Source organism: Rhineura floridana, chromosome 4 (assembly GCF_030035675.1).
Source record: "Rhineura floridana isolate rRhiFlo1 chromosome 4, rRhiFlo1.hap2, whole genome shotgun sequence".
Lineage (NCBI taxonomy): Eukaryota > Metazoa > Chordata > Lepidosauria > Squamata > Rhineuridae > Rhineura > Rhineura floridana.
This window is the reverse complement of record NC_084483.1, coordinates 3,484,148-3,625,635: the sequence shown is the minus strand read 5'-3', so window position 1 is coordinate 3,625,635 and position 141,488 is coordinate 3,484,148. Positions and strand designations below refer to the sequence as shown.

At 42.0% G+C, this 141,488-nt stretch overlaps 1 protein-coding gene across 2 annotated transcripts; it reads right to left on the bottom strand.

Annotated features, from left to right (window-relative positions):
• Window positions 1-20,159: 20,159 nt before the first annotated feature.
• Window positions 20,160-106,253, bottom strand: PELI1 (pellino E3 ubiquitin protein ligase 1). 2 transcript variants are annotated; one of them, XM_061622259.1, is made up of 8 exons: window positions 105,807-106,253; window positions 72,033-72,129; window positions 50,986-51,116; window positions 39,607-39,736; window positions 28,199-28,300; window positions 25,410-25,607; window positions 24,433-24,621; window positions 20,160-21,625 (listed from the first exon to the last, which is right to left on the bottom strand). In XM_061622259.1, exons 3-8 carry the CDS (start codon window positions 51,054-51,056, stop codon window positions 21,059-21,061), a joined length of 1,257 nt encoding a protein of 418 aa, XP_061478243.1. In that variant the 5' UTR covers window positions 51,057-51,116; window positions 72,033-72,129; window positions 105,807-106,253; the 3' UTR covers window positions 20,160-21,058. The 2 variants fall into 2 exon arrangements, with proteins under 2 accessions (XP_061478243.1, XP_061478242.1); XM_061622258.1 differs by lacking the exon at window positions 72,033-72,129.
• Between the last annotated feature and the right edge of the window lie 35,235 nt (window positions 106,254-141,488).

Sequence of the window (141,488 nt, the reverse complement as noted above, 5' to 3'; positions counted from 1 at the left end):
GCCAGTGCCGACCAGAGAGACATTTTGCTGTCAGACTGAGCAGTAAGTCCTTCCCTCCCCCTCCTGTCAAGATGCATACGACTCAAGCCCAGCTAAGTTGTTTTGGGTCCGAGGCAGCATCATAATGATATTGATAATTGGTGGGTTTTTTTAAAAAAATCCCCCTCCCTCCCTGTCAGTAAACACAGAAATCGTGCATTAAATAACTAAGAATTTTCTGCCTAACGAGCATAAGAGGAGCCTGCTGGATCAGGCCAGTAGCCCATCTAGTCCAGCATCCTGCTCTCACAGTGGCCAGCACATGTCAATGGAAAGCCCACAAGCAGGACCTGTGGGGAAGAGCACTCTCCCCTTGTGTAGTTCCAGCAACTGGCGTTGAAGCATGCTGGCTCTGACGGTGGAGTTGGAGCATAGCCATCATGGCTTGTAGCCATTGATAGCCTTATCGTCCATGTTTTTGTCTAATTCTCTTTTAAAACCGTATAAGTTGGTGGCAGTTGTTGCCTCTTGTGGGAGTGAATTCCATAGTCTTAACTATGTGCTGCATGAACAAGTACTTTCTTTTGTTTGCCCTGAATCTTCAAACATTAAGCTTAATTGGATGTGCATGACTTCTAATGTTAGAGAGAAAAGTTTTCTCTCCCCACTTTCTCCATGTCATGTACAATTTTATACACTTCTGTCATGTGGTTTAATAATAATAGTTTATTTAGATGACATCCTCATTTACTCGGACTCCTGCAAACAGCATGAGGCGCATGTGAGGGCTGTACTACAGAGACTCAGAGAGCATCACCTGTACACCAAGCTGGAAAAGTGTGGATTTGCCCTAACCACTTTGGATTTTCTGGGCTATCACATCTCTTCTGCAGGAGATGGATCCAGAGAAGTGAATTGAAGCTGTCGTCTGTGCACCACCCCCAAAAAGATGGACAGAGAGAGTAAATGCTACTCTGGAGCAGTATCTTCATTGCTGTGTACATAGTAATTTACTAGCAAAACGGATGGCTTTATTGCCCTTGGCAGAGTTTGTGTACAACAACTCCGTGCATGCCTCGACGCAACTGACTCCATTCTTTGCCAACATGGGATATCACCTGCGCACTTTTGCCCACCCCAGCGCTACTCCGGCCGTACCAGCAGTGGCAGATTTCGTGCAGGAACTACAATCTACACAGCACTTGCTTCAGGAGCAACTAATGCTTGTGAAAGCCAACTATAAGCGGCAGACAGACCAACACCGCCAGTCTGTTCCTGAAATTCAGATTGGGGACAAAGTGTCCATGCGCTACCTGCCTACAAGACTTCCTAGTCAGAAATTACAGGCTCGAAGACTAGGACCCTTTGAAATAGAAGCACAGATCAATCCCATGGCATTTCGTCTCCACCTCCCTCCTTCCTTAAAGGTCCATTCCATCTTTCACCACTCTCTGCTTACTCTAGAGAAGCTGCCGGACCCCCATTGAGCAATGGAAGACCCACCCCTGCTGGTTGATGGTCAGGAAGAGTATGAGGTGAAGCAGATCTTGGATTCCCATCGACACCGAGGGAAGCTACAGTACTTGATCCAGTGGTTGGGGTACACTCCAGAGCAGCCTTTCCCAACCAGTGTGCCTCCAGATGTTGTTGGACCACAATTCCCATCTTTCCTGACCACTGGCAATGCTGGCTGAGGCTGATGGGAGTTGTAGTCCAACAACATCTGGAGACACACTGGTTGGGAAAGGCTGCTCCAGAGGAACAGTCTTGGGAGGCAGCGGCTGACATGCACACACTGGACTTGAAGAGAGAGTTTCATGAAACTTATCCAGACAAGCCCAAACCCCCAGGGTGGGGGGATTCAGCATGGGAGGGGGGATGATGTTGTGCCCCAGGTTAGGAGAGGTAGCTTGGAGGAAGGGGACACTGACTTTGAGGACTGAGATGATGATCTGAGGGAGGAAAGCATGCAGTGTGTTCAGTCACTTGACACCCCCCCCCGTGGATATGCAGCGCGAGCTGTCAGACCGTTACTATGGCCACACACCCCTCACCTGTGTTTGAGGTACCTTGTCAGCATGCTGATCCCCAGCTAGGCGCCCAGCAACTTCCCATACCAGCACAGACTGCTAGCCTCCAGCAGTCAGAGGGTGTCAGGCCCAGGATGTGACTCAGGAACCAGACCAACGGCTGTAGTTAATTCGTGTTTTATTAGGGTAATGTCCAAACAAAGACTGCGTTTTCTCATGAAGCAATACAGGGATACAGGTCCTGCGGCATTGGGAGAAAGTTGACAGAGCAAGGGACTTCTTCCCGCCTGTTCTTTAAGAAGGGGCCAAACGGGCGCGCAATCTTTCGCTCCTCCTTAACTGCCCCTCAGGTACTGCCCGCCTTCCCCCCCTTCTCTCCTGTCCTTTCAGCTGTCTGCGTGTGCGCGGTGAGGGGGGAAGCATCACCCCCTCCTCTTCTGAAGTTTCCGATTCCAGGATGGGGGATAGGGGAGGGGCTGATGGTAAACTGCCTCCCCGCTTTTCGGCTGTGAGCAGCCCTCCCTGTTCCCCCTCTTGCTCTGAGCCTGAAAGAGGGGGAGGCGTGAGAATGTCCAGGGAGGGCTCAGGCTCCCCGTTGCTAAGCGACCTTATCACTGGCAGTTCCTCTGTTTCGTCTTCGCTCCAAAGGGGGGAAGTTCCTCCCCCTTCCCTCTGCCATCCATCCGAATACTCTTCTCCCAACTCTCCAGGATCCAGCTCCCCGGGATTGGGACCTCAGCTCTGCCTTCCGACAGAGGGGGGAGCTGAGATCCAATCCCTACCCCATTCTTGAAGGCTTCTGAGGCACAAAGAGCGACGGCTGGGGTTAAGGAGGAGTCAGAGACTTCACACGATACTCAAGCCTTCTTCAGGAGGCGTGTGGAGTGGGTGGGTATTTTCTGAGTCAATGTCCGTGGCTGCAAAGACACGCTTAGTCAGAGTTAGTAAGGGTAATTAGTTTCTAGAAAGTATTGTTAGATGAATGAGTCAAAAAGCCTTTGAAGTTGCTGTAACCTTAATAAAAAGAGGAAAAACTCACAGAACCAAGTGTGCCTGGATTTCTTGGCTTCGGGCAGGATAGCTGGGGGGGGGTTCTTTTTGGCCTACCCTTGAGTGAAGCCCAAGTAAATGAAGGAAAAGAGAATGTGATACATGACCATGTATTTCTTAGGCATAGGCCAGAAAACAAAAGAGCTACCAATTTTTTTCTTTTTTTTTAAGCTATCAGTAAATATTATATTGGTGCCTTTAACACATTAGTTGCAATAGCTACTTCTAAAAATATATCTAAGTTGCCCTTTTTTTTACTAAAATTGACAGTTTCTCCATGAATTGTGGACATGGCCTGCCTGCTCTTGGAAATGAAAGGGTGTGTTGTGGCTAGGGATGGGCAAGAATTTCAATTCAGTTCACATTTCAAGCCAAATCTATCAAATTCACACTTTCTGAAACAATATTAGAACTGCAACACAGCCATCCTTCAAAACTTGGACTTGCTTGAATTTTGTGATGCAGTTCAGCAAGTATGTTTACAAAAATGCATATAGTAGAGGAAAGTGTGCATAAAAATGAATATATGAATGAAGGTAACATGCAAACATGCATTATATGGTAAAATGGCTTGCATTATATTTACATTAGTCAGAACTGCCTACAAAAATGTATTTATTAAGAGAAATTTGCACTAAAATGCTGAAGAATTTTCATGAGGATTTCTTTTAAAAAATTGCAAATTGCTGCAGAAATGTGAAGAACTAAATTTAAGATTGGAAAAATAAGAAACTGAGAGGACCAAAATTGACAGATCTTACCATCCTTAGTTTGGCCTTAAGGCAGTGGTCCTAAACTAGCTCAGTAATGATAGAAGGATGGGGCCATACAGGACTACAGTCACCACATCTCACAGATTCCTCTGCCCAAGCCACACATACCATTCTATGGGCTTTTCCCACAGATTCTGTGGCAACAAAGTTATTTTCAGCTGTAATATGTATTGAACTGTGAATTGGCATCTTCCACTCCATTAAGCATTTGATTGGCCAAGAGCTGCTCCCATCTCCCATCACTGGCAGAACAGTACTTTGCACTCATGTTGAAAGAAATGATATCCTTTTACTAAAGTAGAACCTCTGCCTTTAATAAAAACAGTTTAAATAGTTCAGTAACCATAAGAAAGTCCTGTTAAATTAATTGACCTTATTCAATGTAATTTAATTTAATTTAATTTATTTATTGGATTTCTTAGTCGCCCATCTGGCTGGCCATCCATGTAAATGGGGTTAGGATATTTAGTAAGGACTCTTTGAGACAAACAATAGAGTAGACATTTAAAATAAATGGCCACATATTAATGAGGATATTGAGGTATAATACAAATGCACATTATCCTTCTAGATTCAGTCCCAGGCCATCATATATGCTGACTAATCTTGCAAGCTTGGCTCCGCTCTCCACTAATTGTGAAATAGTGGCTAATGTTATGAATTGCTACTGAATGTGCTTAGGCTGCCCACACTGCTGTTATGTTCTCACTTACCATCTGGCATGACACAAACAGACTTACTGATGAAGCAGATGGCAGCAAATAAACTCATCAAAGGCCAATCAGTAAGAACTTGATTAAAGTGTGGAATAGTAGTCAGAATATTAGCTTGCAAAACTGGACAGTTGGTATCTACATATCTATCTCCCATATTAACTCTGAATCACAATTCCTTATTTAGTTTTTTCAAAGTTAGGTTTGTTAATACTCTAATCACAAAGCTCTACAAATAATGTGCACAGAATTATTGGTTAATCAAAGCTACTGTCTTCTTTGCAGATACTTTGCTGTGAAATAAATTAGATTGGATAAGCCCTATAACTACAGAAGTAAGGATTGTCCCTAGTGTTGTTGTTGTTATGTGCCTCCAAGTCAACCACGACTTATGGCGGCCCCATGAATCAGCTACCTCCAAGAGCATCTGTCATGAACCACCCTGTTCAGATCTTGTAAGTTCAGTTCTGTCCCTAGTGTAATAACGGCAATTTAAAGTATTTTTATTGTCAATTATTTTCCCAAGTGATGCTTTTATTTTCTTTATGATTTGAACTCAAGGCCCTCAATGTTCAGCTCCACCTGTTAGTAAAGGGTTTGAGGAACAATAGCTTAAGGTTGGTAACCCTTGCTTTAATTTTTTAACTTTAATTTTCAAAACATATCTATAGCTTTGTCTACCAAAGAGACCTAAGACATCCAAAGCTGTATTTTACTGATTTGTTCAGTAAGGACGAAAGTGCTTGACCTTTCCAGTATTTTGACCAATTAATAGAATAGAAAGACACTGGGAGAACTAACAGGGTCACACATACCCCTCAGAGTAGTTCCACAAGGACACCATGATCAATGGTGTCAAAAGCTGCTGAAAGATTGAGGAGAACCAACAGGGTCACACTCCCCACTCCCCATCTCTCTCTCGATAGAGGTCATCAGGGCAACCAAGGCTGTGCCAAAGCGGGGCCTGAAGCCAGACTGGGAAGTGATGTTATCCTGCATAATTCCCCTCCATTTCATGTGTTAAGCAAGGAATGGAAAGGAAAAAGGGACATGATATTTATACATCCTTCACTTGTGAATTATAGCAGTAATTTTCCTCCAATTGACCATGCATTATGGCCTGGGGGTTGAGGATGTAATGACTGCAGATTCCATTCATTGGGGGTGGGTAAGGGAAGAAGGAAGCAGGATGCTGAGGAATTTGAAATAAAACCCATATACATAATAGCAGCCCACATATCACAGTCCCTTATTTGAAATTTATATGCAGCCTTGAATTTTGTGTTTCTGTAAAAAAAAAATGATATTAAGGATGATGTTTTTAAAGAAAATGTTCTCAAAAGAAGCAGGGAAAATATAACAACATGTTTAATTTTTGGTTAAGTAGCTTGTAGTAGAATGATGAATATTCAAAGTTTACATTTAATTTATTACTATTTGGGGGGGGTGACCTTCAGACTTTTGCTACAATCCTAATATTTTCCAGGGAGTAAGCTCCTTTGTGTTAATTGGAACTTATTTCTGAGTAAACCTATATAGGAACATTTTCAGTTAGGGTCAATAAAATGTAGGGTATTCTTATATGTGCTTTATTTTGAATACCTCAACATGAGTAGTGTACTGACAAATTCAGAAGTGCAGAGTCCCTTCCTGATAGTCACACCAAGCCCCACACAGCCATGCCCCCTTTTAAGATTATACAGCTTTCTCAGATTTTACAGTAAAATGAGCATTCAGCCTCTTACTTTGTTTGGAGTGTCAAGCAACTCTACAGTTGGGCAATAACTTTATTAAGGCCAAGCAAAATGTCTCAAAATACAAGCTTTTCAAGTTCTCCAGAACTTTACACCAGGCTGTATGTAAAGCAAGCAACCTGATGAAGGCTACAGAATCCAAAAGCTTGCTTACTATTTTGTGACATCTTCGTTGGTCTTAATAAAGGTATTGTCCAACTGTGGACTTTTTGTATTTGGTTCATCCTTTTCTGATTGCCTTCCAGTGTTGTCCAGATCTTGATGGTAGTCCATAGAGAAGTTCTCCTGAACTTGCCACAACTTCAGCAGAAATGAGCATCTCTGCTAATTCACCTTAGATGAGTAATCCTAGTTATGGAGGAACAACAGGGTAAGAATGCTCTTGCCCTTGTGTCCTGCTTATGGGCTTGCCATACTCATCACATGGTTAGCCACTGTGTAACAGAGTGTTAGATAGGCCGTTGGTCTGATCCAATAAGGTGGTTATGTTTTTACCCCTGTTCATTTGTCTGTTTAATGGATTCACTAAATACACAATAGCCCTCATAATTTTTGACACATATGCAGCGAGTGGTTTCGGAGCAATTTTAAAACACTAGCCTGTTGTTGTTGTTATGTGCCTTCAAGTCAATAACACTTATGGCGACCCTATGAATCAGTGACCTCCAAGAGCATCTGTCATGAACCACCCTGTTCAAATCTTCCTTTATGGAATCAATCCATCTCTTGTTTGGCCTTCTTTTTCTACTCCCTTCTGTTTTTCCCAGCATTATTGTCTTTTCTAGTGAATCATGTCTCATTATGTGTCCAAAGTATGATAACTTCAGTTTCATAATTTTAGCTTCTAGTGACAGTTCTGGTTCTAACACCCAATTATTTGTCTTTTTCGCAGTCCATGGTATGCACAAAGCTCTCCTCCAACACCACATTTCAAAGGAGTTGATTTTTCTCTTATCTGCTTTTTTCATTGTCCAACCTTCACATCCATACATAGAGATCGGGAATACCATGGTCTGAATGATCTTGACTTTAGTGTTCAGTGATACATCTTTGCATTTGAGGACCTTTTCTAGTGCTCTCATAGCTGCCCTCCCCAGTCCTAGCCTTCTTCTGATTTCTTGACTATTGTCTCCATTTTGGGTACTGACTGTGTGAAGGTATTGATAATCCTTGACATTCAATGTTCTCGCTGCCAACTTTAAAGTTACATAATTCTTCTGTTGTCATTACGTTAGTCCTTTTGACGTTCAGCTGTAGTCCTGCTTTTGAGCTTTCCTCTTGAACTTTCATCAGCATTTGTTTCAAATCATTACTGGTTTCTGCTAGTAGTATGGTATTGTCTGCATATCTTAAATTATTAATATTTCACCCTCCCATTTTCACACCTCCATCTTGTTCCAATTCTGCTTTCCGTATAATATGTTCTGCGTTTAGATTAAACAAATAGGGTGATAAAATACACCTCTGTCTCACACGCTTTCCGATTGGGAACCAATTGGTTTCTCCATATTCTGTCCTTACAGTAGCCTCTTGTCCAGAATATAGGCTGTCCATCAGGACAATCAGATGCTGTGGCACCCCCATTTCTTTTAAAGCATTCCATAGATTTCATGATCTACACAGTCAAAGGCTTTGCTGTAATCTATAAAGCAGAGGGTGATTTTCTTCTGAAATTCCTTGGTCCGTTCCATTATCCACCGTATGTTTGCGATATGATCTCTGGTACCTCTTCCCTTTCTAAATCCAGCTTGGACGTCTGGCATTTCTCGCTCCATATATGGTAAGAGTCTTTGTTGTAAAATCTTGGGCATTACTTTACTTGCATGGGATATTAAGGCAATAGTTCGATGCTTATTGCATTCCTTGGGATCCCCTTTCTTTGGAATTGGGATGTATTATTGAACGCTTCCAGTCTGGGCCATTATTTAGTTTTCCATATTTCTTCAGAAATTTTTGTCAAAATTTGGACAGATTCAGTCTCAGTAGCTTCTACCAACTCTGTTGGTATGCCATCTGTTTCTGGTGATCTGTTTCTTCCAAGTATTTTAAGAGCAGCTTTCACCTTGCATTCTAAAATTTCTGGTTCTTCATCATACCTTTCCTCCATGAATGAATCTGCCATCCTTGCATCTCTATTGTAATTGTAACTATTGTAATAGTTCTCTTTTCCCCTATGCACTAGTTGCTGTATTGTTGCATTTAGGGTTCTGACCGTGTTTCTGTATCCTTTTGCTTTTGCTTTCCTTCTCTCTTTAACCATTTTAAGTTTATTCAGTCATCCATTGAGGTTTTTCTCTCTTTTTAACTAGAGGTATTGTCTTTTTGCATTCTTCCCTGATAATGTCTCTGACTTCACTCCATAATTCTTTTGGTTCTCTGTCAACTAAGTGTAAAGCCTCAAATCTGTTCCTTTGATCTTTATATTCTTCTGGGATGTTATTTAAATTGTATGTTGGCATTATGATTGCTTTGTTGTTCTTTTTTAGGTTTACTCTGATTTTCGATACGACCAGTTCATAATATGTACCACAGTCTGCTCCTGGTCTTGTTTTTGCTGGAAGTATGGAACTTCTCCATCTTCTGCTACCAATTATATAATCAATTTGATTCCTATATTGACCATTTGGTGATGTCCATGTGTACAGTTGTCTTTTTGGTTGCTCAAAAAATGTGTTCACAAGAAAAAGATTATTGGCTTCCCAGAATTCAAAAAGTCTTTCTCCTGCTTCATTTCTGTCTCCTAAGCCCCATTTCTCCACAATTCCTAGTTCTTCTCTGTTCCCTACTTTTGCATTCCAGTCCCCCATGATTATCAGCAATCTTGTTTTGGTGTGTGATCAATTTCTTCCTATACTTCTGTGTAAAAATTTTCCAATTCCTCTCCTTCTGTGTTTGCCGTTGGAACACAGACTTGGATAATGGTTATGTTAATAGGTTTCCCATTAAATCTCACTGATATCACTTGTTCAGACTTTGCGTTGTAGCTCCTAATTGCTTTTGCTAGATCACTTCTCACTATTAAAGCAACCCCATTTCTTCTTAATTTCTCATTTGCTGCATAAAATTTTTTGTAGTTGCCTGATTGAAAATGTCCCATTCACATCCATTTTAATTCACTCACTCCAAGTATTGTAATGTTGATACGTTCCATTTCTTCCTTGACAATTTCTAACTTTCCCTGGTTCATGCTTCTCACATTCCATGTTCCTATTGTATGCGTTGTACAACTCCAGACTCTCCTTTCGCATCTGTGCGCATCAGCCTCTGGGCTTCCTTTCTGCTTTGATCCAGCTGCGTCATTAGTCATAGCGCTACTCATACTTGTCCTTTGTTCTTCCCCAGTAGCTCGGTGAGTGCCTTCTGACCTGGGGGTCTCATCTTCCAGCACTATCTCAGGTTGCATTTTGGATTGTCTGTTCATAGGTTTTTGTGGTAAGAGGTATTCAGAGGTGGTTTACCATTGCCTTCCTCTGAGTTTGGATGCATCTTAGTCTGGTGTCTCAGCTTTGATCATTCCGCCTTGGGTGCCCCTGCTAGGAGTCTAGCCTCTTGGTCTAGACTCCTGATGGAACTGCTCTCAGCTTCTTCAACACTCTCAAACCCCCTCATGACGTTAAGGTGTGCATCCTAGAGGGGAAAAATGCTAGCCTACTAAGCTCCATTTAAACTTGACGCAATAAAAGAACTAAGAGACTTCAAGGCATTTCCAAGCAAGAAGGTCTTCAAAGATCAATCCATTGTGCTGATAAGCAGGGCCAGCCCAAGACATTTTGCTGTCCAAGACGAAGGACAAGACGGCACCCTCTCCCATTCCGTATATAAAAATAAAAGCCAGCCAGATTGGCAGTTGAACCATACTTTAAGACTGGTGACTGAACAGTGTGTTCTACTGCATCTGAAGGCTAGCTTAGGAGGTGGAGAGCAAGCCAGACGGCCTACACAGCTCATTCCTCCAACCCCTTACCACTTCTCCTGGCAAGTGTGTCAATCTGCCTAACAGCAGGGCCAGCACTGCTAATAAATGAAAGTTAATGTTGTTTCCTTTCCAACGTTTTGACTGTGAATTATTTTCTTTCTGCAAAAAAGAATAAAAGTTTCTTATCATTGAACCAAGTGGTTAATGTAGGGAAGAACCTTTTTCAGCCCAAGGGCCACATTCTCTTCTGGGCAACCTTCCGAGGGCCACATCCAAGTGGGTCAGAGGCAAAAGTAGGTGGAGCAATGAATGTAAATATGACCTTTGTACAGTAGGCGAGCTTCTACACACACTTAGATACCCCTCTTTGTCCTCCATCCAGGCAAACAAGAGGCATGATCAGAATTCAAGGATGCATTCCAGCCAGGCATAGTCGGAAGCAGTGTCAGTGAGGGAGAGTTCTGAGGGCCATACCAAGAGGCACAGAGGGCCACACATGACCATCAAGCCTGAGGTTTTCCATGCCTAGGTTGAGAAGCTGAAAAACTGGAATTTGATTCAGAAATGGAGGAAGCATCGGTTCATTCCTGCTGTCTTTAAACAATTTTTTTATTTTGGTATCTATTCTTCAGCTCAATATTAGGTTTCTCTGCATCAGAAGCTTTGTTGCCCTGGGCTCCTATTGAGAGGAAGGACGGGATATAAAATGTAATAATAATAATAATAATAACAACAACAACAACAAATTTTCCATTGCTATACAATTTAAATGCCTTATTATTTCAAGACCTCCTTGTGGCTAGAGGTCTATTGGGATTCTATTCCCCTCTCTGATACTATCATTTTTGTATCTCATATGCTTTCCAATCTCTGGATGAAAATGCTCTTACCTGTATTTTTTTTTTTAGCTGACTATAAAATGACACCACATTAGAAGATTGCAAAATGTTGCTTCAATCCTTTGAGAGTCACTCTCCACAACTGCCTGCACTGATGGCTTACACACAGAGAGAGCAATGCTTGCCTTTTGCTTTAAATACAGCTTTCCTTTTACTATTAGCTGTGGACCCTACTATTTGCCAACTGCTCAATCAACTCATTTGAAACGTGGTGTTGGAGGAGAGCTTTGCAGATACTCTGGATGGCAAAAAAGACAAATAATTGTATATTAGAACAAATTAACCCAGAACTATCATTAGAAGCTAAAATGATAAAACTGAGGTTATCATGCTTTGGACACATCATGAGAAGACATGATTCACTAGAAAAGACAATAATGCTGGGAAAAACAGAAGGGAATAGAAAAAGAGGAAGACCAAACAACAGATGGATTGATTCCATAAAGGAAGCCACAGATCTGTACTTACAAGACTAATAAACCACCCTGAACAGATGCTATTGAACTTACAAGATCTGAACAGGGTGGTTTATAAAAGATGCTGTTGGAGGTTACTGATTCATAGGGTCGCCATAAGTTGTAATAGACCTGAAGGCACATAACAACACAACATACTCATAGTTTGAGAGTTTCTGGACTTAATTCACTGCTGCTGCTGCTTAACTTTAAAGCCCTAAGCTGCTTGATACCTAGGGCACATGCTGGCTGGGGCTGATGGGAGTTGTAGTTCAAAAAAGTAACTTTTCCAAACTCTGCTTTCCCCCTACCAGCACAAGAAAGCTCAGTTAAAAACGTCCTCCTCCTTTAAAGTCCATGTTTTAAATGAATTGTTTGCGTAATACTGCAAAAGAGCTTTTAAGTGGAAATATTTTTCATTAAACATTTGATTTTACGTTTGATCACAAAATAGACTTAAAAAAAAAAAAGCAGTGCAACGCTGCCACAGAAGCCAGAAGTATCCTGGTTCAGTACCAGAAGCAGGAATGAACCTGAAGGAAGAAGGAAGGAGGCATGGACGGAGAGTGGGATCTAATGTTATATGCCCATAATACTAAAAAAACCAAAACCTCACTACAGAGGTTAGAGCGGTTAATTACTGGAACAGAAAAAATAATTGGTTTATAACAGGGTAGGAGAAGTGCAGACTTAACTAGGCAAAATCTGAAATGCTAGGGAATGTCATATTGACACCTGTGAATTAATGGACGCACAAGGGAATTAGATTGTAGATTAAAAGGAGGTATGGATGGGCTCTTAGGCAACATGAGAATTTCCTTCTACCACATGTTGCTTCCATGCACTCAGATTAACATCAGAGATCCTGTTCCACATTGCCCAATGATTGAAGTATGGCAAGGCCTTTTCACCTTTGGCACCAGTTTTGTGCAATTCCTTTCCTCTGGAAACCTGTTTGGCCACATACCTGAGTTCATTCTATCTTCAGGGCTTTTTAGCCAGTTTACCTGATGGGATTTCTTTCTCTGCAGCTGTGCTGAGTTTTTCTTCAGCAAATAGCTTTCTCTTTGTTTGTTTTGTTCCCCTCCCCCATCTTATTTATTTGGGGGGAGGGATTGAAGCAGCTACCCTGTATTTTGTTTTTTAAAAATACTGTGTTGTTTTAACTTTTTGCATTTTTCTAATACTTCATTTGCTATTAGCTGCTTTTTTTTCTAAGAAGAAAAGCAGGATGTTTTTTAAAAATAAAAAGCTATATTGGCTGAACTCTGACCACTGAATTCAGACTTAGCATAGCTGCGGGTAACTTAACTGATTTATTTACATGTTCTGTAGCGGTCTAGCAGATGTGCAGCTGGTTTTCTCATAGGGTAAAAGAGAGCAATCTGAGCTGTCCTTAATGGCACAGTACACTGTTAATTTACTGTCCTTGAATACAACACACACTGGACAAGCCCAAAGATTCTTCCCTCTTTCAATTCTTAAATACCAGGGCTGAACCCTGAAAATGAAAACATGAAAATAAGAAATGAAATGCTTTAATGTAATTTTATGTCTGTCTCTATGGTATGTACACATATTTATCCCTTCTTTTGTTCCTGTTTTCTTTGTTCTGCAATAAAATGTTGTGTTGCCTTAAAGCCTCTGTCATTCTTTTGAACTATTAAGAAACAATAAGTAGGACAAAAACAATCCTTTCCAGCAACCTCTGTGTATTACAGCAGATGGTAGTCCAACACCATATTTCAGAGGCACGTAGGACGCCTCTTTCCTGTAACACTGCTTATTGCATGCTTTCTGCAAAATCACTGCAGGAGGGAAATTGCACAGCAATAACTGCTAGATCTATAAAAAGTTGGATACAGACTGTTTTCCTTTGCAGCCAGGACTACAACATATGTATCTAATGAAACAAGGTAATGTGGTCAAAGGGTGCAGAAATGCTAACAAAATATAAACACCCCCCCCCATTTTACCCAAGTTCAAATCAAATTAAGGACAACATACACTGGTGAGTGAGAAGTTATATGGATGAGTAGTGCAATCATGGATTAACAGCTCAACAACAAGAGTTGAGTCTGAAAAGTGTGCTTTTAGGCACTTAATAATGGCATTTTCTTGTACCAACCAGTTATTTAACACATAAATAATCATGCAAAATTACACTTACGATTTCTAAGATCCATAAAAAGTCTGGTCTCATTCTGTTGGATCACACATGTGCTTAACTTTTACTTTTATACTCCTGGCTATTCCACACCTCCACCCACTTCTACTGCAAATGCTATGCAGACTGTTACTACTGTACATTAAACTCCAGTGGAAATTTAAAGGGAAATGCTGGGAATGCTGATCTTTATCCGGGAAACAGCCCATGAGTGGTGAGTAAGAAGATCTAAGGCAATTTGATCCCCTCTGGGAATGAAAGTCCGTTTCATTATAGAGCTGAGTGAGAATGGTGTCCCTAAAATTCTCCATGTGACTTGTGGGTTGCAAAATTGGGAGGGGATTTTGCCGAATGTTCAGGGAGGAGGGGGGAGGAGAAGTGCTCCAACAGCTTTCCCCCCCCCAAGAAAAAACTCTACTGAAAAATTTCAGCTCACTTAAAATGGAATGAAACTCTATTGTTAGTTCATGTTAGTGGACAAAGAAGCAGCAGGCTAAGAGAAGAGTAGTGAAAGGAGTGTGGGCCAAGCCTATTGCTTCCTTCAACAATATTAAAACTGGATCCACAGTTGCACAAGCATTCGTAGAATGGTGAGACTGGGGTGGGTGGGAGGAGGAATTTTGCCAAGTATTCTCTAGGGGAGAAGTGAAATTCTCCAGCAGTACAAAAGGAGCTCAAGAAATAAAATTGTCATATATTCTGTACTTTTTTTTGTTTACAAGCAGCCTACAAACTAGCTTGGCACTGCAGCCCTTATCAATGTAGAACTATAGACTAGTTTTTACCTTCTTTCCAAAATAGTCTAGGTTTCTACTTGAGGTTCAATAAAGCCACTCAAGTAGGGTGGCCAGATAAAAGGGCAAGAGCCCTGTCCTCTTTTAATAGTTGAGCAGAGGGAGACATTTCAGCAGGTATAGGTACATCTGCTGAAATGCCCTCTACATAACTATTAAAGGTTAAGGAGTTCTGCATGCCTTTGCATCTGATGACCACTCCATGCTCAAAGCTTAATTGCAAGATCAGAGCTGAGGGAGAAAGGAACTAAGTTTCTACAACGACGCTGAAGTTGGTTCCTAGTTCCCAGTTCCCAGTTCCTTATTTGTGTGAAATTTCAGTCACTAACAAAGAAGAAAAGTGGACAGCTACAGCAACGTCAAGCCAAATTTAAAATGCCCCTGAACCCCAAAATAAATAATGGGGTACCCTGTATGATATATTGCTGTAATCAGAAGACTCTCCCCGTCAAGACTGACAATAAATTTATACAATCAAAATCATCAGGATTCTGATATTATCATAAATACATAATGATGTCATAAAATCATAAATCATAAGTAACTGGGGGTACAAAGCCCAAAATCTGCTCTAGGCCAAGACAAATCATACACCCCAGGAAAGGGGAGGGTGTCCCCTACGAGATGCCACTGCGTCCTGCCTGGCCCAGAGATTCTGCTGGGCGCAGGGCATGTGGGAGGGCATCTATCCAAAACCAAAGCAGAAAAAATCTTTCTACACAACTATCCCCCTTGGTTATTATACATACAAGCATTACAACAAAATATAACATCAAGGTATATAAAGCCATAGTCAATAAAAACAAGTAAGCACCCACACATCCAACACTATAATAATTCCACAGCTAACAGAACAACCAACCATCAAACCCCAAATAAAAGGCCAGAGGGAACTTCTACTGGTGATGAAAAAGACATCAGCAAGATTCCCTTAGAGGACAATAGTACTAAGGGAAGGGAGTTCCACAACCAGGGCACCATAATATAAAAGGACCAACTGGGCATCACCTCATAAACAGCCACACTTACAGATGGAACTATCACCAGGGTTTCCCCTACATGAGAGGAGAGACAGTCTTTCAAGTACCTCAGTCGTGCCTTGAATTGGGCCCAGTAGCAAACCAGCAGCCTGTGCAGTTTTTAAGGATTGAATTGAATTGAATTGAAACTTCATTTTTACCCCGCACTTTTTCCAAACTGGAACTCAGGGCGGCTTACAAATAGAACTACATGTGGTTAAAAACATAGAAAAACATACAATTAAAATACAATTAAACTATGCACAACCTTAAAACCGTAAAGGCATTGGTGTAATATGATCCCATCTAGCTATTCCGCCCAGTAAGCTGGTGACTACATTCTGCACCTTCAGCAGTTTACAGACAGTCTTCAAGAGTAGGCCCACAGAGTTCATTGCAGTAGTCTAAATAGAAAGTTACAAGTTTAAGCTTCCCGCACACACTGCCTTTACTGTGTCCTTGTTTCAGCTTTGGCTGGGTAAATTAAATAGGTAGTTCTTATTACCTTACTTTACTCACCTGTCTGCTATACAACAGAAGTGCTATACAATGTTTTTGGTATTCAGCACCATGACATTGATCTCCAACTCGGGCTCTCACCAGGCTGTAGCCTGCTTAACTTTAGCAGCATAACTGGATAATGTGCCTTCAGTTCATTTTCTTATTAGCCTTTTCCATATCAACTATTACAAATATTGAGACCCTCAGTCAGAGCAAAATAAAACCTAATCACAAGTGAAGATGCACCAGCGTAGAGCTTGGTTTTGCCTCCCCCCCCCGAGAATTTGGCAAAGGCCCCTACCCTAGTTGTCTGCAGGATCTTCACAAAAGAAGATATTTTATAAGATCTTTTAGGCGTTATTCTGAAACATTTTAATATGTGTGTTGTATTGTTTTAATAGCAAGCTGTTTTGATGTATAAACTATAATAGGAAAAGCAAGATTATATATGGGAGAGATTTCACACTTTTATTGTGTACATTATGATACTATCATAAGCTCAAGCTTTGAGTTCCCTTATTTGCCACAGGTGGGCCTGGATGATATCACATACTTCAGCTATATTCAACCAGGATTATTAATAAGTCATGTGGTTACCATTGGTAACTAGAACATGTGCCAACCTGATGGCTTAGTCAGAGATCCTTACTTGTAGCACACTCCCCACAGCATGCATGAAAATGCATTGCTAATTTCAGTTCTAATTGGATCTCGGTATCTAATATTTTCATGCCAGGAGCTTCCTGCTTTATCTTGCAAAGAGGTCTCCATTCCCATCCTTTTGCCCTGATGAAGACCCAGCAAATTTAAAGTAGCTCAGTAGAGCTGTGTGCTGTGTCTTTGGAAGGTGCTCTTATTTCCTTCTATTTACCTTTTTCCTGCCCATTTATGGACCCAGAGGTAGGAAAGATGTGAATGAATGTTTTACATCTGCTTCAGAACCCTTAGAAGAAAATAGCCTGAAAACTGATTTTGCCTTGGGTTTGTTAGAAGACTTTGCAAGACTGCCTATTGGATACATAGGATCTATGAAGGGAAGCCAACAGTGAAAGGATCCTATGCAACTGTAGCTATGATTTTTCTACATGTCCCTATGTGTGTTCCTCTAAATTTACATCAAGGGGGCAGCAGGACAAGTTCCCACTTTTTTTGCTTTGTTTTTAATGTAATCCCAGAGCAGCTGCATTTTTGACACATCTTCTGAAGCAACAAAATTTTGAAAACAAAAATGGTTTATAAATTTATGTATTTTGTTTTGTGAACCTACTGGCATGGGTGCTTCACACGGTCTCTAGCTACACCTTAAATACTTCTCATGTACAAGTGTTGTAACTCAAACCTATGCCTTTTCAATATTCATTTATTACTGAAATGAATAAAGAAAAAGTGATATAGGAGCTAGAATGTCGGTCACCATGGAACAGCTATGCAAAATGATCAGAGTAGAAAATGATGTAAAAGTCAATCTTGCTAAGCTTGCAACCACTTATTGCTCAATTAAGAGCTGGTTACTAGAATATTTCTTGGTTCAACCCGATTCTTACTAGGATCACATAAATGAGAACTTTTGCAGCAACAGACCACTTAAAAGAGAAGCACAGGGCTTCTGAGAAGGTATTTTGGCGATACCTTAATAGGGTTAATAAAAACAGTTTGGGATAATCATTCCACTAACCATGTCCTCCATGTCCAACTGAGGACAACCAACTCTTCAAATCCCAGCCCATAACTCATTGCAGCTGAAGTATTTGAATTTAAGACCATTTGATCCCATTAAAGTTAATGGGAGAAGAGAGGCACAAACCCAGGCATGCTAACCGAATTGGCTTGTCTGTCTTATTGATGTGATCTGTATGCTTAGATGGAGGCAACTCTGGTTCTGTTACAAATCTGGATGTTTATTACCTATTCTGAAATTGATCAGGTGTATTCAACTAAGTTAGTTGAATACAATGAACCTAAGTTAATCATGTCTATTAATTTCAGTGGGTGTACTCTTGAGTAGGACTAGCACGGACTACCACACTGGGTTCACACTTAACGCTACGCTAAGCCAACGACAAACCATGACTTCCAACCATGTCTTGTTCATGGGTATAGACCACAGCTGAGCTGCTGGGCTGGATTTGGGTGATCAAATAAGCCATGGTTTAGCCTTATGTGCAAACCAGGTCATTGTGTGTGGCAGAGATGGAAAATGTAGCTCGATTTTATTCCCATTGCTTTATCCTTGATCACAAATTCCTGAATGCAGATAGATTTCTTTTAGTGGATGCCCACTACTAACTGCCCTCTGTCATCCCCTCTGTCATCATCTGGGCTTGAAATCTTTTTTAAAAAAAGGACAGTAGGAGCCAAAATTCTATGCAAGCTTTACTTTCCACAACGGTCATATTCTATGATCTGTGATATTTTTTATTGAAACTTTCGATGTTTTAAAGCATTCTAACCCTGCTTTTCATCTGAAAAGCTCTCATATCAGCTTACAAGCATCCTGTAGTAAAATGACCATGCTTCAAATTCCATGATTTTACAAACATAAGAATGCTAAAACAATCCTGTTAGATCACATCCACCATTTCCTTTCCAATAGTGACTGGCCAGACGCCTGGAAGCCCAAACTTCACTTAGAGAGCAGTTTGACTCAAAATTCCCTCTTGTGTACATAACTATTAAAGTGCAGGACCCTGTCCTCTTTTGCATCTGGGCATCCAACCAGTGGAACTTACTTCCAAGTAGGCAAGTTTAGGAATGTTGCTTTAAACTAAATGCCATTTTGTTTCTATACTGCAAGTAGATTAATTTGCTGAATTTCTGTTGCTCAGCCAACTAGCCTTTAATAGGAATCCCAGGAGTATAGGCATGATCTTTCCATCAGAGACAGATAATATACTCTGTGTATGGGCAGTGAGGTGGCGCGGGTGGAGATCCATTGCTGTCCTGGCTTCCAAACATGGCAGGTCACTGCTGCTGCTGCTAACAGAGAGGAGGAGGTGCAGGGGAGTATGGCACAGTGCAGCATGCCACAGCAGGAGCATCAGATTGATTCGGCTGCTGCACACTGAGCTCCCCAAGCCTTGCCCCTCCCTGCTTTGGTCACTTGCAGTGACCCACCATGTTCAGAAGCCAGGAGAGCAACGGAGCCCTACCTGCGCTACATCATCAGCCACTCTGTGATTTAAGTTGCAATCTTATGCACAGAAATACCTCTGTCCAGGGCTGCCAACCCAGAGATGCCCCGACCTCACCGCCTCGCCCCATTCCAACAACTGCTGTTCCACCCCCTTCATGCATCACCATCACTCTTCAGATCAGCAGTAAGAATCCATGTCTATGCTACATGGTTGTATTTGGGAGGTCCATCTCATCTTTAAAGATGTGCCTATACTGCAGCACAGGAATGGTCATTGCAGGTTATATTTTTCCCCTGTGAAATGCTGGAATACAGACACCTCAAGCAGCTTTCATGACATATATATCGAAAAGGTTGTAGTACATGGACTGGTGGCTTTTGCAATGGTACAATATCAAAGTGTTCATACACATATACAAATATGTACAAAATTACATCTCCAATCTATTATGATGTGCCAATATCTATCAGTTCTTAGTCTGATGTACAGAACCTGGCTAACTCACTTCCTGGCTCACATTTGTTTCTATCAGGGCTGTGGAGTCGGAGTCGTGGAGTCAGAAGCAATTTTGGGTGGAGTCTGAGTCAGTAGAAATGTACCGACTCCGACTCCTTCATAAATGGCAAATGTGTATTAACTAGTAATAACACATTTACTGTAGTAAAATAATAATAATAATAATAAATTTAATTTCTTCGTCGCCTATCTGGCCAATGGCCACTCTCAACTCCCACGAGCCCGATCCCTGGGCTCAAAAAAGTAACTTTTCCAAGCTCTGGATTCACGTGGTGGTGATGAAATGCCTTGTGCTACCATTTTACTGCAGTAAATTACTAGTTAATATACATTTGCCATTTATGAAGGAGTCGGAGTCAAACAGTAGAAAAATAGAGGCGTCGGAGTCGAAGGTCTGGCGTACCGACTCCACAGCCCTGGTTTCTATCAATGGAGAAAAAAAACACTGAACACCTCATATACCTTGGTGTTTTTTTATTATTTAAATAAACATAAACCCTTCAGTGTTGCAAATGCAAAAAACAGAACAAGAACAAACCAAACACAGAATACTTAACATAGAGGGAAGAAAATAACTTCACTGAGGGCAAATTGCATATTCCAAGTATCAGGTAAATGTTATGTGACCAGTTCATTTGTTACAGTTCTACCAGACAGAGAGCGAAAGAAAAAACAAGTTTATCTGATGTCTGGTTAAGCACTTAAAAAGCACATCAATGTAATTTGCTTCCATTTTGTTCTAAACCCTTCTGCTTTTCTACCAACTCAGTACTATTTTAGAAAGTTCACCTATCATTTCCCCATCTCCTACCCTTTCCTGGTCCAGAACTAATCTATACATCCAGTCAATGGATGCAACACACCACTACCATGCTATTCTATGCAAGTCATCTAGGATTTCTCATAGTAAAGATAAATAGAAAAGGGAGTTACTATACATGTTGCTCTATATTACATAATGTTTGCATCCAAGCTGTAAACTATTGTCCTTTTGAACTGATCACTTTTACCCTCAGTTATATACTTTTTTAAAAAAGACAACTTTTAGGTATTAAAGGCATGTTATTCAAAATATTGACGTTGAAGGCAAAGAACGATATCTTTTCCATCTCAAAAATGATGGGCTGGGAACTACCTTCTGTCTGCTCCACCTATCCACCTCCAGTCTTTTCTACATAGTCTACTTCTTCCATTATCTACAGAGGAATTAACCACTGAAATAATAAGTATTCTTCATCTCATAGTAAACTGTCAAAGCCCAGAGAATGAAATATAGTTGATTTTAAGACAACAGTTCATTTGAAATCAGAATCCTTTAAGCTTATGTGTTTAAATGCAGTTCTCTGGTAACATGTGCGTTAGTCAAGAGGTCCTTGGAAAATAAGTCTGATGTAGCCTTGTTCACCAGAAAGCTGATGCGCGCAGAATGGACAGGCTGCATGAAAAGTGTGGGTACCATGGGGAAGAGGGATTTGGGACCAATAGGCAGTTGTCTTTTCTGAGCACACATGTCCACATGGGCTGAATGCATGAGTTGGAGGGCCAGCATCCACGTAGAATGCAGCTTCGCAGCCAAGCCAGAGAGGCACATATGGGCCAACAGATCGGCACATTGGACATTCCCGGTCCTTCCCATCTCTTTCTTCTTTGTTCCCCCAGTTATGGTACCCATGGACATGGCCACAGTTCAGGTAAACCCAGGGTTGCTTTTCATCTACAACATCTTTCCTCTTCATACTAGGAAAGGCTAATGTGTTAAAGCCCACAGGGCACTGAGGCCTAGCTGCATTTATTTCCTGTCTTAGGGCTTCCAGGTGCTTCACGGTTGGAGTGCGTGAAAGACCTTCTGCAGTGCGCCACAGCAATGTTGCTCCACAGAGGTCAATCAATGAACCATCCTGGAGTTGGTTTGTTTCATTTTCAACCTGGAAAGGAAAACAAATACAGATTTCACAAACCATGACTAGCTTTTTATATCTAAATCCAATCCCAGTCTCATGAAGAGCAATGAAGAACTGGCTGACACACTCAAAAGAAAGGAGATCAGAACACTGAAGCCACATCAGATAACTAGTAACATTCTGTCAATGATGGCCAACTCAAATGATCAACAATCAATACCAGCTGGTATCTCAGCCTGAAACAAAAAGTCACAATGCTGTCGTCACAATGCTGCCCTGTATTCTAAGTTAAAGTTCAATTTACCAAGATAATATATGTAAAGGGCTTTGAACTCTAAAATGTACAGTGTAAAACACTGGGCATTATAAGTAAGCACAGAAATGAAGACTGGAGTTAGGAAAATGGCATCTGTTCTAAAACTGACTACCCAAAGCACCTGCGTAATGAAACAGTCCTTTAGAAACTCATTGCAGAACAGCCCACAGTTGTTTTCTTTTTAAATTGCTTCAAAACTGTACACTGAAAAGCTAAAACTAGTTTGCTGCTACATCTCTGTCAACATTTCTATCTGGAATTAGCATCAAGTATCTTTGGGCATTGCCCCAGGATCAGCACCACAGCAGGGCACACCGTGGATGCCTGCTTTCTCCATTTCCCCCTCTGGCATCCCAAGCAGTTCCAGGCAGCTGGGTCTAACCATCATTTACAATTGCCCACATGCTCCTGGCATAGCACAAAGCACTGTTCTGGAGCTCTGCTGGTAATTTTAAAAGGGTGGCACGGCCACTGGTAATACTATGACAGATAATCAAGCCTCCTTATTCTTAGGTACCCTTCCAGGATTCTGCTTCAGTACATAGGATTGTGTAAAGTCCAAAATAGCAGGCACTGAAAGAACTTTTTTCCAAATTTAACGCTATGAGAAGAGATGAGTGGGGTCAACACTTAGACGGAAAGACAATACTTCAAGAGTTCTTGCAAACAATCAATGCTTCTTGCACTCCACTTTTCGTTTCATCTAGAAAAGCATCACAATTAATTTAATTTAGACAGCTCTTGAAACTAAATGCAGGGAACTCTTACTCATTATACAGTATAGTCAGCATGGATTTTTCGCATTTCGCTATGTTAAATTGAAAATACTCCCAGTGCCATCCTGATGCTTCCCGTAAGTAAATTTCAAAACAGAAATTTTCAAAATTTATAGTCCTGAACTCAGAAACACTTCCTTAACAACCCTCTAAATTTTCATGGCGATACAAAAAACAGTCAGAGAGAATCGAGAGTTCAAAGTGTAAATTAGAGAGAAAAAACCCAACCCCTTTTGGACTTTTTTCTGTCAGAGTTCTCATAATCTGTTGAAATTAATTAAAAATCAGCCATGTTCACAGAGTACCTGTAATCCTATTACTGACCTTGCCCCTTACTCTGACCTTCATCCTCTTCAGTTTAAAAGGTAAAAAAAAAATCCTGGCTAATGTTTAATTAATTTAAGAAATTTAGCACTGAACTCAATGATAAGGCTGAGGAAGAATTTGGGAACATGTGCCTCTGAGTATATGGGGAATGGTGGCAACACCTGCAATCAGCTCAAAGAATAGAAACAAGACATGTGCTGTGCTGATCTTGTTTTAGCAGTGAGGAAGCAACATTATTAAGACAGTTGACATAGTTCAGATAATCACTTTAAATATGTTTGATTTACTTTGCAATTTTAGTGAAGTTTCCTATAGTAAATCATTTTCTTTTTCTTCTGTTTCTGTGAATATGTGAAGTACAGCAACACTTTGCAACGCTAAAAAAATCTCCAAAAACAATTGTGGAATAATGGCCCTGACTGTTCTGCAGAATAGTTTCCAATGGACATGAGGAGTGTCTCAATTTCCACAAGATAAAACAGTGGGAGGTGAAATATATTCTAGCAAAATTCTAGGTGTGCTCTATGTTTTTAATTGACCATGCCCACCTTGCCTTAAGTGGAGTAACTTAAGCATAGCAGGCTGAAAACTTGCATCTTGGGGAGGCCAAGTTTGTTTTTTTCCAACAGCTGGAGTCATTGCTTAAGTAGCAACATATTGTAATCAGTCTGATTTTACATCAAACTGCCATTTCAGATTCAACTGTTAATGCGCCCAAAATAGAAATAGAGCATAACCCCCAGGTTGAAACACAAAAGGTTGTCTTCACCATCATATGACATTGACCAATAAAAAGGATTTGAAATTAATAAAAAAAATTGACATAGATTTCTAGGATGAATAATGAGAGAAATATAATTATCTAGGTTTGATTCTCTGTAGAAACAGTAGTAACACAGAAAAGAAGTAAAGTAAGAAGAACACCAACGAACATACAAAACTGTAATTCTCCATCTTTGGAGATGGCAGGTGTTGCCACCACTCAGGGGCACATGTTACCAAATTCTTGCAAGCTACACAGGAAGTGGATTGGACTGTGAAAGACCAACCCAAATTGTGTTTGCATTTTGACAAATTTGTAGGGCAGTATAATATCTCAGAGAGGAGGTCAGGTCTCCTGCTCCCCTGGTTCATTCACTATATCTGCCCAATTTCCTTGCTTTTTAAAGCTTGATAGAAATATCTGTTTGCTATAGGTACATTCTTACAAGGTTTTGTGTCTATTAGTGAACATAGGTCCTAATTCTGTGAATGTGTTAAATGTAGTGTATCAGATGCTCACGAAAATGGGGCAATTTAGTCCAAACATAGCAATGACATCTGCATAAAGGAGGAAATCTCTGCCCTTTATTTAGGTTGCAGTGACACCCTTTTACAGCTGTCTGGCAAACTTGCAGTTTTGTTAGACTCACCATTTTCCCTCTCTGCTGAGCAGATCTTGTTTCGCGGAGGCTAAACACGTTCCCACATACAGATATCTCCCTCCACACTCCTGGCTTGGAGTCTTCAGTGAATCCATTGCGTGGATGCATAACAAGAACTCCATTTGTGGTTAACCCATCCATTTGCCCATCTGACGTCTTCCACTTGGCAGCTTTCTCCTATGTGGAAACATTAATGAAAGATCTTTTTTTGTTCTAAATTTTATTTATTTACTTATTAAACTTATATCCCACCCTTCCTCCCAAAGGGAGCCCAGGGTGGCAAACAGTGATAAAACACTAACTTTGTTTTTTAAAGTATCTTAAACACAAAACATATTTAAAAGCATCTTAAAAAATAATTCCAATACAGATGCAGACTGGGATAAGGTATCCACTTAAAAGGCTTGTTGAAAGAGGAAGGTCTTCGGCAGGCAACAGAAAGACAATCGAGACTGTGCCTGTTCAATATTTAAGGAAGGAAATTCCAAAGGGCAGGTGCTACAACACTAAAGATCCACTTCCTTTGTTGTGCGGAATGGACTTCCTGATGAGATAGTATCTGCAGAAGGCTCTCACCTGTAGAGCATAATGATCAACTGGGTATATAAGGGGAGAGGTAATATTTCAGGTATCCAAGCTGTATAGGGCTTTATACACCAAAAGCAACAGCCTGAACTTAGCCCGGTAGCTAACTGGCAGCCAGTGAAATTCTTTCAGCAGCAGGGTAACATGATGGCAATATCCTGTCCCAGGGAGCAGTGGCGCTGCTGCATTGTGCACCAACTGCAGTTTCCAGTCCAACCTCAATGACAGCTTCGCACAGGGCACACTACAACTAATCCAGCCTGGAGGTTCCCAGCAAATGGATGACAGTGGTCAGGCTATTCCAGCCTATCTGCAGATCTGTTGAAAACCAAGCTGAAGTGTTAAACCTGCACTGAACAGCAGAAGGAAGCAGCCCTTACCCCTAGAAATATGTTTTTGGAGGAGTCAAAGCCAGCGGCATATATTCTTGCTGTGAAAGGAGGATTTCGTTCGCATATGATCCTGCAAGCAAATCTTGAGATGGTGCTCTGAACAGACTGAGTCTCTGAATTGCTCTGGCTTCCGGGAACAGTATCTGTCACTACAAAATCTATAGGGCTCTCTGTTGATCGTCCAATCTGAAAGAAAAAGAAAAAAATAGACAACAGATTTAGATACAAAGCATTTAGGGAAAATTAATTTTTTATTCCTGCCCTAGTTCAGTCCCAAGCATCTACTCCTGTCTCAACCACTTGATTGTACAACCACTTTCTTGCTCTCTTCTTTCAATGCTTTAGTGCTATAAGTCAGATTCACAGAACAGTCCCTTGAAATCTTTGGAAAAAAGGCGCCAATACTTTCCATCTATTTATCCAAGAAATCATGCAGAGATTCCCCAACACAGGAAACCTAATATGGTCCAGAGAACCACTACCAAAAACTGTCACAGAGGTGAGGTGCCACCTCAAAAGTGTTCCACTTCACTGCAAGTTTCCAAAGTAGAAACACTAAGCTAATACACTGGAATCTTGCATCAAAGTTAAAGCTCAAGGGAAGAAAAACTGCACTGGATTTGTGAATCCAAGCCACATTCTAGCCAGCAATGCTGCAACTAATGCCTCTGTTGTGCTCAGAGAGCACAGGCACTGTTTGCTCTGAGACCCTGGACACGTCCCAGTCACACAGTTGGGAAAATGGCAGCCTGCAATTATTCATGCTCTTTGAACCCATATATAGTCAGAGCACAGATAAGCTACTCAATTCAGTGTAAACACCAGCATCCTTGCTCCCCTCTTCCTTTCTTTTCTGGCTGAAAACTGTGAGTTGCCAGAAAGCTCTTGGCTGCAATCCAAGAATCCCCTATTAGGTAAAGTAAGGGGCACTTTTCAAATTTTATCAAAAACTTCCACAAAACCAAAACATTTTTGTTCTAAAAATGGAAGCACCTAGCCTAGCACAGCTGTTTGAACTGATGAGAAGTATGTCCCCTTGTTCCTTCTGGGTTCCAGAAATAAAGGACCTCAATTTATTTACACAGCTATTGGAAAGAGCACACATTCAGCTTTCTGCTTTTATAGCCTTCAGTGAAAGAGGTAGTCTCTCTCAAATCTACCTCCCCCAATTCCTAAGGACAGATGATGCCATTTTTACTTGCCCTGTTTTGAAGTGATCAAGGACTAACAGGTTCCATGTACTGACTCACATTGAAGAGTCACAGGGGAAGTGCTTCAGTACCATCACCTCCATGTGAACAGCTTTGGAACAGCTTTCAGCTGCCATTCTGACAACCTGTTGCTATCCACCTAGGCAGAGCTTGGAAAAGTTACTTTTTTGAACTACAACTCCCATCAGCCCCAGCCAGCATGGCCACTGGATTGGGCTGATGGGAGTTGTAGTTCAAAAAAGTAACTTTTCCAAGTTCTGCACCTAGGGCAGGACAGGGCAGTTCAAGTGCCCTTTGCCTGTGTCCCTGGGCCAATTTATACCATCAAATGTGTCAACATTTGAACAGAGGAAGCTGCCTCTATCAGACCAACAGTGCATCTAGCTCAGCATTGCATACACTGGGTAACAGCAGCTCTGCAGGGTTTCAAAAAACTCACAATTAAACAGCCCCCTCCCAAAAAGAGCTGCAAGGCACATATTATGTGCCCAGTTATATCAATAGTAAAGATCCTCCGTGGCCCAGAGTGGTAAGCAGCGGTAACACAGCCAAAGCTCTGCTCACAGCCGGAGTTCGATTCCAACGGAAGGAGGAAGTCGAATCTCCGGTAAAAGGGGTCGAGGTCCACTCAGCCTTCCATCCATCCGTGGTCGGTAAAATGAGTACCTGGCATATGCTGGGGGGTAAAGAAAGGCCGGGGACGGAACTGGCAATCCCACCCCATATATACGGTCTGCCTAGTAAACGTCGCAAGACGTCACCCTAAGAGTTGGAAACGACTCGCACTACAAGTGCGGGGACACCTTTACCTTTTTTTATATCAATAGTAATAGAAAATGAAAGTAAAGCCTTGAACAGAAATCAACAACTTTAATCCAGGTTAGAAACTAGAAGAAAACTGGAGCAGAGGTTTGAAGAGCATTTTTTTTTAAAAAAAGTCTAATAATATTTTAAAAACAAAAGATGGTCATTGTACCTTTAGACAATAAATTGCCTAACATATGCTAACCTGCAATGATTGTTTTTAGCTGGGAATAACTTCAAAAACTGCTTGTGAAGTAAGCCCCTCTATATTCACTACTAGGCAAAAACCCTTGTGGTTTAAAAATGTACCTATAGCCCACAAATATTTCTATCAAACTTTAAAAAGCAGGGAAATTGGGCAGCTATTATACAGCTAGTGGCTGTATAATAGAAGGGGAGGGGATGACATACAAGGAAGGAACAGAAAGGTCAAATTACATGGCCTTCAAAAACATGTTTACTCTGGATGTTTGTGGCAAAGATGAGAACAAAGCCCTGATCCCTTGGTTATTTTACAAGGACTTCCATCCCATCTCCACCAGCCAATAAACCCCAAAGGCCACCAGGTCTTTTCTAGTTTAATTTTTCTCAGGGCTATTAAGATGATGATGTTATTAGCATTAATGGCCTGGGCAAGCAAAGAAAAAAAACTTCTTATTTCATATAAGCTCAACTATAGCTGCTTCTTTCAACACGAGAAAAAGTCCCAACAACAGCAGCAGCATTAATCTGTTGATTTCCAACTCCGCACACTTTATATACCTGAAACATGTCTGTGTTGCTGTCATGTGTATATTCAACCACTACTGTCTGAACTCGAGACAAGGTATAGGATATACTGTGCTGGTCTTTGTTGCTTATTGCCTGTAGAAAAGAAAAAAAATGTATTTTATTACTATAAACCAAACAATTAAAACAGATTTAGCATGAGCAATTCAATACCACAACAGAGCAAAATCTTGCCAGTTAAAGCCGTTTGTATTTTTTTTTAGGCAGAAATTTGAATGACTGATTTTTAATGTTTCAAATGTTTTAGTTGTACATTGTTTAAATAGTATGTGAACTGCTCAGAGGACTCTGTTGATTGGGTGGTTAAAACAATGTTCTAAGCCCATGCACAGTTAAGGGTTTTCCAAATCCTACTATTTTATTTATTTTTCAGTGTCTTACAGGTCATGTCATGAAACTACAAGTCTCAGCTTCCATATCAACTTTCTAGTGCCCCTGGTTAGGACAGAAATACTGGAGTACACAATTTCAGCATATCCAAAAGAGCTATTTAACTTCAACTATTATAGCTAAAAGACCCTCCGTGGTGCAGAGTGGTAAGCGGCGGTAACGCAGCCGAAGCTCTGCTCACGGATGGAGTTCGATTCCAACGGAAGGAGGAAGTCGAATCTCCGGTAAAAGGGGTCACGGTCCACTCAGCCTTCCATCCATCTGTGGTCGGTAAAATGAGTACCCGGCATATGCTGGGGGGGAAAGAAAGGCCGGGGAAGGAACTGGCAATCCCACCCCATATATACGGTCTGCCTAGTAAACGTTGCAAGACGTCACCCTAAGAGTCGGAAACGACTCGCACGACAAGTGTGGGGGCACCTTTGCCTTTTATTATAGCTAAAACCTTCAGATTTATAAGTTCACAATATCTGGCTCAAAACTCTGACATTAAAAAAGCAGACAATTGGCATTTGCCAATAAAGTTGTAGTACTACTGCCTGTCATTAAATTTAGGGTTTCATGCTTATTAATGGGCATTTGTTCTCACCACCTGCACCTAGCCTGCTATAGCAGTGACTCTGCAATGTCACCAGACTGATGTGCCTCAGCATGACTGTCCCCTTGAAGGCAGTTGCTGTTCTGCAGTAACAATGCGAAGATGACCCATAATAATTTAAGCCACAAATAGGGGGTATGTTGGTGGACTCCTATCATTAAGAGTATGGTGGCCCCTGTGATGTTCCTGTATTAATGTATATATGGTAAGTGCTGTTTGTATAGAAGATACATGGTAAGTGGAATGAAAGAGGAGGGGTGGATGGCTGAGAGTATAAATGGAAGGATGACAGTTGAATCTGGGTGGACGTGAGTGGGTTGTTTGAGAGGTGTTTGGGTGGACGTTGGTGGGTTGTTTTGGTGGAGTTTGGAGGTGGGTGTGAGTTGGTGTATGTCAGGAGAGTGTGGAGAAAGAGGGAGGTGGAGTTCGGACTAGTAATAAGTCAAATATCACAGTAATAGATAAAACCATAAGCTTGTAGATCATTATCAAAGTTATCTTGTTATTAATGTTATTTAATAAATACTATTTTGGTTTACCGAAGGCCTGATCCTTGGCTGGGGTTTCACAGACCAGAAGGGAGGGTAAGGTAATGACCAAGGCTGAAGGGAAACAGTAACAAATGGTGGCAGCGGTGAAGAGGAGAAGATAACATTATAAGTATCCAGAGCAACCCCGAGTTATGAGTTATCGGCATTGATACAAGGGGGTTGGGAACAGCATAGGCACGCAGTCACGAATGTAACCGGATAGAGAGACCCAGGCAAGGTCTCTGGGAACATTGGTTGTAGAACGTGACTGGTGGTGCTGCCTAGCAGGGGGATCTAGTGAGATCTGTGCTAGAGCGGAGAGAGAAACCATAAAAAAGGACAGTCCGGACTGGTGGAGTCCCTGGTGGTGCCTAGTGAAAGGCAGTAGCCACGAGCAGGTAGGAACCTGACAGGGAGAGCCAGGGAAAGGCGTCACGGGTGTTGGCTGTAGCGGTGGGATACGGACAAAAGAGAGTCCCTAACAGTGGTGTGGCAAACAGAAATAACAAATAAAGATTACTTGTGAGAGTGACTGGCAAAGAGTGAGTGAACTCCAACACCATGGCTGAATATATAAAAATGAAGAGAGGAGCTGGTGGAGAAGTGCATAACATTCAATTTACCTCACGAGGGTAAAGGGGTAGATGAATTGAGGGTAGCACTAATAGCTTTTACAACTGTCCAGCAAAAACAACCTTTCAGGGAAGAGACCCCAGAAGGGTATTCAAGCAATCCCGCTTATATAGAGTACTTGAGAGAGAAGTTAAGATGGGAACGTGAGTTGGAAACTGAGAGATTGAGGATGGAAGGTGCAGAGAAGGAAAAACAGCGGGAGTTGGAAACTGAGAGATTGAGGAGGGAGGATGATGAGAAGGAAAAACAGCGGGAGTTGGAATTTGAGAGAATGAGAGTGGATGCTGAATTACAGGTGGAAAAGTTAAAGTTTGAAAGAGAGAAGTTTCATTCGGATGAAACAAGAAAGGACAGAAATGAAACAAAAATAAAAGTTACACCGAAAGATTTTGCAGTGTATGAGCCTGGACAAGATCCACAGATTTACCTCAGCACTTTTGAAAAGGCAGCTCAAATGTGGGGGCTACCGGAGGATAAATATATGCAATATTTATCAAACCTGATCAAAGGGGAATTGGCAGAGGTATACCAATATTTCCCCTCAGACAGGCCCGTCACATATGCCGAGTTTAAAGAGGCAGTATACAAAAGATTCAGACTGGGACCTGACTATTTTAGAAAGTTATTCCGAAACTGTCAGATCCAAGCAGGGAGGTCTTTTGTTGAACTGGGAGCAAAGTTGATGGATATATTTGGGAAGTGGATGAGTAGTGCCAAAGCTCAGTCAGTGGAAGAGGTGAAAAGCCTCATGATACTGGATCAATTATACCATCAGTTACCACCAGAAATAAGGCTCCTTGTCAAAGACTGTTCCCCTACATCGGTGCAGGAGGCCTCAGAGATGGCGGATCACTTTGCCTCCAATAGAACTGGCTGGGTGGGGAAAACATCAAGAGAGTTTAAACCCAGACCATATAATGGCGGCAAAAAGGATGTGGTACCACAGCGATGGAGTCCTCCAATAAAATCTGAAGGGCACAGGACACAACAGAGTGGATCTGTGTACCCTAAAATGGAGGAGAAATTATGCTATAAATGTGGTAGACCGGGGCACCTACGTTTTCAATGTGAGGTTGCCAACCCCATTAGTAATCCGACTCAGGGAAGGGCAGTAAAAACAGAACCAAAAGAGCTGGAAACAAAAAAGGTTCAGTTCTGCCAGATAAACTGGACCGAAGTAAAATACTTTGATACGAGTCTAAGAGAGGAAGTGTGTGTTCAGGGGGCAAATTATTGGGCATTGCTTGATACTGGTGCCGCTCAGACGTTACTGAGGCCAGATTTAATAAATCTGAGGAAATATTACCTCAGGAAACGGTGACCATCCAAGGAGTGAGGGTGAACCAGAAAGCTTACCCATGGCCCTAGTAAACATGCAGTGGAGAGGCAAAGAGGGAAATTATAAAGTATGTATTAATGCCCAGCATGGAGTAAAGACTAAGGCACCCTTAAAGCCCCTTCCTATAATTGGACAACCCTTTTATAGAGTGGGAGTAGATTTGGTGGGCCCTTTTTCCAAACCCACAAGGCATGGCAAGAAATATCTATTGGTGGTGGTGGATTTTGCCACCAGGTACCCAGACGCGGAAGCATTAAGATCCGTAGAAGCCCCTGTAGTGGCAGAGGCTTTGTTAAAAATCTTTATGAGGCTAGGTTTCCCTCATGAAGTGCTGACGGATCAAGGCAGTGTATTCATGGGAGAAGTGATGCAATGTATGTGGAAGTGTTGTGGTCTAAAACATCTAAAGACCACCACTTACCATCCAGCCACTAATGGATTGACAGAGATTCAATGGGTTTCTGAAGGGCATGATAAGAAGTTATGTTCAAGATCACCCACAAGACTGGGATGAACGTTTGGGGTGCTTCTTATTCGCGTACAGAGAAGTCCCTCAGGAGTCAACAGGGTTCTCACCCTTTGAACTGATGTTCACTAGAAAAGTGAGGGGACCCTTGGAACTGTTAAAAAATTAATGGGAAGGAACCCTGGGAGAGTACAAAACATCTGTAGTTGATTTTGTATTAGACTTCCGCAGCAAATTAACATCGATGATGGAAGCTGTACAAAAGAATTTGAGTCAAGCTCAGGAGAAGCAAAGTTACTGGTATGACAGAACAGCCAGGGAACGTGTGTATGATGTGGGAGATATGGTTATGGCATTCATACCCAGGAAACATGATAAATTACAGGCTAACTGGGAGGGACCATATATCATAAGAGAAAAGCTTGACACAGTGACGTATGTAATTACCACAGTATTAGAGGCATTAAGAAAAGCAGGGCTAACAATAAAAGCTAAGAAATGCCAGTTTGGATTGAATGAGGTCATCTATTTAGGACATAAGGTGGGGAGTGGGAAAATAACTCCCTTATGGAGCAAAGTTGAGGCAATACAATCATGGCCTATCCCCTTAACAAAGAAACAAGGTAGGGCATTTTTAGGTGTGGCTGGATTCTACCAAAAGTTTGTGAAAAATTTTGGGGAAATAGCGACCCCCTTGCATGAGCTGACAAAGAAAAAGTGTGCTGAACGTGTGGTATGGACGGATGAATGTCAAAAGGCTTTTGATCTTTTGAAGCAAGCCTTGTGCCAAGGACCTATATTAATAGCACCAGACTATGAGCAACCATTCATCGTGGCTACGGATGCGTCGGACCTCGCCCTGGGAGTCGTCTTGCTGCAGGAGAGAGGAGGCACCAGACATCCAGTGCATCTTAGTCGCAAGCTAACATCGAGGGAGAAGAATTATTCATTGGTCCAAAAGGAGCGCCTAGCAGTCGTGTGGGGACTGAGCAAGTTGTGCCCATACGTGTGGGGACGAAGATTTATGGTGATGACAGATCATCAGGCCTTGTTATGGTTACAGACTATGAAAAACCATAACACTATGCTGCAGAGGTGGTCCTGGGCTCTACAAGACTAGCAGGTGGACTTCAAGTTCATCAAAGGCAAGGACAATGTATTGGCTGATGGACTTTCAAGGCAAGTGGCCGGGACTGCAGTGACGTGACGCAGACGTAGGAACAAAAAAGACATTTTCCCCATAAAGACTTGGTTTTATTGTTAACGCGGCGTATGAATCCTAGAGCAGGAATAATACTCTGCCGTTATTTTTAAGGGGGGGGGAATGTGATGTTCCTGTATTAATGTATATATGGTAAGTGCTGTTTGTATAGAAGATACATGGTAAGTGGAATGAAAGAGGAGGGGGGAGTAAATGAGCAGTAGAATGCTGGATGACTGGCTGAGTGTTTGGATGGCTGAGAGTATAAATGGAAGGATGACAGTTGAATCTGGGTGGACGTGAGTGGGTTGTTTGAGAGGTGTTTGGGTGGACGTTGGTGGGTTGTTTTGGTGGAGTTTGGAGGTGGGTGTGAGTTGGTGTATGTCAGGAGAGTGTGAAGAAAGAGAGAGTGTGGAGTTCGGATTAATACTAAGACAAGTATCACAGTAATAGATAAAACCATAAGCTTGTAGATCATTATCAAAGTTATCTTGTTATTAATGTTATTTAATAAATACTATTTTGGTTTACCGAAGGCCTGATCCTTGGCTGGGGTTTCACAGACCAGAAGGAAGGGTAAGGTAGTAACCAAGGCTGAAGGGAAACAGTAACAAATGGTGGCAGCGGTGAAGAGGAGAAGATAACATTATAAGTATCCAGAGCAACCCCGAGTTATGAGTTATCGGCATTGATACAAGGGGGTTGGGAACAGCATAGGCACGCAGTCACGAATGTAACCGGATAGAGAGACTCAGGCAAGGTCTCTGGGAACATTGGTTGTAGAACATGACTGGTGGTGCTGCCTAGCAGGGGGATCTAGTGAGATCTGTGCTAGAGCAGAGAGAGAAACCATAAAAAAGGACAGTCCGGACTGGTGGAGTCCCTGGTGGTGCTTAGTGAAAGGCAGTAGCCATGAGCAGGTGGGAACCTGACAGGGAGAACCAGGGAAGGGCGTCACAGGCCCCTCCTGTTACACTGCGCATCAGGGAAGTGGGCTGGGCTCGTGTTCTGTTAGATTGCAACGCACACTGCATTCTCCTCCAGCATAGGTAAGTAAAGCGAGCAAGATGCTTGCTTTTATAACGGACAGAAACACTCTGCTACCCTCACAAAGATCCCAGGAATGCCTCTGACTCAACAACTATTTAATCATCATTATTTTTACCCACTGCTGTTTTACTGATCCTTGCTGCTGCCTTCAGTCTTCTGCTTGTTTTTTTAGTCTACAGACTGTAATAATTAATCATAACACAACAGAAAAAAAATATAGCAACATAAACTGCCATTTATAAAATTACAATGAAAACTAAATTCCAAATTCAGTGTGGTATGGCTGAAAGATTTGGGTGGCAGCCTTGATCTTGAAGGATTTTCACCGATCGTGGGGAACCTGTGGTCTTCCTAATGTTGTTGGACTCCAACTCCCAGCAGCCTCAGCCAGCATGGCCAATAGTTAGGGACAATGGGAATTGTACTTCGGCAATATCTGGAGAGCCACAGGTTCTATTTTAATGAGCACTGCTGCAAACATGAAGTGCCCCATGGTGAGCAACTATGTAAGGAAATGCTGCCTGCATCTTCTGTCCATCCACCTGCCCCAGCACAGCTCTGTAACATGAATCTGTTTTCCCTGTTCTTCATAAGAGTGCTCCATACAGATTGCCTTTATTCTATTGCTAGGAGTTACAGCCCTTTCTGGAGCTGCTACGGAGGTAGCTCTGTGCTGGGAGTGATGGAACTATATGCAAAACATAAATCTAGAAGCCAGTATTACCAGGTTCCTGTGGAGTTTACTGAAAGCCTGAACATAGAAATGCTAATTAGGTGCAGGTGTATCACTTCACAACTATAAATTACAAACCTTTTTAAAAGTAAAAAAGTGCATGACTGATCTACCCAACAAAACAGACCCAACTGGTCCCGCTTAGTGCTTTGCAACAGATCACATGTTGCTATGAAACAAGCACATTAGTCATGCCTACTGTTAGCCATATGTTGGCCTAGACACACTGAATGATTAAGATGCTGAGGGTGACGAGACACAAAATGTGATGGCTGACACAGGGTCCTCCCCCACCCTCCCAACTATTACCACAGGGCCATGGAGAAGAAGAGTGCTGTTTTACTTAAACAGTCCTTTTTACTCAGGCTGATATCCTGTGGTGATTAATATGTCACTTGCACAAAAGAGGTGCCGCTAGAAAACAAAAGCAAATGGAAATTTATTCAGTGCAGGGTGGAAAAGAGTTAGAGTAGATTAAGCATGCTATTTGACAGCCTGGGTTTGGGGAAGATGGTGATAACTTATCCTGCAAGATAATGCCTGGTTGTCTAACTGATCCGACATATACCACCACGAGAACTTCAAACAAGTGAGCTTGGAGGATGCAATCAGATGAGCTGGGAGATGTGATGTCAGCACTTATTTTAATCTTAACCAGCCTAAAATAACCTGCACTGATGGCTGCTTCCCACAAGACAAGACGTCTATATGGAAAAGTCACTTTCCAAGTATTGTGCAATTCTCACACAGACTGTTGTTACACGAAATGAATTTTCTTTGACCCATATATGAAGCAATCCTGATTGACTCAAGTTCAACGTTTACTCTGTAGCTTGGTGAGTGGTTGGAAGTGAACTTGCTCCTGCCGTTTTAGCAATCAGATCATAGTCAGGAGACTTCATGACAGACCCATCACTGTCTATATCAGCGGTGGGGAACATGTGGCCCCCCAGATGTCACTGAACTCCACCTCCCATTAGCCTCAATCAGGAATGTCAATGATCAGGGATAATGGGAGGTAAGTCCCACAACATATGGAGGGCCACAGCTTCCCACCCCAGGTCTGTATACAGTGTAATAGGAATCAGACTTCCTAAGAGAACTATCAAAACTCCTCGACTCCTGGTTGTTCAGTGCCAGAGTACCTTACAGGAAGACTACCAAGTCCACTCTGTTTGAACAACCATTTAGCATTGGTTAGTTAGGAGGAAGCAGGGATGATTTAACAGTTTATTTTCTTTGTGGAGGTCCTCCTCCAAGCACCCCCTTCCATCTAAAGTGACATGGATGGCAACTGGGGAGAGTGTCCCCTCTGTTGCAACACCCCATTTGTAGACTGCTCTCCCTACACCTTTACAGTTGTCTTTTCAGTGTCAGAGAAAAACCTGTGTTTTGTCATGCTTTTAATTTGTGATTGAAGTGCTTTAATTACTTATTTTATCTTGTTTTATTATCACTGTTTTAGAGGTATACTGTAGGGCTTGTACATCAAATACAGTAAGAACCATTGCTGGACCATACCAAAGGCCCATCTTGTCCAGTATCTCATTTTCACAGCGCCCACCCAGATGCTTATGGGAAACGAGCAAGTAGGACCAGTGAAACAGGACTCTCCCCAACTGTGATACAAATGCTGGTAAACAGAGGTATCGCCTCCATCAGTGGGGGTAGAACATAGCCTTATCTTCCATGGATTTGTCTAATCCTCTCTTAAACCCACCCAAGTCGGTTGCCCTTTTCCTGCACCTACAATATTTGAAGTGCAGTGACCAGAAATCAACACAGTAGTTCAAGTGTAGTCACAACACAGATTTGTATGATGACATTATATTGACAATTTTATTTTCAATCCCTTTGCTAATGATCCTCGACACAGAATTTGCCTTCTACACAGTTGCTGCTGGATCAGATATAGTTTGATTAAATAAATCATATTTTCGGTTGACTGGCTATAAAAGGCCATAAGCATTACAGTATTTATTTTGTGGTGATTGGCTGAATTATCCTATCACCACAGAGGAAATGGGTGGGCCAAGGGCCTGTCCCTGGTTGATCTGCCCAGACAGAAGGGCATAGGAAAGGGCCCAGGAAAGTTTTGGAAGCATGAGGGGCTAGGGTCAGGGGCTGAAACAGTGAGGAAGGTTGAATGACAAGAATGCCAGATAGAGGAAGACTGAAGAGGTAGGCAGGAGACATGGGCATGGCCAGAAGCTGAAATGGGAAGGCAGGCTTCAAGCTTAACTACTGATAAGAAATAATCATCCAAATTTTTGGTTGCAACCCTTTAGGGTTTTCTCATGAGTTTTTATCAGTTATGTGCCTTGAGCTTTAAGGATAGAGCAAAGCAAGGGTAAAAAGTAAACACAAAGATGACAAATCAGAAAATACTTGTAATAAAAAAGATGCATTCCAGATGAAAACTACAGGAAAATGTGGCCACTCTGGGTTTCAGAAAAGTTTGTTTCAAGACAAATGAATGCTGATAAAAGAGAATATTTATGGACATTTCTGACAATGAAACAATCGAGATGCTTCCTCTGTTCTATCATTGCGCTAGTCCCAATCCAGCACCAGTCATGCAATGTCCCATTGACATGTACAGATTGGGGGCGGATGGAAGGGGAAGTGAGTTTTCAGCTCTTCTGCTAGAGAAGTAACTGTAGTTGGCTTAACTATTTTAAAAAAACATCAAATAATATCATGGCGGGTTATTCTGCAGTACTGCAGAGAAGGGAGATACAACCTCCAAAGAGTAAGTTGCAGAGCATTCACAAAAATAGATGCAGAAATGTCTTGCTGGTGTTCACTCAGATCAGGGTTAGACAGCATGGTGCCCTCCAGATGCTGTGGACTACAACTCCCATCAGCCCTAGCCAGCATGGCCAGCAGGTCAGGGCTAATGGGAGTAAGGGCACCATATTGGCTACTCCTGATTTAGTCACCCTAACTGAAATAACCTAAGACAGTCTCAATCCCAAACGGGGTCCACAAAGATAGAAATGGGTCTCGATAATGCACATCACCTGGGATTGCATCTTCCCACAATCCCAGCTCAAGTATCTTGCCCAAAAAGGGAAGAATGTCAAATTAGTTTGGCTAATCAATGAGGTCCAAAGAACACTTCTTAATGACTGGTCTCGTCCTTCAAGATGATCCAAGGCCAATCCCTCCGTCAAGGAGGCATAAACCACCTATTCAATTCAGCTAGCCACTCCCCTTTGTCAAGATTGGCAACACACACACACACACACATCCACAGCTCTCCAAAGACCCTGTCAGCATCCTGGTTGTAATAACTGAAACCAATCCAATCAATTGCAATGAATAGTACAATTGCAGGATGTTCCTTTAGCACTATGACTGCAAGTGATTGTATCTGCAAAATGCAGACAAGTCATAGAGGGCTGAGAATTTCACAACTGATCTCCCTGAAGCGCCAGATGAAGGAGGCTCTTCACACCCCGAAAAGCTCTGTACGATGGCACTGGGCAGATCCAACAGTGATGCTGAAACAATGTTTCATTCCTGCCACAAAACAGGCCTTACAAATAGACAACAGCCTGCTTCTTCTGTCACTTGCATTCAAGCTATTTTTCCAATGGCTTCAGTGCTGCAAGAAACCCAGAGAACCAATACTCTACTATCTAGGTTATCTCTATACTCCAGATATTGACCAAGACAGCTATCTGCTAACATTGCCTTATCCTAACCTCACTACTAGTTTAATCAAGCCCTAAGCCTCCAACACTGACAAGCCCTGCATGATATACCCTCATTTTCCATACAGTACCAATCACACAATCTGTTACATGAATGAGGGAAATAGCGAACAATATTACTTAAGGAAATTTTATTCTTAAGAATGAAAGGTTTCACGATTCAATATGTTGCAGTTGCTAAGAGATTTGGACATTTCTCGGTTCCAGGTTCAAGCCCCCATTCATCACAGGAACCTAGGAAGCTGCCTCATACTAAGACCATTGGCCCATCTAGCTTCATATTGTCTACACTGACTGGCAGCAAGTCTCCAAGATTTTAGACAAGATTTTTTCCCAGAGTCACCTGGAGACGTTAAGGATTGGACCTGGGACCTTCTGCACGCAAAGCAGATGCTCTGGGTGTTCACTGGGTGACCTTGGGCCAGTCACTCTTTTCCTCTCAGCTCTACCTACTTTGGCAGGGTTTTTCCAGGGATGAAGTTTGGTCTCCAGATATATGTATACAAACCTGACAAGTGGAGAAAGGTAGGATACAAGTATGAATAGGATTATTGAAAATTTCTTCATCTCCACGCAAGATTGGTCTTTTCAGAAGAAATGGCCTTACATTGGAATACTTGAGCCAACTTAATTATTCGCATTTGCTTTCAACTTCAAGCTTCAACGTACGCCGAGTTATAATGAAAGAAACTCTGGTCTTTGGTGACAATAGCCAAGCATACCTTTGCTGCCTGAGGAGTGCAGGCAATATGCACAGTGCTAGGTTTCACCCCATTTGCTTTGGGCCTTTTAAATAAAGCAAATCTGCTTTTTCTTCTTCCTCTATCTCCATTTGGCAGAGAGCCATTGTACCTGTGGAAAAGAAGCGTATGAAGAAATTACAGAGGGTATCTGTGGCGGCGCCTCTGAATTAATTTGGACACATCGCTATAAAACTGTGTAATAGAAGATCTTAAAAAGAAAGTGTGGCTTTAAAGAAAATTGAGGATCTCTCTGCTACAAGCAGATGCTCTGAGTGTGGTGGTAGTCTATGCCTATATAGCTACAACAAACTGGATATAGCCAAACAAACTGAAGCTTAATCCCAACAAGATGCTCATAAACCTGTAGAGCTGGTTCAGGAATTGAGATTTAACCAGTGTTGAATGGGGTTATACTCCCCTTGAAAATGCAGGTATATAGTTGGATTTTTCCCCCTGGATGCCCAGGTGTTTGTTGTGGCCAGGAATGCCTTTACCCAGCTGAGACTTGGGAAGCAACTACGGAGCTCTGGCCATGGCGATACATGCCTTAGTTGCATCACATCATCTGGATTATTGCAATGTTCTCTACATGGGGCTGCCTTCCAAGAGTACGTGCACTACAGCTGTCCCAGAATTATTATTTTTATTAATTAAACTTCTATGCCACCCTTCCTCCCACATGGAGCCAGGATGGTAAACAAAGGACAAAACACTAAGAACACCTTAAAACACCTCAAAAACAAAACATCTTAAAAATATTTTAAAAATAAAACACCTTAAAAGCATTTTAATTTTTTTTAAAAACACCTTAAAAAACAATTCCAAAACAGATGCAAACTTGAACACAGCAGTCAGGTTGTTAAGTTGGCTACCTATAAGGGGCATGTGATTTCCATATTGACCCAACATCCCTTGCAGTACACTTGGTTGGGACCCATGAGGGGACTTTTTCTCTTTGGCTGCACCTATTTCTGCAATACCCTCCCAAGGAAGGAACATCTGATCGTCTTTTTAACAGCCTTCTGGAAGTTAGTAAAAACATTCCTTTTTTAAAAAAAGGCTTCTGGTTTGTAAATGATTGTTGAAAATCAATGAAATAAAATCACCTGTGTATTCAGAATAACTTTTACTTTTGCTGTATTATTGATCTATAGTTGTTTAGTGCTGTTTAGCTACTAATGTTTCAAATAAATAAAACTAGAAAGACCCTCTAAAGACCGTATGAGAGATTATAAGAGTTCTGATGTTACACATCCACTGAGATCCTTCTAAAAACCACTGTAGAAATGTAGAATTTATGCAAAACTACCAGATCAGATGCAATGAAAACTGTGCATAGGACTGCCGTAAGGGTAGGGTTAACAGATGCTCTCTGTTCCTGGTGGGTCTTGTTAGGTAGAAAACCCTGACCCTAACCACCTCTGTAAGAACTGAGCCAAAGTTGCAAAGCACGCTGGAACACAGATAGGAGGGGGAAAGCAAATACTCTAAATATCATTCTTTGTCCATGGGAATGTAGCCCCAGAGGTGCCTGCAAGTCGGCAACAATGTTTTCAGAAGATAATAAACTGAAGCTGTCCTTGAGTGTTTTATTCTCACAGCACTTGATGTGTATTTATCCCCATGTATCTTCTTTTACAATTAAGGCTGTGTATTTCTTTGTCAATTCCTTCTGTACACCCCTTCGGAGGTTTAGTAACAGAACCTCGTAGTTTCATTGATATGGGGCCTCTTCAGGGTCATATGTGTTTTCTTGTGTATATGTTCTCATGTTTATGACCACCTAGAAGTGTCGGTTACTCACCCCAGCCCTATTCTTATCCCACAATGGATTACCCAAGGGCTCCAAGGGGTGCAAGGGAGGAACGTCCTGACTTTAGAAATGTAGCAAGGATCTGTTCTTTGTCTCTGACGTTGTCAATAATGTTATGATACATTTTGTTTATTGCCCTTTTCTCTCTTGAACCCTATATATTGATTCTGCTCACAATAAAGGGGGCCCTTCACCCTTGCCTGGCTGACGTGCCTGTGTAAGTGTGGGGTCGCTTTTTGATCAAGAGCTGTGTACGTGTCTTTATTTGATACTTGGCCGAAAGCATGAGGGTCCATCTAACTCCCTTCTGCCCGCACTTACTCCCGGGGTATTGAGGTGAGCTTCACACTGCCTAGGGCAGGTGCTAAAAAAGCCTCAACAATTTGGGGGCTCGTCCGGGATCAAGTGCGCTCCCGCGATTCCGTGCCAGGTTTTCCAGAATACCGACAGGCGCCAAGAGAGATTTCTCTCAGCCGGCATTTGGAAAACAAAAAGAGGAGTCACTGGGGTAAGGTGTTAGAGAGGTATTTCTGCCAGGTATTATGGGACAAAAGAAAAGCAAAGCATGCAATAATGATGTCTTAACACCATTAAATGTTATGTGCAGGTTCTGGGATGAAGGATGCCTGCCGCTCAAAAGGGGCATGAAAAAGAAAGAAATGGTAAGATTGTGTGTCAAGGAATGGACACAGGTGACCGCGGTCGAGGCGCCAGAGCAAAGGTGGCCTCGGGCTGGATCTTTTGATGCCGTACGCCTATCTGGGGGTAAGGAAACGGCTAGATATGGGCCGCCTGACGCAGTTGGATTTCTGGTTTCTGTGGCAAGCAGGAGCGCAGAAATGGGCTGGCGTTAAGGTAATGATTGGTAGGTCTGTAACCGGTGACGACCCTCCTCCCAGCTATTTCAGTGATGACCCCCCCAGACAGCAGCCTGTTAGCCGCACCATAATTCCGTCAGCCCCGCTGCTCTCACCCCCTCAGGAGAGCGGTGCCCCATCAGGGCTGACACCCGACTCAGTTCCAAAGGTCGGAGGTGCGTTGTCTGAGGATGCGCCCATCATGGGACCCGACTCAACGTACCTGACAGAGATGGGAGCCCGAAGGTGGGACGGGGTTGGGAGAGGGATCCTGAGGGTCAGTTAACGCGCTTGCGAACGCCCTCCCCAAAACTAACAATCCCTCAGAAGCTGACTTACGAACAAGAACCTGGAGAGGTAAGCTCCACGTTGCAACGCATTTTACAACAAGCACCATCAGATCCAAGGATATCGGACTGCTCCAAGGGAGCCACCGGCTTCTCACCAAACGACTCCACCTCATTCAGTTCTACCTCCTCTGACTTTCGACCTCTGCCTCAATCTCTCAACCACTCTACTTACCCATCTTCCACTCACTTCCCACTGCACCCTCATCCCTTGCCACAGGCTGCCTTTTTCCAAGCCAACCCTCCCTACGCATTCCCCCACACTCTCCAACCATCCCAAACTCCTGCCACTGTCTACCACCAGACAGGGACCTTCACCCCAGCCCCAGCCCCTCCATCTGGCCCATTACACTTCCCACCTCACACCCCACTTGTTCCTACGCACACCCACACAAGTCCGGTTCTGCAGCAACCAACATCGCTCCAACCCTCGCCTCAACAGCAACCTGAAACTATGCTTCCCCTAGTAGTGCACCAACAACCCTACATTGATGTGGATGGGACCGTGAAGCATGTTGCGCTGGCAGAACACAACTCGTGGGTGGAATGGGACCTCCAGACATGGAGCAAGCTAGAGGGAACGTTTGAGGAAAACCCTCGGAAAATACAGAACCTCCTACGATGACTGGCAGCCACAACCCCACATACGATGATGTAAATTACCTCCTGGAGAGAGTGCTCACAGGTGAGGAACGCAGCAGGCTCCGGGCTCTCGAATCCTCATGGGCTGCCGAAGACTCAAGCAACAGAAAATCATGGGAAAAGAGAACAGAAACGGCCGCATCCTGGGCAGGTAATGAGTGGACGTCTGACAGGCGCACGCAGCTTAGGGCAGACAGGGACCGGCTCCTCACCCACCTTAAACAAATGGCTCAAAAGCCACCTAATCAAACTAAATTTCTTGCAATTAGACAAGAGCCCACCGAACCTCCGCATAAATTCTGGACTCGGTTGTTGGAAGGGGCTCACAGTTATACTAATCTAAATCCAGAGAAGGCAGAAGACCAACCCACGTTGGTAGCCTCCTTCGTGCATCAATCCATTCCGTCCATTAGGGACTACTTCCAACACTTTAGACCAGGGTGGGGTGCTGAGCCGGTCACAGCAATCCTGGAAGTAGCAGATGTAGTTTGGGAAAATGAGAAAGAAAAAGGGAGAAAGCGAGAAAAAAAGGAACAGTTCCAAATGCTAGCAACCGCCCTCCGAGGCTCCATGGGGATCAGATTTCCCCGGGGAGGAAGGGGCAGAACCACAAGAGGACGGGGAAGAGGGCAGGCTAGGCAGTCATGGGCAGATGAGGGAGACAACAGGGGGTGCTACAAATGTGGGGATCCCTCACATTTCAAAAGAGACTGCCCACTGGCAGTCGGGGGACAGGCTCAGGATGAATATGACAACTCTTTTCTTGCAGAAAACAGTGCACTGTCCCCACCCCCGCCTTCTAGCGCGCCAACTCCTCGACAGCAGCAGCAAGTCCCGACTACATGGAGCCAGCTGGGAGCCACTCCACGACGCCAACCTCAGCAATGACTAGAAGGACCTGAAACCCGAACACAAAGGGGGGGGAGGGAGTTGGGGATGCTGGCTCTGTTCTCTTTGGCGGGCGCGTTTCTCTCTCTCTCCTCTCCTGTCGCTGAGCCGGTCGTCACGATGCGAGTAGAGGGTGTTGAGTTTTGTTTTTTGGTTGACACAGGAGCCACCTATTATCTCCTGAACAAAGCGCCTTCGGGGTGGCTCACAAAGGACTCTAAACTGGCAATGGGAATGGGAGGGGTACCACAAGCTCTGTGCGTAACAAAACCTTTGCGGGTTGAATATGAAAATAAGGTGTTCACTCATGTGTTTCTCTTTTCCAGCGACTGCCCTATTTCCTTGATGGGACGTGATATGTCAGCTTGAGGCCACTCTAACCTGTACTCCTGGGGGGGTGGGACTGCTGCTTAGTGTATTTGGGGTAAGGGAAGAGACACATACGGTAGGGAGCCTTGCAGTACACGAAGATCTGATGGACTTACCACCCTCGCTATGGGGAACAAAGGACACTGACATTGGACTGTTAAAGTCAGTACAGCCGGTAAAAATCCAAGTAAAGCCATCTCTTCCACCTCCACGTATTCCCCAATACCCACTGTCCCTGGAAGCGCGAGAGGGAATCCGCCCCATTATAGAAGGCTTCATAAAAGAAGGAATTATACACCCTCAGCGAACCCCATGCAATACACCAATCCTGCCCATCAAGAAACCCCCTAAGAAACCAGGGGATCCTGTTAAATGGAGATTTTGCCAAGACCTTTGAGCCATTAACAAGTATGTTATTCCTCTCCACACTGTAGTACCAGATCCGGCCACTATCATAAGCCAGATTCCTTGGGATGCTCAATGGTTTACAGTGATCGATCTAAAAAATGCTTTTTTTAGCATCCCCTTGCACCCAGATTCTCAGTTTTTGTTCGGGTTTGAATGGGACCACCGCAGTTTCGTTTGGGACCGCATCCCACAAGGGTTCTGCAATAGTCCAGGGGTCTACTGCCAATGTTTAAAGGGGGACCTGGAAGACTTCAGCCCCCTTAAAGGTTCCACGTTGGTTCTTTACGTGGATGATGTTCTGCTGACCAATAAAGCGGATTGCGGATTGCAGGAGGACGGTAAGCAGTTTCTACTCTATTTGCATTCCCGAGGGCATAAGGTGGACCCAAAGAAGATACAGTGGGTTTCCCAGAGAGTCAAGTACCTAGGGTTTATTTTAACACCCGAAGGCAGACAGATGGACCCAGACAGGATAGCCGCCATACAGCAGTGCCCATTGCCATGCACCAAGAAACAATTGCGAGGTTTCCTAGGCATCATCGGATTCTGCAGACAGTGGCTCCCCTCCTGTGGAGAACTTTGCAAGCCCCTCCACGCACTCACAGCAAAGAAAGCTGCGGACCCCCTCACGTGGTGCCCCAGCTCAATCCAAGCATTCCAACAACTGAAAGACTGTGTTGCCACTTCCATGTCTCTGAAGCCACCAAATTACAATAAACCCTTTCACCTATTTGTGCACGAAAGAGAAGGGGTTGCAAGCAGGGTCCTAACCCAGAAATGGGTCCCTAGTCACTTCCCGGTGGCGTTTTATTCACAACAGATAGATCCTGTAGCAAAGGGAACACCCTCATGCACACGAACCCTGATGGCAACAGCGCTCCTGGTAAGGAAAAGTAAGAGCCTTACTTTAGGGCATAACACTGTTATTTGGACTTCTCACACCTTGTCAGCGTTGCTCCGAAAGGGCACCACACAAGTTTTTTCTGCACAGAGACAGCAGCAGCTGGAGGTGGAATTACTGGAAGACCCCAACCTGACAATCGAGAGGTGCAGCCCCCTGAATCCAGCAACCCTCCTCCCTGATCCGCCGGAACCCTTGGACGACCATGATTGTGTGGAGGTAGTTACTTCTACCCTCCAAGTAAGACAAAACTTGTCTGACGAGGCGCTGCATAACCCAGACCTCATCCTCTTTACAGACGGGAGCTCCTTCTATGACGGTGGAACCAGATATACCGGGTATGCAGTTGTTAACCAATGGGAGTCGGTGGAGGCAGCCGCCCTACCTGGCAGGTGGGGAGCGCAAGCAGCGGAATTGTACGCTCTGACCAGAGCATGCCAGCTGGCAGCAGGTAAGACTGTGACTATTTACACTGACAGCCGATACGCCTTTGGGGTGATTCACTGCCACATACACCTGTGGAAATACAGGGGGTTCCTAACTGCAGGAGGGAAACCCATCCAGCACCTGCCCCTGATACAGAAGGTGCTGGAAGCAGTGCAACTGCCAACAGAGATAGCCGTAGTGCACTGTCGAGCACACTCAAAAGAGCGGGACCCTGTAACTCTGGGAAACGCACTCGCAGATGCAGTGGCCAAGGACGCAGCCAGGCTCCCCCTCACTCTCCCTACCCTAGCCCTGGTCACTGAGGATTTCCAGCCTACCACCCAGACCCCCGTATCAAAGAACGAGATCCAGAAGTGGTAGAGGCTGGGGGCAAGCTGCCAGAATGGCCTCTGGACCATACCAGACGGAAGAGCCTGTTTGCCTCGCTCAGCATATCCAGCCGCAGTAACCTGGCACCATAACAAGGGAGGGCATTATGGAACACACGCGTTGCCGGATACAATCACCAGGTACTGGTACGCCCCCGGCATTCATGCTACGTGCACAGCAGTGGTGAAAGCCTGTAGCCTATGCCAAGCCAACGGCCCAGCAATGCCAAATCGAGCACCAAAAGGGGGGCGCCCTCCAGCAGCTGCACCATTTCAGCATTTACAAATGGACTTTGTGGATCTACCAAAGGCAATGGGTAAGAAGCATTTACTTGTCATTGTGTGCATGCTCACGTCCTGGGTGGAGGAATATCCTACAACGAACGCCACAGCCTTAACAGTGGCCAAGATGTTACTAAAGGAAGTAATCCCGCGGTTTGGAGTGCCAGAGACAATTGACTCAGACCGGGGAACACACTTCACAGGACAAGTACTGGCGCACGTAGAGGAGGGACTGGGCATATCTCACCTCTTCCATACGCCTTACCATCCACAATCTTCTGGGAAAACTGAGAGAAATAACAGGGAATTGAAATCATTTTTGGCTAAATATGCCCAGGAGACGGGGTTCAGGCACTGCCTCTTGTATTGTTTCATTTACGCACCCGGCCCACGAGGGCTCTGGGTCTCTCTCCCTATGAATTGTTGTTTGGACACCCGCCTTCAAAGGGTGGCAATTTGCCCAAGCCAAATGTCTCCTTGCTTGGGGGGGGGAGCATGTGACTGCCTCTCAGTTTCTCTCTTTACACAGCAGGTTGCAAGAACTGTGGCGTATCACACGGTATACTCAGACGGTGCCGCTGGAGGAGCAGGTCCATCCATTCCAGCCAGGAGATTTTGTCTGGGCAAAGAAGTTCATTCGAGCAAGTTCGCTCCACCCATGATACTCAGGTCCACACCAGGTCTTACTGACAACCCAGGCATCGGTGTTCCTTGAGGGAAGGAAGTCTTGGATCCACCACTCGCACGTAAAACCAGCAGTCGTAGACTTCAGCTCCCCTGACGAGACGGACCCAAACCTCGAAGGAGGCGGCGTGGCACGGCCAGCACCAGAAGTTCGGATAATTCCAAAAATCCGTTTGCGACGAGACCCAGTAACTGACTTGTGGGTGCCTAACACAGTTCCCTTCCATGATGCTGAACCATGATGAGCGCCCGCAGCTTTTGGAACTCTGTGACAGTAACTTTTATTTGCTGTTTGTGTTGGGATCTCCTTCCTGTTGTCCCTCTCTGCTGTCCGGACGGAATAAAAATATGTACGGAGGCAGACTATAAGGAGCCCCCGACAGGGAACAAGCTCGGACTGCCTGACCCGAAAGCGTCAGGAGACTGTCGAGACCCTTACCAAGCCATGTGCGCTCACAATCTTTCTTTTAGGGCTGAAATTGCTGGATGGAGGACCCGGTGTCAGAAAGCGGCTGTGGTGTTTCAGCACAGGTATTTGGGTCCCGAGGTGACACAATGTATACGGGCGGAGGTGGCATGGGCAGTGCAACTTGCTTTGAATTGTGCTAGACCAAAGGAGATGACCCAAAACTCCCCTTGCCCGACAAGCATGGACACATACACCCTTGTACAAGAGTATTCTATGTTTACCTATAGAGAAAAAGGCGCCCCGGGACCAAAATACTGTATTGGGCTGGAATTCTATACTTGCTATAACACTTTAAGAGACCTGAGGCAAAAGGGGCTGACTGCCAAATACCGACCCCCATCGGGCACTTCCACCCCAGTAAGAAAGTTTATGCCAACTCCCTTAACATACAAAGGGGATAGCTGGAAAGTAAATGTATTTCTCTCCCTATTGGAAGCCGCTGCCCCTAAGAATGGCACCTGTTACGTTTGTGCACACACACCCCCACACGGAGAAGCTGGGGTTCCCTTGGTAGGCACTTCCCTCTCTATCAAGGAAATACTGAGTTTTCTAAGGCAACCACCCGCAAGAGAACTGGATGGTCCTTTAGAAACCAGTGGCCCGCTGCAAGGGGAGATCTGTGTGAGCAGTAGACCCAAAGCACATTTCGGCATGCACTGTCAGTTCATCTTGAGTAAACTAAAGGCTAATGTATGGGGAATCTTTAATAACACCCTTTTGCTTCACGAGAACTACACCTGGACGCAGGCCTGGTACTCCTTTTCACCCCAAGACTCCCCTGAAGCAGGACTGTTCTCTTTTCTCCTTAATTTACAAACCAAACCCACCCCTAAAGGGCTCTGGTGGCTGTGCGGCCACCGGGTGCAACGACGCTTGCCAACGACCATTCGTTGGACGTGCACCCTAGGAAGGGTGGTCCCGGGGGTCCGAGTTTCCAAAATGCCCCCAGTAGCACGACACAGAAACCGGAGGAAGGTGGGGGAAGCAATCCTTCGGGGGCTCTTTCCTCAATACGGGGCAGGGCAAAATTACATGGACTTGATAAAGCTATCTAACTCCTTTGAAGGTTTTTTAAATGACACCACAGCTTCTCTACGAGATTTGACTAACGAACAAGGGCAAATTAGGACAGTGGCATCACAGAACAGATTAGCAATTGACTACCTCCTCTCAAGCGGTATTTGCGCATTAATTGGAAGCAAATGTTGTACTTCTATCACAGATTCAAAAGCAGATGTCTTGCAACATTTAAATCATTTAGGCACAGTATACAATGATATCGAAAAATCAAACAGTCATCCATAATTCCAGATATCACTCAATGGTTCAATGAATGGCCCAGCTGGCACAAAATCATAGCGTACATTGTGAGTGGAATATGCCTTTTAATACTCTGTTGTTGTCTTGTCCAATGCCTTCCTAACCTGATATTCATTCTTTCCACTTCTGGTGCAAGATGCATTACAGCCTGTCAAAGGAAGTCCCTTTCGGTGGGCGAGCTGGCTTTGCTGGACATGACTCATCGTTTGATGCGTGCACCTGTGTGGCCAGGAAAGGATAAGGCAGCTATCTCTTAGACACTGGACGTCTGAAGAGAGCTGAAAGGGGGGAACTGTTAGGTAGAAGACCCTGAGCCTAACCACCTCTGTAAGAACTGAGCCAAAGTTGCAAAGCACGCTGGAACACAGATAGGAGGGGGAAAGCAAATACTCTAAATATCATTCTTTGTCCATGGGAATGTAGCCCCAGAGGTGCCTGCAAGTCGGCAACAATGTTTTCAGAAGATAATAAACTGAAGCTGTCCTTGAGTGTTTTATTCTCACAGCACTTGATGTGTATTTATCCCCATGTATCTTCTTTTACAATTAAGGCTGTGTATTTCTTTGTCAATTCCTTCTGTACACCCCTTCGGAGGTTTAGTAACAGAACCTCGTAGTTTCATTGATATGGGGCCTCTTCAGGGCCATATGTGTTTTCTTGTGTATATGTTCTCATGTTTATGACCACCTAGAAGTGTCGGTTACTCACCCCAGCCCTATTCTTATCTCACAATGGATTACCCAAGGGCTCCAAGGGGTGCAAGGGAGGAACGTCCTGACTTTAGAAATGTAGCAAGGATCTGTTCTTTGTCTCTGACGTTGTCAATAATGTTATGATACATTTTGTTTATTGCCCTTTTCTCTCTTGAACCCTATATATTGATTCTGCTCACAATAAAGGGGGCCCTTCACCCTTGCCTGGCTGACGTGCCTGTGTAAGTGTGGGGTCGCTTTTTGATCAAGAGCTGTGTACGTGTCTTTATTTGATACTTGGCCGAAAGCACGAGGGTCCATCTAACTCCCTTCTGCCCGCACTTACTCCCGGGGTATTGAGGTGAGCTTCACACTGCCTAGGGCAGGTGCTAAAAAAGCCTCAACAGTCTGTAATTTATAGTGTTGTTGTTGCTGTTATATGCCTTCAAAGTCGATTATGACTTATGGCGACCCTATGAATCAGTGACCTCCAACAGCATCTAATACATAGTGTATTGTACTGTAAACTAAATGCCTTAAAAATAAATGAAATACAGCCTGTGTTAAGTCCCGCTGATTTAGTGAGAAACTTAGAAAAACTCCTGCTGGAATTGATGGAGCTTAAAAATACTAAGTGCTGGCTGAATCATGTCCATTATGAACAACAATAAGACCATGTGGGCATGCCCTAACTATGTCCTCCAACATCAGTGTGTGATGGTTTTAGCCTGATGTCAGGGTACTAGAAGAAAATGGCACTGGAAACAACCTTCGTAGGTCCAGACTGCATTGCAAATAGCTAAACAGCAGGGCAACATCTAGGATCAAGCAAAACAGCTTCTGTTTTCTCATTTCAACGCAAAGTACTTACCCCAACACAATCAGTTCACCATATTTCACTGGTGCTTTTGATGGATGATTTTCTTGATCAGGCGAAAACATGAGCCTAGTTAGTTCCCACTTCTGTGATCAAGAACCTTGGCACACTTTTTTCATTCTTTCCTATGGGGGAGGGGGAAGAGAGAGAGAGAAGTTAAACATAAATTGGAGCACTGTAGGAGAATTAGTTTCACCTATCAGTTTTGCCAAACAATGGAGACCGACCAACAGTATATTGTTATTCCTACTCCTCTTCCTGGCCCACTTCATTCATTACAGAAGCTATGGGGTGTCTTTATTTGCTTACCTCTGCTTTTCTCCGTGTCTTGAAAACTAACTAGAGTCATAACAAAGCTCACTTACAAATTATATCTATGATCTTTACAATACAGCATGTCAAGACAGCATCTGTAGATAGAAATCTTATAATTAATGAATTAATTAATGCTATGTGGCATGTATTATAAAGGAAATAGCAGCAACTAGATTTCTTTCATCTACTCGAGCCCACTTTTACAAAAATAATTTGCCTTGCATAGTCAGTTCTTCTGTTTTATCTGTCTCCTTTGCTTGTCCATCCCATTTTGGCCTGTATATTGCCTGAGCCATCCCATTTCACAAATTGCCTCAGATAACATTAATAAAGATATTTACCACATATAGAGAGACAGTGTGGCATAGTGATAAGAGTGTTGTACTAGGACCTGGGAGACCAGGGTTCAAATCCCAATTCAGCCATGATGCTCACTGGGTGACCCTGGGCCAGTCACCATTTTTTAGCCTAACCTACTCCATAGTGTCGTTGTGAGGTTAAAATGGGGATAGGGAAAACCATGAACAGTGAGTGTTCCTGGAAGAAAAGTGGGATAAAAATGTAATAAATAAATGCTGTTAAGAAACATGCTGGTGTAATCTCACAACAGTGTCAGTAGCAGGAAAAATATTGAGGGTGGGGAGAAGGGACAAAGTGAGGCAAGAGTATGTCCCCTGTCTACATGAACCAACCTGGTGCGCTCCAGTTGTTTAGGCTACAACTCCCATCAGTCCCAGCCAGAGCTTGGAAAAGTTACTTTTTTGAACTACAACTCCCATCAGCCCAATCCAGTGGCCATGCTGGCTGGGGCTGATGGGAGTTGTAGGTCAAAAAAAGTAACTTTTCCAAGCTCTTGTCCCAGCCAACATGGCTGGCTAGTCCACCTAGTAAGACTTTCTCTCAACACACACACTCCTCATTAATGCTATAATCATAAACACATTAATTCAGAACTAAGAACATCAGAACAGCCTGCTAGATGAGGCCAATGACCCATCAAGTCCAGCATCCTGTTCTCACAGTGGCCAACCAGATGCCTCTGGGAAGCCCACAAGCAGGATTGAAGTAATTTCAGTAAGATTTACAACCATGTATGTTGCATACATGTTCACATCCTTCAGTTCTATATTCAGCCTAGATTACCACCCTGCAGGGCACACTGATCTTTCATTTCCTCCCTATTCAAACCTGAACTGAGACTAGAGAACCTAAATTGCCTTGGAGAGCTGGGGGCCGTAGAGCATTCCAGTCGAAAAGGCAGCAAGCCCCAAAAGGCAGAAAGGTCAGGAAGCCTAGATGAGAGAAGGGATCTTGAAACAGCAGCTGGAACTGGGCAAGGAGGGAGGGGGGAGAGTTCCTTGAGGCTTCTTTCAGGCTTATTGTCCAGTTGCAGCTGCTGAGATTTTTCCCTCCGTTACTCAGACACGCTTCTTGTTCCCTCCTCCCCACTGCTCCAACCACTGCAACCAGGACAAGCAACATGGTTGAGAATGTACCCAACCAAAGTACTATGTCAACTTCAGTGGGCGGGTGACTGAGTGAGTGAAATGTGGGCATCTGCATATCCTTAACCCCTTGTGGCTATGCCTACTGATGATAAATATGATACAAACAATATTCTACTGACTTCTGTTGTTATGTACCTTCATGTCAATTACGACTTATGGCGACCCTATGAATCAGTGACCTCCAAGAGCATCTGTCATGAACCACCCTGTTCAAATCTTCCTTTATGGAATCAATCCATCGCTTGTTTGGCCTTCTTTTTCTACTCCCTTCTGTTTTTCCCAGCATTATTGTCTTTTCTACTGAATCATGTCTCATTATGTGTCCAATGTATGATAACTTCAGTTTCATCATTTTAGCTTCTAGTGATAGTTCTGGTTCTAACACCCAATTATTTGTCTTTTTCGCAGTCCGTGGTATGCACAAAGCTCTCCTCCAACACCACATTTCAAAGGAGTTGATCTTTCTCTTATCTACTTTTTTCACTATCCAACTTTCACATCCATACATAGAGATCGGGAATACCATGGTCTGAATGATCCTGACTTCAGTGTTCAGTGATACATCTTTGCATTTGAGGACCTTTTCTAGTTCTCTCACAGCTGCCCTCCCCAGTCCTAGCCTTCTTCTGATTTCTTCACTATCGTCTCCATTTTGGTTAATGACTATGCCGAGGTATTGATAATCCTTGACAAGTTCGATGTCCTCATTGTCAACTTTAAAGTTACATAAATCTTCTGTTGTCATTACTTTAGTCTTTTTGACGTTCAGCTGTAGTCCTGCTTTTGTGCTTTTCTCTTTAACTTTCATCAGCATTCATTTCAAATCATTACTGGTTTCTGCTAGTAGTATGGTATCGTCTGCATATCTTAAATTATTAACATTTCTCCCTCCAATTTTCACACCTCCTTCTTGGTCCAATCCCGCTTTCCGTATGATATGTTCTGCATATGGATTAAATAAATAGGGTGATAAAATACACCCGTCTCACACTCTTTCCAATGGTGAACCAATCGGTTTCTCCATATTCTCTCCTTGCAGTAGTCTCTTGTCCAGAATATAGGTTGCCCTCAGAACAATCAGATGCTGTGGCACCCCCATTTCTTTTAAAGCATTCCATAGTTTTTCATGATCCACACAGTCAAAGGCTTTGCTGTAATCTATAAAGCAAAGGGTGATTTTCTTCTGAAATTCCTTGGTCTGTTCCATTATCCAACGTATGTTTGCAATATGATCTTTGGTGCCTCTTCCCTTTGTAAATCCAGCTTGGACGTCTGGCATTTCTCGCTCCATATATGGTAAGAGCCTTTGTTGTAGAATCTTGAGGATTACTTTACTCGCATGGGATATTAAGGCAATAGTACAATAATTACTGCATTCCCTGGGACCTCCTTTCTTTGGAATTGGGATGTATATTGAATGCTTCCAGTCTGTGGGCCATTGTTTAGTTTTCCATATTTGTTGACAAATTTTTGTCAAAACGTGGACAGATTCAGTCTCAATAGCTTGTAGCAACTCTATTGGTATGCCATCTACTCCTGGTGATTTGTGTCTTCCAAGTATTTTAAGAGCAGCTTTCACCTCATATTCTAAAATTTCTGGTTCTTCATCATAAGTTTTTCTCCATGAGTGAATCTGTCATCCTTGCATCTCTTTTATAGAGTGTATTGCTTCCATCTGCCTTGTTGGTTTAAAGTTTCCTTTCATTTCTCTAATCTTTCAGAATAGGGCTCTTGTTCTTCCCTTTTTGTTGTCCTTTTCTATCTCTATAGAATAACTATTGTAATAGTTCTTTGTCCCTACATACTAGTCGCTGTATTGTTGCATTTAGGGTTCTGACTGTGTGTCTATCTCCTTTTGTTTTTGCTTTTCTTCTCTCTTTAACAATGTTAAGAGTTTCTTCAGTCATCCATTTCTCTCTTTTTAACTAGAGGTATTGTCTATTTATATTCTGCCCTGATAATGTCTCTGACTTCACTCCATAGTTCTTCTGGTTCTCTGTCAACAAACTTTAAAGCCTTGAATCTATTCCTTATTTGATCTTTATATTCTTCTGGGATGTTATTTAAATGTATTTTGGCATTATGATAGTTTTGTTGTTGTTGTTTAGCTTTACTCTGATTTTCGATACAACCAGGTCATGATCTGTACGTCAGTCTGCTCCTGGTCTTGTTTTCGCAGAAAGTATGGAACTTCTCCATCTTCTTTGATTCCTATATTGACCATTTGGTGATGTCCACGTGTACAGTCGTCTTTTCAGTTGCTCAAAAAATGTGTTCGTAAGAAACAAATTATTGGCTTCACAGAATTCAATAAGTCTTTGTCCTGCTTCATTTCTGTCTCCTAATCCCCATTTCCCCGCAATTCCTAGTTCTTCCTAGTTCTTCTCTGTTCCCTACTTTTGTTCCCTACTGACTTCTGTACAAGTCCACATTTAAAATGTTAGTTGGATAAGATATTTGCAGCTCCCAATGCTCATTTCCTTCATCTTTACATTGATATGTAATGTACACTCGGGTTTCTTTAAGGGACTTTAAAGAAGATCCAACTACATGAGGAACAGTTAATTGGCCATTTTCACATTCAGAGTTTAGAGATGCATTTTTAGCTACAACATACTGCTGCTGAATGTTGTTAAAAGGGGATAAAGTAGATAAATTTTAAATTGAGTGCGGATATTACATGTGAAGTACAGGAATGGGAAGCTCAAAAACCTATGTAAGAGTCACTTGTCAGAACAACCTCCCACTTAAGTGCAGTCCCCATCTAACTTTATGTAACATATACCTGAACACTAACCGACTGGGAGCAGGCCACTGCATTCTTCCTTTCCCATGATTTAGGGGGTGGGGTGGATAGGGATCACAACGCAAACAAATGATTTTACTGTCAGGTTTTATGAGTTTCCTTATAGCTTGCAATGGTTGAATGTGTCACCAATTAGTTTGGGGAAAGGAAAGGCAGGTGAAAGGTATGATCACCCAGCTACGCCTGTGGCAATGGTTAGTATTTGGAGAGAGAACAATGTTCCTTTCAAAGAATTCTCAAGCCATTGGCCAAATAACTTTTTTTCTGGAGGAAATGTACCAAAAATTGTGGCTCAGTCTGCAGCTATCCAGACAATGGCTTTTCATGAAGCTTGATTCACAGCAGATGACCACCTTATTTATTATATTCATAGTTGGAGTTTCAACTTTTACAAGTTCTCTGATAGGCAGTTTTGACTAAGTAGCTTGCCAAAGGCCAGATGAGGGAACTTTATGATCAAGCAAGCATTTGAATCTGGGTTTCCCATATTCAAACCCCCAAGACTCTTAACCGATTGCTTCATGCTGGCACTCTGTGTACCAGTTGCTGATAGCAAACAAACAAATGAAACAAACGGGAGGACAATTTGCATCCATCTTCAGAAGAATCCTAGAAGCTGGTATAGCATAGAGGGGAGGACAGCCTGGCTGGGAGGCTAGAGTCTGAGTTCAAATCCCCGCTCCTGTCTCCTGGGTGTCAAGGGCCAGCTAAAGATCACCCCCACAGTGAGTGGCTCAGGGGTTACATGCCCTGCCACCTGTGCAGCCATGGGCAAGCGGCATAGTCCCAAGCAGCCCAGTTGCCCCCCAGCTGGCAGTTGTGGACAAGGAAGGGGCTGGTTTGTGCAGCTGGGGCAGGCTGAGCAGGCCCTAGCCAGCTGAGGAGGACTGGCCTCAGAGGGAGGCAATGGTAAACCCCCTCTGAATACCTCTTACCATGAAAACCCTATTCATAGGGTAGCCATAAGTCGGGATAGACTTGAAGGCAGTCCATTTCCATTTTCAGAAGAATCCATGTCTGCCAACATAGGCAGCAGGCTTCAGGTACAGTAGGAGTGGTGCCAAAACAGACACTAAAACTCTATTTCCAGGTCTTACTCACTTGCAACATTTTTCTATTTTCAAAGCTTTGGGGCACTATCAACAACATATGAGGCAGAGAGCTTAAATTAACTCACTACACCCCCCAAATCTATATCTATGCTGTTAAGAGAGAGAATAATTCCCCCCAGTTACTTCATGAACACTATAATGGACAAGGTTACATAGTTTTATGAAGTTAGGCAGTCAGGGTGTCATGATCTAGTACAGTAGGGCCCCACTCATACGGCAGGTTACGTTCCAGGCCCCCGCCGAAAAGCAAAAACCGCCGGAAAGTGGGGCCCTACTGTATCGCAGACCACCACACAGACAACATCTCCTTAAGTGTATCAGCTTAAGCAGAGATCCCTAAAATAATTTGGCCTGTTCTTTTAAAAAAATGCTAGAATAAGAGTGCCTTTGTGAAAAAATTGCTGTCACAGAAGTTTCATTATGTGGTGTTGGAAACTATAGCTAGTAAGACTACCTTTTGTTTGTTTTTTCAAACACACACACACACACAGAGGGAGAGGGAATGAATGAATGAATGAATATATCCAGATGGAAAACCAAGACATTTTAATTTTGCTTGAATACTGCAACATAACTTTTCCCTTTCATGGCCTCTGCCTTCCAGCTCTCATCCTACTGGGGAGAAAGCATAAAGACCTGTGGAACTTGCAACAGACAAGCACCAATTTTGTGCTGACTGATCGTGCAACCCTGAAACATCTCCCTCTCTTATGAATTTAGAACTCTGTTCACCAACTGGAAAAGCCACATCAAATAAGAGCATCTTTCTCTCCTTCATCAAAAATCTAGTCCTGAACATTGTAGACTAGGCAACAGAAGGCTACTCCACTTAAATAAATGCCTTTAACAATACTGAAGCATTCACAGAGTGAAGAGATTGGAAACCTGTGCCCTTCCAGATATCGCTGGACTCCAACTCCCATCATCTCTGACCACTGGAAAAGCTAGCTGGGGCTGATGGCAGTTGGAGGTCAACAACCTCTTGAGGTCAAAATCGCTATAAAAGGGCACTTCTGCTTGCATGAGGGTAAATGGTAGGGATTCCAAACACTTTTACATAAACAAAGGTACAAAACAAGGTTGCCCTCTTTCGCCTATTTTATTTGCCTTTGCACGTGAACCTCTTGCGAATACAGTATGACACAACCCTCTAATAAAAGGGGTTACAGTAAATGGTCACACTCATTTGCTCAATATTTTTGCCGACGACATAGCTATGATGTTGTCTAACCCAGAGGAAGCAATTCCAGCATTAATGAAACAGATCCAGACCTACGGGAAAGTGGCAGGTCTTGAGATTAATTTTCAAAAATCAGAACTCTTATGCTTTAATATGCCTCCAGAATTGACCCCAAAACTAGAAGAAATCTCCAAACTGAAGATAAGCTCCAAGTCATTCAAATATCTTGGAGTGGTGATCCCGAAAAACCTATCCAAATTAATGCAATTAAATTTTACTCCCATAATTAAGGAAATAATATGCATGCTAAAAGAACGTTCCCAATTCTCCTTATCATGCTGGGCCAGATTATAAAAATGTCTATTTTACCTAAATTAAACTTTTTATTTCCATCCATTCCAATACTGATTCCTAAAAACAAATTAACAATTTGGCAACGAATTATTAACAAATTTATTCACCAAGGTAAAAAGCCCAGATTAATCAAAAATACTCTTTATAGGTCCCCCAAGAAAGGCGGTCTGGGCATACCTAACCTGCAACTTTGATCATGATGCATGTCACCTAAAAAGCACAATACTTCTACTGCAGGAATCTACAAACAAATCTTGGACTGGCATGGAAAGAGTGGGCACTTCTTTACAAGAATCCAGAGGTCTCCCATTTGTGATTCATATGAAGAAAAAATTAGATGCTATAACTAACCCATTTTTGAAAAATAATTTAACAATTTGGAAAAAATGGCACTCAAGATTACCCCCCCCGATTTCGCCTTTGACCCCTGTTCTCAATCATCCCATGTTTTATGAAAGGAATAAATTTCAGCAGTTCAAAGATTGGGAAAAGACGGATCTTTACCACATTAGAGACTTTTACATACGTAGCCATCCCAAAACGCCTGACCAACTGAAATCTCAGCTCAAGGAAATTAAAACATTCTGGTTTCAGCTTCACCAACTTCACCTTCATCACAATGCCAATTATCACCCAGCAAGTGACAAGACCCCTAACCCCCTTTGAATCTTTCCTTGCTCAACCTTGGGGAAATGGCAAGGGGGTGTTATCAAAAATATATGGCATATTACTAGAGACAACAGCAGGTTCTTCTATAAACCATAAAGCCCCTTGGGACAAAGACCTTAGTCAAAACATCAGTGAATCTGACTGGAATGGTATTTGGACTAGAACCCCTTTCAAATCTGTTTCTTGTAGGATCCGTGAAAATGCACTGAAGCCGATTTTCAGATGGTACCTCACTCCCCACACCCTACACAGAATCAATAACAAGCTCTCCCCCTTGTGTTGGAGAGGGTGTGGGGAGTGAGGTACATTTTATCATATGTGGTGGTCTTGTGTGCTTTGGGGAGGAAGTATTTAATGAAATCCACAAGATTACCAATCAATCCCTTCATTTAGACCCATCTCTGGCTCGGTTACTTATCGCTGATGAAGCCAACAATAAAATCATACACAAAACCTTCTTCTTATAGCAAACTTTCTTCTTATAGCAGCACGACTGGTGATAGCTGCTTCCTGGAAAACACTTGACCCACATATGATTCATAAATGGTATCAGGAAATATAGAAATTAGGACTTATGGAAAAACTAACACAGTTCAACAGCAATGAGACAAGGAACAGACGCAGACAAGTTCTATGAACAATGGTATAGCTTTATTGTTTTTGTCAGTCAAAGTGATGGGGCTTGCAAGCCTCCAACCTCGCATGGTCAGATCTGGCGGTCCACATTGACATAATTATCTGGAAAACAATACAGGACAATAACCATTTAATATATGCTTACACCCCTACAGCATTATAGGTCAGGCCGGATTAAGCTGAGGAGGGCCCCTAGGCTGATTCTGAGCCGCCCGCCATCCCGTCCCATCCCATCCTCCCCATCACCTATCTTTCTGCTTTTTTTGCGGCTGCGCGCACTGCGCACACAGATTTGCCATCAATCAAGATGGCGGCTGAGGTTTCCCTAAGGGGCTGAAGCCTCTGCCGCCATCTTGGTTGATGGCAGCAGTGCACGCCAGCAATGCGCGCAAGCAGGACAGGAGCTGCAGATTGCAGGCCCCCAACAGCTTCAGGCCCCTAGGCTTCAGCCTACTAAGCCTAATGGATAATCCGGCCCTGTTATAGGTACCATAACGCCTATTGTCAACTGCACTATTTTCTCTCATTTTTGTATAAATTATTCTTGTTTTGTATTCTGTTCTACCCAAAACCAATAAAAACATTATTAAAACACACACACACACAACCTCTCGAGATCCACAGGTTTCCCCTGGCCTAGAGCTTCAGAGCTATCTTGCTCAAATCTGTTTTACTGATAGATCAGGTAAAGACAGCAGGACAAGACCCTCAGTAAAAAATACAGAAACACACACACAAATTGCACTTGCCTTGCTATATATTCATGAGCCATCACAATGACCAGGGATTTTCAGTTTAGTACACTTCCTGATTATTGATCCAACTGTGTTCAGTGTGATATCCAAACACTTGGATATTACTTTGTACCTTTTTCCTAATCAATGCATTTGTATTACAGTAAGGCCCCGCTCATCCGGACTGCCGCTGTAAAGCGAAATCTGCCGTAAAGCAGAATGCATTGACTAACATTGTCTAAAATGGCACCCAAAAAACACCATAAAAGTGGAACAAGCGCCGTAGGAGCGGGGCCTTTCTGCAATTGACAACCGCTGTATCAGTGGAACGGGACCCTACTGTATATTCTCTCTCACTTCTGTAGAATGCTCTTTGGTCTTCATTTTCCTTCAGATCCACAGCCTGACCAATGATCCTTCAACAGTGGGATTTTCATCCTGACAACGTGACAGCAATTTTAATGGTTCACAGGTGGAGGCCAATGGCAAGGTAATTATTTCCTCGATAGCGCAATTTCTTTCATCTGTGTAAACTGGGAGCTTCCACAGGGGTTGAATACTTATGCAAGCAACATGTTTGTAAGAAACATACAAAACTGAAACATCTCCCAACATAAAACCAATGTCACCTTACAATAATTGATTTTGAGTTTCAGTATTTCCAAATAAAATGTCATACAGAACGAAATTACAATGTACCATTTGTAATTAATGTGAGAGCACTGGCCAGGGGTCTGATTACTTATGCACGGCACTGTACTTGCAAAAATATTTGCAAGTATAAGAATGTCAGGACTTCCTCTCACTAGCATAAACCTAAGCATGTTCTTGTTCAGCTTGACGAACACACAGAATCTCATTTAGTAAACTGGTTATCTTGTCTATTAGTGCTTTGACTCTGCAAGACTATGAAATGGTATCCTTTGCTACTGGGTTTAGCTCCATTCACAGAATTCTGTTTGGTTGCTCAAGACAATATGCTAGGGCTTCATTGTGATAGGAGAGGGCGGCCACTACACAACACTGGATACTATTGTGAAAAGTTACCTTGAATAGCCAACAATGGAAACTAAGCCACCATTTAATTCCATTTCTCAGAAGCTGTCACCTTTTGTTTAGACAAAGGCAGTACCTATTTCTTTGATAGACTGGCTTATGCCGTACTATACTGGAACATCCATCTCTTTTGCATCTCCTTCCCCCCCCCAACATACACACTCTGTATAGACACATTTGGCATGCTCTTACTTCAGAGGCCTTTGTATGGCATGGTTTTAGAATTATATTCATCTTTTACAGCTTGGGTTGAAACATCCTCAATTCACCCAGTGTAGGCAAGGTTTAAAGATAGCAGCAGTAGGTGGGAAGTAAAAGCATAATTTTGACATCAGTAGTGCAAATTCACCCTCTCTTCCTTTTGTAAGCGTACTAATTTGATATCTTTAGAACCTGAAAAACCTCCCATGGCCCACTTTTGTCAGCCAACAATAATATGCCAAGGGGAAAATTCAATAACAAATATATTTTAAAGGAATTACTAATGACTAAAGGACACCGTTGAACTTCTATGCCTATAAAAAGCTGCTAATAATTATATGTCAGTGCAATTCTGTTGCTTAATTCAGAATCTGGCAAACTCTGAACACGCACGTTTGAGGGCACAGGGAAATAATGAAAAACCCAGGCACACCAACGAAGACTGGGCGCTGCCTTGCAAGAGTGTTTATTCTTCATTACAATTGTGAACCCACAGCACTGGGCCAATTCATGAAGCGAGCAGTGCGCTGGATTTGAGGCTCTGAACTGCAACGGAAACAGGTACTCCGCTTACTAGCTTACAACCTTCCCCAATCCTACAACAAAGGGCTGTCATAGCTGGTTCATTACACTAAGGGTTATTCCTGCTAAATCTGTTCAACCTGCTTTTGGAAATTAATGCATATGAGAACAGTACTTAAAATCCATACTAACTGAAAAAAACTGTTGTTCTATCACAATGGCTTATAGGGTACAGTAGGGCCCCGCTTTACAGTGCTTCGCTTTACAGCGTTCCGCTAATGCAGCGGTTGACAATTGCAGAAAGGCCCCGCTCTTACAGCGCTTGTTCCGCTTTGACAGCATTTTTTGCTGTCGGGCGCCATTTTGGTCAATGTTCGTCAATGGGTTCCTCTTTACAGCGGTTTACATCCGGAACGTAACCCGCTGTATGAGTGGGGCCCTACTGTAGTTAGTTTGGCTCCTGCACAATGCCTTCTTACTCCCATACTTTTACACCCTCAATTTTATAATCAAAACAGGTTGTGATGCTTCCAAGCGATGGGAGAAGAGAGGGTTGTACAGACTCAGTGATTTCTATTTGAATAGTATGGCGAAAGCAGAAAGGGCTAATTCAAGATTCTTTAGGGCCTCTACGCTGCAATTAGATTTCTATCAAACAAATTATACCTCCCACCACCAGACAGAATATAAAGTTATAGGCCACTGGAACCCTGTTCGAGTTTGAACCAATGGCATTGCCTGAGATAATTGATGCTAAGAGAGTGATTGCAAGAGTATCTCATCAGTTAATTTCACTGGACAAAGCAACACTACAGGGGCTAAAGGAATGTTGGAAACAGGATATTTGTTATCAACTTTAGGATAACAACTGTACAGCTCCTAAAATTTGGGAGACTGTTCGATTTCAGCTCTATCTAAAGAAACAACTCTTAAAACAGTATTTTGATGGCATTGGATACCTCTTAAGTTATCACACATAACATAAGTATCCTCCTTGCACTACTGGAGGAGTGGGGCCCCAAGGGTGACACATCTATGGTGGGAATGCCCCCTGGTGGAGGTGTTCTGGTACAAGGTCTTTGAGGAGATTCAGTGGATCTCCCATGCTTCCTATTCCAACTATGGTAATTTTAAATGTGTGGGATGGGCCAAACACTGATTATAAAAATAAAGAGTTAATTAGTTTCCTCTTATTGACAGTCAGATTAGAGATTTTGGAAGCATTTGAAAAATGCTACCCTTGAGTACTGGTATAGTAAGATAAGATTTTTAAACTTATCAGAAAAACTGACCCAGAAGGTTTGTTTGTATAGAGATTTGTTTTTTTTTTAAAAAAGACATTTTATTCAACTTGCTTTGATTTTAATAAATTCATTAATGAAAAATCAGAAGCTGCAGCAACCCAAGTGAGATATGCAAGTATATGGAACTGTCCACATCTGACCCAGGTCCCCAGTACTAATGGAATAGCCATTTTCAACTAACTTGGTGAACAGTTATTCTGAAATCAGATCATGTTAGTTCTCTGAATTGTTTGATTTGTTTTGCTTCCTTTCCCTCCCTTTCCTTCTCTCCTTTGTTATCCTAGATGCTTTAAAGATATGTATGCCTTAGTTCCATTGTAATTTCAATAATGATTTCTTGCTTATTTAGTAAAATCAATAAAATTTACAAAGAAACGCACACACAATAGCTGACTTGATCTGCTTATTAGCACATGGCCACCAGAGGAGAACATACAAGAGTACTAAGGCAGCTGGAGCAGGAAATTAACACAACCAGAAGTGGTCTGTGTTTAAAGACCAAAACCATAGCATTGGCTCGGGTGAAGAAAGTTGTCTCTGTTATAGTTTCTGCAAAGTACCATCACACGGAACAGTTCCAAAAGTAGGGAACGGCTTGGTAAATCCAGGGCATATTTCCCTATGGCTCCCTGGAGCTTGTAAGGTCTACGCACTGAGAAATGTTTGCCAAATACAGTGTGTGCATGTCAGATCACTCATCAGGCATGATTTGGAGACTACAGAATCAAAAGTTGGTTCCAGCACCAGCAATACAACCTTAGCCTGATTTATATAAATTAACTTGCGTTAGTTTATCCTGCTGATACAGAAGAGGTGCACAAGCAGAATAAAGGAGCCCAGAGGCAGGTTGGAATCTTGTCCATCCTGGCTAGCAAAGGCGTGCTGAGAAAAGTTGGTTTTAATCTCTGAAATCCTTAGGAGCTTGGGCTCTGCATGCCTTAGGACATGTTGCTTTCCTATGGGATGCAAAATAACGCAAGACCAACCAAAAAGTGCCCACTAATAATTTTTTGATTCTTTCTTTGCAATTTAAGCCAGGACTGCAAAGGAGAAAAAGAAAATTTGGGAGCATACTTACAGCCTTCCTTTGCAGTTTGAATCACCCATCATCATATGATACCAATTGATTGACAGGTAGGCAGCCTCCTGTCAGTGGCCTATGGAGGGCTGGTAAGTGTAGTCCAATTCCCCACCCCTGCTTTAGGTTGAGGCCAAATACAAAACCTAAATAAAATACATTTTGCTTTTATGAAAAAGTAACAGCTGATCCTCCTCTGAGGAAATCACAACACCATCCTACGAATTATCTGTGATGTTCTCAGCTTCCCACACACAGTGTCACAGAATAGCATGCATCTTTTTGCACAAGGTGGCTATTTTAAAGCCAGCAGTGTGAGATTACCATCTACCATCTAAATCTCAGTTAGCCTTTGTGGCAGACTAGTATTGCTACCTACAGTGTTCCCTTTCCTTCATTCACCCACCCACAGGTTCAACTCTCTCTTGGAATAAACTGTACAAGTTTTCCCCCCTAGTTTGGCACAAAACTAAGCATCAGTTACTACAAAATTTGAGCAGGCCATGCAAGAATACTAGGGACGCAAGATAAAGATCCTGTCCTCTGCTCTTACAATTGGGCAAGTCTCTCAAAGGATGTCGAGGTCCTATTTGATTTTGTCGAGTCCAGCATAAGAACATAAGAACATAAGAAGAGCCTGCTGGATCAGGCCAGTGGCCCATCTAGTCCAGCATCCTGTTCTCACAGTGGCCAACCAGGGGCCTGGGGGAAGTCCGCAAGCAGGACCCGAGTGCAAGAACACTCTCCCCTCCTGAGGCTTCTGGCAACTGGTTTTCAGAAGCATGCTGCCTCTGACTAGGGTGGTAGAGCACAGCCATCACGGCTAGTAGCCATTGATAGCCCTGTCCTCCATAAATTTGTCTAATCTTCTTTTAAAGCCGTCCAAGCTGGTGGCCATTACTGCATCTTGTGGGAGCAAATTCCATAGTTTAACTATGCGCTGAGTAAAGAAGTACTTCCTTTTGTCTGTCCTGAATCTTCCAACATTCAGCTTCTTTGAATGTCCACGAGTTCTAGTATTATGAGAGAGGGAGAAGAACTTTTCTCTATCCACTTTCTCAATGCCATGCATAATTTTATACACTTCTATCATGTCTCCTCTGACCCGCCTTTTCTCTAAACTAAAAAGCCCCAAATGCTGCAACCTTTCCTCGTAAGGGAGTCGCTCCATCCCCTTGATCATTCTGGTTGCCCTCTTCTGAACCTTTTCCAACTCTATAATATCCTTTTTGAGATGAGGCGACCAGAACTGTACACAGTATTCCAAATGCGGCCGCACCATAGATTTATACAATGGCATTATGATATCGGCTGTTTTATTTTCAATACCTTTCCTAATTATCGCTAGCATGGAATTTGCCTTTTTCACAGCTGCCGCACACTGGGTCGACATTTTCATCGTGCTGTCCACTACAACCCCGAGGTCTCTCTCCTGGTCGGTCGCCGCCAGTTCAGACCCCATGAGCGTATATGTGAAATTAAGATTGTTTGCTCCAATATGCATAATTTTACACTTGTTTATATTGAATTGCATTTGCCATTTTTCTGCCCATTCACTCAGTTTGGAGAGGTCTTTTTGGAGCTCTTCGCAATCCCTTTTTGTTTTAACAACCCTGAACAATTTAGTGTCGTCAGCAAACTTGGCCACTTCACTGCTCACTCCTAATTCTAGGTCATTAATGAACAAGTTGAAAAGTACAGGTCCCAATACCGATCCTTGAGGGACTCCACTTTCTACAGCCCTCCATTGGAAGAACTGTCCGTTTATTTCTACTCTCTGCTTTCTGCTTCTTAACCAATTTCTTATCCACAAGAGGACCTCTCCTCTTATTCCATGACTGCTAAGCTTCCTCAGAAGCCTTTGGTGAGGTACCTTGTCAAACGCTTTTTGAAAGTCTAAGTACACTATGTCCACTGGATCACCTCTATCTATATGCTTGTTGACACTCTCAAAGAATTCTAATAGGTTACTGAGACAGGACTTTCCCTTGCAGAAGCCATGCTGGCTCTGCTTCAGCAAGGCTTGTTCTTCTATGTGCTTAGTTAATCTAGCTTTAATCATACTTTCTACCAGTTTTCCAGGGACAGAAGTTAAGCTAACTGGCCTGTAATTTCCGGGATCCCCTCTGGATCCCTTTTTGAAGATTGGCGTTACATTTGCCACTTTCCAGTCCTCAGGCACGGAGGAGGACCCAAGGGACAAGTTACATATTTTAGTTAGCAGATCAGCAATTTCACATTTGAGTTCTTTGAGAACTCTCGGGTGGATGCCATCCGGGCCCGGTGATTTGTCAGTTTTTATATTGTCCATTAAGCTTAGAACTTCCTCTCTCGTTACCACTATTTGTCTCAGTTCCTCAGAATCCCTTCCTGCAAATGTTAGTTCAGGTTCAGGGATCTGCCCTATATCTTCCACTGTGAAGACAGATGCAAAGAATTCATTTAGCTTCTCTGCAATCTCCTTATCGTTCTTTAGTACACCTTTGACTCCCTTATCATCCAAGGGTCCAATTGTCTCCCTAGATGGTCTCCTGCTTTGAATGTATTTATAGAATTTTTTGTTGTTGGTTTTTATGTTCTTAGCAATGTGCTCCTCAAAATCTTTTTTAGCATCCCTTATTGTCTTCTTGCATTTCTTTTGCCAGAGTTTGTGTTCTTTTTTATTTTCTTCATTTGGACAAGATTTCCATTTTTTGAAGGAAGACTTTTTGCCTCTAAGAGCTTCCTTGACTTTGCTCGTTAACCATGCTGGCATCTTCTTGGCCCTGGTGGTACCTTTTCTGATCTGCGGTATGCACTCCAGTTGAGCTTCTAATATAGTGTTTTTAAACAACTTCCAAGCATTTTCGAGTGATGTGACCCTCTGGACTTTGTTTTTCAGCTTTCTTTTTATCAATCCCCTCATTTTTGTGAAGTTTCTGCTTTTGAAGTCAAATGTGACCGTGTTGGATTTTCTTGGCAATTGGCCAGTTACATGTATATTTAATTTAATAGCACTGTGGTCACTGCTCCCAATCGGTTCAACAACACTTACATCTTGCACCAGGTCCCGGTCCCCACTGAGGATTAAGTCCAGGGTTGCCGTCCCTCTGGTCGGTTCCATGACCAACTGGTCTAGGGAATAGTCATTTAGAATATCTAGAAACGTTGCTTCTTTGTCATGACTGGAACACATATGCAGCCAGTCTATGTCCGGGTAGTTGAAGTCACCCATTACTACCACATTTCCTAGTTTGGATGCTTCCTCAATTTCATATCTCATCTCAAGGTCTCCCTGAGCATTTTGATCAGGGGGACGATAGATCGTTCCCAGTATTAAGTCCCTCCTGGGGCATGGTATCACCACCCACAACGATTCCGTGGAGAAGTCTGCCTCTTTTGGGGTTTCGAGCTTGCTGGATTCAATGCCTTCTTTCACGTATAGAGCGACTCCGCCACCAATACGTCCTTCCCTGTCCTTCCGATATAGTTTATATCCAGGGATAACCGTATCCCACTGGTTTTCTCCATTCCACCAGGTCTCCGTTATGCTCACTATATCAATGCTCTCCTCTAAGACCAAGCACTCCAGTTCTCCCATCTTGATTCGCAGGCTCCTAGCATTAGCGTACAGGCACTTGTAAGCAGTGTCTCTCTTCAAGTGTCTTTGGCACTTGTGGTTAGGCCTGTGGTAATTTTGCTCTTCTGAATTTATATCCTGTGCCCCTGCTCTCACAATGCCTACTTCTAGGCCTACCCCTTTTAAAATTTCATCATTTCTTTGGTTTTTATCCCAGGGGGGAGGTTTATTCCGAATAAATCCAATCAGATTGCTCCTTGGAGGCCAGTCTACCATCACGGCATGAAGGCAACAGCCTTGCTGTCTTTCATGGGCCCAGAATCTGAACATGCAGGGATTGGATAATCTGACTTGGCCAATCCTTGGCCAGTTGACACAGAAAAACATTCCTTTCCATCCTCCACATCTTGATAGTACCTTCCTACTAACTCACTGCAGATAATTACAGGATTTTCTATAATTCCAGAGACCAAAGACTGTAACAGACACATAATTATTAGAAGCCTGTTATATTCCCAATAATGTTGTACCACATGGCATACCAGCTTTTAAAAACTGTTCTGTCCTACTTTTTGTTCAAACCTCTCTCATTCCGTTATTTACTGTTACTATTATTAAAATCTTAATAAATTACTGATACTTTTCAACAGGCAGTTTGTTTTTAGCTCCAATAAATCTATCCCCCAGGAATGTTCACCCGCCACAACACCCACTTGTTGCCCACTCACCCCAACACTCTCTCACACATCTGCCATCCTTGCTTCCATCATTCCCTCGCCTGTCATCCTGCCCCCACATCTTGCCTCTATGCTTGACGGCTTACAAGAATATAATATAGTTAGATGTTACCCACAGATGTTAACTTAAAGACAAGACACTTAACCATGCAAACTTGTGCAGAGCTCTTATGTGGCAGCAATGAGGCAAAGGCAGTGTCTTGTGTTACTTTTGAACATAAGCATGCAATTAGGAATCATACTCATGTGTTGAACATCCATGACACCAATGCGTTTCTGTAGCACATGTAAAGGAAACATGCTAATAAGATTCCTGGGTTGGTGAATATTATCTTCATTTATTATAGTTTCAGCATATTTTTTACAACTCCTGAAAAACATGGATTTGCTTCAAAACTATCTTTAGTCTTTTCAAAAGTAACACCAAAAGTAACACCATACAACAGCATCCTTACAGCTAGCTGAGGAACCACAGAAATACATTTTCTCCTTTCGCTAACTTGGCAAACATTCTCATGGAGCATGGAAGCGAGAATTAAGAGCATAAGACCAGCCCTGCTAGATCAGGCAAAAGGCCCATCTAATTCAGCATCCTGTTCTCACAGTGGCCAACCAGAACAGCCACATTTTTGCCTGCGGCCTAAAATACAGTACAGCACACTGCATTAATAATTATGTATAGCAATCATGAAAAGGGCTAGCTAGATACAATTAACACAACCATATGCACTTCCTCCCCCCCCCCCGATATTATGACTTCAGTTTAACTCCAGACTTCTAGACTGAAGACAGAAAAGTGTCGTGGAAGTGGTTCAATACATTCTTGCTGCAATCAGAGATATCTATTTTGAGGGCAGATAAGGTACATTCGAGTAACTTCCACCACACTTAAAAGGTATGTCTGTCTTCACTCTTAGCCTATCCCCTCCCATTAGGGAAGATGAGTCGCATTACTGGCCACAGCAGACGTTAAAACCCTGACTCCGGCCTTACAAACATTTTAATCGGAAGTACAGATCCAAGCTATTGACAGAGATCTGTCCAATTTAAGGAATAATTTAATAAAAACGATACAGATAGCTTAAGCAATGGAATGAAACTACTTGTGTGTCATTTCGTTATGTTAAAAAATAAAATGGTAACCAGGTTTTTAAATCTGCCATTTTTGTGTCTTCTCTATACTTGTGCAAATATGATTACATTAGAATTTAAAAAAGAGATAATGGTTCTTGTGCTCCTGTCATCTAATTACCTGAAAGGAATGCTTTACAAATGGGGTATAACATTTATGGCAGTAACACAATGGTTTCTAAGAAGATTGTCAGCAGGGATGACAGACTAAAAAGGACTCAATTGTTATTGCACGCCTCCCCAACTGCAATTGCTCAAAGCTATACCAATATGAACAGAAACTCAAATAATATGTATTAAAAGATTTGTTTTAAATTGGAGTAGTGGTTAGGATTGTTGTTGTTATGTGCCTCCAGGTCGACCACGACTTATGGCGACCCTATGAATCGGTGACCTCCAAGAGCATCTGTCATGAACCACCCTGTTCAGATCTTCTATAGCTAAAAATAATGCTTTCAAGACCGGAAGGCTCTGTGCGGCCTCTTGCAAAAACCTACAATTCAGAAATCAGCACACAAACAGGCAAGTGGTACTCTTAATACTGAAGGACTTACTATTAGCCCTCTTCAGGCATTCTACTGCTGTGTGTAAGCAAAGTTAAGAAGGATAACGTATGCTAAGCTCCATCCTTATCCACAGGTGGAGGGCAAACCTCTGAAGTGGGGAGCTTCCTGTAACCTGGGGAGACTCCCCACATGATTTAGAAGCAGATCTAAAGCACATGGGGAGATGCCAACAGTTACAGGAGGCTCCAACTTGTGGATGGGGCAGAGCTTAGCGCGTTCACCTTGCTCACGAGCTGCCTTAACATTAGAGTAATATGCCTCGAGACAGCTACTCCCTTTACAGAAAACACACGTGCCTTCTCTCTATTTTTCTGGATCTCATTGGCCTTTTCCTTCATGTCTGTCTCCTGCCCATTATAAGTTTCCCTCATTAGTCTTTATTTTTGATATATAGCCATTTTCTTCCTACACCAAAGTTTATATCTCCTGCCTTCTACAAGTACAACAGCATGAAATGTGAACATTATCCTTTAAGCAATCCATACACACTGGTGTACATCATCTTCACAGTTTCAAAAAGTTAAATTTTAAGCATCCATAGCTTTCCCCTCTCAGCCACACATGTGCAAGTATACCCCTATAAGCTGCCTTGGGTTTCATGAAAAGGAAGGCGGGGTCAAAATGTAATCAATCAATCAATCAATCAATCAGTCCTGCCTCTGACATTAAAACATTCTCCCCCAGTTTTGCCTACCCACTTAATTCCCTCTCTCACAAACTCCACCCCCAGCAATACTACCCATTTCACAGCTAGGGAACCATTTGGGGTCCACTGTCCTAGAAATTTAAAATATTATCAAAGTTCAGCAGCCAAAACCTCAGAAGTGGCACATCCACCAATTCTGTCAAGAGAGAAAGGTTACCAGAACTACTTACATAGTCATTCATTGTGGGATAAGCAAGAGGTTAATGCTTCTAATGCTGGGTACAAAACAAGCTTTGACATTATGAACTTAATGTAAACCTGGTGTAATATTTCAAATATATCTCACGTGTTTTTAACGCAACAGTTCCCATTCTGCTTTGTTTCCCTGTGGTCAGTGTTAATTTTTAAAAAATGCCTTTGAAATAACTGGACTAAACAAAGAATTGCAAGCTACTTCTTAATTCACCATTAACTGCAGAAGAAGGTCTCTTGTGACAATACATATTTGGAGCATCTTTTCAAAACCAATCAAAACAAATTTAAAAACATTTTTAAAAGCTACTGAATACTAACAAACTTACACTTTGCAATAATTTCATTAGGAAATATTGTTCAACTGCTTTTCCTTGCTAGAATCATAAACAAGCATAAGACAGAAAACACAATCCTAAATTAACTTAGAATTACAGCCAATTGCATTGATATTGATGCGATTTACTTTTAAGTATGTGGCAGGATTGTATATCACTTAAGAACTCTGGTAAAAAAAGGAAAAGCAAAGAGAAGCTTATGAAACAGTCATCTGTTTTCAGAACCCCTCTTAGCTAATCTTACAAGGTATGCTCACGCTATTCTCTTGTTCATACAGAAATCTTCTCAGGACAGAAATGTGAATTACAACAAAGACACTTGGACCGAAATACTTACCAGTGTGCCTCGTTGCTTTTTGTGTTATTTCCACAACCCCCTCCACGCACAGAAACATTCACAGTATGCCAGCAGAAATGAGAGGGAGGAAGTCAACCTTTTCAAATTAAAAGGAGAGGAAGAGTGAAATCCACACAATCCACAGGTAAGCTTCAGGCAGACGATCCCCCAGCTACAGCCTTGCTCTGTGATCTTTTACTTCAGCCACTGGAGTTATACACGACACTGGAAAAGGAGGCTGGCCCCGAGTTACGCAAGCTAGGTAAAAGCTTGGCAGAAATCTGATCCTATTGGTTGGAATCAGAGCTAGCATCTTGCTCACCTTCCCAAAATTAATCTCTAGAAACTCCAAAAAGGAAGAAAAGGAAGTGGAGGGAGGGGGTGGAATACAGCCCCCCCCCAAGACATACTGAATCCTTAGCAGCTTGTCAGGATTGGAGAGACTGTTCCATTTCCTTCTCAGCCTATGTTACATAACTGTACCAATACATGCTACACTTTTGCTTTTTTTAAATTAGCATTTACTAGAGCAACTAGCTTTCTTTACCTCCCACACTGGCAGTGACTCTCTCATACAGTAGAGAACAGCAGAATCTGGAACAGCAGCAGTTGGAAACGCCTCGAGCAGAGGCAGGTTTGAATCAGAGATTCATCACGACTTTCAATAAACATGCACACGCGTAGTGATAGCAGCTTTGTCTGCCCACTTTTAAAGAGAAACACCTGACTTTAGGGTACCATCCATACCTCCAGTACAAATGGAAAGAACTCTTGGGCTGGCCTTGGAGCCTCAGGTGGTCTACGTGATGTTTATGGTGGGGAAGACAGGGTTGATCAATACTGTATATACAGACATACCACTTTAGAGGGTGCAAGTGAGCCCAAAAGGCAGGGCTGGCTACAGGCATGCCGGGGCCCTTGGGCATCAGCTTGCCCTGGGCCCCGGCATGTGCGCGTGCAAACACGCACGGCACACGTGCAGCCCCCCACACCCCTCCCACCTACCTGTCTCCTACCTTTACCATTGCCCTTAATGAAGATGGTGGCCGTGGTTTCCCTAAGGGGATGAAGCCTCCGCCGCCATCTTTGTTGATGGCATGCGTGCGTGCTATGCACGCGCATGTCTGCCATCAACTTAGATGGCAGCAGCGGCTTCAGTACCTTAGGGAAGCCGCGGCCGCCATCTTCATTAAGGGCAATGCTAAAAGGCAGGAGACAGGTAGGTGGGGCAAGGGAATGGTGGGCTGGCGGATGGTGCCATGGATCGCAGAAGGGGAGTGGAGGGCCCCTGAGGGGCTCCTGTAGCTCCAGGGCCCTCGGGCCACTGCCCCACCTGGCCGCCCTTTAGAACCGGCCCTGCCAGAAGGGTAAAAGGAATGTGTCTTTTCTCCAAGGTACTTACGCATTCTGCAGTTGTGCACCATGACAGCAAAAATAGGAGCACACTGAACCAATCATTTTCAGAACTGGGAAGCCGTTCTCAAGAATGCTTCTTCAAGCTGAAACTGCTTTCTAACCCTAGAAATTTGGCTACATCTCACTCAATATCTAGATGCCCAGTTCTTAGAATGGGAAAGCTATCTCAAAAATATACAAAGCCTAGAGGTGGGAAGTTTCCAGAAATTTTACAGCCATGGGAAAAATCATTCTCCCACCCATTTTTTTTCCTGTAAAAAATGGGAAAATATGCAATACTTTAAGCACCCTTTACAGATTGAAAGTCATTTTAGGAACATAAAATTTATCATGTATAACTTGGCTTGCCCCCAACATTTTTTCTTACACTAAGGGCTTTGCACACACAGGGCCTTCCAAACACACACTCCAGAACTCCAAGCTTCCTCATTGCCCTCCCTCGCCAATGGGTCACCAAGTGTTGTCTTCTCCTCTCCTCAAACAGGCCACCAAACTTCCTCGTCTTCTCCCCCTTCAGACCTCCTCTTGCAAGGAGGAGGGAGGTGGCCAGTTGAGCAACACAAGAATAAAAACTATTAAATCGTGGATGAGGGAGATCTTATTATGTACTGATCTGGCATTTAGAAGCAGCATCCGGAGATCAGAGAGCTGGCTGATAGGCTCTTTCCCTCTGCAAGGGTGGGGGACCCATTAAGATGGTCCGCCCCCGGAGACTAATGAATCCGGATGGTTTTCAAAAGTCTCTGGGGAATTTTCTGGCTGATAGGGTTGGCGCTCCTGTCGAAACCCTGGTCGAATTATGGAATACTAAAATGACCCGGGCAGTTGACATGATCGCTCCTGCGTGCCCTCTCCTATGTAGAGATCATACAGCTCCATGGTACACTTCAGAGCTGAGAGCAATGAAACAGTATAGGAGACGGCTTGAGTGCAGATGGAGACAAACTCCTGATGGATGCAACTATGCACTGGTAAGTGCCTATACCAACTTGTATTTAGGGGCAGTGCGGGCAGCAAAAAAACAATATTTTGTTGCCACTATTAAATCTTCTATCTGCCGTCCAGCGGAGCTTTTTAAAGTTGTCAGAGGGCTATTACACTCTGGCCCTAAGGACACGGTAGAACCATCTGTTGCACGCTGTAATGAATTTGCTAGGCACTTCCAGGATAAAATCTCTTGCATCCGTCAAGACTTGGACTCCAGTGTTATAGCAGTTGAATCAAATGAGGCATCCGGAGCACAGCCTGGTCATGATCTTTTGGATGAGTTTCAATTGGTGCAGCTTGAGGATGTTGCCAAGGTGATTGGACAGATGCGTGCAACCACTTCCGTGCTGGACCCTTGCCCCTCTTGGCTAATAAAAGCTAGCAGAGATGGAACAGCCGGCTGGGCCAGGGAAGTGATTAATGCCTCACTGCGTGAGGGAGAGATCCCTGCCTGCCTTAAGGCGGCGGTAGTGAGACCACTTTTGAAAAAATCCTCCCTGGACCCAGAAAATCTTAATAATTATAGGCCAGTAGCAAATGTCCCATTCCTGGGCAAGGTCCTAGAAAGAGTGGTTGCGGACCAGCTCCAGACACTCTTGGATGAGACCGATTATCTGGATCCATTTCAATCGGGTTTCAGGCCCAGTTTTGGCACGGAGACGGCCTTGGTCGCCCTGTATGATGACCTCTGTCGGGAGAAAGACAGGGGGAGTGTAACTCTGTTGATTCTCCTTGACCTCTCAGCGGCTTTTGATACCATTGACCATGGTATTCTTCTGGGGAGACTTGTGGATTTGGGAGTTGGAGGTACTGCTTGGCAGTGGTTCTGCTCCTATTTAGCGGGTCGTCTCCAGAAGGTAGTGCTTGGGGAGCATTGCTCGGCACCCTGGGTTCTCCAATATGGAGTTCCGCAGGGGTCAGTTCTGTCCCCCATGCTTTTTAACATCTACATGAAGCCGCTGAGTGCTGTCATCAGGAGTTCTGGAGTGCGCTGTCACCAGTATGCTGATGACACGCAGCTCTACTTCTCCTTTTCATCTTCATCAGGTGAGGCTGTCAAGGTGCTGAACCCATGCCTGGCGGCGATAATGGACTGGATGAGAGCGAATAAATTGAAGCTCAATCCAGACAAGACTGAGATGCTGTTAGTAGGTGGTTCCCCTGACCAGATGGATGTACAACCTGTCCTAGATGGGGCTGCACTCCCCCTGAAGGAGCAGGTTCGTAGTCTGGGAGTTCTTTTAGAACCATCCCTGTCATTGAAGGCTCAGGTAGCCTCGGTGGCACGGGGTGCTTTTTACCAACTTCGGCTGGTGGCCCAGCTACGCCACTATCTGGACAGGGAAAACCTTGCTTCAGTTGTCCATGCTCTGGTAACCTCTAAATTAGATTACTGCAATGCACTCTACGTGCGGCTGCCCTTGAAGACGGCTCGGAAACTGCAGCTCATGCAAAATGCAGCGGCCAGACTGATTACCGGGACCAGACGGTCTGTACACATAACACCGATTCTGGCCCGCTTGCACTGGTTGCCTATATGTTTCCGGGCTCGATTCAAGGTGCTGGTTTTAACCTATAAAGCCTTATACGGCATGGGACCACAATACCTGATACAACGCCTCTCCCGATATGAACCCACCCATATACTGCGCTCAACATCGAAGGCCCTCCTCCGGGTGCCTACTCAGAGAGAAGCCCAGATGGTGACAACAAGAAAAAGGGCCTTCTCAGTGGTGGCCCCCGAATTATGGAATACTCTTCCTAATGAGATACGCCTGGCGCCAACATTATTATCTTTCCGGGGCCAGGTAAAAACCTTCCTCTTCTCCCAGGCATTTTAGTATTTTACCATTTTAGCATCCTAGCATTTTTGCATTTTAGTATTTAATATGCATTTAGTATGTGTTTAATTATATCTTAACTTTTGTATAATTAACTTATTTTAATTGATGATATGTGGTTTTTAATTGTATGTTATTGGTTTTGTTTGTTGTAAACCGCCCAGAGAGCTTCGGCTATGGGGCGGTATATAAATTTAATAAAATAAATAAATAAATAAATAAATAAATAGTCAGGAGTGACTGGGGCTGTGCCTCAGCAACCATCCTTCTCTCCCACCTCTTCCCTTTTCCTTGCCTTCCATCGCTGAAGCTATTGGTGAGGGGGAGGGCAGCAACAGCAGACCAGGATGGTTGATGATGAGTTGGTGTCTAGGCTGTCCTGACTGTTCCTCCATGGCTCACCCAGGATAGCTCGCCCTCCCAACCTTGCTGGCTCCTTCACGCCTGCCTCGCTTGCCCGCATGTCTGCCTCACACCCTCGCCAAGCTTGCCTCATGCCCCACCGCCATGGAACGCTCTGTGACAGTTTATAAAAATATTGTATGTACAGAAATTGAGCTACAAGCTGCTGAAGTGTAGGGAACCTAGCATCCTTTTGGTTTTGCCAGTTTATGAGGAGTAGGCAAAAAAAACCCAGAAGAAACCATCAACATTCTATTTATTTATTAAATTTATATTCCACCCTTCCTCCCAAAGGAGCCCAAGGTGGCAAATACACACACAATAAAACATATAAAATATCTTTTAAAAAGTTAAACAAGCCAGTTATGTACTCTGAAATTTATGATGCCTCCTCCAGTCCTCCACGGTTGCAAGGAGACATAAAGCACTCATTTCCATAGAAAGAGCTGAGAAAAAGAGCGGGCAGAGGAACCAAGACTCAATGAACGCTGCATGAAATTTAATCAGTCTCCTTTTCTCTATCGCTATCAGTTTCTGCTTCTTTGTGTTGCTCTGTGCATTCTCCCACTCCCTGTCCTTTGAGGCCTAGTCGAGAGGACAGAAACAGATCCATTAACTATGCCAACCTAGAGGAAGCTCACAGGCTAAGAAGGCACTGAATCCTTCTCCCTTCTCTTGTGTCAATGGCAGTGCCTCCTAGAGCTAGAAATGCATCTTGCTTTTGCTTTTGAGAGTTATACTCTTAGTACACAACTCAGGACCTGCTTGTCCTCAATGTAAAGAAATTGTACTTATCTGATACCATACATAGTTATAATTAAAAGTCTTCCTGTTACTTCGTTTTTGAAATCATTCTGGAGAGGAGATATATAAACAACTTGTCTTAAACATTTTATTCATCATTCTAAAAGAAAATATTTCATAATCCATTTTTCAGGGGGAAAAATGCTTTGGATTTTTCTGGCTTTTTTCCCAGGCCTTCACATCTCTAACAAGGCCTATATTTTAAGGCTTAAGCATTCAAGTCACTACTTGGAATCAAGAATTTGTGCCAACCTTGAAGCAGGTTTGCTATTTTGACATAAGCAGCTTCTGTTTCACACAAGATTTACCTTTTTAGGTGAATGAATCTTGTTAAATTGAAGCAAGGGACACAGGGATTAAGAGCACATATACACACTTTAAAAAAAACCTTAATTTGCAGTAAGTTGTCTCTTTTCAGTTCAGCTGTAAAGGTAAAGGCATAATAACAGAGCTGCTTCAAGCATGAGTAGTACGCTGCAGGCAAGCAAACTAAATGGAAAGTTATTACCATGGAGTGAAGCTGCAGTAGATTCCTTACATGACTAAAAACTTTAGTTAATCTACATCAGTAGGTATAAGCTTGCTGTTTCTTCATCCTGCCCCCCAGAAGTCAGGATCTCTTTGAGGAAGACAAGAGAAATTGTCAACCTAGTGAATGCAGGTAGCTATTAAGCTACACCTACCTGACCTGGGTGTAGGCGATTACACAAGGTACAAGAAACTAGGGAAACAGGCCTAGTGAGTTAGGCTAGACACACTGTAACCAGGGAAACAGCAAAATATGGACTTGGTATACCTGATTTGTCACAGGAGCACACACAGTAGAACATCACTCTCAATCTCAAGATGAACCTTTCAGACACTTCTAAGAAAAATTCTGCTATCACCAGTATAACAGATACACAGAAGACAAACGCAGAGAAAAGCCTTCCACAGATCTGCTCTCAAACGTCCCCATCCCAAAACACACAATTCCTACATATGTAAAACAAAACAAAAGGGAGTTGTGACTCTTGCTCTCGAAAGTGAAATTATCCACATTAAATAAGCCTAGTAAGAGCCATGGCTGTACAACCTACCCTCCATAGGACTCATTTGTCTTGGTCTGTCTCACCCCTTCAGTATTTCACTTTCATGTGTTTGACAGAACAAAGAAATGCAGCCAAACATGACAACTCTTTTGATGGTTTTGCAATGGAACAGCAGAGAAGCCTTGTCTTCCCAAGACTATTCCTCTGCCGTGAGTGCACAAATAATTGGGGCACAGTAAACTTTTTAAAGGTGATCCCGTAAGTAAAATTACTCGAACATTCACTTCCATTTCTCTTTTGCTTGTTTGTTCAACTGAACTTCCAAATCAAAGAAATTCAAAAGACTAGTAAGTTTATAAATTTCTGTGAACTACATTTCATCTAGAGTCCTGGAACAAATTGATCAGTACCAAAGACTGCCTTGTAAAATAATCAGGAGCTGCAAGAGCACATCTGGTAGGCATATTTTTGCATTGCAAACAATATTCCAATATGCTAGGAAGTAGTGGTGGCTGGTGACCATTGGAAATGGTTAGAGCTGGAGGCAGAGAGATCAACAGGAGGTGGAGCCAGAGCCAATGACAGGCAGAGTCAACTAATTCTAGTTTTGTCCTCTTCCTCCTGTGTTCTGACAAGGACAACACTGACACTAAGGAGGAGGAACTTGGCAGGCAATGCCGCCCCCTGCCCTGATGCAAGTAAGAAGGCAGGCAGGCAAGGACTGGTTGAAAGCAGACTGAGGTTGGTGGGGCAGTGCCTCATTCATCCTAATAGTTTAACCTCCACTGCTAATAAATTCAACAGCTACCAATCTGCAGTAGACAGGTATGCAGTCAGCAATTTGAGATGTCCTTACCCTGGAATTGTAAACACAAAGGTAGCCTTCAAAAAGAAAAAAATCAGATTACATCTGACTACTATATGAATCTTTCAAAACAAACCTAGGCTACTTAACTCTTCTCAAAGGCTTATTTTTCTTCTCCAACCATTTTTTGTAATGGGAGATAGAAACTTATCTATTCATTTAAGAATGCTCGTGTATTCATAGTCTGACAAGAGGACAGCACAACTTGTATGCAGGTTATTGACTATCTTATAAGTCATTCTGCTCTGAAATCCCTGGTGCAAATCTTTTGTTTCATTTGCTATGAAGTTATGGGTACATGATGTCCAGGAGCATTCACCTTCTCAGCGTAGCAGCTTAAAAAAATCTCCTTAAACCCAGGGCTGTGGAGTCGGAGTCGTGGAATCGGAGTCGGGAGCAATTTTGGGTGGAGTCGGAGTCAGAGTTGGGAGCAATTTTGGGTGGAGTCCGAGTCAGTAGAAATGTACCAACTCCGACTTCCAAATAAATTTTGATTGACAAGAAGCAATTTTGGGTGGAGTAGGAGTCAGAGTCGTACAGTAGAAAAATAGAGAAGTCGGAGTCGAAGGTTTGAGGACCGACTCCACAGCCCTGCTTAAACCTATCATACATAACCTAGCTAGCTACAAAAACAAGCACAGTTACTTTGCCTTCTGTACTAGTATCCTCTGCAATACTGACCCACTGCTGAACAAGACTAACCAGCATTACTTGAAACCAAATTATATGATTTACAATACATTTTCAAGTACCAGTTCAGTAGGTTTTGCTATTTGCTGTGTAAAAAAACAAAAAGTAGCACTATGTGTCCAATATGGAGTGCCAATGTGTGGCTGGAGAGCAATAGGAAACCAAGGGTCAGTTCTCCAAATGAATGGGAAGCTCACTGGGTGGGCCTTGGGAAAGTCACTCACTCTTTGCCTAATATATCATACTTTCCTAATGTAGCGAAGACTGTCTTCACCTTACTAGCCACTAGGTTACATCTAAGGTAGCGCCTCTACCACTGTCACTTCTCTAGTCCTCAACTGGTGCCCAAGTGGCTCTCAGAAAAAGAAAAACAACTAAGATATACCAAATTATAATTTACTTAGCCGGACACCATTAGAGTAAACTTTCCATGAAGGGAACTGTAAAACTCAGCACGGAATGTTCTTCATCTTCTCTATTGCAAAGTGATTCCCACGTGTTACCAGATCATGTGAGAAACAGTGCTGGAATGAATAAATTATAATTAGTGCACTTTAGGAGTTCTCTCCCCTTGTACTGTTGCATTTCCCTCCTTTTCCTTGATTTTATCGTCACTGGATTATTCAATTATCCAACAAGAACCAATATTTAGGAGGATGCAGAATTCAGAATAAGCAGGGTTTTTTTTACCTTTTCCAAACAGACAGATGGGTAGAATGTTCTCTCTAATTCCTTACTCATTGCATGGTATGATCACACCTTTTTTTCTGTGACTATCTGGAGAGTAAACCATGGGAAGACTGGCATAGGTAAATCTTAATGAAATTGTGCAGGCAGTTGCTGAACAAGCGAAGGAATTGTTAAAATGAAGCACCCTCTCCTCCTCCTGTTTACTCCCAACTTGTTTCCTTTTGTTCACTTTTCAGGTTTCGACAAATGTGTTACTTATTACTTACTAGGTATTGTTTCTATTAACTACTGGGGGAAAAATGTACAAATACCAACCCATGTTATGGATATAATTCAATATAAAATCAGTAAGTTAGATTTTTGTCTCTTGGCCCCTCTGAAATAGGTCTCCCTGACTTTTGTAACTACAGAAGTAAAACATGAAGTCTTGTTATCCTACTTTTCATATCTCTGTATATAATCTTTAACTTAACTGAAGATTCCAAGATCCAGAAGTTTAAACGCTATTTTGATTAATCAACTAAATAAAAGCATTCAACTTCATGTGTAGACTCAACATCTTCTTTTATGTTTATTTTTAAAATAAACAGATGTTACCACAAAGGGTTTCCCCAAATTGTTCAACATGTTTAGTAAATTTTCTTACACTAATGATGATCATAATTCTTCATTTCCTAGCAAGAATTGAAATTCACTAGTACCTTATCTTCAAGTTCACGCTTCTTGGGCAACTGCCAGTTTACTGTCAGGCCCTAGCAAGCACTTTACCGGGTGCCTTCGCAGCTAACTATCCAGTGCCAATTTGCTCTCAGTTCTCATATTCCAATGGAGGCCATAAGCAACTGGGTACCTAACTCTTGGATTCCTATTAGTTCTTCATATGGTACGGCTTTCCAGTGCTTTCATAATCAGTTTGGTTCCCTTGGATTCCATCTGCTGGCTATTTGATCCAGTAGGTCTATGTTTTTAAACAGTCAGGGTTGCACCAAGCAATAGTCCATACTCTGAACATATATATGTTATAGGCAAAACCAACAAAAACTTATGTGTTTCTCTTATTGTTGTTATGAGCCTTCAAGTTGATTAGGACTTATGGCGACCCTATGAATCAGTCACCTCCAAGAGCATCTGTTATTAACCACCCTGTTCAGATCTTGCAAGTTCAGGTCTGTGGCTTCCTTTATGGAATCAATCCATCTCTTGTTGGGTCTTCCTCTTTCTCTACTCCCTTCTGTTTTCTCCAGCATTATTGTCTTTTCTAGTGAATCATGTCTTCTCATGACGTGTCCAAAGTACGATAACCTCAGTTTCATCATTTTAGCTTCTAGTGACAGTTCTGGCTTAATTTGTTCTAACACCGAATTATTTGTCTTTTTCATGGTCCTCGGTATCTGCAAAGCTCTCCTCCAACACCACATTTCAAAGGAGTTGATTTTTCTGTTGTGTACTTCTTTCACTGCCCAACTTTCACATCCATACATAGAGATGGGGAATGCCATGGTCTGAATGATCCTGACTTTAGTGTTCGACGATACGTCTTTGCATTTGAGGACATTTTCTCGTTCTCTCATAGCTCCCCTCCCCAGTCCTAGCCTTCTTCTAATTTCTTGACTATTGTCTCAATCAATCAATTCATTGTGCGGTCACAGACCCAATAACACAAATCATCAAGTAAAAGAAAAGACTATAAAACATTTAAAATATACAATAAAATATAAATATAAAATATGACTTTGAAATGGAATGTTACAATTTGAAAGAAAGGACCATGTTACATATTCTTTGAACTGAAAAAAGGAACATTTGAGAACCTTTTGTAGTTCTCTCACAGCTGCCCTCCCCAGTCCTAGCCTTCTTCTGATTTCTTCACTATTGTCTCAATTTTGGTTAATGACTGTGCCAAGGTATTGATAATCCTTGACAAGTTCAATGTCCTCCTTGTCAACTTTAAACTTAAAGGTAAAGGTGTCCCCACACTTGTAGTGCGAGTCGTTTCTGACCCTTAGGGTGACGTCTTGCGACATTTACCAGGCAGACCTTATATATGGGGTGGGATTGCCAGTTCCTTCCCCGGCCTTTCTTTACCCCCCAGCATATGCCGGGTACTCATTTTACCGACCACGGATGGATAGAAGGCTGAGTGGACCTCGACCCCTTTTACCGGAGATTCGACTTCCTCCTTCCGTTGGAATCGAACTCCGGCCATGAGCAGAGCTTCTGTTGTCATTACTTTAGTCTTTTTGACATTCAGCTGTAGTCCTGCTTTTGTGCTTTCCTCTTTAACTTTCAACAGTATTCATTTCAAATCATTACTGGTTTCTGCTAGTAGTATCATATTGTCTGCATATCTTAAATTATTGGTATATCTCCCTCCAATTTTCACACCTCCTTCATCTTGGTCCACTCCCGCTTGTTTTATAATTATACTCAAATATAAGGTGACAACACTAGTTAGCACCAACAAGGTCAGTACAATAGAAACAATTTCAACCTTAATTTAGACTACATACTGGGGTAAAACTGACATTCCCACCCCACTATCCAATCAAGTGCCAAAACTGTAGCTTATAATCTCAATAACAGAATTGTTAATCCACTGGCCTTGTATGATGGCAGCAGAATGTAGACCAGGTATTCTTCCATTTGGAGTAAGACACACACTCAATGCAGAATCTCAAATATAAATGCCTTTCAATTGCATCTTGGTTTTATTAAGCAACAAGTGAGTGCTTGTAATATCTTTATTTTGTCCTGTGGCAATACTCTACATTGATTCCAGTTTGATCATCTCCAGGCCAGGCACCAGCAGGTGGCCTGATCAGGCTCTGGCCAATTGCCTCTCCTTAGGCTGGAAGGGTAAAACTCCCACCAGGGCTGTGGAGTCAGTACGCCAAACCTTCGACTCCGACTCCTCTATTTTTCTACTGTCCGACTCTGAATCCAACTCCACCCAAAATTGCTTCCAACTCCACAGCCCTGGAAAGGGCTGTAAATGTCTTTTTAAATTGGAAGCTCTCATAGGAGCATTTTTATCGCTGCCTGAATATGCACTGATCTTGGCATCACAGCATTTGTCTTCATCTGGGTCCTGTGTGACACACAAAATGTTTTCCATCCTGAGTTATGGTGAAATGCTTAAATACAGCTGACTTCATGGGAAGCTTCTTTGACATTTTGAATTTATATTTTAAAAAAATTGTCAATCAAAATTTATTTTGAAGCCGGAGTCGGTACATTTCTACCGACTCCGACTCCACCCAAAATTGCTTCCGACTCCGACTCCACAGCCCTGACTCCCACTCTACAATCCACACCAGTGTCAGGTTGCAGGACCCAGTGACCTCACATTGCGGCAGATCGCAGAGCAGGACCTCTCATGCAACACCCCTCTAATACAGGTGGTGTGGGTTTAAATAAGCTCGCCTACCCCACCTACATCTCTGCATCAGCATGCTGTGCATGCATGCCGACAATCACCCAAGATAGTGGGGGGGGCATCCCTAAGGTGTTGGGTGATGGTAGGCATGTGCACGCAGCATGCTGATGTGGGAGGTAGGTGGGGCAAGTGGACTTATTTAAGCCCTGTGCTGTCTGCATTTGGGAGGGGTGTTGGGGAACTTGACGCTGCAAGGCACAGTCATGCCTGGCACCAGCTCTGATCATCTCCCATGTTACCACTTTTTTTACATTAAGAATGCTACTGAGTAGATCATACTCAAAGGGTTAACATCACTACCAGGAAGAAGACTTTTCATTATGCTGCAGATCTTTGATGAAAGATAATACTAATCTGCTCAGAGTGGTCGGGTACATCAACCCTTACCCAGTCAACATTTTCAAATTCAGGAGAAATTTGCAGGGGTACTCTTTAAGTATCCATTCTTGCTTATTATTCCAGCACTGCAGTGTTTGGTCTGGAGTGTCTAGAACTTTATACACAGGCAGCTTGCCAGAAGTCCTTTTATTGTTACCAGCTGGGGTTAACTATTTCAGCTAGTGAGTGTACGGCCAGCTTTCCCTCAAAAGAATCAGCCTGCAGCCAACTGCAGTTGACTGTTTGCTTAAGGAATTCACTCTGCCAGTGTCTAGGGAAATTAGATGCATAGTCATTATGGGGAACAGAAACAGATGGAATCTCTCACTTTCAGGTTTAATGATTTCTAGAGGAAGAACCAGGTATAGGGCAGGACATATTATTTGCACAATCAGCTAACCAAAAGGTTGTTGAAGGAATCCCATATACTTGGGACACATCATTCACGATATCATACCATCTACCATTGTATAACTTTTACAGTGCTCAAAAAATCCTTCCTATACATTATCTTGTGTTCCTTATATCAACCCTGTAAGGTAGGTCAGTATTATCCCAATTCTGCAGATGGGGGCTAGAGCCAACGCTGTGAGAGCAGTGACTTGCCTGAGATGTTGTCTTCGTGCTCTGCTGTAGAGTTCCCAGAAATATCTGTCTGGTCACTGTTGGCAAGAAGGTGCTAGACAAGATGGATCAACTCTGCAGGGTGATCTTATATTCTTGTCTGAATCAGGTCCATGCTTATTCCCTTTAGCCATAATGTTAGTATCAGTTCTGTACCTGAATTACATTTTGAACTCTAACTGGAAATCAGAGATTATGGCCATGCTATGCATTACACTAATTGTTCTTGATTCTACAATTTCCCTGAATAATCACCTGAGGCTGTGCTCTTATCCTCACCCATCAACCGTCACTTCTTTTTTTGCCACCTTTCCACAGTCACATTACTGGTCCATCTAGCCCTATTTGACTACAAGAGGGGAGGGAAGCCTGTGGCACTCCAAATGATGTTGCTCACCAACTCCCACCAGTCACAGCCAGCATGGCTAATGGTCAGAGATGATGGGAGCTGCAGCTCAGCAAACCCTGGAGAGTCATGGTTTCCCCATCCCTAATCTACAATACTGGCAGCTCTCCATGGTCTCAGGCAGAAGTCTCTCCCACTTCTACTGCAAGAGGGCTGGAGATGCAAGGGACCGAACCTGGCACACTCTGCAAGTATGGCCTCTCTTCACATGGAGGAAAGGTTACATGGAATCCTTTAACACTCTTTCATCCTGCATCTAAAGATTCGCTGCTTATTGTACTTGCCTTGCAACTGCAGATTTCAATTTAATATCTCCCACCAGAAGCTACAGTATGGTTGGCAGAAGCATGAATTAAAGAAGAGGTTGTAGCCTGCAACTTTACCAGCTCTGACTGACCAGCAAATACAGCAACTGTCACTCCTTCTGTAGGCTGGAGAATTCTAACACAGTCACTTTCCCCAAAGACTGACACCCTCCCCCCAAAAAAGAGTTAAGCACCTCTAATTATTCATTACCTTTTTTCCATACCTTCACTTTGTCTGAAAGAGAGAATAATTCACTCATAGAGAAAAATAAAAGTTATACCATTCACTACTGTATTTTGACCATATAGCTATCTTGTGGACAATCACAGCCAGAAATTAATACTGTACCATCCAAATTCAAAGTCTGATCCAAATGCAAAGAGAAGAAGGATGTTAGAGAGTGTCCTACCTCTAGGCATGGCCAGTTCTATCTGTCTCACATTCCTACCATGAACTACATAGCATGTGGACTGTCAGCCCCCACAATTCCAACTCCACCATGCTTTCATCACCCACTTCTTCAACGTTCCTAGAGAAAGGTTTCCCCAGCACAGGAGGAAAGGCCTACACACCACTTGCTTCAAGACTGTGCATCAGCATCAAGCTCCCACTCATTCCTGATGCCTGGTAAAAGAGGCCTGTGCCTCTGCTTCCTATCTTTGCCACGTGCATATCATGTGAAATGGGATGAAGAAAGGTGACAACTTCAAAAGCTAAACATACTCCCTAAAATTCTTATGCCATCATGTAGCTTATGGACTGGCTGTAGAAATGACAAACTGTGGTTAACTGACAATGGAAGGAGAGTCTGCCAATCTCCTCTGCCACGGCTATACCAAAGAAAGAAACAGGAAGGGGGACTGTAGGAGCAACAGGCTCATCCACATAGCACTAAGCAATGGGTTAGTGTTACATCCAAATACAGCCATTAGGAAAGTTTGTACCAAGGAAGGAACAACAAGGAACTTAAAATATTTTAGCCCAACTGTTAGGAGTGGGATGACATTATTTCATTTTGTACAACAGAGATCTAGTCTTCTAAATTTTTATTGTACTTATTGAGATATCTGTTTATTTTCAAATTTAGAGTGTTTGGAAGAGAGTGATAAAAGAGGCAGGTAACCAGCAGATATCAACAGGCTATGAATATGCAGAGGGGATTCAGGCTGAAACATAGGCTAAGCAGTCCAGTAGTCACAGATATCAACTCACTGCAATGTCAACATTTTGCAAGATCTACCAGTACATTCTTGAGATTTCTTCCAATAATCACACTAGAAATGTTCTTTGAAAGAAGCTTACTCTTGATACTGAGGCCATACACTGAGCTCCTTGGTACAGAGCCATTGTCATTCCATTTCTAACCTTCTTAAATACATTTCAGTCCTATTTGCCTGTCATATGAGGGAGTCCAGAGGCAAGTATTAGCAAGCCTCCCACCCAGCACATGACTTTCTACAGGCTGATAGTACTCTGAGAGTTAATACCTGAAGTAGGGATCCTCCTCTGCTTCTTGAAAATTTCCCACACTGTTCAGAACCGTGATTGTGTATATATATACCTGACTAAAATGGCCTGAAAAGGGTACAAACGTCTGCATGTTTTTGAGGTATACCTGTTTGCATTTCTTATTGGAGGCAGACAATTTAGCTATTTAAACTTAACTATTTTTGAAGACCATTACTAGAATAAGGGAGAATTTGAGAGCTAAAGCAAGACGAAGTTCTATGCCTCATTACAGTTACAAAATAGGGGGATTGCTGCATGTGTAATCCCTTGCAGGCCAAAAATGAAATGAATCTGCAAAGATTCCATGAATAACTTGCAAACTTTTTCTTCATAAAGAAAACATAACATTAAATATAACACAGTTTTATATGGTTCTCAGCTTCCAAATACTTAAAAGATCCTTGTTCATGTATCCTTTCTTTTTTTCGCAAAATATATTTGCAATCAACTGAAAAGTTCTTTTTCTTAATCTTCAGGAGATGAATCGCTTTATCCTGCTGCTCCGAACCACTGCAGCTTCAGCTAGACCCGAAAAGTCCACAGAATTAGCAAGGCCCTTTGATTAAAGAATACATATACGAATAACCACCATTCAAATATATATTCACTAATAGGCAAAAAACCTTGCGGTTAAAGAACGTACCTATAGCCCACAGATATTTCTATCAAACTTTAAAAAGCAGGGAAATTGGACAGCTAGAGTGAATGCACCAGGGGAGCAGGAGACCTGACCTCCTCTCTGAGATATTGTACGGTCCTACAAATTTGTCAAAATGCAAACACAGTTTGGGTTGGTCTTTCACAGTCCAATCCACTTTCTGTGTAGCTTGGAAGAATTTGATAACATGTGCCTCTGAGCATATGGTGAGTGGTGGCAACACCTGCCATCTCCAAAGATAGAGAATTATATTTGTGTATGTTTGTTGGTGTTCTTCTTACTTTACTTCTTTCCTGTATTACTAATGTTTCTACAGAGAATCTAAACTAGAAAATTTTATTTCCCTCATTATTCATCCTAGAAATCTGTGTCAAATTTATTTTTATTAATTTCAAATCCTTTTTATTGGTCAATGTCATATGATAATGAAGACAGCCCTTTGTGTTTCAAATTGGAGGTTATGCTCTATTTCTCTTTTGGGTGCATTAACAGTTGAATCTGAAACTGCAGTTTGATGAAAAATCGGACGGATTACAATATGTTGCTACTTCAGCAATGACTCTAGCTGTTGGAAAAAAGAGGATGCATGTTTTCAGCTTGCTATGTTTAAACCACTTTATTTAAGGCAAGGTGGGCACGGTCAATTAAAAAGATAGAGCACACCTAGAATTTTGTTAGAATGTATTTCACCTCGCACTGTTTTATCCTGTGCAAATTGAGACACTCCGGAGGTCCACTGGAAACTATTCTGCAGAAGTCAGTGCCATTATTCCACAATTACGTTTGGAGTTTTTTTAGTGTAAATTTTGCGAAGTGTTGCTGTACTTCACATATCCACAGAAACAGAAACAAAATAAAATAATTTCCTATAGGAAACTTAACTAAAATTGCAAAGTAAATCAGACATATTTAAAGTGACTATCTGAACTATATCAACTGTCTTAATAATGTTGCTTCCTCCCTGTTAAAACAAGATCAGCACAGCACATGTCTTGTTTCTATTATTTGGGCTGATTGCAGGTGTTGCCACCACTCACCATATGCTCAGAGAGGAAGCCCCTTTCCTTTCCAAAAGGAAAACATTGTGAACAGTATCATTGCTTTTCAGCCTTTCCCCCACCTTTTTATTCTACAGCAGGCACATGTAGCCTCCCACCCAAATTTAAACCAAAGCTATCCCTGGCCACATCCACACCAGGCCTTTATTTCACTTTGGAACTCATGGCTTCTCTCAAAGAATCCTGGGAAGTGTAGGTAGTGAATGGTGCTGAGAGTTGCTAGGAGACACCCTCTTCCCCTCACAGACCTTCAATCAGAGGGGCTGACTGTTAAACCCGTCTGGCCTCTGGAGCTCTCCCAGTGGAATAGGAGTCTCCTCTCAGCACCCTTCACAAACTACACTTCCCAGGATTCTCTGAGGGAAGCCATGACTGTCTCACATGAAATCAAAGTCTGGTGTGGGTGTGGCCCCCTGATTAGGCAAGCCCAGCAGCTGTGAGTCTGGCTTTTAGAACCCTGATAGTTGGTTCTTACTGATCATGCCTGATGTTATCATAGGATGCCAGCCAAAATTTCTTAAATTAATTAAAAATCAGCTAGGCATTTTTTTAACTTTTAAACTGCAGAAGATGAAGGTCAAAGTATGGGGCAAGGTCAGTATTAGGATTACAGATACTCTGTGAATATGGCTGATTTTTAATGAATTTCAACAGATTATGAGAACTCTCAGAGAAAAAAGTCCAAATGGGCTCTGGGTCCCCCCCCTTTTTTTTACATTTTGAACTCTCTATTCTCTCTGAGTGTTCTTTGTATCGCCATGAAAATTGAGAGGGTTGTTAAGCAAGCATTTCTGAGTTCAGGACTATAGGTTTTGTGAGGTTTTGTTTTAAAATGAGCTTATGGGAAGCATCAGAATGGCATGGGGGAAATTTCAATTTAACATCGCGGAATGTAAAAAATCCACGCTGGCGATAGTATACAGCCACTCTTGTGGCTGTATAATATACTCCTCATACCCTTCCCTACTTCTGTACAATACAGATATACATATGTACCTTAATCAAGGGGTTAAAGACCAACTAAGTAATAGCTTCCCTAGCAGCCACACCCAGGACCAACTTTTATGTTCCACACTTGCTTTCTGCTTCAAACAGGGTTTTTCTGCTATGAAACCCCACCCACCAGACTGAACCAACTAAAACAAGATTGTGGGGGTTACACATGCAGGTAGTCGACAGCCTAATAATAATAATAATAATAATAATAATAATAATAATAATAATAATAATAATAATAATAATAATAATAATAATAATAATAATAATAATAATAATAATAATAATTAGATTATTACTATTATTATTATTTATTACATTTATTAGTTGCCCATCTGGCTGGTTTACCAGCCACTCTGTTCTAGTTCTAGTTCAACTTTTAGGATAAATATTCTCCCAAGGTGGGTTGCAACAGTTCAATAAAACAAATAAAAATGCAAAGATGTAAAACAGTAAAAAACAACACAACATTAAGTCAGTAGCAGATAGAAGAGTTCTTAAAACCACCAAGAATACAAAATCACCCAAATGCAGAGACTGGGCTTCACACAGTACCGGCTGCTTATAAGACTCAATTGGAAACCACATTATATATTTTTCCCATTTTTCCTAGTCTGTCCACTAAACAAAGCAGGAGTAAGGATTTCCAGGTTCTAGAAGCCAAAGAACCAGTATCCAATTACCAGTACATAGCAAATTTAATTAAATTAGACTGGAATCTGCAGCATGTTTGCCCAAATGCTTTCTACATCTCAACCACAGATTGTAAAAAATAAAAACAGTAACTTTTATTGCTATAAACTTTATTTCTACCTATTCAGTGTTTACTTACTCTTGTGTTTGCTGTTTCCGTAAAGAAAGGACAGTTGGGCATGAGAGGTTAAGTAAGTTAACAGGCGGATCCTACCTCAGACAGTGTTTGAGAAGCACTTCTCTTCCCATTTCTTTTACTCCCTTCATGAGTTTTACATACTACTGAACTCGTATATTTGCAAGCTCATGTGCTCCCTTTGGATTTAGCAGTTAATTTAGGGTGGGAAAGCCACCACAAATCGCTTATTTTACTGCTTCACTATCAGGGCTGTGCAGTCGGAGTCGTGGAATCGGAGTCGGGAGCAATTTTGGGTGGAGTCGGAGTCGGGAGCAATGTACCGACTCCGACTTCCAAATAAATTTTGATTGACAAGAAGCAATTTTGGGTGGAGTCAGTCGGACAGTAGAAAAATAGAGGAGTTGGAGTTGAAGGTTTGGTGTACCGACTCCACAGCCCTGTTCACTATTCATTCTCTTGAAGCACCTTATACTGGATCTGACTATTCGTCTACCTACCCCAGTATTATCTTCTCCAACTGGCCATAGCTGTCCAAGACCTCAAGCAGGGTCCTGCTACCTAAGATCCTAAAGATGCCAGAGACTGAACTTATGTGTGGCCTACATTAAGCTATGGGTGAAAGCTTGTTTTGTTTGCTTGTTTAGATGATTTAAATATCTACCCCGCACAAGCTATGGGGTAGTTTACAACAAAGCAAATGGACAAAAATCCATAAAAGGAACACAATCCTTTAAAAACACAAAAGAAATCACTGAAGGCCAATATGAATAGCAGCAAGACAATCAAATCTCTCCTCCTCCAAACGCCCACAGAAAAAGGTATGTCTTAACCAACTGACCAAGGCCAGACACACCCCAACAGGGATGGAGTTCCACATACAGGGATCTGGTACGGAAGAGGCCCTTTCCCAAGCCCCCATCCCACATACCTCACACTGTGGAGGGACACAGGCCTCATCTATTGATCTTGGAGCATAGGCAGATGGATATGGGAGAAGGCGTTCTTGCAGAAGTTTAGTCTCAAGGCATTTAGGGCTCTAAACATCCAAGTAAGCACCTTGAATTGGGCAAGGAAATCAATCAACAGTATAAATGTTTTAAAATAGGGGCAACATACTTGTGGCATGCTGCCCTACCAGCATTCTTGCTACAGCATTTTGTATTAGATGCAATTTCAGGACCATCTTCAAGGTCTGCACCACATAGAGCCAGCTCCCAAATATGGGAACTGCCCACTCAAAGCACTTCCATCTTGTCTGGATCCAGCTTCAACTTCTTAGCCCACTCCAGCCCATGACCACCTCCAGACACTGGTTCAGGACTTGCATTGCCTCTCCTGGTACCAACGGAACAGAAAGACAGAGCTATGTGTCATCAGCATAGTGGAAACACATTGCTCCAAATCCCAGGCTGATTCCAGAGGCTTCATATAGATGTTAAATAACATGGATGAAAAGACTGAAGACTAAGGGACCCCACAATAAAGCTCCCACAGAGCCAAGTGAAAGTCACTCAATGCTACTGTCTGAAACAGTCCTCAAAGATAGGAGTGGGACCACTGCATAGCTGTTCCTCCCAACTCCCTCAGGTGACCCAAAAGGATACCATGGCCAATGGTATCAAAAGCCACAGACATGTCAAGGAGAATTAACAGGAATGCACTCCCCCTGTCCCTCCCCTGACAAACATCACTGACTGGGTGACAAAGGTTGATTCAATCCCCAAGCCTGGCCTGAAGGTGGACTGAAATGGGTCTAGATAACCTGATTCGTCCAGGCATGCCTGAAGCTGCGCTACCACCACCTTCTTGAGCACCTCACCCCAAAAGGGGATATTGGCAACTGGTCCAACTCTTCTGGATCCAAGGAGATACTCTTGAGGCTGTACCATTACCTCCTTCAAAGACAGCAGCACCACTCAATCATGTAATGAGGCATTAATCACTCCTTGGGTCCACCTGGACAACCCTCTATGGCTAGATCTCATCATCCAAGGACAGCAAGAGTCGAGAAGGCACATGGTTGGCCACACACTTTCAGGCAGCTTATCTATGTCCTGGGGCCGCAATAATTGAAACTGATCTACCAACACTGCTCCCGCTGGTGCTCAGGTTAGGTCCTATGGAGGCATCCAAACAGTGGCATCCAGTTCCACACAAAACTTTATCCTCAAAGTGACTAGCAAATTTGTCACAGCAGGTCACTGGTGGAACAGTCACCTTCTCCACTAGGGCAGATCCTACTAACCCCTTTACCACATTGAAAAGCTCTTCTGTATGGGTAGTGCTGGGCAGATTCAATGGTGGTGGAGAAGTAAGCTTGCTTCACCGTTACCACTACCACATGGTAGGCACAAAGTTGTGCTTATTATACCCGTGTTGAGTTGGATTCATTTTGGGATTTTTGCCATGTGCATTCAAGCTGTTGTCTTTTTTGCTTCATAGCCCAAAGTTCCCAAGTACACCAGGGAGATTCCCAGTCTCCACATTGTTGGAGAGGGCACTTAGGAACAATCTTGTTGAGAGCTCTCTTGTCTCATTCATCCACAAAACGAGAGCCTTGGTAAAAGCATGAGCCATGCCAGTTGATATCCATCTGTTTCCACAAGTCTCTGTGGTTGGACCATCTTCATCCTTGCGAGGAAGCCCTGCCACTGCTAGACAAAACCTAACTAGGTAACGGCCATCCATGACAATGCATTCACTGCAATGCCATCCCTACCAACAGCACACAATCTTCCCACCAAGTTGTGAAAACCAGATTGAGGGTGTGACCTGCTATATAGGTTGGTCTTTGGATGTACTGAGACATTGTCATGGAGGCCATGAAGTCCTGAGCTGGCACCATGGCAGTGGCCTTGGTGGAAGTCTCCCAACACCATCTTAGAGATCACCTCCCATCAGCTCAGACTCGGAGGCTGCTGGGCAGCAAGGTGGGTGGTACAATAGGCTCTCTGTTCTGCCTTTCGGGGCCAAAACTATGAACAGATCTTCAAATCCAGTCACAGGGTCAGCTGGCTCCCCAGTGAGTATGATGGAACGCTTTTGAAGACAGCAACTCCCCCTGGCTGCCCCTCCAATCTTGGCTGATAATGGATGAAATATCTAGATGGACATAGCTGGGTTAGAGATGGACCACACAGTTTACCCACCCAGGTCTTGGTGATACAAAAATCAGAGCAACCCTGCCTCCAAGATTAAATCAGATTATCAGTGTTTTATTCAGGACCTACCTGACATTAGTCAGATGAGAGGGATAACTGGCATCTTCACCCAAATTCTGTAAGTTAGGAGGTAGCTTTGAAGGAGCAATGGTCTTATACTGATCAATGTCCCTTCTATTGGATCCTACAGGTTACTTCCAACACCATTATTTCCCCCTGTATGTCTGGGATGATAAACTAGGTCCTCCTGCAGATCTTCTGAGTATTTTGTTTTTTCCTCTCCTCATTCTCAAAGCAGATTTGCTGGTCTACTATATGCTTTTAGCCACTGGTTCACAAAAGATTTCTGGCTTTCATGCCATGCCAGACACCTTGTCAGATGATTACTGACTGTACACTTTTCTCATCTGGATCTCACTCATGCCTTTGACATCCTTACAATCTTGTCCTGTTACACAGGAAGCAGAGAATTCTGCTAATTACTTTAACAAACCAAACATCCATTTGTCTGTCCTGTCTCGTCTTGACTAGTAACTCCCATGGACCTATTGTGTCCAACATCACTTCTGCAACCTTAAGAAAGGAAAGGGGAGGCTTTATGCCCAATGTCCATGTTCTCAATGTTAAGCCATAAACTTTGGTACAGTGAGCTACACTGGGCACAAGATGTGTGCTGGCACACAGAGCTTGAGCACCCCCATTTGCTGCTTCCTTCACACAAGTGGAGAAATCACCAATGGCAGAGAGCTTAGCATGAAATCCAAATCATGATAAGTTTACAGGCAACATGCTAATCTCCCTCCTTTGTAGTTTGCTCCTCCTGTCACACAAGTAGGTAAAGAGGAAGTGCTTGAGCTGTGTACACCATATCTCTTACTAAACCAAAGTTTATAGCTTTCCATGCAAGCATAGTCAAGACTATCTGAGACAGACAAATAAAATCGCGCGCTAGCTAACAGTTTCACAGTACTGTTTATTTTTTGACTGCCGCAGGAATATATGTAAGGCAGCGTTAAAATAGTTATAACAAACAAGCCTGACAAGTTTGATCAGAACCTCTTAAATGTGATTTACATCACTAAGTAGCTCAATCCAAAGACACTCCTTTGAATGAAGAAGGGCATCTTTATTATTATTTCTGTTTACTGACTCACTACTTCTAAAATCCTCCATGGAAAGAAAGAATCAAAGGGAATCCAATAAAAGTGGATGCAAGCTATAAAACTGAACAAAATCTGGTTTGATGCTTTCAGTATGCAATATGCTAAATCTGGCACAAGTCCTGCAGAACGCAGAGTACTTGTAAGCAGAGCCTGCCAAGAGCCAGGAATATAGCAACGATGGCTTTGAAGAACAAAGCAAAACTACTAATCATTTCCACTTGAAGCTTTTCTTCCCCTTTAAAATACCCACAATTCAAGGTGATCTCTGAATGCAATATTAGGGCTAATTGGCAAGCTTGACAAAATGCTGCGCATGGATTGGCAAAGGACCAATATCTGCCACTGTAAATCATGACAAGGTTATGCAAAGCTGTTAACCCCATCATATGTCACCTCTTGCCACACATTGTACAGACAATATATAACATCACTAACCTCAGCCGGCCTTGCCCACGCTGCAATGGAAACTACGCCATATAGATCAGTGGGCTGAAAGATAGCAAGAGCCAACAAATTTAGAAGGATGTTAAGAGTGCATCTATCAAACTGACTCACGAGTGAATAAATTATTATTTACATGCTCCTTGTGCATCTTGTGCCTCTTGCTCATTACATTAGCACCTAGGGAACATCCTTATGTACATGACTAAACCATGCTGAACTGTGCCAATATAGCCATCCTATAAAGTAGCTACGATCCGCATTTCCAATGTGCAGGTAATACACAATCAACATGCCTTTGCCAACATCTCAGACAGCATAACCAAAGGAAGCCATTTATTTCGCCTTATCTGCAGACAAGAGAATTTGGGATATGTGTTGCTGTTGTTATGTGCCTTCAAGTCAATTAGGACTTATGACGACCCTATGAATCAGTGACCTCTAACAGCATCTGTTGTGAACTGCCCTGTTCAGATCTTGCAAGTTCAGGTCTGCGGCTTCCTTTATGGAATCAATCCATCTCTTCTTTGGCTTTCCTCTTTTTCTACTCCCTTCTGTTTTTTCATTGTCTTTTTTAGTGAATCATGTCTTCTCATGTATCCAAAGTATTATAAAATCAGTTTCATCATTTTAGCTTCTAGTGACAGTTCTGGTTTAATTTGTTCTAACACCCAATTATTTGTCTTTTTTGCAGTTCATGGTATGCACAAAGCTCTCCTCCAACACCACATTTCAAAGGATTTGATTTTTCTCCTATCTGCTTTTTTCACTGTCCAACTTTCACATCCATACATAGAGATCGGGAATACCATGGTCTGAATGATCCTGAGTTTAGTGTTCAGTGATACATCTTTGCATCTGAGGACCTTTTCTAGTTCTCTCGTAGCTGCCCTCCCCAGTCCTAGCCTTCTTCTGATTTCTTCACTATTGTTTCCATTTTGGTTAATGAGTGTGCTGAGGTATTGATAATCCTTGACAAGTTCATTATCCTCATTCTCAACTTTAAAGTTACATAAATCTTCTGTTGTCATTATTTTAGTCTTCTTGATGTTCAGCTGTAGTCCTGCTCTTGTGCTTTCCTCTTTAACTTTCATCAGCATTTGTTTCAAATCATTACTGGTTTCTGCTAGTAGTATAGTATTGTCTGCGTATCTTAAAATATTGATATTTCTCCCTCCAATTTTCACACCTCCTTCATCTTGGTCCAATCCCGCTTTCCATATGATCTGTTCTGTGTATAGAGTAAACAAACAGGGTGATAAAATACACCCCTGTTTCACACCCTTTCCAATGGGGAACCAATCAGTTTCTCCATATTCTGTCCTTACAATAGCCTCTTGTTCAGAGTATAGGTTGCGCATCAAGACAATCAGATGCTGTGGCACCCCTATTTCTTTTAAAGCATTCCATAGTTTTTCATGATCTACACAGTCAAAGGCTATGCTGTAATCTATAAAGCACAGGGTGATTTCCTCCTGAAATTCCTTGGTCTGTTCCATTGTCCAACATATGTTTACAATATGATCTCTGGTGCCTCTTCCCTTTTTAAATCCAGCTTGGACATCTGGCATTTCTTGCTCCATATATGGTAAGAGCCTTTGTTGTAGAATCTTGAGCACTACTTTACTTGCATGGGGATATTAAGGCAATAGTTAGTAATTACTGCATTCCCTGGGATCCCCTTTCTTTGGAACTGGGATGTATAATGAACACTTCCAGTCTGCAGGCCATTGTTTAATATTGTTTGGGATACGTAGGAGTCATGAAACTTTGGACAAATTCACTTTCACAGAATAGGAAAATAAAGTGCTATGTTTTGAGCTACAAGGAAAAGCAACAAGTAGAGAGAGGCCTGAACAGCTCACACAAGATGCTCAATATTTTGTATGTTTCCCCCAAGTTTACTAGGCAAGCTTCAAGTCATATTCCTTTATCTCCTGAAACAAAACAAGGGTTCTACCGCAGTAACTTTAATTACTAACTACATTTATTTTCAACATTTCTCAGTGGAAAACACATGCCTGCACACACCAGCCAAAAAGAAGGGAGGAGCCAAGCTTACAGCAAATGGTGGGAAACTGAGGAACAGACATATTTTTATAATTAGCAACATATCCCAAGTGGTACATTACAGAAGTGGAATGAGCAATGATTTTCTCTGAAAGGAAGTAAATTACACTATAGTAAGCCTACATATGCAATGCATTTCAGGGTGTGTATTTTTTCTAATTACATAGCAGCCATTTAGTTTAGCTTCATGCTATTGAAATAGTATGTTGCCCTTATCTGCTCAGTTGTTATCGTTCACATACAAATGCATTGGTTTGGCCTTTAAGATAACTGTCTCTTATTGGATCTAAGAGAAGTTAAGGGACTTGTTCATATCAGTTGGTTCACAGATGAACTTCAGAAAAGCCTCCATTTTAAAACACTGCGTTTTGAGATGACATCAGGCAATATGACAGTTTGATATCTGGTGTTTGACCCATAACATCTCATTCACAAGAGCAAGCCTTTGCTTGAGACCACAGATCAAATAAGGAACAACCACATCTGCATTGCTTCAAGCTGCCTGCAGATATCCCATTACACACTTAACCTCAGTGAACACAGATCTCAGTTTAAGTGTGAGAGGAGTGGTAGGGAGGGAAGGGAAGCCTAGCCTCTCCTGCCTACTTGCCTCAGGGTGGCAGAGTTGTAGGAAAAGGACTGCAAGAAGAAAGGCAAGCCCTCTCTCCTTGCTTTTCCCACAATAACAGCAGCAAACTTGATAAGGCCATAGCCTCTGGAGGCTTTGTCAGAAGAGCCCTGGTCATGTGGGTGTGAGGGATGGAAAGAGACACAATGCACAGAAAATCACTGTCCAAAGTTCCTAAAATCCATGGCCTTTGCCTCATCATACCCATCATGGCACTATGCTAGTGATTTCTGAGCCTAACATTGCCCTATCTTTATTAGAATATGATGCATGTTCACAACAACCCTGTTACACAACAACCCTGTTAGAGGCAGATGCACACAAGAGCCTGACTGATACAGTTCAACACAAGCATCATATTTTCAGCTTGCATTCATTTTCTGCCTGTCCACACTATAAAGCAGACTACTGCAACCATCAGGTAGATAGGTAGGTGAGTGTGTGTTCCTTCTACTCACCAGGATATTTTGCTAAAGCACCTACCTATGGAAGAGGCTATCATGAAGATACCCCAGAGTCTCTGAAGAACGTATAGTTCTCAGTCAGTTTCTTGAAGCAGAGGAGCAGGAAGCTAGCAGAACAATATTTATATCTATGGGTCTCAGTTAAAGAGGAAAGCACAAAAGCAGGACTACAGCTGAATGTCAAAAAGGCTAAAGTAATGACAACAGAAGATTTATGTAACTTTAAAGTTGACAATGAGGACTATCAAGAGGACAATGAGGATTATCAATAACTTGGCACAGTCAGTAACCAAAATTGAGACAATAGTGAAGAACTCAGAAGAAGGTTAGGACTGGGGAGGGCAGCTATGAGAGAACTAGAAAAGGTCCTCAAATGCAAAGATGTGTCACTGAACACTAAACTCAGGATCATTCAGACCATGGTATTCCCGATCTCTATGTATGGATGTGAAAGTTGGACAGTGAAAAAAGCAGATAGGAGAAAAATCAAATCCTTTGAAATGTGGTGTTGGAGGAGAGCTTTGCGGATACCACGGACTGCAAAAAAGACCAATGATTGGGTGTTAGAACAAATTAAACCAGAACTATCACTAGAAGCTAAAATGATGAAACTGAGGTTATCATACTTTGGACACATCATGAGAACAAATGATTCACTAGAAAAGACAATCATGCTGGGAAAAACAGAAGGGAGTAGAAAAAGAGGAAGGCCAAAGAAGAGATGGATTGATTCCATAAAGGAAGCCACAGACTGAACGTACAAGATCTGAACAGGGTGGTTCATGACAGATGCTGTTGGAGGTCGCCGATTCATAGGGTCGCCATAAGTCGTAGTCGACCTGAAGGCACATAACAACAACAACGGGTCTCAGAAAGTACAGGCAGTTGCTAAGGGAGATGCCAGCTCCATTGAAAGAAAGTGGTATCTCCCTTAGTAACTGCCTCTACCATATGGCCAGTTTTTACTGATGTAATCAAATGAGCAAGCAGAAGGTCCCCAACACTGCTTTTCCAGTCAAAGGAATGTGAGCATCTTTGAGTGCTGTACTGCCACACATATTTTGAGGTGACCAACTGTACGAGCCAATAGGAAAATGCTGCATCTTACATGGGCTTTTTCTTCTTCCACAGGTTACCTCCTTCTACATGAATATTGGACAGCACAGAGAGCTTGCCATGTCTGATTCTTCCTTTGCTCCTAGGTGGCATAAGAAGTAGTATTCTTCAATGGAATTGCAGAAAGGCTGACTTTATTGTTTTTGAGCATGCATCTGGCAGGAAAATCCACCATCTTATAGTGAAAGAGCCTCAGATTTATGATCAGCTTGATGTTTATGAATGACTAATTTACTTTTTCTAAACCATGAAATTATAAACTGAAAAATGCCAGAGACCAAATTATTAAATTGTGAATTGAAAAATGATGACTATTCATAAGTTGCCTGATATTTCAGCAGGTGCTATAGAATTTTAAAAATGGCAAGCCCATGCCTATGTTTTATAAACAATATACACTGCGTAACATCACATATTTATGCTGCTGAATTACTTCACTATGCCTGAAAGCACTTTAAGAAGATCTAGGACATCCCTCTGAGTTTTGTTGCAGGGTGAGAACAGGATAGCAGTGTATGCATTCATTCAGAGGAATAACAGATGTTTAGAAAGTGTTTTCTATTCCCCCATCCAGGAAAAGTACACGGCCAATTGGGTGAAACACCTTGGGCTATTCTAGAAGCCTAAAAGGCTTACAAAGAAAAAGAAAGGCATCCTGAAAGTTGTTGATACTGTCAGTATTTCAGTTCACACATTTATCTCAGCTCAGAAGATTAGATTAAGGCTATACATAAGGCTGCTATATAAACTTCAGAACTCTCAAATTCTATCTATCCGATTCAAGTGTATATGCCATGTTAAGAATACAGCACCTTTTTCTGTTAAACCCTGTAAGTAGAATGCAACAAAAACCTGTGAAAAATAAGATGAAAGGAATCAGACACTAGATTAGAAAAGAAAGTGTGCTCACTTTTTCCTCATGGAAACCACTTCAATAGTATTAAACACTGCTTGACCTAGTTACAGTGTCAGCCCTTTTGTCGTCATTTCCTTGGACAGTTTTTATTTATTTATTTATTTCATAAACTTATATACCGCCCGACTAGCAATAGCTCTCTGGGCGGTTAACATCGGGGCACTTGTAAATTTAGAGATTAGAGGGTGGACATTTAGAAATGAACAAGATGGGGCTCCTTCTCCTACTGCTTCTCAGAGTTGGGTAAGCTTTTGTTTGACTCTTGGATGCTAACAGCCTGCAAAACGATGCAGTTTTGTGGTCCAGAGCACACTGAATTGTGAGTAAACCTCACTGAACAGGGGGTCGGGTGAGGGCTGACTTCTGAGTAAACATATATAGGATTTACTCAGCTGCTCACCACCAGCGAGTGCCCCTTCTCCACATTTCTAACACATCTGCCTTTGGGCTTCTGCAGGAACCAGTAAGGCACCGAAGTCACACTAAGGAGAGGGGCCAGCAGCAACTACACATTATATAGCTGGCTAGACAAGCCACAAGTTACAGGCCAGGGACTAGTAATCACCACAAGCTTTAAGAATCAGCTCCTGAATCCAGATGGTGTCATTCCATATCTCACTACCCGTCCGCTTATACATTACTATTTTATGTAATCAAGCCGAGCAATTCTGAAGTTATATAAATATTTATGACTCTACTGACCAAAGTAATAGGACAAAACAAACATGAACATACAGGTCAGGATCCAAACACTTTTAGTCAACGATAATGGACAATACCCATTGTGATCTTTTTAAAGAAAACAATTAACACCTCCCCACCAAATTGCATATCCAGCTGCCTTTTAATGTGCCCTCAGTATCAAAATACAACCCCCAAATCTCTTGGGCAGAGTGGTTCTTTGGATCCCAACCCAATTTAGCACCTCATAGACCAGTATGGAACAGCTACTAGCACCCCTGGTTTACACTTAACCATGTGGTCAGGCAGCTTAAATCTTACTGACTTCAGTGAGATTCAGGCATCCTAAATGTGCCAGGACGGCATTTTGCTCAGCATCCTTGATGCATGTAGAGCATACAACAGTGACATCACAATTAAAGTATGCCTTAATTTGGGTTCCTGTACTGAGCAAGGGGTTGGACTTGATAGCCTTTTAGGCCCCTTCCATTCTATTCAATGATTCAACTGCCCTCTTTCCTACATCTCCAAATGGATAGTACACAACAGTGCAAATGACCTGCATAAGCAAATGTGTTGAGTTCCCCAGATACTATAAAGGCTCTGTCTGCTGTAAAACAGTATTCATTCTGCTAGCAATCTATCAGCACACAATTATGTTCAGGAAACATCTTAATTACAAAAGAGATAATTTGATTTAAATTTGCACTTAAATGCTCTGGGCCACTTAAATCAATACACACTTCTGTAGGTACAAGTCTACTTCATGTGATGCAAGATTATAGAAACTACTCTCCATAACATACATAATTTTAAACTTAATTCATTACAAGTGCATAAGGCCTCAAATATATCATAGAAATACATGAATGAAATAACACCAGTGTTATATCATGTCTTGATGTACAGACTTGGATACAGGTTGAGAGAACCACAACAGGGTTCAGATTAACCCCTTACCTACGTGCACAGAGTCCACAATTCTATAGGTATAGAGATCTACTTCTCACTATGCCTATCCTTTGATACCTCCAGAAATAGGAAATAACACAAGAGCTTGGACAAGGAAAAGCTATGGGAAGCAGATCTTTGCACATCTTCATCCCCAAAACTATGATCAACAAATAGACAAGCATGCAGAGAGATACACTTCACTTTTTAATCTGTCCCCTTTTAATACGACATTTTAAAGAAAGCTGGTGAGGAAAAGAGAACGCACGTCTACAGAGTCTGCAAGAAATGAAGGAAGGATTCCATCCGACTTCTTGCAAAGAAGGATAACCTCCAACTCTACATACCGGCTAACATAAATGTCCATTAAAACACCCAACCATCTCAATAGCTGAACATCAGTGTAGCTTGATGGTGAACTTCCTTTTCATATATCATCAATTTGTACAGTGTTTTAACTCTGGCTGTGCTCAATTTCATCAATATAAATTGGGGACATATTATCAGAGTTAAGACAGACCCCCTACCTTTTTTCTCAGAGTGGAGCTATTATTGGGCTTACAACAGCTTCAGGAATTTATGTATGTATCCTCAAGCCTATGAAAATTAATTCTAAATATTGTTTCTTTCACTGCCTATACAGTTCTGCCATTATATCCAAAGGCTAACATGAAATCTCTCTATTGTTACCAGCTCTGCACAGCCACACTCACACCTCCTGATCTAACACAATTGAAATCTAGTTCAGGGAAACCAGGATTATTGTTGGAGGTGGGAACAACAAAAACTGAACACAATACTCCAAGTGAAAATTCACTATAGTATAAAAGCATTATGTTATTGGCTGTTATACATTCTTCTTCTTCTAATGATCCCTAACATGGAATTAGCATTTTCCACAGCAGCCACACACTGGGTCAACATTTCCATGGAGTCACCTACCACAACCCCAAAATCCCTTTTCTGGTTGGTCACTGGAAGAAAGAGGATATCAGGCATTGCCGCATTAGGCTATTTTTGAAGGCTGTATAAGAAACAGGTGCTACCTGTTACAAAGCACTACAATATATTCTTCACCCTTCCTGGGGGGAAAAATCCAATCAAGCCTACACATGCTAAAATTAATAGAAGACCCTCATTCTACCTTTATTTATCAGTCTGGAATTTAAAAAAAAAACACTATTGGGAAGAAAAAACCCACCACATTGAGGTTTCTAAACCCTTTAAGCAATTATTTCCCAAGATTCTCTCATAAAGAACTACAGTATAAGTAACCAGAAAGTTTGGACAGACACCATTATAATGAATGATGGGTAATAAAACTGGCTGACAGCACAGACTTCAAAAGTTGTGCGTTTGAACCTGTGTCTCAATGAGAATACATTTATTCTGAAACAGAGCCTTGGATATAATCAAAACTGCTTCTAAATCAATGTATGTTGTACCTGGCCTTGGATTATCCCATAAGTTTCTTTTCATATTCATTAGTCAATAATTTCAAAGATCAATAGCAATGCTTAAAACCTGGGCTGCATTTCCTCAAAAGGATCACAACTTCAGAGAGCATCTCTTCAGTATTCAATATTCTCTAAAAATGGCACATAAACATTAAAATGTCTCTAATCAGTGGACAGATGTCAGGCTGAAAATGTTAAGATCACAACTGTAAATTTAATTATAAATTTAATGTTAAACCCACAATGTAACACATAGAGGCAAAAAGTAAGACCATAAGCAGCACAGAATGCCTCTAACCTAAACATCCAGCATCGTTGCAAGTCTTTCATTATAATCTTATTTGTGTAATGCAAAATAGAAAACAGGAAACTTAAGACTCACTCCTACCGCCTGGCCTGTCCACTTTCCTTCCCCTGTGCAAATTCAGCATAGAAACAAATAAATCCATTGCTGGACAGCTCAGATTCTGAACACATAGATCTGGAGTGCAGCTGAGAACAGACATGATAACAAAGATTGTACTAATAAGTCAGTTGACTCACAGCTAAGATAAAACATGCAGCCTTTCAAAAGGTAATGTGAAAAACACAACACTCCACTGAGAAGTAGCATGTCACACACCAGGTGCTCATAAGGACATAGGAAGATGCCTCATACCGAGTCAGTCCATTGGTCCATCTAGCTCAGTTATAGTCCACATTGACTGACAGCAGCACTCCAGGACTTCAGGCAAGATTCTCTCTCAGCCCTCCCTGGAGACACCGAGGATTGAACCTGGGACCTCCTGGATGCAAAGCAGATGCACCACCACTGAGCTACAGCCCCTCCTTGTAGTTCCTCCTTCAGAAAACTATGTTCTACAGCAATGAAAAACTGCAGATTGCTAAATCAGAGTATAAAGCAGAACTGCAAATTAGTAGGCATAGATGTAAAAGATTTGTCTTTAAAAGATGTCACTGTGAGAGTGTGAAACAAGTAATTTAATCACCAAAAGGCAACAACAACAAAAAGTCAGGATTTTGATTCATTGTACTCCTCGTTTGATAAAGAGAGAAAAATAAGAAATTAAACAATACCCCTTCCTCTATTTTAGCAATTGAAAGACTTTTGCTGTAAATATGTCAGACTGGTGGTGGTTTTGATAGAAAACATTAACAACAGTGAAAACTAAACAGAGGACACAGGAACAAAAATTTTTAAGTAAAATTTTTAAAGGGTAAACACCACATCAAAAAGTTATATTACATTCTAGAGGTGGAACTCCCTTAAGAGGCAGTGGAATATACATGAGATCACAGGAGAATAAAGCTCTTCTATATTAACATAAGGGAACAGGACTCCTTTATTTTGCCATTTTTATCCTTTGGTTAATGTCCAGGCCTACTTCAGTATCTGGATAAAATACAGATACAAATCCAGACTTTTTAGGAAACACTACTTACTCAACAACCCCCCTCCCTCATAAAAAGCTCCACGACCAAGACACACACCACAGCCGGTTTTTTTGCCAAAGGAAGATGAAGACAGGATGCGGGGCTGTTGAGCGGCCCTCTGTGTAATTTCCCTTTTCGGAAGGAGGACAAAGAACAGGCACACAAACCTAAACAGAAACATAGAAAGAGACTAAAAACAATCCAGAATTTTTTTTGGGGAGGGAGCAATATACGTCAAAGGGTATTGTTCTTTTCTTCCTTTTCATTTTAACACTTCCTCTCGTCCTCCTCTTTCTCCGCTCCCGGAAAATTCCCCCTAGCCAAAGCGATAAATGGATACGAATACAGAGCCAGGATACTTACCCAATACAAATCAGTGGCGTTTCTCTCTCTATCGCGGTAGCCTCTGGCTGGAAGCCCCAATACCACCAGCAGGCAGAAAAGACACAGGCACTCCTCGCTGTAAATCAATCACCTCCAGGAAAAACAGCCCTCACACACATGCAAAGGAAGCGGAGGGGATCTGAAGCTGCGGGAAGGGAAAGCAAATTCTTCGTGGAGGTTTCAAATAATCCCCAAATCAGCTGCAGCAAAAGTGGCCGCGGGTGGCGACGAGAGAAGGAATTGGACTCAGGGCAAGGAAGCAAAGTACCTCGCTCTCTTTGTGGCTGGGATCAAGGCGGATCGAGGATAATAGTCGGATCAACCAACCTCCAGAACAAGCCTCTATCCCTCTGGGTCAGCAGCCACTCCACCACACACACACACACACGCACAGAGATATTATACACAAAAGTGGGAGGGGAAATGGTGACCTCATAAAAACGCGCCACCCTCTGAAGGAGCACGGGAAGTGTAGTCCTTCAGAAAGAGAAGGCAGCGGCGACTCTCGCGTGGTTACTGCGATAACAAGTCGACTTTTACAAACGTGTAACACTAATGCCCAAAGTAATTTAATGAACAGTTTTAAAGCAGTGTCTTAATTTAAAAAAAATAGAAGGAAAAGGAGAATAAATGCATTTTTTTTAAAAAAAGGATTCAACCACAAAATAAGAACTCAGAATAACAACACAAGTGTAATATTCAGAGCTTGGAAAAGTTACTTTTTTTGAACTACAACTCCCATCAGCCCAATCCAGTGGCCATGCTGGCTGGGGCTGATGGGAGTTGTAGTTCAAAAAAAGTAACTTTTCCAAGCTCTGTATTTTAAGTATTTTTTCTGTCTCTCTTCAGCAGATAAAGCTTGCAGATCAGCAAAAAAACAAAATAGTCAGGGTAACAATCCTAGAAAGGGGACACAAGAGAAAAGGGATGGTGGAGAAAGTTGGAAAAAAGCTAACTCAGGCAGCAGTTCTTAAAAGTTACAGTTCTTATAACGGCCAGCTGGGATGGGGGGAAATGAGGTAGCCTGATGGAATGGCCAATGGTAGGCGACAGATGGAGAAGAAGAAGACCCCAAAGCAGCTGGCTTTTCAGCAGTGCTAATGGAGTTGTCCCACTGTCCTTCTCTTTCTCTCTCCTACATCCTGTTTGTGGCTGCTGCTAGGTGACAGTTCAGAGACCTAAGGACAGCTGGTCTTTTGACAGAGCACATGGAATAGCCCTGCTTCCCTTCTCTCCCTGTGCTATACAAAACTATGAAATAAATGTAGAATTGTAAAACTCTGCTTCAGCAGGAGTTGCAAACGATAATATCAATATCAACAACATCCCTTGTCTCCAACAAATATCAGGACCGTATATGAGCATGTATGTTCTGTCTTTGAGCCCAGGGCTGATCCAAGATATTTTGCTGCCTGAAGGAAAAAGGACAAGATGGTGTCTCCCCTAGTCCATGTGTGGAAGTCAACTGGACTGGCAGTTTAATCTTCAATTCTGGTAATGAGGCAACATCATCCACTGCACCTGAAAACACCAGGCTAGCTTAGGAGACATAGGGCAGTATGTATGGCATGCACAGGTCTGTCTTCCAACACTTTGCCCTGACTTGTTCACTGCACCTGTTTGCTGCTTGAACAAAGAGGAGACACCACTATATGGGCTTATCCATACATCTGTATAATATGTAATGGAAGCCTCTTGCACCTCCATTAATTTGCTCTCATCCATGTAGCTTTCTCCACCAGTTACTGCCTTCCCACACTTTTCCCTCCCTTGATCCGAAGTTTCCAATACCAACTACACACTGAAAATGAGAAAAACGGTGATTACAAAGGGTTGCTAAGGAGGGATGCCAGTTGCATTGTCTTGCATGTTCGCCTCCTTCCACACCTTCTGCTTCTGTTGGTTCCCATGGTTCCCTCTCTCTTCTGATCTGAGCCAATCAGCAACGCAACAAGAAGAGAAGGAGGGGGTGGGACTTTGTAAACAAAAAAGAGCACTCCTACAATATGGATGCGGACAAAGTTTGATTCAAGTACAAAGAAAATGCAAAACAGATTTGGACTACCAGCGGACAATTCCAATAAGGAAAACATGGATTTTTAGTATGGTCTGGATGAGCCCTATGTCAACTGTGCTGAGTTACGCGTGTGCAAATGTGATGCCTGCTGGACTGTATGGCCTAGGCTGGCTGCATCTCTGCCTGCCTGGTCAGTCAGCAGCCTTTCCAAAAAGGTGGTGTCTTCGATGCTTTGGAAGATGACTGAACAAGACAGCCAGGCCAGTAACAAAACAGCATTGCCAACTTCAGGGCATCAATTCTAGAGAATGAGAAGGACCAAGGGCTCAGAAGGAATGGCTCTGAAGGAGGTATTAGTACCACCTCCCAGCATCTGCCACCTGAGGCAGCCACCTCACTTTGGCTAATGATGAAACTGGCCCTGATAACCATAAATGTGTTTATATTAACAAGCACATGTTTGGAACCCCAAGGGTGGGGAAAAATACCACTGGGGCCAATGTGATAAGTGAAGCACTCCCTCTCTTCAGCTCTCTATTAATTGTCCCCAAAGTTGATTTTGATTTTAATGATGATGAAGAAAAAGTTGTTACCAGGATTTAGTTGCATGTATCTATGTGTAATTTTTAGTTAGGCTCTTATGTGCTCACTAGAACAGTTTCAACTTCCTGGCAAGTAAAGAACTACTCCAGATTAAGTAAATTGTTGCAGTCTAAACTTCCTGTACTAATACATCAGTAGACAACATATAGGGTGATATAGGTGTATTTAACTATTCTTATTGCAATAATGGCTACAGGCCACAATCTGATTATCAAACACACAGGAAATGTTGTTTTATTATTGCAATATTTCTATCCCACTTTTCTATCCAAATGTGTCAAAAGCAGTATACAATAATCATAATAAAACACATTACAACAATAAATATAACAATCTTCACAACTGAATAAAAAGCATCAGCAAAGGGCAAGTAATCAAGCAGGGCAAATCAAAACAAACTTAAGAGTTACCAAAGGAATGCAATAACTAGGTCTTCATTTGGAGCCTAAACACCAACAAGGAAGTCACCAAGCGGACCTCTAGGCAAGGGAATTCCAAGGCATAGCACCACAGTAGAGAAGGCATCAACTCTACTCTAGCTACTACTACTTTCCTCATCTCAGAAGGAGGAGGGCCCAGTGAAGGGCCTCCAGAATTCTAAGTGGACACACAGGATTGTACAGGAAAAGGTGTTCCTTCAGATATCCTGGGCTTAAGCAATGTAACAATTTAAAGGTCAGTACCATCACTTTCAGTTGCATTGAGAAATACACTGGAAGCCTATGCATCTAGTCTAATATGATCATTGGAATATGAAGCTGTCAGCAGTCTTGCTGCTGCATTGTGCAATGCGTTACAGTAATCTAACCATGACACAATCCGATCATGGTTTACTGTGGAAAGGTCAGACCTATCCCAGAAAGATCATAGCCCTTGAGATTCCAAATACCATGTTGGATCTAAAAGTTCCTCAAAGCTGTGAATTTGGTTATTAAGGACTGCAATCACATCCAAAGCACACAAAACATTCATTCTTAGGATAGGCAACCCACACCAGTACCACAAACAGCAATAGCAGCACTGCTATCTTGTATGGATTAAGCAGTTTTAGCACCCATCCAGACCATTACCAAATTCAGACAGCCATTCAGCATGTCTACTGAACGATCTGACTCAGATGAAAGAGAAAAATAGAGTTGAAGTGTCATTACTATACTGGTAAACTTGGCAAGAAATTCTTAGAGGACCTCATGCAGTGGTTTTATGTAGACCGGGGTTGTGCAATCTCTTTTCTGTTGAGGGCCACATTCGCTCGGGGATAATCTGTTAGGATCACATCTCAGTGGTAGGCAGAGCCAGAGCCAATGGTGGGTGGAGCCAGAAATAACAGTGTTCTGGATTAACTAATCCGGAGCAAAGACCGCCCTGCTTCAGTTTTTACCATGGCTATTTCAGGTTAAAATTCCCAGTTGTATGCAAGGCTGCTCAGAAGTAAGCCGCACTGGATTTGATGGGGTTACTTTCAAATAAGCATAAAGGCTTGTTTGTTTGTTTGTTGTTTTAGTACAACAGACCAATATAATTACTGTTCTGGAAAACAAGTGAAAGTAATTCTGTTTTTACTTTAGTATGCTCTACATACATGCACACATACATATGGCAGAAGCCTACCAATCTGGCCTCAGAAAGCTGGGTGGGAGGACTTATTTTCCCCAGTCCATACAACTGGATAAAGGCTTTTGTTTTGTTTTTAAACCACAGTTATTAATTTTGTTATGAAAATAGAAATAAAGAAGATTAAACACTTTGAAAAGCCAGGAAACTTAAAGATGACATGTTCAGGAAGGAAGAAACTCTGATGGAATGGACGAAATTGACTGTTTCAGGAGACACTGAAAGGCTGTATAAAATAAGGGTGGTTGCTTTATCTATTTATTTCTATTATATTTATATTCCGCCTTTCTTCTTCTATCTGGGGACCTTAGTTGGCATACATGTGATTCCCAGGCAGTCACCCAACCAGGCACTAACCAGACCCAGACCCAGACCTGCTTAGCTGCAGCAAGGTGGTAGCCTCATGTGTCATCAGACCATGCTCTGGGACCTAAGGCCATATGGATTCCATCTGTGATACAGACATTAAATAGCACATTCAACAAAATAGTAGTTAAAGATCTATGTAGCATAATAAAAATCCCCCTAGCATTACTTTCTGAAACCTAGCCCCCACCCACCCCCCTTGGGTAAGAGCAGAGCCACTGGAGTATGATGCCCCCAGAACAGAAAAGGTGGGGAACAATTTCATTTACAACACTGTAGTCATGGTTCTAAATGACACATTATTTGAAATAATGAGTCTTAAGTCATGTTTCCTGCCATAAAGACTTATTATTTTGCATGCACATCAAGTACAAACCTAGCAATCTTGTAAACAGGTCATTCAGTACTAGACAACTAACCATGTAGAACAGTACCTCCAGAAACATTTAATTTTTTTAAAAAAAATCTGCATGCTTTGAGGCAAGATGACACTACAAGAAAGTAAACTGTTAGCAAGCAATGTCTCTTAAGTGTGGAAGTGCTCAAGAAAAGGGCTGAGGAGGTGACAAATTAGTTGAAGATGAAAAGGAGAGATGGAGGATATTTCTGTAAAATCAATAGTGCTGGATGTGAGCTATCACAAATTGTAAAGGACGAGGAATTAATGTCACAATTAGATGAAGCCCATTTCATGGGTTTTGAAGAAGTGGGCATTAGAGATGAAAGTAGATAACTTTATTCATCCCCCTAATGCTGTGAGCAGCAAAGCAAATTCAGTTCTGCCCAGGTCCTTCAAACTGCAATATGAACAAAATGTAAAATGAAATTTAAAATAGCAAATAAATAAAAAAATCGATTAGCCACTATGAACAATATCCAATCACCTATACAGGGAGAGCTGAGAAGATAAACTTATGTCTTCAAAGAAGATCTATGTTCCCCTTTGCAACAGTCATCAGGTTGCATTGAAATATTGAAGCAATCCAAAGATATTCAGCCATAGTTTTTCCTTAAAAATAAAATTCAAATAAAATGAATAATTTCCTTAAAAATAAAAATAAAAATAAAATGACACGATGGTATTTCCATTTAAGCCAACAAGAGGTTTACTGACACCAAGGAAAGTATTCTTACACTCAGGAGACTGACAAGGAGATTGGAGATCCAGGAGACTGACTGGAGATTGCAGAGAAGCTAAATGAATTCTTTGCATCTGTCTTCACAGTGGAAGATATAGGGCAGATCCCTGAACCTGAACTAACATTTGCAGGAAGGGATTCTGAGGAACTGAGACAAATAGTGGTAACGAGAGAGGAAGTTCTAGGCTTAATGGACAATATAGAAACTGACAAATCACCGGGCCCGGATGGCATCCACCCGAGAGTTCTCAAAGAACTCAAATGTGAAATTGCTGATCTGCTAACTAAAATATGTAACTTGTCCCTTGGGTCCTCCTCCGTGCCTGAGGACTGGAAAGTGGCAAATGTAACGCCAATCTTCAAAAAGGGATCCAGAGGGGATCCCGGAAATTACAGGCCAGTTAGCTTAACTTCTGTCCCTGGAAAACTGGTAGAAAGTATTATTAAAGCTAGATTAACTAAGCACATAGAAGAACAAGCCTTGCTGAAGCAGAGCCAGCATGGCTTCTGCAAGGGAAAGTCCTGTCTCAGTAACCTATTAGAATTCTTTGAGAGTGTCAACAAGCATATAGATAGAGGTGATCCAGTGGACATAGTGTACTTAGACTTTCAAAAAGCGTTTGACAAGGTACCTCACCAAAGGCTTCTGAGGAAGCTTAGCAGTCATGGAATAAGAGGAGAGGTCCTCTTGTGGATAAGGAATTGGTTAAGAAGCAGAAATCAGAGAGTAGGAATAAACGGACAGTTCTCCCAATGGAGGGCTGTAGAAAGTGGAGTCCCTCAAGGATCGGTATTGGGACCTGTACTTTTCAACTTGTTCATTAATGACCTAGAATTAGGAGTGAGCGGTGAAGTGGCCAAGTTTGCTGACGACACTAAATTGTTCAGGGTTGTTAAAACAAAAAGGGATTGCGAAGAGCTCCAAAAAGACCTCTCCAAACTGAGTGAATGGGCAGAAAAATGGCAAATGCAATTCAATATAAACAAGTGTAAAATTATGCATATTGGAGCAAACAATCTTAATTTCACATATACGCTCATGGGGTCTGAACTGGCGGTGACCGACCAGGAGAGAGACCTCGGGGTTGTAGTGGACAGCACGATGAAAATGTCGACCCAGTGTGCGGCAGCTGTGAAAAAGGCAAATTCCATGCTAGCAATAATTAGGAAAGGTATTGAAAATAAAACAGCCGATATCATAATGCCGTTGTATAAATCTATGGTGCAGCCGCATTTGGAATACTGTGTGCAGTTCTGGTCGCCTCATCTCAAAAAGGATATTATAGAGTTGGAAAAGGTTCAGAAGAGGGCAACCAGAATGATCAAGGGGATGGAGCGACTCCCTTACGAGGAAAGGTTGCAGCATTTGGGGCTTTTTAGTTTAGAGAAAAGGCGGGTCAGAGGAGACATGATAGAAGTGTATAAAATTATGCATGGCATTGAGAAAGTGGATAGAGAAAAGTTCTTCTCCCTCTCTCATAATACTAGAACTCGTGGACATTCAAAGAAGCTGAATGTTGGAAGATTCAGGACAGACAAAAGGAAGTACTTCTTTACTCAGCGCAGAGTTAAACTATGGAATTTGCTCCCACAAGATGCAGTAATGGCCACCAGCTTGGACGGCTTCAAAAGAAGATTAGACAAATTCATGGAGGACAGGGCTATCAATGGCTACTAGCCGTGATGGCTGTGCTCTGCCACCCTAGTCAGAGGCAGCATGCTTCTGAAAACCAGTTGCCGGAAGCCTCAGGAGGGGAGAGTGTTCTTGCACTCGGGTCCTGCTTGCGGGCTTCCCCCAGGCACCTGGTTGGCCACTGTGAGAACAGGATGCTGGACTAGATGGGCCACTGGCCTGATCCAGCAGGCTCTTCTTATGTTCTTATGTTCTTAATAATATTTTTAAGACAGCTGAAAGTGTTGTGAAAGAGGCATCACTTTACAACTGTTGTTCTTGGGATTCCACTGTCATTTCTGGGCAAACAGGTTTCTCAGTTTTTTGGAACAATACAGCAGAAGGATGAAAATTCATACCGCAATTAGTGAGCCAACTTTCACACTACCTTCACTTCTCTGAAAAAGGTATCCAACCTTCGACTTCCAGGAGTATTCCAAGGCAGGACTGCCAACGTTCACAATGTAAGGACAGATTTACCGGGGGGTTGTGATCAGCATGTTACAATATACAAGGGGAGAGAAACTTGCGTTGAGGTACTTGAGGTAAATTACTTTTGGCCAAGGACTTTTGCCAGGCCTATAACTGGGAACATGGACAGTCCTAAGTAGGGATGGGGTTCGCTATCCGATTCCATTCTGTTTTTCAATTCATCCAATTGCCTGCCAGTTCCTATTCACTATAAATTGTGTTCCACTAGTTCTTGCAATTCCCGGTTCTCCGTTATTCCTTATGCTGCTGTATATTTATATAATGTATACAGCCACAGCAGATTACAAAAAGAATTACGTAAATAATTACATAATTCTCGCAACGGATTTTAAAAAAAATTACGGTGTCGCTAACAACCTCAAACGCATGCAAAGAATGGGAGCCTGTTCAACGATAAGACGAACTTGCAGATTATCCCAAAATTCAATAACAAATCCATTTTGCAAATATTCTACACCAGTCCCAAGTAGGAATGGGAAGATTTGTCAATTTCAGTTCTCTCACTTTCTAATTTTTCCAATGTTAAATTCAGTTCTCTATATTTCTGCAGCGATCTGTGAATTTTTTTTTAATCCTCATGAAAATTCTCCACCATTTTAGTGCAAATTTCTCCAAATAAATCTTTTACACTCTTCTTTACAAGCCATTTCTCATCACATCATGCCTTTTTGTCTTATTTTCCTATATTCATTCCTATGCACACTTTCCCCTAATACTTGCATTTTTGTAACTGTTGTTTAGTTAGTTAACTGCATCCCAAAATTCTAATAAATGTGAATTTCAAAGGATGGCTGTGTTTTTGTTCTCATGTTGTTTCAGAAAGTGTAAGTTTGATAAATTCTACTTGAAATGTGAAATGAATCGAAAGTCTCACCCCATCCCTAGTCCCAAGTTGTTATCCATATTTATATACTCCAAAGCAGAGATCTGAATACCAGATAATGAGTTGAATCCAGTTAACTAATACTCAGAGGAGACACATTGAAATCAATGGGCTTAAGTTAGTAATGTCCATTGATGCCAGTGGGTCTACTCTGAGTATGACTTGGTTGGATACAACCCATTATGCCCTTCATCCTGAACTTAAGCTGTTATTTTGAATTTCTAATTTGGGATCACTTTCTAGATGAGTACAAAGGAAGCCATCCTATGATTCTGCATATACCTTTATTTTATCCTCAAAACAACACTGTGTTCTCCCAAGGTAGGATGGCAGACAGGGACATTTGAATGTGAAATTTCAGAGAGGCAAAAAAATTAACCATCATGCTTCTTAATCACCATGGCTACTCTTGGATTCCACTGTATACCACTGTTGAACCTACTGGAAAATATTTTGGAGAACGCTGATCAATGCAGCAGGCACAGCCCCTTCTTTCTTTCTTTCTTGAATTTTTGAAACATGGAGAGAAGCCTTTTTAACAGCCTGTTCCTCCATTTCCTGTGAGTCACATATTATGCCTTTAGCTGGCTGCGTGACGAAGTTCCTAGTAATACCCACTAAGCATACTTCTTTTCTCACTACTCATGTCAGGGCATGTGAGCAGAACGTGAATAAAATGTTCATGAGTTATTGAATGAATGAGGGTTTGTACAGAGATGAAATCCAAAAGAGTAGCAATTTGTCATTTGTTGTTATTTACTGTTTAGGCAGCACTGTCAATTTATATGGTGCTTTTCAAAATAGCATAGGCAAGAAAGAGAGAATACGGCCCACAAGGAGCTTCCAATCTCAGCGCTGACTATGGGAGAGATAACAGAAGGAGAGAATAAAGAGTGTGGAAATATGACAGAGAGATGGGAGGAATGGGCAAGGCAACGGATGAAGGTGAGCAAATGCATAGGCAGCTCAGTGAACAGAGGTGACCCAAACAGACAAACTTCTTCGTTTCCAAGGTGCTGCAAACACTACTCTCTAACATTTTAACATGTGGACTTATTTCCAGGTTGGTTCCAGACATTAACTCTGGAATCAGAAAGCTAATAGGCCTTATTTCCGAAGTTTAGGATCAGGCTGTAAGAAGCAGGCCTCATTCAAAGATGCTCACCTGTAATAGGGGATTTGATGGCCAGTGTAGTTAACACTAGTGCTATTCAGCTGCTCCAGAAAGTGGGCCTAGCTTATCCAACCCAACAACACCAGGTAATCAGAGCTGTTAAAACTGACCTTAGACTGCTTGTTAGGGGAACACATGGAGAGGTTCCTCACTGTCCTATTCAGCACAAGTTTGTGCATGTCACATTCAAAAGGGAAAGGATGTCTACACAAAAGTGTGCTTTTGTACATAGACTGCCCTAGCTGGTTGGATAGGTGTGAAAGTACTAGAGACAGAGGGCTCATCTATGTGGTGGTTTACTGTGTGTTTGGTGCTACTCACATCTTTAAATTTGCATGGTTCACATGACGTTACCAGCAAATAGAAGCTATCATGCAGTTTCCCCCCTGTAAATCTGTACTAATCTGATAATCCACTGATTACAAAAAAGGGAAGGAAAAAAATCTTCACTCCCTTTCTCAAGTGCTTGCAGATGCTTTGCTCCAACGCTTTTAGGCAGGTTTGTCAGTCGTTGCCCTCTCCATACCCATTCCCTCCTCTTCCCTTCGTTCATTTTATTTCGTTTAGGCTGACAAGCAACTTCTGGTTGCTCTCATCTATTCTGCTGGCCTTCTTTATGTTGCTGCAAATGGTGCCTTTATTTTCTTTTCCCCCTAACTTGTACGCAAAAGTATGAACAAAGATTTGAGCATGCTCAGTCACCTAAAAACCAGAGGGAGTAGAAATGTATAATTAGAGGACAGGGCCACAAGGAAAAAGCTAGACTAATCCTCCCAGAGGATTGCCTGCTTGTGTGAATGGGAAAAAGCAATTGGCAGTTAACTTTTGAGCAGGAACTGTGGATGATGCAAATGAAAAGCAAAAGTAAAAGAAGTGTATTTCCTACAAAGAAATGCTTCCATATAGATGAGCTCAGACTTCTGTTGGTCACTGTGCACAATCCACTCAGAGATCTTTAGATATGAAGGTAAAGGTACAGGGAGTTCAAGCTCTGATTCAGGCAGAAGAAATGAAGACTGTTACCACAGGTTTTGTCAAAATATATTTTTTTATTTGCACTAGAGATGTGTGATCACATTTGTGCAGAAAGGATTATAAAAGGGGAAGAAGTTTCAGATGTGTTACACATTAGCATTTGTCATATGCTTGTGTTATAAAGCCAATAATAATTACTAATATACTTATATAATGTAGTTGATGTTCATGTCATTGTACATCATTACCTAATTCATTGCTCTCAAGATATCTGTGAAACTGATTTATAACTGCATTCCATAATTGCTGAGGAGTCACTGAGGAATCAAATAGTTAATGATAGCCAAAGGTTAGTTGAAGGTCTTGGCCAAAAGTTAGAAGTTTATGGATTCTTTATCTGTCCTCGGTTAGCAAGATGACATAAAAACAGGAAGGAAGCTTTTAAAAGGCTTTTGATACTACACTGGTAAAAAGCTACTGCCTTGACTGTGATAGCTCACCTTGTATGTGTGCTCTTATACATTCAGATTCCCACTGAAACTTTCTACATCCATCAGAAGCATTCAGCATCTAAGGCCCTTCTTCATATGCCCAGTCTGGGAGAGGTGTGAAGGATGATGACACAAGAGTGTACCTTCTCAGTGCTGGCCCCCTGCTTATGGAATGCTCTGCAGCATCCAACTCACCCCAGCCTGGTGGAAAGGTGAGCTGGACTGAGCCCTAAATTCTTAGTGTCTATGTCTGTGTGTGTGTTTTATTTTATTGCCAAGCCATAGTCTGCCTTATTAAGTTGTTGTTACATTCTTCTTAGTGCCTTTGTGTGTTAGTGTCTTTTTACACACACACACACACCTTAGTCTCTCCCAAATTATTTTATTTTATTATTTATCAGTGAAGACATAGTCTGTATTATTATTATTGTTGTTGTTGTTAACAATAATTTTTAATACCTGTGCATGTGTGGCCAAAGTCTGCCTTACTATTAAAAATAATAACAGTTCTTAGTACGTGTGTGTCTGTTTCACACATGTCTGTTACTGGACTAGGTGCTACTGTATGTGCAAGCAGTCACTGTTGTAAGCAGCAAAGCAGTACACAATACACACATTGTATTTATTACACACTCAGATCCCTTTTGTTAACAATACAGTATTGTATCTATCATGAGGAATGCATGTGGTGCCCCCAGGGTCAGAGTTGGAGGCAATGTCAGAAGTGGTAATATCACTGGCCATCTTAGTTCTTTCACCACCAAACTCAAACTCACCTTCCCTGCTGCAGGCAGGAGCACTGATGACATGCACCCTGAGGAGCTGCAGCAGCAGCAGAAGGCTCCCCTCCCTCCAACCATCAACACAAGTGGTGGGAGAAAGCAACACAGCAGTCTGTGTCTGCAATCGCTTTAAGTTGGCAGCGTATCCCAGCTATGCCATCTGCCTGTATTGCAGAAAAGCAGGGGGAAGGTTCCAGGGTGCTCCAGCAGCAGCAGCCCATCTTGCACCTGTGCCCCTCTCACTTGGGGAAGAGTCAGAGAAGTCAGACTGGAAGGGCAAGAGCCACACAGGGCAGAGCAAGAGTGAAAAGTCCCCTCCCTCCTCATTCTTGAGCTTCCAGCTTCTGCACTCTCAAAGACAGGCAACTATGGAGAATTGGCATTGTTGAAGTATGGATCCACAAGGTGGAGGTTTCCAATGCCAACATTAAACTGCTCCTCAAATCAAAATGCTTTGCTTGCTGCTCTGTGGGCCATGCAGGGGCACTCACCTAACGACATTGAGGGTTCCTCCACATGACCTGTTTATTGAGCATTCATCCTAACCTGTTTGCACAAAGCTTATGCAGAGGTTAGATTATATCCAGTCTTTATTGAGCATTCGTTCTTACTTGTTTGCAGGGAGCTTATACAACAATGAACATTAATCCTGATTTGGTTTTGGGGTGTTTGTGCATCTTCTGGTTAGTCATTTGTTCCTCCCACATTTTTCAGTGCGTTTCCCCATTTTTAAAACGGAAAAAGTCTGTTTCTTTTCAAAGTGGATTTGTTACACCAAGACAACACTTTAATTGTGCAAACCTAAGTTTCCTGGTGTGCACTTGAATCCCTCCCACAAAAAATGGACAGTCTGAAGGCACCCTGAATCATTGCCCACAAACAAAACTCACAGGGAGGAAAATGGGTCACTTTTAGTTCTTTCCCCCAAAAATAGCTTTAAAGGCACCTAGGAAAACAAAGAAACCCTGGACCAATTTTCTGCAGTCTGGTAGACTTCTTCAGACCACTTGCCCACAAAAGGAGAAATTAAGTTATTACTTTTTATCAATCCCAAAACAATGCCTGCAAAATTTCATCCAATTCTGCCAAAAAGTAAAAAAATATGTAGATGTTTCTCCCCACCACCACCACTTTTTAAAATGGAACTTTAAAGGCACCCAGCACAAAATCCCCCCCCCCAACAATATCTGGACCTATTTGGCAGGATCTGTCAAGTCTAGAGAGTCTACTATGCCCACATATTTCTTCATCTTCTGCCAAAAAGAAAACAAATTACAGTCAATTTAAAACTTATCAGTAACGATTGGGGAAAGGAAGCCTATTTTTCCTAAGTGGACTCAGACTTGGATCCCAAGTCAAATGACAATCTCCAAAGTTCTTGGAGACAGGCTGTTTTACAAAAAGCCTCCCTGAGTTCTGACCTGAATCTTGAGTTCTGTGAACACCCTTAATACATGTGTCCAGAGCCATTTAAATGTTGATATCTGCCCTAAATTTTCAGAGAGTTATACCTTTAAACAACCAAATAAATAAATGCTACAGAGATTGCCATGCCATTTCATTTAAGAAGCGTTTGTGTGTGTGTATATATACACACACACACATCAAAGGGAGCTTAGAGAACTGATACACTGGAGGAACACTGCACTGAAATATCTTTGATATTTAAACAAGAGTCAATTTCTGTTTTGTGACAGGCACATTCTGTTCTGGCATTTGTGTCTAACTAGGCTTTCTGAGTCATATACATAAAATAAAACGACATGGGAGGTCTGTGTCGTTTTCTTCAGATACCATATATTTATTTCCTAGTATGTGTTTGAAGCTCCTGAAACCATGAAGGTGAACAGCCATGAGTTGCAAATATTATGGGTTGTTTTTTTAATGAGATGCTTCCAACACTACGTAGCAACAAGTAGTTACCACTCCATGTACACATATCAGTGAGCCGTGGTCAATTCCAACTCCTTGAACAATACAGAAATCTGTTTGTGTTTTGGTGTGCATGAAAAGCATGCTTACCTGTTCACCAGGAATGTGTACCTTAAACTGAACTGCATTTGGACTCCAATGACATGGTCCAGTTACCCGGCTGGTAAGTAAAGCACTGGATCCAGATCAACAGAACATTTAAAAATACCTTTTCAGTTCATTGTCACAGATCTGCTTTGCATTGTTCTTCTGTCTTCCACACCTGCAGTCTTGAAAGTGGAAGATGTGAAGAGTAGGAACTCTTTGTAGAAAGTCAACATTTATTGAATATAGAATCTTCTATGAAGCCCTAATTTCCCCAACAAATAAGCACAACATTCTATCACACTAGGATGTGACCATGTCTGTTGCTATGTTTAGAAGTCCACTCCAATCGTAACGTTGTAGTAGTTTTAGGTGTGCCAGGATCTGGATCAGTTATTTATTTGTTCAGTGTCTTCCCACTGTATACCTGGGCAGGAAGCTGTAAAAGACTCTGGTAGTATTCCCAATTTGTACTTCTGCTCATACCAGAATTGTTTTAAGAAATCCAATTCTTGTTTGACCTGACCACCTTCCCGCCTTTTATGTACATTTCCCTTGAAACACTTTACACCTAGTACTAAAATAAAAAATTAATCTACAACTGCCTGCCACCACAGCTATGTTTTTTGTAGACTTCCATGGCTGCCTGGATGATGACACAGATGGCATGCAGTGATGTCATTAGAGACTGACCAGCCACATTAAAATATCAATCCAGAAGTTAAAGACAAACTATAGTCGTTGTTGTCACATCAGCCACTATTTAATATGTAAGTGATGGGTGATGTAAGTTATTACTAGCTTCAATTAGCAAAGACTAAGCCCTTTCATTATAATAATTATTGGATAGACTGACACTTCCTACCTCTGCCAGTGTATTCCCAACCCTACAGGAGGCTCTTTAGTTCCAATAACAGTTCAGCTGAAAACCCCACTACAAACTATGCCAAAACTGGGGAAATCATATCAACTGTTATTGTCTTCTGTCTCTCTCTTTGCCTTGTACTTTTTGCAAGTAACGCTATATTCATATACCCAAGATAAGGGAGTGGATGTATAAATTATTGCAATCAATCAGTCAAATGCTGAATGTAGATTAAGTTATTTTCTTTGGAATGTGGTAGAGATGCAATTTACCGCATACTAATTAAGAAATATCATTTTATGATGTGTTAAAGTGTTTTAGTGCTTTTGTTTGCCACCGTGGGCTCCTACTGGGAGAAAGGGTGGGATAGAAATCTAATAAATAAATAAAATAATAAATAAATAAGCATCAAAGATCTATAACCTCCTGAAGCATATTTGTAGATGCCTGAAGTCAAGAAGAACATTACGATAGGGAAAAGAGCACAATTATTTTAGACAGTGGAATCATGCTGTTACATGATTAGCAATATTATCTAGTATTTTGCTTATATTGTATGTTGGTAGCTTGATACAATAAACTGCCTCAGGTAGAAGATACTAGGGTTAGGGGTGTGGCAGCAAAGTTTTAAGATTACAGACCTGTACCACCTGATCGAGCCTGCTGCCATCAGTTGTGGTGGAGAATGCTGTTCCATTGCCAGGATAAGATTAAACTGTATGAGGAATTGAGAGGTGTGGAAGTATGTGGGAATTAGGAGGTATGGGAACAGAGAACTACACTGTCTGGATTGGCAAAAGGTAGTTACAAGGGTGTCTCTGATCTGTGCAGATATTGGAGCATGAGCAAACTGAAACAACAAATGTACTTTGACGAGGGGGTCTAGGCTCTTGCAGCCACTGAAACCCAATGACATAATTCATATACATGGTAGCGACTTGTGGAGTCAGAAGGTGTGTTTTATGAGAGGAAGCTCCACAGTTATATGAAGTACAGACTATGATGGACATTCTTGTTGCTGTAACAGTACAGGAGATATTCGCAGCTTGTTTTAGGTTCGGAAGATAGGATCAGTAATCAGCATCGAGATGTGAACAGACAGTGGTGCACTGGAACAGACAACAAAGAGAACTGGGATCTTAACCGAGGAAACTGGAGCAGTGCCACACAGATTCACCATATTACGCTGATCATCAGAAAGATTTATTGAGCAATGGTAGTATTTATGTTCAAATGTATAAGTACTATTTATTTTGTTTTGTTTTTAAAAAGGGGGGGAGATGTGGGAATTGTTTACTGTCTCTTTAGGAACTGGAGAACAAATGTTGTCAGTCAGAAGTGGCGGAAACCAGTCAGCAGATCTTGGTAACTGAGCAGAAGGAAACAAGTCCTCAGTTTGTAGTCTTATGTCTAGCAGTGTTCTACCTTCATAAAAAGAATGAAGAATAATAACATGTTTTGTTCGGAATCCAGCAATCTTAAATAAAACAAAAGAGCACAGGAGGTGGGTGCTGTTTTGTTCTTTGCCTTAGGCAGCAAAATATCTTGGGCCAGCCCTGCCTTGGACATTTGTATGAAATGTTCTCTGTGTGTCTCTAAGCATATTTTCACATACACACACTCATTCTGATTCAGCAAGGATGACCCATACATAGAAACAGGTTCTACATCTGGAGATGTGCTCATACTGCACTATACGCTCATTACCAAAGAAATGGATGGCACTGCCAGCTATGTCATTAAATTGTTTGATAGGAGGGAAGAGATTGCAGGGATGTCCTTCCCCTCAACAAGTGATCAGATATGTCAGCGCTGACATTGCTAGCTATTTTGACAGCCTGGGGATGTGTGCATGATCCTGGAGATGTACGGTCATCCATCTTTACTGTTTTCCTTTTCCCTTGGTGATATGGCTGATTGGATGGTAATAAATGTCTCCTTAAATGCAACTCTAAAGGAAGCCATGGCAAACCTTTATGGAAAAAGCCCATTTTGAACAACGATAGGCCTGTTTCAAACATACTTTTCCTGGGCAAGGTGCTCATGGTTGTGTTAGTGACTGAACGGGTGTTTCTATGAGATATCTAGATCCTTTTCACTCTGATTCCGGACCTGGATTGGAGATTGAGGCAGCCTTGATCATCCTGGTGGACAATCTAAGCCAGGAACTTGAAAGGGGGAGCACATCCATATTGGTTCAGCTGGACCTTTCAGTGGCTTTTGATTTCATCAACCACCAAATCCTTCTGGGCCACTTTTTTTAGTGACCCTAGTCCTCCTTAGAAAGTAGGTACCTTAGAAGGTAGGTGGTACTGAGTGACTGCTGTTGATACATGCGTCTCACAGGGATTCATCTTGCCCATGTATTGTTTAACAACTATATTAACCCATTGGGGGAGGCTGTATGTTACCAGTATGCTGATGATGCCCATTTCTATCTTTCATTTCCCCCTGATTCCAGGTAGGCAGTGGAAGTCCTGAACTAGTTTCTGAAATGCTGGATACAAGCTAATAAGCTGCAGAAAAGACAGAAGTGCTTTTGATCAGTAGGAAAGCTGATCTGGGGTTGGTGTGTAGCCTGTTTTAGATAGTGCAGCACTCTCTTGAAGAACTAGGTTCACAGATTGTAAGTGCTCCTGGCAGTGGCTTGGCTTCTGGATGGTCAAGTGGTGGCAGTGAGCAGGAACACTTTTTCTCATCTTAGGCATGATGCACCAACTCTACCCTTTTCCAGAGAAGTCTGATCTCTCCACTAGCACACAATGGAGGCTTGTCTAGGTGGCATTTTTTCCTTGCATGGCTTTGTAATACTTCATTAGGGTGAGTGGGGCACTGCCCCACCAACCTTGGTCTGCCCCCAGCCAATCCCCACTTGCCTGCCTTCTTTTTTACAACCATTCCAGGGGGTGGCACTGCCTGTCAGCTTCTTCCTCCATAGTCTCAGTGTTGCCTTTGTAGAACTCAGCAGGGAGATAGGGTGACAGGAACAAAACTAAAATTAATTGTCTCTGCCTGTCATTGGATCTGGCTGCACCTGCTGTTGATTGCCCTGCCTTCTGCCCTACCAGTCCCCATGGGAACTAGCCACCACTGATATCAGTTATTGATTATGTCCTGGATGGATTACTGCAATGCACTGTGTTTTCAGGGTGAAAACAACAGAGCGGCACCATGACCTCCCCAAGGAAGAAGGGCACACTTAAAATGTAGAGGAAATAATAACATACAACCACAGTGTGAAATCAGATACTTATCGGGACATATGAAGTATGAAGAAATATATCGGCATGACTGACAATTTTTTTTTTATTTACACAATCCTATAGTGTAATACGAGGGCCAGTGTGGTGTAGTGGTTAGGGTGTTGGACTATGACCTGAGAGACCAGGGTTTGAATTCCCACATACCCATGAAGCTCACTGGGTGACCTTGGACCAGTCACTGCCTTTCAGCCTCAGAGGAAGGCAATGGTAAACCCCCTCTGAATACAGCTTACCATGAAAACCCTATTCGTAGGGTCGCTGTAAGTCAGAATCAACTTGAAAGCAGTCCATTTCCCTTTCATAGTGTAATACAATCCTATGCATGTTTACCCAGAAGCAAGTGCTAATGTATTCAACAGGGCTTACTCAAACAAGGAAGCATGCATAGGACTGCAACCTCAAGTGATAAGAAACTTCACTCACCCAACCCAATATTCAAAATCATGCCACTTTAAGCTATTTTGCAACTTTTATACTTATTTTTATGGTTATTGGATTTTAAATGGATTTATTTCTTGTTGTGAGCTGCCTAGGTTTCCATTGGCAGCCTTATCTCACAGGTTTGTTGGAAAGACTCCATGTACACACACTGTAGATATAAAAATACATACACCCCATATAATAGTTTATTGACAAAACCAGTTGGCTATTGCAGAACATTTTTTTTAAAAAATCAGAATTCGTTTCCTACCAAATAATTGGAGGGGAAGAGAAAGATTTACAACACAAACACAATCCTTTGCTATGGTCATTGAAAAGTTCCATTAGTTTACAGCACAGTCCTAACTATGTCTACTCAAAAGTAAGTCGTATTGAATTCAGTTGGGTTTACTCCCTGTATGTGGGATTAGCATTGCAGCTTTACTCCCAGAAAAGCAGATATAGGATTAAATCTTCATACTGAGAAGGTTTTGAAAACAGGCTATGAATTAGACAAACTGCTCTCTTTAACAGCTCAGGAAAATTTAAATTTGTTTGACTCCTCATAATTAGAAATGTATAACATATTGTCATGGCATCATAAGCTGCATGTACACTTTTTAAAAAATTCTGTTCAATTTTTTTTTGAAAGATAAAATGTATAATATGCTTTTTTTGCAAGTAATTTAAAACACCCTGTATGTACACTTTTATTATAATCATACCTGAAATTGTTTATGGTGCAATGCCTACCAAGATAGTGCTGTGATTGTTTTGTTCTAGATCTCCTGCACACAGAAAGAAAGGGACTTTTGCTACTGTTGAAAGCTAAACTTACTCAATTTATGAGATTTTCAGACAGCAGAAAAAGGCAACAGTTTTCTGGACTTGCAATGGGTTCTAGCTATTGTCTGGAAGTCAACAAATCCCTTGTCAATAACAACCCTGACTTCACTTATTGGCTACAAACCTAAAAGGGCAGGGTTAGAGCAGCCAGCTACAAGCTCATTTAGCAGAGACAACATTTTGGTATATATCTTTTGAATCAGAACGTCTAGAAACTTAATTTTTTTAAACAATGAAAGCTGAAAGTCCAGAGATTGGAGTGATTCACCTCCAGTCTCTGAGCGAAAACCAGAGACCATACCCATGAGCATCGAAGACCATTGAATGATAATAGTAAGAGACAGATGGGCCCAAGAATTAACTGGATACTGGCCTCATTGATGCCAGGGTTGCACTAACTAAACGGGGCAGAATGATTATTTCACTTCTTGCTACTCAAGAAACACAAGCTGGAAGGGAGCAGATCAAAGAGAAGCCCATTCATCCCCTGCCTTTTGCCTTAGGGATGGCTGTCTTGCCTTGCAAACCTTTGGCCTTCTAGTACGTGAATCTTATCTAAGAACAAGGTTTCTTTCTCAAGAAATGTACCTTAACCCTGTTTGTCTCATCATACAATCATCATACTTCAGAGCTACTTGACACCAGACTCACTGCCAATACAGATAAGTGATTCAGAATCACAGTAGAGGCCTCTCTAACCACAAGGCTGCAAACAGGTTTAGGTTACATGTGTGCCACAGGCCACTGTTAGCATTCCCAGGTAATATTTGCATAAGCAAGTCATGGGAAGATGTACAATTTAAGAGCCTCAGGAGCCATACGACAATGGAACCAATTACCTAGAGAGGTAGTGGGCTCTCCAACACTGGAGGCATTCAAGAGGCAGCTGGACAGCCATCTGTTGGGAATGCTTTGATTTGGATTCCTGTGTTGAGCAGGGGGTTGGACTCAGTGGACTTATAGGCCCCTTCCAACTCTACTATTCTATGATTCTATGACCAAGGGGAAAACCAACATTAACAAAAACAGAGATATGTGACAAAATTCCGCTGCCAATTCCTCTGGTATCTTCTTTATTTCGCTTTTAATTTCTTCGGTTCAAAGGCAGTTAACAATAGTTTAAGAACAAACTAATGTAATTAAAAATGTATATATAAAATATAGGAATTAAAACAATTTCACACCTGTTTAACACTCCAGGTGTTAAAAGCCATTCCAAGCAAGAACGTTTTATAGAACTTTGGGAAGGCATCAAGCCTAAAGCTTTTGACCCACATCTGAAAAGAGATAAACCAGTGTCTGGAGTGTACTGGACCGCCAAGAGGTGGGCTCAGAGACTTCAGAGGGAACTAATGTACTGGGCCCAGTGCCAGCAGGGAAGCCAAACTCTGATCTTTCTTTTCTTTTTAAACTAGGTCTCTCTCTCTCTCTTTTCCCACACCCCCAGAACCAAAGTTATGAAGGCACCATTCAAAGCAATTGCTTTTTCAGATATGAGCCTGCTTCTCCCTTTTAGTGTTTTTTAGCCAATAAGAGAAGTCAGACTTCCTGGTTCACCCTAGTTTTGCTCTAGAGTCACACAATGGAGAAGGACTGTGTTGTTTATCATGAAGGGCCAGCTTCGTTCAGTGAACCAGACTGCCCTTCTCCTTTGTCAGAATCTACAGAAAAAGCAGGGTGACAAACTCTCAAGAGAAACCCAAAAATGTCTTCATAATGAACCAGGAAGTCCCTTCATTGTCTCTACAAGGTACTTCCTGGATCATTTTTAACTTGAAGCTGCTTTGGGGTCTTCCCTTGGGCTTACATGACTGAAATTTCTCTATAGCAGTCATCAATCACAGCTCTGATTTCACTTGTTTGCTTCTTTTTTGTCTTCCATGGTACAGAAGTTATAGTTGTCCAGATAAAATAATAGAGGGTTTTAGTCTAGCTGTGACTGGGCAGTAGCACATCCTTGCAAATGCAAAAGGTGGCAGTAAAGACAGGAGTTCATGCTCTAACTCAGGTTTAATATCATGCAAAAAAAATTTTGTACTGAGTATTTAAACATTAAAAAATGATCCTGTTATTGCAATTGCAAATAAAATCCATCTTTAGTTTATCCATAAGGTGAGAGGGAGTATTATGGTTGAGAAAGCATGGGTTATAGCTTAATAAAGGTAACGGTGTCCCTGCACTTATAGTGCGAGTCGTTTCCGACTCTTAGGGTGACGTCTTGCGACATTTACTAGGCAGACCGTATATATGGGGTGGGATTGCCAGTTCCTTCCCCGGCCTTTCTTTACCCCCCAGCATATGCCGGGTACTCATTTTACCGACCACGGATGGATGGAAGGCTGAGTGGACCTCGACCCCTTTTACCGGAGATTCGATTTCCTCCTTCCATTGGAATCGAACTCCGGCCGTGAGCAGAGCATCGGCTGCGTTACCGTCGCTTAGCACTCTGCGCCACGGAGGATCCTTATAGCTTAGTATTGCTATACTAATATTGATGGGGGGGCAGAGAGAGAGACGAGGGTCCATGATAACCCTGCAGTGTCGTCCAGTGTTGTTCAACAGTCTCTTGGTTTATTGGATTTTTTTAGCGAAATGCAGTTGCTGGGAAGGGGGAAGGTGTTCATTGTAGCTGCAACATGAGTGAAGAGGGGATTAATTGCTTACCCTGAAGGGGAAAAAACAGGGCAGATTCTTGGGCGTGGGTTCCTGATGCTGGTACAAACACTTAAGCTGGTATGTTGAAGCCAAAGTTCAAATACATTTTGCTCAAAAAAAGAGAAAAAAAGTGGTTGTTTGACCTGTGCTGATATATCGCTGAAGATAGGAGGTATAAATAAACTGAACAAATGATCTTAGAATATACTGTTTGCTTTTTAACTGTTTAATCTTGAATTTATTCAAGCACATGGATCTGATCCGTGGTCTCTGTAAATCTTAAATCTCTTTTGATCGCCCTCACCATTTGAAATTCTATGCGTGGTCTTGCACTGAATGTAGTATTGCCAGCCTAATATCAATTGATGAGAGACCTGCAGTAACACAACTGATTTACAACTCATGAAACTTCACTTCTTTGCATGGTTTAGGGTTGGCATTGGGGGGTGGGGAGCAGGGCTTTTGTGCCTTTAACAGTTCTGTGGCAAGCAGAAAATCAATAGGTTAAGCTTTTTCTAGTATGGAAATACAATTATGGGGAAAGCTTCACCTGTTCGCATTCTTTTTGTCAGAAATCGTATTACTTGTGTGTAGCCCCTGATTTATTTTTGGGCTCTACACTCCACCTGCAAAAGGGCATACAAATTTCCTTATGGCACAAAGTATATGCAAAGTTGTGTCTTCTGTGCAAGGATGAAAGACAGCCCAATCCACATTGCAGCGTACTGGGCTGAGAAAATTCTGTTGAGAGCCTGCCACTTCAGTGTGAGGTTTGCAACTGAATGCTTCTTTATACAAAAATAATATTAAAATCTATGTATATAAAAAGTTGGATGTCAGGGAGAAAGGTTTTCTATGCAGAATCCTTTTCTACATTCAGTTATGTGAGGGTCAAACTCTACAACGCACAATTAGCAATTGCATTAATGGCTTTTTAAAAAGTAAACCTTAGATGTCACGGGCCTGAGCTGAATAAGGACCCCAAGGGGGAATGGGGGCTTTAACTCTTTACCCCCCTCCATGATCTCCATATAGATCAGGCCCTGCTGTTTACATTGGAAGAAAATCTGTTTTTGCCACTACAGAAATAGCCTTTGAGAGACCTGTAGGGAAAGGTCGCCCTGAGGTCCTTCTGGGAGGAAGTGCAGAATATAAATCTTATAAATAATAAATAATGGGGGAAAGGAGTTCCACAACTGAGGGACAGCCATCAAGAATGTCTGCGTGTGTTTTATGTTCAAGCTGAGGACAGTGACTTCTACAGTGAAGAAGGCACATTAGTTTGATCATAGACTTGTTACCTTCTTTGTAGAATGGGAATTTTCACTCCACATTTAGGTACAAATCACTTAATGTATCTATCCACAATGCTTTCAGGACATATTGTTGTTGTGCAGTGAGTGCTAAGCATGATGCTTGTAACAAGACTCTTGAAGTCAGTGCTCCAGCTCACAGATGGCATCGTTCTAGTCAGTACACAGTGTATTTGGTATGTTCACTTGGATGCACACTGCATCCTGCCAATGCCACACAAATGGTGTGCAGGAAGGTTAAAAGTAGGTGGCTATAAAAGCTGCAGGAAACTGAGAGGAAAAACACATAGGAATCTTTTCTGGAATCATTTCTCTTGCAAACATTCACTGTGACTTGCCAAGATATATTGCTTGGATCATGTCAACGTGATTTTTCTTAGATTCAGTTCACATTTACTGCTAGCACTGTGTGAACCATTTGAGATCCCAATATGTGCCTGAATACCAGGACCATGTGGGGGACAAGTTGCATCTGGTCCTTTCCACCTGGTTGTCTCCTGGGTAGGGATGTGCTAGAATTCCGTCCAATTTGGATTTGGTACCCAATGTTCCATTGATCAGTTTTTTCTCTGTTGCTGCAGATTGGATTTTTATGTAGTCTCTAAAATATCTGCCCCCAAAATATCAATATTAAGAATGATAATTTTATTGATATTTCTTTTCAAAATATTGATATTTCCTTTTCAAAATACCAATATTAATATCATTATTTTTGTGAGGGGAAATAAAAGCAGTGGCTAGCGGAGAAAGAATTAACTCAAATCAACACTGGCTTGTTAGGTCAATGGAATGCTTTCAAACAATGGCCAAAGGATCCCATCCCTGCTCCTGGGAGGAAGAGCAACACTTTGGGTGGGGAGAACCATATTTCTGGTATTCAGCCACTTATTGCAGAGACTAGAGATCTTGCTGCTGGGTACTTGCAGTATGTATAATAGGGCCTCACTGCACAACCAGAGCAGCTGAAAGCCATTAATAAGTCCTTTATAATAGCCATGCCAGGCAGAATGTTAAATAGTTTCATGTTAATTACAAGAAACCAAAAGGATTTTTAGCACTTCTGAGCCCAACACTGCCTTGCTGTCATAAGAGGAAAAGGTGAGTAATGCTCAGAGGTACATGCTACCAAATTTTTTCAAGCTACACAGGAAGTGGATTGGACTGTGAAAGACCAACCCAAATTGTGTTTGCATTTTGACAAATTTGTAGGACAATACAATATCGCAGAGAGGAGGTCAGGTCTCCTGCTCCCCTGCTGCATTCGCTATAGCTGCCCAATTTCCCTGCTTTTAAAAGTTTGATAGAACTATCTGTTGGCTATACATATGTTCTTAAACTGCAAGGGTTTTTTTGCCTGTTAGTGAATTTCTCTGCTTTTTAATCCGGGGGGTAAGAAATGGGATCGTGTGCAAGTTTGTTAAGAATGGATAGATCATTTGTATGCTTATTGAGTTCAATGGGATTTACTCCCCTGCAATCATGCTTATGATAGGTGAAACTGACCCCAGAGAAGGCAGAGAAGAAGGAGGGAGAGAGGGTGGGTGGGAGTTGACAGGGGAGGAGGAAGAAGGAAGAGGGGGAGGAAAGGTAGGAGAAGGATGGGAGAGGAGAGGGGGAGGGGAAGAGGGGAGGGGAAAGGTGGGACTGATCATTTGCATGCTTGTTGAGTTCAGTGGGATTTACTCCCATGCAATCATGCTTAGGATAGATGAAACTGACCTGGGGAGGAGCAGAGGGCGGAGGAAGAGGGGGAGGAAGGGGAGGACAGGAGATTGGGTGGGTGGGCACTTGGCAGAGGGAAAGCCCCTTTCCTTTCCAAAAGGAAAACATTGTTAACAGTATCATTATTTTGGGGGGTTTCTCATGCCTTTTAATTCTACAGCAGACACATGTAGCATCCCACCCAAATTAAACCAAAGCTGTCCCTGGCCAGATCCACACCAAACATCTATCCCACTTACATCTATTCCAGTCATGGCTTCCTCCAAATAATCCTGGGAAGTGTAGTTTGTGAAGGGTGCTCAGAGTGTTAGGAGATGCTCTATTCCCCTCACAGAGTTACAATCACCAGAAGAGGGGCTGAAGAGGGGCCACTGGAGCTCTGTCAGGGGAATAGGAGTCTCCTAACAACTCTCAGAATCCTTCACAAATTACACTTCCCAAGATTCTTTGGGGTAAGCCATAACTGTTTAAAGTAGAATAAATGTCTGGCATGGGTGTGGCCCCCTGATTAGCCAAGGCAAACACATGTGAGTCTGGCTTTTAGAACCCTGCCAGTTGGTTCTTACTGAACATGCCTGTGCTATCATAGACTTCAATGTTAACTTTCTTAAATTAATTAAAAATCAGCCATGCATTTAAAAAACTTTTAAAATGCAGAGGATGAAGGTCAGTAATAGGAATACAGGTACTGTGTGAACATGGCTGATTTTTAATTAATTTCAGCAGATTATGAGACCAATGACAGAAAGAAATCCAATAGGGGTCTGGATTTTTTCCCTCCTGTTTTACACTTTGAACTCTAGATTCTCTCTGAGTATGAAAACTTAAGAGAGTTGTTAAGCAAGTGTTTCAGAGTTCAGTACTATATGTTTTGTAAGATTTTGTTTTGTTTTGAAATGAACTTAAGGGAAGCAGCAGAATGGCATGGGGAGTATTTTCAGTTTAACATTGCAAAATGTGAAAAATCTATGCTGGCTATAGTATACAGCCACTCTCGTTGCCTTATAGTTAGACTGCATAGGTTTATCATTCTCTAATTTTCCTGCAAAGTATACGCACTTCCATGTCATTCAGGAAAACATTCAGTCGGCATAACATTAGTATCATAGAAAACATCATTACAGCCACAGAAAGATAGATAGAAACAAAGGGAGGTGGAACGGACGAAGGAAATATACTCATACAGATGTGAAAATTTCTCCTTAGGAAATTGTTCCTCCATGTTCCTGCCAGGCAAGATAATACATTTACAAATTTTGCCTAAAAGGAAAACATAAGCTGTGTGGAGTGGCACAGACTAACTGTGTTCAGACTTTTAAGCAGTACTCAAGCTGTGTGACAAAGCAAGTAAGGGAAAATGTGTCAAAACAGTGCTTCTGGGCACACAGAAACATCATGGTGTTGGAAACAATCCAACATAATGGCAACACATCAGATAGATTCCATTTATGAGAGAATGATTACTCAGTCATATTGGCATTTCTTAATGTTACTAATTGCAGAAATCACCTTGAGCCACTGATCTTGAAATTGCTTTCAATGTTCAGTAAGATCAGCCATGAGAACTGGCTCTGATTTAAGAGATTCCTTTACCTTGTAAAATCTTTTTATTTTTTAAAAAATAATTGATTTTGGTTCTCTTAGTTGCTCATTTTTCTCTTTTTAGTTGGTTCTTCACATTGTTGCAGCAATTCACAATTTTAAAAAAATCCCTATGAAAATTCTTCAGCATTTTAGTGCAAATTTATCCTAATAAATACATTTTTGTAGGCACTGAAATGATGAAACTGAGGTTATCATACTTTCGATACATAATGAGAAGACACGATTCACCAGAAAAGACAGTAATGCTGGGGAAAACAGATGGGAGCAGAAAAAGAGGAAGACCAAACAAGAGATGGATTGACTCCATAAAGGAAGCCACAGACCTGAACTTACAAGATCTGAACAGGGTGGTTCATGACAGATGCTGTTGGAGGTCGCCGATTCATAGGGTCGCCATAAGTCGTAGTCGACCTGAAGGCACATAACAACAACAACGGGTCTCAGAAAGTACAGGCAGTTGCTAAGGGAGATGCCAGCTCCATTGAAAGAAAGTGGTATCTCCCTTAGTAACTGCCTCTACCATATGGCCAGTTTTTACTGATGTAATCAAATGAGCAAGCAGAAGGTCCCCAACACTGCTTTTCCAGTCAAAGGAATGTGAGCATCTTTGAGTGCTGTACTGCCACACATATTTTGAGGTGACCAACTGTACGAGCCAATAGGAAAATGCTGCATCTTACATGGGCTTTTTCTTCTTCCACAGGTTACCTCCTTCTACATGAATATTGGACAGCACAGAGAGCTTGCCATGTCTGATTCTTCCTTTGCTCCTAGGTGGCATAAGAAGTAGTATTCTTCAATGGAATTGCAGAAAGGCTGACTTTATTGTTTTTAAGCATGCATCTGGCAGGAAAATCCACCATCTTATAGTGAAAGAGCCTCAGATTTATGATCAGCTTGATGTTTATGAATGACTAATTTACTTTTTCTAAACCATGAAATTATAAACTGAAAAATGCCAGAGACCAAATTATTAAATTGTGAATTGAAAAATGATGACTATTCATAAGTTGCCTGATATTTCAGCAGGTGCTATAGAATTTTAAAAATGGCAAGCCCATGCCTATGTTTTATAAACAATATACACTGCGTAACATCACATATTTATGCTGCTGAATTACTTCACTATGCCTGAAAGCACTTTAAGAAGATCTAGGACATCCCTCTGAGTTTTGTTGCAGGGTGAGAACAGGATAGCAGTGTATGCATTCATTCAGAGGAATAACAGATGTTTAGAAAGTGTTTTCTATTCCCCCATCCAGGAAAAGTACACGGCCAATTGGGTGAAACACCTTCGGCTATTCTAGAAGCCTAAAAGGCTTACAAAGAAAAAGAAAGGCATCCTGAAAGTTGTTGATACTGTGATTCATAGGGTCACCATAAGTCGTAACCGACTTGACGGCACATAACAACAACATGCAGTTTTGACTAATGCACACATCTTTGCAAGCAATTTATCCTAATATAATGCATTTTATATGTTATTGTCACCAAAATATTCATTTTGTGCATTTTCCCTGTCCCCCCCCCTTTGGGCTGGGGACAGTGAAGGGCCCCTCTGAACTCCTGGGCCTCCTTCCGGTGCCTCACCTGGCCCTCTGCTGGATCCCCAGGCCAGATCAAATGTTAATTAAAATCCAGTTTCCAAGATGCCATTTCCAAATGCACACACACAAAATCACATTCATCTTGGGGAAATATCCTACCATTGTTGCCATTTGGAATTTGAGAGTGCAGAATTCATCAGCACAGACGTGAAGGCCTGGAAAAAGGGATGCAGAGAGGGGGGAGACCACTCCACACAAAACACAAAATCTCTTAAAAGGTATTATGAAGTTTTTTTTCCTTTCACAATTATGGGCAAAATACTGTTGATAGAAATGTGCTAAACTAATATTGTTACAGTCAGTTCATACTGTTGAAAAAATCTTAGATCCAAAGCTAGTAATGTTACTGATGGATATAGCATTGCTACGTCAGTCACCTGGATTGTAAAATGTAAATAAGTTTATTTCGGTCAATGACCAGCAAAGTCACCGGGATTACTAAAGAAGAAAAACTCCCCATATATATGTTGCTTGATTTATGTTAATTCCTGTATAATTGTAATTAATATTGAAAAGTGTCATAGGAACTTTGAAATATTGCAGAATAAAAGAAAACCTTGGGTGTTTTATCCAGTTTCGGAGTCTGCCAAGCATAGCGTACTGTCTGCAACAAGGCCTTTGTGCAACACAATCTCTGTCTAATATTTAGAGATGTAAAATTTCCAGAAATTTGAAGCCATACAAAAACAAATCTTTTTGGAAGAACAATGGAAATTTTAGAAAAAAATTTAAAAATATGCTATAATTTTTAGCACTCTTTACTGATCAAAGGTCACTTTGTTACTTTAGGAACATAGTAAGTATGATGTATAACCTGGTTTGCCCATAAAATTATGCTGAAAGAATTGCACTGGCTGCCCATTCGCTACCAGGCCAAGTTCAAGGTTCTACAAAGCCCTATACAGCTTGGGACCAGGATACCTGAAAGACCATCTTATCCCTTATATACCCAGTCGATTGTTGCACTCTGCAGGTAAGGGCCTCCTGCAGACACCATCTTATCAGGAGGTCCATTCTGCACAATATAGGAAATGGACCTTTAGTGTGGCAGCACCTACCCTGTGGAATTTCCTCCCTTTGAATATTAGACAGGCGCCATCTCTGTTATCTTTTCGGCGCCTATTGAAGACCTTCCTCTTTCAACAAGCCTTTTAAGTTGAGACCTTATCCCAGTCTGTGTCTGTGTTGGAATTGCTTTTTAATATGTTCTTAAACTTTTTTTAGAAAAAACAGTATGTTTTTAACTTTTTTAAAACATGTCTGGAAAGCTTGTTTAAAAATGTTTTTTAATATGTTTTGTTTTAATGTATTTTAAAGTCTATTTTTATGTTGTTTTAAAGTGTTTTTAGTGCCTTTGTTTGCCGCCCTGGGCTCCTGCTGGGAGAAAAGGCAGAATATAAATCAAATAATAAATAAATAAATGTTTGGCATATTAAAGTCTATTCAAACAATAATTACAAACTGATTTTTTTAAAAATTGTTATAAATTGAGCTACAAGCTGCTGAACTGTAATGAATCTAGCATCTCTCTTGTTTTGCCAGTTTATGAGGAGCAGGTAAGAAACAAAAACAGAAGAAACCATCAACATTCTATTTATTTATTAAATTTATATTCCACCCTTCCTCCCAAAGGAGCCCAAGGGGGCAAATGCACACACAATAAAACATATAAACTATCTTTTAAAAAGTTAAACAAGCCAGTTATGTATTCTGAAATTTATGATGCCTCCTCCAGTCCTCCACGGTTGCAAGGAGACATAAAGCACTCATTTCCATAGAAAGAGCTGAGAAAAAGAGCGGGCAGAGGAACCAAGACTCAATGAACACTGCATGAAATTTAATGGCTCCTTTTCTCTATCGCTATCAGTTTCTGCTTCTTTGTGTTGCTCTGTGCATTCTCCCACTCCCTGTCCTTTGAGGCCTAGTCGAGAGGACAGAAACAGATCCATTAACTATGCCAACCTAGAGGAAGCTCACAGGCTAAGAAGGCACTGAATCCTCCCTTCTCTTGTGTCAATGGCAGTGCCTCCTAGAGCTAGAAATGCATCTTGCTCTTGCATTTGAGAGTTATACTCTTAGTACACAACTCAGGACCTGCTTGTCCTCAATGTAAAGAAATTGTAATGATCTGACACTGTACATGGTTGTAATCAAAAGTCTTTTGGTTTTTTAAAATCATGTTAAGGGAGGAGATATATGAACACCTTATCTCCTTAAATATTTTATTCATCATTCTAAAACAAAACATTTAATTTTTTCCAATTTTGGGGGAGAAGGCTTAGGGGGAAAAAACCTGATTTTTTCTGTTTTTTTCCTGGGCCTTCACATCTCCACACTTCCTTTTTCATTGCTTCAGATTCTTCCACCTTCTGCATTACTGGTGCATGTTTGACAAAGAAGAAACTAACATTTGAAAGAGTTAGAGTTGCCAGGTCAGAGGCATCCCAAATCCTGAGATTTCAGGGGCGGGCCTTAGTGATGTCATCGGGGTGGGCCCAAGTGATGTCACAGGGGTGGGCTCTAGTGATGTCATTAAGCATGACACATTAAGCATCAATCACAGTTGCTTGGAGCATACAATTCAAACAAAAACATTTCTCTGATTAGAAATTAAGATAGAAATCTTAGTTAAAAGATGGAGCCTGGGTAGGGAACATTTAATCTAGTCTACTTGCTTTCGGCATGAAGGGTTTAAGTGCCCTCAGGCCAGGCCAGTCACCAGAAGGTCATTGTAGGACAAAAGGAGCCTAGTGTTGTGGAGATGTTAAATGGAAGCACTCAGGAGTAAAGATGGATGCCCCTGAAGGCTGCAATTCTAAACACACTTACTAAGGCACTAAGCCCCATAGAACTCAACAGGACTTACTTCTGACTACGTAGATATAGTTTGGATTGTGCTGTTGGTAAAGCTTGACTAGGGTTCCTCTGCAAATATACCCATATCCAAGCAGGGTTAGCAGTCCTCTGCCTGTAATGCCCTGCCCCATCTTTTAACATGGCTGCTCCTAACTTCTTTACAGAGTTGACCCTTCAATTCAGAAAGAAGTCCAAGAAATGAGTAACAGTAAGAAGATTCTCTACCCTTTCTGTCTACCTTGTGAGCTCCTATAAACTCACTTTGACACTCAACCCAATTCCAGTGAGTAATAATTGACAGAGAGAAAACACACATGGTTTGGTCTACCTTCACAGGCAAAAGCTTGGAAACAACAATTGCAGTCCCACTTCCAAATATGTGAATTCTCTTTTACCACTATTGGGCAAGAAACAAACCATCATGCAACCAACAAGGTGCATAATCAGTGGGTTTAAGCAGGGCCGGATTAAGCTGAGGAGGGCCCCTAGGCTGATTGGTGTTTGGGCCCCCCTTCTCCTCTTAGGCACGCATGTGTGCCATCAACCAAGATGGCAGCAGAGGCTTCAGCCCCTTAGGGAAACTTCGGCCGCCATCTTGATTGATGGCACACATGCGTGCCTAAGAGGAGAAGGGGGCCCCAAACACCAATCAGCCTAGGGGCCCTCCTCAGCCCCCAAGAGCTCTGGTCCCTAGGCTTCAGCCTACTAAGCCTAATGGATAATCCGGCCCTGGGTTTAAGGGGGTTGAGATCAGCACATGCAACCACTGCTGTTGCTTCTATGGATATAAGGGAGTGAGGTTAAAAAGAAGTGAAATGCAAATGGAAAAGAAAAACACAAGACAGTGATGATTTCCTAAATGCAATACCATACCAACCACAACAAAATTCCTATGAGTAAGGCAGAAAACGCAGCATCCCAAAACCAGTCAGGATTCCTAATCAAAAAACAAAACTAAAAAAATCCTGGCAGCCAGTCAGCCAAGGTCACAGAAATCCCCATGCAGCACAACCTGACCTGGGGGCTGCAGTAAATGCAGAATGTTGCAGCACGATTGCTGACATGAGCGAGATCCTATCTGCACATAATACCTCTGCTCTGAAATCTGCACTTGTTGCTGATTTGCTACCAGGCCAAGTTCAAGGTGCACTTTCCATGTTATAAATACCACATAGTACTTACTCTGCTCCTTTAGTGGGCCTCTTTTCAGCACCTGCTAAAATCATTTTTGTTTAGGCAAACCTATCCAGGCATATAGAAGCTATTGTGCTTTTAAATCTGTTTTTAATTCATTATTGCTTATATTATTTTGAATGTTTTTAAATACCTGTCTCTGTTTTTGCCAATAATTTTATTGTTTTAATTCTTTCTGTAAACCACTTTGAGATTATTTACAATAAAGTGTTATATAAATGTTGTAAATAAAACACATAAATAAATGTTGGAGTCACTGTGGCCCTTGGGTCTCTTTCCTCTTTTAGGAACAAAGGAATCTGCCTTATACTGTAAGAAACGTGGTTTTAATGTGGTTTTCTTTAAGGGAAAACCCCCCTATGAGACCCCAAAAATGGTCTCCTGTGGAAGACCCACGACAGAGACAAGTGTGAATCAGTTTTAAAAGCTTTTATTTCGTACTTGCAAGGACGGGTGTTCTACCAGAAGGCAGACACACCCAAATGACATTGGTACAAATCTTTTATCCCCTAGCCCGACGCTTCATGCCCTCCCCTGTTTTCCCCATTGGTCAGGTACTTCCAGGGTTCACAGCCTATCAGATCCGCCTGTCCCTGTCACATGAAACTCCTCCCCTGTTTACATCTCCCATTACTCAGATTTAAGCTACCCCATACCTATATTTATTATTTTCCATATATGGTATTTTACTCCCCTCCCTTGCACATTAATTAAGCAGAACATTCTCAGAACACTCCCATTACGACAAGCAAAGTAAAATTTCCCTATGACTCTGCCAAGCAAAACCCCCCTTTCTATATTAAAACAGACTTTGACCACAGATTGTCCAGATAGCCATCTTATTTCATTATCTGAGCATAAAAACACCTTTTAATCATTTAAGCGTAAATCCCCTTACTATTTTAAAGTGGAACTTTGACTGCAATCTGTCTGTTCTGGCTGCTTTTTATTTGAACTTCAGACAGATGTCCTATTCTAAGAAAAAGCCCCTTTTTCTCTACTTATGTTAACTTCAGCCTCTATAGAATATCTATTACAAACAGTCTATCAGTTTATTAAGCACTTATTCTTAACAATAAAGAATCACATATTATTTATCTTTAAAATATTTCTGAAAAAGCAACATAATATATACACTTCTCACAATACTGACTCAGGCCATTTAGTGGCTGAGTACTGATGACATGGACTAGCATTGGCTCTCCAGGATTCCAGGCAATAGTCTTTTCCAGAAATTGAATTTTGGACCTTTGCAAGCAAAGCATATGCCCTACCAATGAGCTACAACCCTTCCCCTGTTTAAAAAAGTATGTCTTAAAATTGTTCTTTTCAATTCACTCTTGAATGCACATCATACCTAGGGCAAATCTACACCATTCATTTACAGCACATTCAACATCCTTTTGATGGACATGAATCCCACCTCAGAATCATGGAAACTGTAGTTTGTTAAGAGCGGTGAGAACAGTAACTGTGAGGGGGAAACAACACTTCCCAGGATTCTTTAGGGGACGTCATGCTCTTTAAATGTGAGTTGGATGTGCTTTAAATGTATTGTGCAGATCTACTTAATAAACTTTGCCTGCATGTAAATCGTTTTAATTAATTTTTCAAAATGCAAATGAGCTATAAAGTTTACTGGGTGACCATGGGCTATTCACCATCTCTCAGCCTAATCTGCCCCTCAGGATGAAAACAATGGAGAACCATGACCATCCCAAGGAAGAAGGGCACAATTAAAATGTAGAGGAAATAATCTACAACCATAGTGTGAAATCAAATACTTTTTGGGACACGGTATGAAGAAATATTTATATAAGCATGACTATCGAATATGTTTATTATTTACAAAACCTGTAAAGATATTTACAATGCAATTCTATGTTTGTTTACTCAGAAGCAAGTCCCAATGTATTCAGTGGGACTTATTCAAACAGGGAAGTATGCAGAGAACTACAAACTCAAGTGACAAGGAACTTGTTCTTTCAATAAGCCACTTTAAGCTGAGACCTTATCCCAGTCTGTGTCTGAATTGGAATTGCTTTTTAATATGTTTTTAAACCTTTACTTTTTTTAAAAAAAAGATGTTTTTTAAAGCTTTTTAAAAATGTTTCTAAAGATGTTTTGTTTTAATATATTTAAAGTCTGTTTTATGATGTTTTAAAGTGTTTTAGTGCTTTTGTTTGCTGCCCTTGGGTCCTACTAGGACAGCCTTTCCCAACTAGTGGGCCACCAGATGTTGTTGGACCATGATTCCCATCTTTCCTGACCATTGGCAATGCTAGCTGAGGCTGATGGGAGTTGTGGTCCAACAACATCTGGTGGCCCACTAGTTGGGAAAGGCTGTACTAGGAGGAAGGGTGGGATATGTTTATATGGGCATGTTTAGCCTGCAGAAGAAAAGGCTGAGGGGAAATATGATAGCACTCTTCAAGCACATGAAAGGTTGTCACATAGAGGAGTGCCGCAATCTCTTCTTGATCGTCCCAGAGTGCAGGACACAGAATAATGGGCTCAAGTTGCAGGAAGCCAGATTTCGACTGGACATCAGGAAAAACCTCCTAACTGTTAGAGCTATACGACAATGGAATCAATTACCCAAAGAGGTAGTGGGCTCTCCAACACTGGAGGCATTCAAGAGGCAGCTGGAAAGTCATCTGTTGGGAATGCTTTGATTTGGATTCCTGCATTGGCAGGGGGTTGGACTTGATGGCCTTATAGGCCCCTTCCAACTCTACTATTCTATGATTCTATATAAATCAAATAATAAATAAACTTCATTCACCTAACCCAAAATTCAGAATCATGCCAATTTAAGCTGTTTTGCAACTGTTTATACTTGTTTTATGGTTATTAGATTTTAAAGGGATTTCTTTCTTATTGTGAGCTGTCTTGGTTTGCAATCACCAACCCTACCTCACAGGTTTGTTGGAAAGACTCCATACACACACACACACACTGCAGATGTAAAAATACATACACCCCATATAAGAGTTTATTGTCAAACCAGTAGGTCATTGCAGAACATTTTTAAAAGCAGTATTAGTTTCCTACATAATAAAAACTGTAATACCTAAGAAAGCCCTGCCTA

What these genes read in the sequence shown, in the direction of transcription:
- PELI1 (XM_061622259.1), bottom strand. Translation starts at nt 51,056, where the DNA reads ATGTTTTCGCCTGATCAAGAAAATCATCCATCAAAAGCACCAGTGAAA. An exon ending in GCACTCCTCAGGCAGCAAAG is followed by an intron (nt 28,301 to 39,606) that starts GTATGCTTGGCT and finishes TCTTTTCTACAG; the next exon opens with GCAATAAGCAACAAAGACCA. An exon ending in CTCAGCAGAGAGGGAAAATG is followed by an intron (nt 21,626 to 24,432) that starts GTGAGTCTAACA and finishes TTTCCTTTCCAG; the next exon opens with GTTGAAAATGAAACAAACCA.